The sequence below is a fragment of the Carassius gibelio genome, chromosome A5 (genome assembly GCF_023724105.1).
Source record: "Carassius gibelio isolate Cgi1373 ecotype wild population from Czech Republic chromosome A5, carGib1.2-hapl.c, whole genome shotgun sequence".
Taxonomy (NCBI): Eukaryota; Metazoa; Chordata; class Actinopteri; order Cypriniformes; family Cyprinidae; genus Carassius; species Carassius gibelio.
Genome location: NC_068375.1, coordinates 31902579 through 32017164, shown reverse-complemented (window position 1 = coordinate 32017164; position 114586 = coordinate 31902579). Strand labels below are relative to the sequence as shown.

Here is a 114586-nt window from a genome sequence, read left to right as displayed (position 1 = left end):
TTCATCCAAAAATGAAAATTTGCTAAATAATCCCCACAGGCCATCCGAGATACAGAGGAGTTAACTTTGTTTATTCATCAGAATACATTTGGAGAAATTTAACATCCGCCACTTTCTCACCAATGGATCCACCGCAGTGAATGGGTGCCATCAGAATGAGAGTCCAAACAGCTGATAAAAGCTTCACAATAATCCACACAACTCTAGTTTATTCATTAACAGCTTGTGAAGTGGAAAAGTTGTGTTTTTGTAATAAATTCATCATTGACGTTTTTTTTTTTTTTTTTTTTTTTTACTTAATTTTTCAACCTTTTTGCTTCTGGCGAAAATATGAAACCTCTTTCTACAATATCTCTTTCCCCAGTGAAAAAGTTATGTAGTCTGAATAGAGAGTGAAATATGCTTAGAACGCACTACCAGTGAGATACGCTGAGATGCTCTGCAAACCTTTCATTTCATCTTCAAAAGTGGTTTCTGTTGTGTCATGATCTAGTCATTTCCAGATTAATAAAATCAAGCCTTACCAGCTTACTTCTATCTTGCTAAATATTTAGTAAATTTACTATGAAGTGCATTGCATTACAAAAGTTTTTTTTTTTTTTCTATGTTGACATTGAGGTGGCTTCATTGGAGAGCCAGATTTTGCATTCTGTCTTTATTTGAATTCAGGATAGAAGTTTTTCTCTTTAGCCTCAGTGCTTTACTTTCCTGCTTCTTCTTCTGCACACAATCCTTGACACATCCTATGGGTAACACTTTGAATGGATTTTGTTGTCCCTTAACCACTGAAATGGTGGAGAGGGTCAGAGCATCCCATTAACAGATCCATATGTGGGCTTTCATTTAATACCCTCATTCTTGAGGGGTCTTTATTATCTCTGTGTCCTTTGTCGCACTCTCTTTCTGTCTCTCTCAACCTCTCATTGTAATTTAAATGGCTAAAGCAGCCCTCCTGTTCTTCTCTGCTGGTTCATTGCTACAGTCATTAATTAGTTCATCTTTGGTTCAGTTCAGCTGTCAGACGGAAAAGCTCTGGGTTCAGCGCTCTGGATTTACCATATGGATCTCTTCTTCTCTGCCATTATAAGCTAAACATGATTTCAGAGGACATATGGCCTGTAAATACATCCTATATATCCAATTAGTGTAGCATGGTCAACATCCGAACCCAGTATTGGCTCCACCTGGGCCATGCATCATTTTTCATATTTATGTAAACTAAATGTTAATTTCAAACTTTTTCCCTCTGATCTAATTTTTGAAGCATTTTAGTTCCATATCAGTAACTTTATTAATTATTATGTTGCCTCAAGGCTACTTTGTGCAGTTAGGGTATCAAAATGAATAGAAAAATATTATTAATTAGTGATTTTTAATAGAGTAAAGCAACTGTGCACAAATACAGTAATTAAGAAAACTTTTTTTTTCTTAACAAGACCTTCTCCTAATTCCACACTGTTCAAAAAAAGAGATTAGTAACCGCATAAACCACACAGACTCAGTGTTACACTGAGCCACAATCCTGAATCCTATTGCATGTGCAAAAATTTCCCATGCCAGCAGAACGTGGTGACTTTTATTTAGAAGATTCAGAAGATAAATATGCATGCAAAAACAAAAGCAGTATCTTATGTTCACCAAGACTGCATTTATTTAAACAAAAAATACGGTAATGTTGTGAAATATTACTGTAATTTAAAATAATTAAATAATTAAAAATAATTAAAATAATATTTATTCCTGTAAATGGTAACCCTGCATTTTTAGCAGTCTTCAGTGTCCCATGAACCTTCAGAAATCATTCAAATATGCTGATTTGCATATTTTCTATTATTATCAATGTTGAAAACAGTTGCATAACTTAATATTTGTGTGAAGCTATTTTTTTTTTTTAAATTCCTTTTTGTAAATAGAAAATTGGAAAGAACATTTATTTGAAATATAAATATTTTTTGGTACAGTATAAATGTCTTGACTGCCAATTTAATTTGATTTATTGCATGCTTGCTTAATAAATAATAATAATAACCTTTATAAAAGTAATAAATATTTTTCTGTTATTTTTCATTGTTTTTTTTTTTGTTTGTTTGTTTGTTTTTTCAGAGTATGTACTGCTCCATGCATGGATTTAATTTGTTTTAAAAAAAATCAAGTTATAACTGGTTTACATCACTTTTTAAGTATCATAACAATACTGCATATTGGCTCCTGATACAATGTAAGTTATGATTATTTGGACCTTAAATTGAATGCCTCTGCTATGTATTATCAGTATATACTCGGCTGAAATCATATGTGCACGGCAATCAACTTCACGTCCAAATAATAATTTTTCATTGAAATGAACTGAGTGGCATTTCAGCCCCGTCTGTCTATATCAGTGTTATCTAAATCTAGATTCACGACTACGTCTAGGCAACACTGGTGGCGTTGTGCACAGCAGGCCATTGTTACACAGCCAAGTATTTGAAGGGCACAGGCCCTGTGGGAGAGAGACAGGAGCCAGTAACAGGGGGAGAGATATGGCAACACAGTGAGCTTGATAGAGAGCTAAAACCCATAATCCCTCTGGTTCAAACCACAAGCGAGACTCTTTCCTCTGAGTGCTTGATGACAGAGTCTAACTCTTCGGTGTGCGTGCGCATACAAGGCCAAAAAACAAGGCGTGCTGATAAAAGCCATCCCTCTCATTTCCTCCTTATCCATGTCGCTCAGAAAACAGAAATAAAAATAAGGGCAGCTGCTCTCACCGCAGATCTCTGGCACTGCGTTTCGAGAACGGCACGCACACAAACTGTAGGTCTTGCCCCCATTGTGGTTCGGACTCAGTGAGGTGCATGTAAACCAAAACATTGCTTTTAAAAGAGCGTTGCCTCTAGTGTAGAATGTACTCTCATGGAGAGCTTCGCTTCTGGTCTGGCTGCACTCCAGCACACATACTACGCATATAAAAGAGAGATACAGGCCCAACGTTCATCCAACCGATCAATGCCAGTGGCCTCGGTGCATTCTGGGTAACTCGGTCCATCCGAACCTAATGCTCCTTTGATGATATAACATTTTGAAATGTTGTAATGTTCTGTCAGGAGTTCACTGGGCTGCATCCCAATACGCCTACTTATAGTATGCACTGGAAAGATGCACTTTATTGATGAAAGGAAAGTGTGTACTGCAAAAGAGAGTGCCAGGATTGTTTACCTACCCTCATGTTGTTCCAAACCTGTATGACTTTCTTCTGTGGGACATAAAATGAAGAGATATTTTGAAGAACAAAACAATACTGCACCACACTGAATTTCATCGTGTGGACGAAAATAAAATAAAGTAAATAAAATCACTGTGACCTTTTCAAATATGTGAGGGTCAGTAAACAATTGCTGAATTTGTATGATCATGAAAAGTTTACGAAAGTTTATGATTCTTCTAAATCTGGTTCCGAAAGATAATCTTCACAGATTAACACAACTTTAAATCATTTGAAGCCTAGATAAAATCGGCAGAAGTAAAAAGGTAAACGTAGGCTATAACTGAAATACACCATGTTCGTGCGACTTCAATTTCACCACGATTAAGCTTCTGACAGATCAGTCTTTATTCAAAAAACATTTTGAGTTAGAATAGTTTGCAAAAACATAATTATAAACTGAAATCAGACTAGTGAGGCGATGAGTTTGGCATGATGACGTTTAAAGGGATAGTTCACCCAAAAATGAAAATTCTGTCATCATTTACTCATATATTTAACTCATGTCATTCTACCTAACATTTGGTAGTTCCCATTGACTTCCATAGTATTTATTTTCCAACTATGGAAGTCAATGGGAACCACCAACTGTTCGATTACTAGCAATCTTCAAAATATCTTAATATTTATGTTCAATATAAGAAATCAACTCATAAAGGATTGGAAAGATATGAACTATCCCTTTAATGATCCTGATGAAATGTGTATTCCCATTCAGCTACTTGCTAGCAACTGCCTTTTTCAAGACAATTAAAAGCTTTAAAAACAATCTTAAGTAGTATGGATATATTTTAGGCTGTAGAATAACAACTCAGACCTTATTTCAGGCATTTAACCAAAAAAACGTTAAAACCCCCACTAAACTTCAGGTCGATGGAACCGGAAGAGCTAAAATGTTCAATTGTTTTCTGGTTTTGGTCTACAAAAATACACCATCCCTATAGAACTGTATTTAGTATGCAGTGCTTGTGTCATACACATTTTAATAAAAAACATATCTGTAGCTGTTTGTTCATTCCTCCTGTCATGACACCCATGTCATTCTGTGGATCTAGAAAGATGGTTCAATTGTAAATTTAAAAACTAAATTGTTTAACACAAGATATGTGCAGGAATGTATTTACACCTAGATGTGGTTTATGAATGGTCACAAAGGTCACTGAATTAAGTACATACTCTGAAAGTCTCTCTTTTTCCTTCTTGTGCTGATGTCTTTGACACAAGGCAACAGAAAGGCACAATCTCTTTTTAGTCAGACAGTCAGCAAAACTGAAAGGCAAAAAGAACAATCGCTTTGTTTGCTAAGTTTCAAGCCAGAAGATTTCAGCATGGACTTGACTGGCCTTTCCTCGGAGGAATTGCAGTGAAACTGAAGATAGCTCAGCCACAGATGAAAGAGACACAGAAACGAGAGCGAGAGGGAGGGTGAAAGAGCTTTGTATTTGTCACTAAATTGGATTAAAGATTTAGCTGGCATCATTTGTAGTAATGTATGCAGAGTTAAACGCTGCTCAGAAGCCTCTCTCACTCAAAGAGCTTTAATACTGAAACTGAACAAAGTGCATTCAGCTGCGCTGAACACAATCTCCACGGGATGAGCAGTTTCCTTTTAATGTTACCATAACTACACTTCACTGCACTTTTGGCAAATTTCCCACCCTTTGAAAAAATTTCTAAACGCTGCTGTTTCTCTCACTGTCTAATGTGAGGAAAAGCACTAGACAGTCTGGAGATTAGTTCAGCAGTTTTATTTCCCATTAATTGCTGTATTGTTTTGTTGGGCTCATACTGAGAATACATCTGTGATTGAGCAGAAGCAGTTCCGCAATGTTTTCAGCGCTCTTAAATGAAGAACGGGGGGATAAAAATAAGAGAGAACCAATCAAAAGCTTTAAATGATTAATCTGGAAATTCAGAGAATCGAAAGCGTCTGTGTTACAGTAAATGTCAATTTTTTTTTTACCTGATTGTTTTCATTTGACTGTCTAAGTGTTGAATTCTGTTGCTCTTATGGATGATTCTTTGTGAGCTTTTAGTTGGTTTTCTCTGTGTAATAGTCAAAGAAGAAGGGGACAGGGCTGCAAAGAAGAAAACTGCTCAGGGATTCAGCCGTCATGATCTGATTCAACATCATCTTCAGCATCATAGACTTTAAAGATGAAGAGGGTAGAAGAAAGGAATATAGATGGAGATGGTCTTTACATTTTGTACGCTTGTAAAAGGCACAATCCCATTTAAATCAGTTATGGAGTCACAGTAGCAGTAAAGATCTTTCCAAACTAGTCTGAGCCAGTTTTAGCTCTGATCAGCTGAAGGCCAACGGCTCACAGACTGCTTTTCCTTTGAAATATTTGTTAGTTAAATACTGCTGTTCATCATAGTTCTTCTTGGGTTATTGGTGGTATTCAGTGTAAATATGCTAAAATAAAAAAAAATAAATAAAAATGGATAGCAATATACTTAAAAGATACCAATAAAGCAAGCTAAAGTTTTAAAGTACCTTCCCTTGTGCCGGTGGGTGTACAAATAAATGGCTTTTATCAGTCTTGTGTGTGAAGACTATTAAAAAGGAGAGAGCAAAAAATAATTTTGGAGAATGGAGGAGGGTAGATGTGTGTGGGGCTTGGAGGGAGAAATGCAAATAACCATGAATGTGGAAAAATAACAGCGTGAAGATTCAACTGTGCAGAAATTCCTCACAAATCAAACCTCAAGCCCCACAAAATTGTGCCATCAGCACTCCACCCAAGCCGAGCAATGTCTGACTTCATTAAGGCTTGTGAGCGAAGGTGCAGCTGCACATGAGTGTGTTTGATTAACTCTGCAATGATTTCTGACTTAATCAGTCAGAACAAATTCAGTGAGCAGGAAGCCTTTTATCAGCCAGACTCACTCACCTGTACATCTGCCTTTTAGCCAGCAGCAAATTAGCAAACCGACGGCTGTCAAAAATGAATAATTGAACTACATTTACAAAGATAAAGACTGAACTGGTACACTAGATCAGTTCGTATTTGCTAGGCTTTGGCTAGAATTACTACTTGAAATAAATACTTCTTGGTCACATGTGGCGGATTAGTATATTAGCTGTTTTATAACCATCACGAGGAGTCCTGGTTTTCACAGATAATTTAAAAGCAAAACTTTTAGACTATAAAACATCCTCCTTAGTAAGAAATACACAGACTCAATTTGGAAAATAGCATACTAGCAGATTTATATTTCTGCATATAAAGACATTGCATAAATGGTTTCCAAATTCACCACTGATCTGTTCCTAAAATCACATACTGTCAGAGTACAGTATGTAATGCATTTGATGAAGAATTTACTAAACCATTAATATAGGACATTCTGTAAGCATCAGAAATGTGTAATATGAGTACAATCTGGTCATACTAATCTGCCATGTGACCTTTGGCATTCACAAATATGGTGACGCCTAATCCTGAGGTAGTAAAGTGTCCATCATATGGCAGTAGGTCATTCAGATACATTTTGCCTTGTTTTTACCACAGTTTAATATGATTGCATGGCACTCAGTTGTCATCTTGAATAGTCATTTTGAGTTTTTAATTATATGTTGTATATACGTATATATATATTTATTTATTTTTATTTATTTATATGAATTAAGTTACATTGTAGGTAGACCTCAGCTTGGAGAAAATTGATCATATTGATAATAATAATAAATATATTATAAAATAATAGCTATTGCTGTGTGAAGCTCAGTGTTGATATTGTATCAGTACCGATTTTATTTTGCAATAACAGATAAGACTTTCAAAGCTTTGGTGTTTTCAAAGTGGTGATGTAAGAATACAAAAATCTGTTTCCTGATCTCTCCTATTGCAAATCTCATTCATTCAGAAATGCCTCACGTTGGCGAGGAATCTCACCACTGGGTCTGAAAGCTATGACTTCCCCCTCCTTCAAAGCAAGTACAAATTTACTTAGGAGAAGAGGAATGTCTGAACCAGTAAAGAACAGAGAGGGGTTAAACAGTGTCATACCATAACCTCATTCATTTGCTGCCCTTAGGTCAGCAGGGCCGACTCCGGCTGATGTTGACCATTAGCCCAGCCATTTGCCCATATGTTGGAGCAAATGAGTGCTCAGATAAGTCATGGATCCGATAATACACCCATGGGCAGTTAGATTTGACTTTTAAATAGGACTGACTGATTCTGTATGGTTCATCCTGAAGGAAAAATATCCCAATGTGCAGTGTTTTATAATGCAACCCACATATTCACTTCAAAATATAATTGGAGCTATAAAACATGATCAAATGCACTGAACAGATGGGACCAGTTGCATAAACATACTCACCATGTGAAGACTATGTCTTAACAACTAGTTTGGTAACAGGTATGGTAATCATACGGTAATCAGTCTTACTTTTTGGATTAAAATTAGACCAATTTATGTTTTCATGTAACTCACTTTAAGAAGTTATGATCAAACTTGCAGAGAAAAAAAAAGTAATTAGCTTTTAAGCGCAGTCTAAGCAGTTTATGCAAACTATATATACAGTACTCTGCAAAATGATGCTATTGGTATGTTTGAAATCTTTTATTGTACTGTTCTGCATTTATTTTATTTATGTATTTTATATTTTCCGGAATGGATACTGAATTTTATTTTATTTTTTTATGGTAAAACTTTAATCTTTCCAATAATCTGTCTACCGTCAAAATAATTTTAAGCGAAAATAAGATTTTTTATTTTATTTTTTCACCTACATATGATGCTTAAAACAAGTTAATGTAAATTTACAAATATATATATATATTCCGAAATTTTCAGGGAATTTGTGTTTGAATTTAATTGTAGATTTTGCCATTTTTTCACTTAAAATGGTATTAGCATAAACCTTAATAAAAAATGGTATCAGCATAAACCATAAATGTATTTATGTTTATGTATTTTTACTGGAAACCAAGACAAAAAAAAACAAACAAAAAAAGACTGGTTAAGAAGATTTTTTTTTTTGCGGTGTTCAAAAAGGACAATTTTCTTTGGCTTCTGAGCACAAACTCACAGTCTCACACTCATATTCACATTATCAGTTCACTGGCAAATAAGCCATCTGCTCGGGCCTGGACGGCAGAGTTAAATCAACAGTACTCCAGCGCTGACAAACATCATTCTGAGGCCAAACATTCATCTTTCTTCTTTGTATCATCCATCACTTTCTTATTAATTTCCTTCCTGCATCTTTCTATCACATTCTCTTCTTCCTGCAGCTCTCACCTGTGGTTTGTCGTTCTCGTTGTCTCACAGAGGAGTGTGCTGGGTGCTGAGCCGCTTAGGTTCTGCTGTGGTTACAGAGGTGCTGACGGTGACACTTGCTGGCCCAGACCGTGCCCTAGTTACAGAGAGTGAGTGAAAGAGAGAGAGAAGGGAAAGAAGGAGGATGGGTAGGCTAAAGTGTCAGCAGTGCGAGGTGCTCAGTGCTTAGATAAACTCCTGTGGGATTAATGGCCTAGTTAAAGTTGGAGCTAAAGAGGATTAGCCTCCTCAGAGAGGTGGCAATAGATCCAGCATGTCCTTCAGCGTCGGAGGCAAAGGAGGAGGAGGAGAAGGATGAAGGGGGAGAGAAAGGGAGGGTATAGGTTGCTACTGAGCATGCAAAAAACAATCACATCTTGCAGATTGACACAAGGTCAAAATGTCGCCAAAGTGGTGGAAAATTACGGCAAAGACGCGGACGGCGCAGTGGAAGTTTTTCAGTTATTTTCAGAATATTTGTGCATAGTGGTTGTATGTTCTGTGTTATTTGTATTGTGACTTTGCTGGACTGATCTGAAGGTGTGTCATATTCATTCCAACAACAATGCAAAAAAGTACTATGATACTTCCATTTTTTGACAGCATGATAGCATAATAGTTGCTACTTCGGGGTAACATGTGAATATATATTTACAAACTGTTCTTAATTCAATTATTATCAATTAATAGTCATAACAGAAATAAAAATAAAATATGAAACTACAGCACTGATTGAAGTGCAATTAAGTTTCAGTTGATGTGTTAGAACAGCTGTAAACATATGGAACTCTAGGGCCATCTAGTGGTCAAGAGAAAAACAGACTAGAACCCGCCATCTAGAGGCATTTTTTTTTTACACTTTTGAAGACTTTCACCAAAGAACGAAACATTGTTTTAATACAACAGTTTTCATTTAAATTATATTATTCCATATTAATGGTCTAATTCTTCAGAAGGATATCTCAGTAGTGACGTTAAGTAGCTAATGATAATATAAAAAAAATGAATTCATGATCTAATGTTCAGAAATTGATGTCATTCTTGTGAAAGCATGAATTTTAGTTCTGTAAATGCAGATTATATTTAGTGCGAGATTTTGAATTATATATATATATATATATATATATATATATATATATATATATATATATATATATATATATATATATATATATATATTGGCTTAAATGAGCTACATGAAATAACATTCTTTTCTTTTTTTTTTGTCAGAGTTTTATTGAAATGTTTTAGAAGTATTTCGCCATGATGTAAAAGATCTGCTGGCAAGTTAATTAGGACTGCTGAATATTTCTTAGTCGAGTAATGTATTTCAATTCATTCAAGGCAAGCAGATTAGTGATTAAGAAGCAATGAGATGAGTTAAAACACTACAAATAAGACAAAGCTGCTCTTTCAGATACTTAAGAGTCTGCAATTCAAAATCTTTTTATTGTTGATGAAAGAAATCTCTCTGATTGTTGGAATAGGCATCCAATCCAGCACATAAATATATTGTTTATCAAAAGCAGCATCAATCATCTAACAAGCGGGCAGGATAATATTTGCAACCAAGAATATTTTACCATCTATTTATGTACATTCTTCTGATTCCTAAACAATAGTGTTTAATACAATACATAAAGGATATTTTACCAAAGTGGTCAAATGACCAAAGTGTGGAAATCAGGCTTGAGATCAGCCCTGTTCCAGCCCTCTATAAATCACACTTGATGGACTTCAAAAATAATAAAAAAAATACCTAAATTGAAACAGTCATTAAAAATAATAATAATAATTTTATCAATCATGTACTACAGCATTTGGACAATGCATTTTGTACTCTGTAAAATATATATATTAAAAATACATAAAATAGTTTCCCTAAATATGTCTTTTGGCATTGGTTTATCAGTGAAAAAAGAAACCTCTCATCTGAACCGGTTGCTTTAAATCATTACCACTATCACACCAATTAAGTTCAGTGTCACACTATTGCTATCATACTGAGGTGAAAATAGCAAACTGCTGCTGTCTGGCATTGTACACACTCCTGTTGTGGGTGCCACATCTGTTTTCTACATGACCTTTATTACAAAACAAAGCCAAAGGCCAAATCAGAGCAGCATTCTTTGTCCTTCCGTTATGGGTTTGCAATATAACAAAAGAATAACAATACAGTTTTTCAATAAAAAAGGGGGCTGCACTTTATCACAAGGCACATGTAACACTGAGGTAATCTGACATGATTATTGATTAAAATGTAACCTTTTCCACATAATCCATAACAAATGTCAGCAGGAATCAAAGCAGACAGACGCTGATATTGCAAGACATTGTTTTTTGATCAAAATAATAATAATAATAATAAAAATCTATTTAAAATCTATTGCACACTACGAAAAACACTACAACATCACACATTAAATATGTTCCTGAGTGTCTCATGGGTCCAAATACACATGTAAAACACAATCAACATCATAAAAAAATCAGGATACTTTTAAAAGTCATAATATATAAAGAGCTGTTCTCCCAATAGTAATTAAAAAAACTGTAGTTTCAAGGGCTTTACCCTCTTTTACAATAAGTCTTTAGTGTTCAGCTTTAGCTTTCAGACTTATGTCTGTGTCTGCCTGTGAGAGGCTCCATCTCTAGGATATGGTCTCTGGAGCCCCTGTTCAGTTCAACCACTCTTGGGACGACCGTTGACCAGCGATCTGTTGAATAGAGGAGAGAAATTACAGCTGTGGGCTTATTTTTTAAACATACATTTTTGTGTATTACTGTGTATTTTCTGTACTGAAAAAAAGACGATTTTTCGAAGTTATAAATAAAACCAAAATTATTGGAGTATGTTTTACAAGAAAATACAATTGCAGTCTTTATACCTCCAAGTTTCACGTTTTATCTAATGTATTACTTGGCATTTCTATGAAATTAAAGCTGAAGTAGGTAACTTTTGTAAAAAAAATTTATTAAACCTGTCATTATGTCCTGACAGTAGAATATGAGATTGAAAATCTGTGAAAAAAATCAAGCTCCTCTGGCTCATCCCAGTGGTCCTATTGCCATTGCAGAAATACATCGCTCCCGGTAAAAAAATAACCAATCAGAGCTGCGGTCCGTAACTTTTTTTTGTGTTCAAGATTTACAAAATGTATATAATAAGCGAGTACACCATGAATCCATTTTCCAAACCGTGTTTTTAGCTTGTCCTGAATCACTAGGGTGCACCTATAATAAGTGTTTATATTCTTACTATTTTAGATTGCTTCGGGGGTACCGCGGCGGAGTAACTCAGTACCTTTGTGATTCTTCATAAACATAAACAGAGAGAAGTAGTTCCGGCTACAATGTTCTTCCGCAAGACGCAAGCAGTTCTGTTTATTAACTGCTAGAGCGTCAAAAGTTACCAACTGCAGCTTTAATTGTGAACTTTACCAATTTCTGAGTGAAAACTGGGCAAAATCTGTGACCAGAAGTCTTGAAATCTATTTGTTTAGGGGTTTATATATGCAGCATAGTGGCTGTGAAAAATGATGTCTGCTTGTTTACCAACCTCTTCGAAGGCCCCGTCCACCCTGTGTTTGTTCGTAATGGTCTTTCTGCCCTGGATCCTCATTTATGATCCCCAGATTTTGATTCCAGTGGGACCACTTCACCTCGTCCACCCTGTCGCATGAAGAATGAAGGTGCAGATCTCCTGTAAATTACTTGTAGGCTTATGCTGTAATTTAATAAATGAGTGGTAGATATCTAGTAGAGCTGTACCTGAAGCACCAGCGTTTGTCTGGCGTTCCATCCAAGCCTTTACCCACAGTAACCATCTCTCCAACACGGAAAGACTTCCGCAGACACACAGGGAAGGACCGCTCAATGTCCAGGATAGTTGTTGCCCACTGATGCAAACAAAAGGAAAATGACATGTTGGAGATGAAAGGCATTTATATCCACCGAATACGGAGGTGAAAGCCTCAGACAGAAGTTAACAAAAAAATAGATTTGACTTTCTGTCAGATGGGCACCAAAATAAACCACTGAAACAAAAACTTAAAGGAATAGTTAGCCCAAAAACAGCCATCATTCAGTTTCTCTCTTTCATGTCATTCCAACCCAGTATTTTCTTTTCTTTCAAGAAAACACAAAAGGAGATTTGCATGGAGCTTTTATGATACTTCAGGAAAATAAAAACTTAGATATCCTACATTACATCTCTTGACGCATTAAAATATATGGGGCTGAAATGACATCAAGTAGAGTAAATGGTGAGAAAAATATAAATTTTTGGTCAAATGACCTCAGGTTTATTTCTATCTATACAACCACATTTGACCTGTTGTGTACACCTCACCTGCAGTTTCCAGATCTGCTTGCTCTCTTTGGACACCTGTCCCACCGTCTCTCCCATCAAAGCGATCAACATGTTGAGTAACAGGACGAAGGTGAGAATAATGTAGGTGACCAGGAGAATGAGGAAGACGACGGGATACTGTGCGCCTTTTAGCATGTCGTCCAGCTCTCCAATGCCTATGGTCAGCTTAAACAGGTCCAAGAGAAATTCGCTGAAGGTGTTTGTATCTCGGCATTCTGGGTATTTGGGGCAGCTATCTTTACATGTCTTCTGATCAGGGCAGATGGTCAGCAGTGACACTAATGCTAGTGCAGAAGAAAAAAAACAAAGTTTTTTAATTATGACAAATGTTTCCACAAAACACCAATAAATGAACTAATATTACTAGAATACCTGATGCATAGCCGATCATGAAGAGCACATAAACCAGCAGGAACCGGAACAAATCTTTGATTAGAATCTGAACAAAATACCCAAATTGAAGACACAATGGGTAAATGTAATGCTCTCTTAATTACACTGATAATGTGAGGATAATAAGAAGGATGATAGTTATTATAAGGGTTTTATGTAGTTTCTAGCAACAGTGCACACTATTAGGATGCAGCCATTACTAGAAAATAATAGGGGATAATATGACATTAACTATATACATATGTTTCATCATTTTATAATACCATCTCTACCTTTCACTATACTTTTTCCGAAAAAGAAAACCACACATGGTCCCATTGGACCTTATTAAACATTAAAATGCATTTATATATAAATATACACACATTATATGCAGTATATACAGTATGTATATATATATATATATATATATATATATATATATATATACACACACACACACACACACACACACACACACACACACTGTATATATTTATATATATATATATATATATATATATATACACACTGTATATATTTATATATATTTATATATATATATATATATATATATATATATATATATATATATATATATATATATATATATATATATATATATATATCTGTATTGAACTTTCTTTTAATTTAAAAAAATCCTGAAAATAAAACGTACAAGTGTTTTCTTTAAGCAGAACAACTGTTTTCAGTGTTGATAATAAAAAGAAACTGAGCACCTAATCAACATATTATAATTATTTCTGAAGGTTTATGTCACATTGAAGATTGGAGTAATGATTCTGAAAATTCAGCTGTGTCATAACAGGAATACATTTTAAAACATATTAAAATAGAAAAAAAAATTGTAATAATAAATAATATTAATACAATTTTACAGGTAATTCTGATTAAACACATGCAGCCTTGGTGAGAATAATAGACTTCTTTCAAAAATCGTAATGTTTTTAATGAGAAGAAATAGTGAAGAAAACAAATATCAATATCAAAGTGATTTCATCCTTTATGAATCGTTAAATTAAATTTACTGTACATGTTCCTTAACCCGCATTTTTCATACCTTCTGAATCATGATGCTGTAAGTTCCAGTGAGTTTAAGGCCTCTGGTAAAATAGAGGGTGTTCATCCAACCTAGTGCTAGAGCAAACACCATCACAGACACATAGGCCTCAATCCCTGACAGATAAAGCGCTGCACTCACCAGCACCAACACAGAGTAGATGAAGCTAGGGAAACACAAGGGATTGGTCAACAGGGAATGTACTCATCATCAACATACTTCAACTATTAAGGTTATCATTCCAGTTTACTGGTGTCTTATCATCAGCTCAAAATTGATAACTAAACATACTGTGGCCTCTGGCTATTTCATGTCATAAAGGTTAAAACATCTTTCAGTTTCTATCTGACTCTGTTGCTGAGTTTCAATATGTAAGATTTGCTTTTCAGATGCAAAATGCCTCACTGGTTTACCAATGCCATATATTAATTATAATTAACATAAACATATCAGGGAACTGCAGTCATCTTTGCTTAGATCACACTGTTTTTATGCAAGGAGATTAACTATTAAAACATGCCAAGAAAGGATTCTGGAAATTAATTAGACAGCTCAATTAAAAAGAGGGAGAAAATCGCCTCAGGGAAAGACATTTGAGAGTAAAGGAAGCCACAAAGAATGGGACCGAGTGTCTTACTAGAGGAATTGAAAGGATCCATCAATAAATAAAGAATTCACCCCCGGGCACTTCTTCAGGAAAAGGTCCTTAATCTAAATCAGGAGAGAAAACCAAGAAATGCTGCTCAAGGTTTTTAGTGATAGCTAAGGGGGAAAGATAGGGAAGAAAAGAGTGATTTTGCTTACTAAAACACAAACCACTGTTGCTTTTAGCAAGCTGAGATGGAAATGTGATTTTACAAATAAATAAAAAAGGACTGAAAATGATTGAACAAAAGCTTACATTTGTTACAAAGAAAAAGACTCCAGAAGCCACGGTTATGATCTCCCCTGCCAAACGCACCTTGGCTTCTGTGGTGCTGTAGTCGTAAGGGGGCTGTGGAGATATAAGGTTTAGGAATCAACTACAGACCTGTTCATTCCCAGAAAGCATCTGTACCACATCTATCACACAGGAGGACCCATCTGGCAAAGGAAGTATTACTCTGTATTTTTATATACAACCACGAACACCCACATGTACACTTCATTCAAAAGTTTAGGGTCAGTAAGACTTTTTAAAGTTTTTGAAAGAAGTCTCTTATTTTCACCAAGGTTGAATTTATTTGATACAAAATATACTGTAATAAAACAGTAATATTGTGGAATATTCTTACAATTTAAATAATGTTTCCATTTTAATAATGCAATTTATTGGCAAAACTGATTTTTCAGCAGCCATTACTCCAGTCTTCATTTAGTTCATATTAAGAAATCATATTAATTTGCTGATTTGCTGCTCAAGAAACATAGATAATAATAGGAAATGTTAAAAACTATTTTACTGCTTGTTCAAAAGGACATCACTTTTGCCAAATAGAAATCTTGACATTTTAAATGTCTTTACTGTTACTTTTGATTGATTTAATGCATCCTTGCTAAAGAAAAAAACATACATACATATACATATACATATATATATATATATATATATATATATATATATATATATACATATAATTTAAATACAATTATTTAAAAAATATTTATTATTAAATAAAAATAAACTTTTATTTACCCCAAACTTTTGAAAGGTAGTGTAGAATATAGCTTACTCATAGAAAAATTAATATGAGAAAGCTGAATATACCTGCTACAAATTATATAGTGTGCTTTATTTAGCCTGACTTGAGCTGAAAGCTGAATTTAATTATAATAATATTGATTTCGTCATGAATTGTTATGTTACCAAAATGTAATCTCGACTAACAATTTTGGAGATTAGATTTTCTGCAGATGAAAGATTAATCTTGTTTAAATCTAGTTTAAATAAACTAGATTTAAACAAAACTAAATAAAACTAAATAAAAAAAATCTCTATTAAAATCCTGTCAAATGTGCACAAACTACTAGCTACTACTAAATATTGTAGAAACATAATTTTCTGTAAAGTTGCTTTGTAACGATTTGTTTTGTAAAAAGCGCTATACAAATAAACTTGAATTGAATTGAATTGAATTAATCTGACGGGAAACTGACTGCAGACTGTACTCACTGTACCCACTGATGGACGATAATAGGCCACAAGAGTGAAGATGATCATGGTGACAAGGTAGGAAAACACACTGATGTAGAAGGTCACAGCGGCAAACTTCTGCCACTTGGCCCTCAGCAGCTCGTTTATGGGTTCCACCGCTAACATCTCATGGCGATTCTGAAGGCACAACGGATAAAACATGTTATGAGGCTGATCACTGAAACAGCCATTAACTTAATGAAAAAAGATTCTTGGTGATTATTATTTGGGTGTATTTTTATATCATTTACATAAATGCAGAAGTTAGACACATCATTCATCTCCTGCTGTTTATGTACTCTGTAAGGCCTCTAATCTCACGTGATAACATGACAAAATATTGAGCGCCATACAACACACAGATTATCTTTCTCACTTTCTTTTGTCTATCCAGATGTTCACCTCAATCTTGCTGTTGTAGACGAGTATCTCCAGAACAGAGACTTCCTCTCCGCAGGTATCCAGTGAAGACAGATCATACAGGTTGGAGTAGACGGGTCCATAAGCCCAGTCTCTAAACTTCCGGGAAAGATGTCGAGCCTCCTCATCTTTTATCTCTCTCCGGATAATGTGCTGGAACACCTGTGGAGAAAAAAACATTTTAGCTTGCTTTGCCATTTCCTACCACACTTTTCCAATGCATGTTCCTTAAGCTGCATTGCCAATATAAGGCGATCTCCTACCCCAATTTTGCCCAGCTTGGCAGCCATCATGAGAGGGGACATGCCATCATTGTTGAGTATATTCTCAAAGTTGCAGTCTGGGTAGAGTTTGGCACATTTGATGAGCAGCAAGTCGTACATCTTAGTGACAAAACGTGTGTTGTCCCGAGTGTTGTCAGCGATATGGACCAGGGCGTGCAGGACTGTGTTTCCCCTCGAGTCCTGCCTCCGCAGATCTGCCATCTTGTGGCTATTCTCGGTCAGGTAATGCACCATGTCTGGTTGGTTGGTACAAGCTGCGAGTGACAGAGGCAGCTCACCTGTACAGTCAGAAAGAGACAGCATAATGAAGAGTTCAAGCTGTCAATTTGTCTAAATCGTAATGCTAAACAAAGTCATTATAACAACTATAACAACTTTACATACACTACCATTAAAAAAAAAAAAAGATAAATTCTTTTTTTTCAGCAATGATGCAATAAATTGGTCAAAAGTAACATTATATAGACATTTATAAATCTACAAGAGATTGTATTTCACATAAATGCTGTTGTTTTGAACAAATAATCCTGAAAAAAATGTATAATCTTTCCACAAAAAAATTATGCATCAGAAAATGATAAAAATGTATCATTTTAAATATATAAAGAAAGAAAACAGTTATTAATCAATTGTAATAACATTTCAAAATATTACAGTTTTTACTGTATTTAAAAAAGAAAAATGCAGCTTCGGTGAACATTCTTCTTTTAAAACCATTTTCAAAATCTTACCAATCCCTCAACTTTTGAAGTGTTTATAGCAGACACTTTTATTCAGTGCATCATTAAGTGTTTTTCACCGTTCAACAGAAAAGACCAGTTTAAACCAGCATTATGGTTATATGAGCTGGTTCTGCTGTTGATTTACCATCATAGTCTGATAAATCTGGTTGCAAAAGGTAGTCTTGATGGTTGAGCTAGTAAAAAAAGCCTAATGAGGACCGGCATCCAAAACAATTTGATCTATCATTTTCCTTTACTAAACACCACGATGAAGAAATACAATTAGCCACTAAAAGTCAATCAGTCCACATGACAAATGTGCTTTGATCTAAATGTCACTATTTGTATCCAGTGCTCAATTAGCGCTCGTCTCATGAGTACCATCTCAAACAGGAAAAGCAAACAGAGACTCGAGAGTGAGCTGTTGCCAGGGGTGACAGATTATTTTCGTGTCACTTCTTATAGAACCGCTTCCCTCTCATTGATTTGCACGCGCTCAGAGAGCAGTTAGCGTGACTGCTAAATCACATTAGCTCTCAGTGCTCACAGGTTCACGCTCACGTCAACGGGAAGCTCCGCGGCGAATGACTCTCTTCGTGCAGATCAGGAGGGATTAAACACTGACAGCCGTGTCTAATACAAATGAAAATTATTTACAGGTGAAAAAAAGAGAGATGGAGACTCCTGGCAGGGCACCAGAAAACGATAATCCTATTCTGTCATCCTTGGATTATTTTAAAATAGTTTTGCATCTTTCAATCGGTTCCAAAGCAGACGTCTTGTTTTGGGGTTTAGAATTTGTGAGATGTAAATGAGGTTCATGAATAGGGAATTCAAATTCTCAGCTTGATTTTTAAATCACAGCTTTGTAACACTAACGACCTGAGAGGATAAACTAATTAGAATATTTTACATGACAAAAGAAATGTAGGGGCAGGACTTAAACCAATTATCATAAGATGTCACTTCAGAAAGTTAAGCTTACATTTTGATGAAATATTACAAAAACAAACTTTTCTTTTCTCTGGAATTACATTCACTAACGAATCATGCACAATAGCATGTAGAAGCATGCATAAAAAGGGATAGTGCACCCAAATATTAAAAGCGTGTCATTATTTACTCCCCATCATGTTGTTCCAAACCTGTGCATTGCGATCAAACACTTTCGACTCCCATTGACTTCCATTGTCATTTTTTTTTTTCATACAGTACTAGAATCCAAAAGTATTTAGTTACCAACATTCTTCAGAATATATATTAACAAAAATCGTAGTATGGGAAGAAGGAGGCGGGAACCAGCGAACATTTAAATAAAACTTTAATAATAAAGTTTTATTATTTGTCCTCGTGGACAACTGTCATGCACAAACAGAACCAAAACACAAAATAAAATCCAGGCCTGGTCCGCTCTCATCTTGCACTGCCGTCACTCCTCCTTTTATCCTTTTGGAGCTCCTCCATGGGACTCGAGACCGGTGAGTGGCGCTGGTGTTTTAGCCCTGCCCCACTCATCACAATATATTTTTATGTGTGTGTGTGTGTTCCACAGAAGAAAGAAATGTATACAGGTATGGAACAACATGAGGGTAATTTTTGGGTGGACTATCCCTTTAAGAAAATCAATTTCCACACAGTTGTAGTTACACACTCTGATCAACAGGGGGTAGAATGTGTTCAGACAAATGAAGAGGAAACTTTTCTTGTGTACTTCAGACCATCATCAGGTCACTGAATACAAGACCCTTTTATTGTATTTTCCATTTCTAAAACAGAAGCTCCATTCACTCTCTTACATCCTTAGTACATCCAACACTTGTTTTATTTGTGACATAATGTCTTGTTGGTTTTCCTCTAAGCTCCAGAAACCTTTTTATTCATAGCTAATGAATGTAAACTGTGTAATGCTCCTTACATTTGCCAACTATAGGGAGGGTTTTAGGAAAAAGGCACAAAAAAATCACCTGATGTTAACATGGGAACCGTTGGGCCAAATGTATTGTATAATGTATTGTGTATACATTGGCAAAGTTTTAAAGACTGAGCTGCTGCTGCTCACTCTCTCAAACAGAAGAAATATATACCAAGACCTCCAGGAAATCACTTTCAAGATTTCACCATAGTTTTTTTTTTTTTTTTTTTTTTGGGCTGGGGGGTCTATTGTGCTCAACAAGGCTACATTTGATCAAAAACAATAAACAGCAATATTGTGGAATATTATTATAATTTAAAATAAGGTTTCCATTTCAGTATATGTTCAAATGTAATTTAGTCCTGTGATGGCAAAGCTGAATTTTCTGAAATTTTCCATACCATCAGTGTCACATGATCCTTCAGAAATCATTCTAATATGCTGATTTGGTGCTCAAGAAACATTTCTTCTTATTTTTATTTTTAAATAGATTCTTTTACAATTAAACGTCTTTAAATTTGTCACCTTTGATCAATTTAATTCTTGCTAAATGAATTACTAATTTATATATTAATTTATGTAAAAAAAAATCTTACTGACCCCTAAGTGACTAATAAAACAGGAAATGGAGCTTCCCACACATAACTCTGGGAGTTAAAGGCTCCAGCATGTTGTAATGAGGTTAGCACTGCATCATTGGGCCAGATGTTTCACAACAGAACATTAAAGCATTCAATATATGAATGAAGAATAATTACTGCAACTGAAGCAGCTCCATAACCTACACAATACACTGAAAATACACTCATATTCCCAATACATTAAACAAATAACTGGCTGGACTTTGAATTATATTCCTTATCACTCGCAACACAAGCTGTTTAAACCTTTAGATCAAAACTAGCATCAACAAACCCACCGAAGTAGAAGTATCCCCCCTCCTCTCTGGGCTGGAAGAATCGGCCCCTGGCCTGGGCATGAACATCAGCCCCCTTCTCCACCAGAAGCTCCACATATTGTTTGCATTGTCGTTCTATGGCGATATGCAGTGCCGTCTGACCTACGGGTACAACACATTTTTATTATAAATGCAGATGCCAGTGAAGAATCAGTTAGAAGCAGGTCATCACATGATAATGAATTGAGCACAACATCCAAACCAAAGCACTCTGTTACAGAACGTTACAGAAAAACTGATATCTATGACACATCTTATCAGAGAGCGCAGCGGGAACCAGCATGATATTATTAGATACTATCAACTTATCTTACACATGAGGAAGTTTAGCAATATGAAAATAAGGCAAAATTGCTATGTTCTGCCTAGAGCTTGTAGTTTTATATTGAGGATTTGTGTGACAGCTATTAAAATTTAAATTAAATTAAATGTATGCATTAAGCAGACTCTTTTATCCAAAGCGACTTATAGTGAATCCAGGCTATCAATTTTTACCTGTCATGTGTTCCTGGGGAATCGAACCCCCAACGCTTGATAAGCACTGCTCTACCCCTTGAGCTACAGGAACAATTAACATTTATGTTTTGTAGTGACCCATGTGTCATCAGTTTGAACAGACTTCCATTCTATGTCCATATTTACAAAATAATTACGTTTAGCATCTTAATGTGTGTATGAAGTATGGACACCGAATGTGTCACCGGTGCTTGGTAGTAACATTTGTCATAGTGACTGTGACTAGAGACTACATTTAACTTTATTTCTTTCTATTGTCCTCAGATTTAATACACTAATACAGGATGCCTAAACTTAAAGTCTAAGTTTAAGGAAGCATTTTATCATATACTTGGTTGAACTGAGAAGAAATGAATCATCTTAAATGACTTGATTTTGGTAGTTCAGTGCATTTGTATGCGTTTGACGCAAGGAAATCTGCTTCCCGACAGAATTAGCCTATCTGACATATACACTTTACTGTCTAGAAGACTGGAACCAACACAAGTAAACAAACTGAACCAATGTGTGAGTGATTGTTTCCTGAGGAAATGAGAGGCAGACTACACAACGTCTGCTGCAAGTACATTATTATGTATTTTAAGAGCTCTTAACTTCCCTTTGTTAATAATGCTGGGATTACAAACCTGAAATGTACTACATGTCAAAGATTACATTGGAATTATATATATATATATATATATTATCTACTGCCATAACATATAAATAAAACTACTCAGGTCTTCAGTATAAAATTATCCTTTAGAAACTGGTGGTCAAGAAACATTTATTAAAATTAAGCAACTGCTTTCAACATTAATAGTAATAAGCAAAACTTTTAGGAAGTTCAAAAAAGCATTCATTTGAAATATAAATCTTTTGTACCAATGTAAAAGTCTTTCATGTCACTTTTAATCAATTTCATGTGTACTTACTGAATAAAAGTATTACTTTCTTTAAAAAAAAAGTTCTTACTGACCACAAACTTTTGAATGGCAGTGTATATAAATATTTTAATATATACTATGCCACTTTAACTGAAATAGAAGAGAAGAAAAAAGGAAGAGACATAACATGAGCTGTGGCACCAGTGTGTCTTAGCTGCTAGGCCTCAGCGCTGAAAACTGTAATGTAAAACATTCATCTTTTTTTCTCTTTTTTTCTTCTTTTTTTCGGGTGTGGCACTGGCAAATTCAAATACTCTAAACAGCTTCAAACTCCTCAGTAGAACTTGTGAGGACTCTTTGTACTAAACAGGGTGGAGATTGCAGGAAACCCAACGCTAACTCTGGGGCAACTTCTCCAACATTGAGCTCAGTCAGAAGCAGACATGAAACTCCACCTTCCTATTCATATTTCATTAACCTGTTCAGGGCGTCACTTGAAGCTGCTCAGAGTAAATGTTAGCTCAAGCCACATCTGGGAAACTTTTAAGACAAATGATGCTTGAAAATTGGTTCTAACAGCTGACTTTTTGGGGGTTGAATCAGGTCAGTCTTTAGTGGTTGGAGGACTCACCCCTATAATACACATCTCTGAAGGGCGTATTGATGAACTCTCTGAGGTTTCCTGTCTTTTCGGCAATGTCCACTAACACAGGGATGGTATCGTTGTGACCATTGTGCAGGTTCAGAAGTGCTTTTGGGAGGCACGTCTTCCCTGTAGAAGGTTCTAGAGAAAGTAGAGGAAAGAACATCTGTTATCAACTAGTTTTACATTATATTTTATAAAATTTGAGTCTGTTCCATGTCTGTATGATATTCTGGCTCTTAGATATTGATCTATGTCCCTTCTTCAGTCTACTTCTATGGAATTTAGTTTGGCCTTTTTATCATCCAGCAAGTGCAAATTCTGGGTCTGATCATTTTGAAAATCAATAGAGAGAAAATGTATATGTCAAAGTTTAATAATTAATGTTAGGGATTTGTTCATATCTCTAATCTGAAGTACGAAAGTATGAGCAATGTTTGCTGCCTTTTCTTTCATAAAGGTATCACAATTTCTCTTGTTTTCTAATTCCTGATCTGCTTCACTCATAGATCAAGTGAGGTTTTTCCAGCATTTGTATTTAGTCAGTTTATGTTTGATCCCCTCAAACAGAATCCTTCCTTCCAATTGTGACAGTTTGCTGTGATTTCTTACTACTCTCTGTTAAAAGCTTGCTTGGCCCTTGAGGCAGGAAGTAAAAATACGACATAGAAGTCACATCAGCTAATAATAGAAAATAGAATTTCCTTTGCTAAACCAAAAAAAAAACACAACAACAAAAGCCTAACAAATGGACCATGAAGAAAAAAGGGTTGCGATAACAGGATATTTAGGGACAGGACCCTGTTGATTTCTCATGTGTAATACAGGAGGGCTTTGTCTTTTTAATAAAAAAGTGTCATTATTAAGGGAAGTCAAATTTCCTATTTACAGTTTCTTACCCACATAAAACTATTAAGGCATTATTGTTCAGTCATTTTTTATTCTGAATTCTGGACAGCAAACCTAAACATACAATTACTGCCCTTTGCTTTTAGACTAAACCATTCCCAGAATGCACCTTTGAACTCTTCATCTATCAGCCTCTTTTCATGTGACTGAAGATACTGCAGGAGACCATCCAGAGCTCTTCGATCTGCTCGAGATACGGCTTCAAACAACAGCCAACGGTTGAAGACTTTAAGAACAGGGGGCTCTGGGGATCCCTCGTCACATGACATCTCAATCTCGGCCTTCCTGTAGGGAGAAACAAATGATTTTAAAGGAGCTTTAAAGAAGATTATGACTCCAGTTAAAAGTGCACCAAGTACAATTATGTTTCACTGTCTCTTTTTTGTGGCCTACACCACAAAATTAACAGATTAAATGGCACGACATGGCTGGTCATGATGTAACAGCTTCCTTAATGTATTTACAGTATGAGTCCAAATGGACTATTAAAAAATAACTTTCATTATTTGCCACTTTTTTTTTGGCAGTGGCAGTCCTGACTCACTTGCTGTCCTAGGTAATGAAACACATGTCCAGATTATATATCATATCATATCATATCATATATTACTGAGAAAAAAATGATTGATTCCGACATTTTCCTCATCTCATTTCCTCCTTTCATAATTTCCTGTACTCTTTCTGCTACTATATCAACAAAAGTGGCAAAAAATCCCAAATATAAACCAAAAACACATAGAAGCTATTCCTCTCACCCTCGTGGAAGCTTCTTCCTGCGTTTCTTGTGGTTGTTGAGCTCCCTACATGTGCCATAGTCGAACAGGGAGTCCATAGGTGCTTTCTTAGGCCCAGGTGCCACTGGATACTCAGACATGGTGGACTCAAGAAGGTCCATGGGGTTAGGAACTCCCTTTTTAAAGGCTCCTGGGAACCTTATTCGTGAGTTCTGCTTGTTATCATTCTGTAGTCCAGGCCGAGCTGAATCCTGGGGCGGCTGTGATCCATCATCATTGTCCAGAAGTTCCGCCAGTGAAGACATGGGGAAGTTGGGATCCCCGTCTGCTGTAAGGTCCTTACCATCTGACAGGTCCTCAGCAGCAGCACCGGATGGTGAAGAGATTGAGTTTGACTCAGTCATGGCCAGATAATAGCGCTTTAATAGAGTGGAAGCAGAGAAACCCTGCTGGAAAGTCAAAAATGGATTGAGTGAACTTTAAACGCAAAATAAAACAATTATTCTGGAATATGCTCGACATCAGTTCAGAACCTCTAAAAGTTGATCATTTAAATGGAAAGTAATTAAAACTGCAGCTAGGCAACTATCTCTACTAATATGACAGATTAAGATGCATGCTTAATGGAACTTGTCCAGGGGTTTGAAAACAATCTAAAATATGCAGTTACTTAAAGTGGTCAAAGTTGATTTCCCCAACCATAGGCTAATAGCTTGAACCTTGATAATTTGTTGTCATTTGAACTGAATTAATTGAACTGAATTAATGGCACTATTATCTGCTGTTAAGCTGCTTTACAGTTTCATGCAACATCAACACTGGTATTTAACTGAATTGAATCAACACTGATCTGACTTGAAACTGGATAAAGACATTGCTGCCTTTTGTAGAACTGCTTAAAGCTAAACTGAACTCATAAAAGAGCTGCTTTACAGCGGAACCGGACTTATCTCCATAGTTGTTTCCATTAGTGATTCTGCTATTTTTCCTGTTTATCTCTGTAAAGCTGCTTTGACACGATCTGTATTGTATAAAGCACTATAGAAATCTTGAGAATCCACTTCAGCATGAATTGAACTAAACTTTGAGAACTCTGCAGGAGAGATGCATTCCAGAAAGAAAGAAAAAAACATTTCTGGAATCAATCTGCACAATTTATTCCTGAATGCACAAGAAAAATGAAGATACAAAGCAGAAATAAAGCTCCAGGAATGCTGGTACCCCTAGACAACCTTCTGACCCTGTCCTTCCTCTCTCTCTCTTTCTCTTAATAGTGATTCATTAGTTTAATTGGTTCTCTTTTGTTTGTGACAGGGATCTTTTGCTATTTGCAGTGTCCTGACTTTCATTAGCAGTTCTATATTACTTGGTTGCTTTTGCTAGTAAAACACTACATGTTTTCTCGGTAGCTTAATGGTGTCGTTTTAATAAAATGTTCTATTATTTATTCATACATGTTGTGTAAGACCTCCTTGAAAGTGCAGTCAAGAACGAGCTGAAAGTAACAGCAAAATACAGACATTGTCATGACACTGACTGCAATCAGAAAAATTGCTTTTTCTTCTTTCTTGCGCTGTATGTACATAAGGGTTGTCATCGCCAACATCTGCTGTAACTTTTGGCAGTTAATCAAAACCATTTCTGACCTTCTGAAAGCCTTAAACAATTTTGCAAGACACTTTTGCACTGCAATGAGGGCTTGAGGAAAGTTTGAAGTCACGCTCGGACATAATTAAATGGAAATACATAGGCTACTTACTTCAGTCATTTCTTTGTATGCTATGTGCACTTCTCCAATCTCAAACTACTCCTCCAGGGAGCTGGAAAGTGTCAGGAGAATTGCAGGGTCACAAACAGAGCTGGAGGGGGAAAAAACAATACAGAAACAATACAGAAAACACCAGTCAAACTAAAACTCAACAAGAAATATGCTGTAAGATCCATGATGCTGACCCATCTTAAGTTCCTCCAATATCCCAAAGGCTTTTGAAACCATAAAGTAATTTATACCTGGTTCATATTTCCTATTTATGTATAAAATACCCAGCACATTGTGAAATCTTGTCAGCCCACATGCAGCTCTGAGAGTTGATTGGCATACTGCTGTGGGCTTGTCTATATCCTAGTTCATTTCTTCCTCAACCGCTTGTAGTCTTGGATTTCTTTTTTCATTTATTACACCAGGTCTGAACTGTCTTTGGGATTTTGACAGTCTGGTACTGTTGTTGTGAAACTGCATTGTACCTTGGATCGGGTTTGTTTTTAATTATGTATTTGAATATCAATCCTACTCCAGAATCTGTATCAAAACACATAATGTCATTCGTCACCATATGATAAAACCACTACTGAACTGGCCAGACAGGTGAACTAATTATAAAAGAAAGAAATTAAGACTTAGGCACAGACAACATATATTTTGGCGCCCATGCATGTAATGTTTTTAACCAAGGGACTTCATCACAGCTTAAAAAACAAAAAACACCCCTCTATTCATCCCATATATCCCCTCCACACCCACCTACACACATCCCACTCCAGTCCCTTTGTCTACATGTCACAATCCATTGTGGGATTCATCTCAGTCCTAAACTGATTCTCTCCTTTCCCAGAAGAGGCATGACTCACACTCCCTCTGTCCTATTCTCTTCCCAGTTCAAGGGGAAATTCCTCCATTGCACCCAAGTTCAGTATGTCTGAACTCCCGAGACAATGAATGATGATCACATCAAAGAACTACTATTGCTGATGTTGCATTTAATTCCAATGCTGCTAAAAACACTTAATCCAAAAGTGAAAACTCTCTGTTTCTTGCTTTTGTGAAGTATAAAATAAGAAATTTTACAGAACGTTTACACTGCTCTTTCCCATGAAACCAAAGTAGACCGTGAAAAAGAGTGGACAAGCACTCAATGACAAAAAAGCACCAGGGACAATCCACTTCAAGAAATCAAATGGAGGTTGCTTGAACTTTTTTTTTTTGAACGAAGTGTTTAAAGGTATTTTTGCTATACTAATACAGAAAGATAGTAACTCCAAAAAGTGGAAAATTTGAAATCAACCAAATGTAGCATATTTATTGGTATGGACTAACTTTTTGATACTTTTTATGGTTCTTTTTGAGTTAAAGCAAACTCCCTGGATAATATATATACTGTTGTATGAAAACAGCAGCATGAACATTATGAAAAACATCTACTTTTGTTCTACATAAGATAAAAAAATAATTATATGGTTTGAAATGACATGAGGTTCAGGGTTAGCCAATGAATAAAATTAACTCATAATTCAGCAGTCTGGAACAGTGTCATCATCCAGGTTTCTGTTTTTTTTTTTTTTGGATTCTCCATGAGCTCATTGCCACAATAAGAATCACTGGTCCTGTTTCAGGCATGTCTGAGATGTTCCACAACTCCTCTGGGAGAAAGTTTAAGCGTAATCTCCAACAAATGTTTACTTATTTTAGAATTAATGCTATTCATTAGATTTTTGTCCAGATTTTGGCATTGATTTACAGTCGGATGTGTTGACGTCAGTTGTCACAAGTGAGATCCAGTCTGTGGATTTTGAGCAGATGGAGTTGGCCGATTTCAAAGAAAAGTGTAATGGGGACTGACTCAGATTTTTTTTTTTTTTACATCAGATTATGATTGCATTCAGTTGGAAGATATATTTGATATTTTAAGCCACTTTAAGAACACATATCATTTTCTTTTGTCATGCATCTTCTAGCAAGACGCATGCTTCTCTGTGAGTTGGTGTTCAGACTTCAGAAACAACCAACTTTATAATTTTTGGACCACTTGAGATGGACTGACCCACCTTGGAGCTTATTTAGATGTATGGAACATCTTTGTCTTCAGACTAAAGACTGGATGATCCTCAGTTACAATATTTAGTGTAGTGTAATTAGAGTTTTTTCTGTAAATAGGCAGTATATGATGCCTATATTGTTTTAAAACTGGCATTTCAAAAGTCATGTATTGAATTCTAGCCTTAAGACTACACCATTGATACTGAAGAAAGGTCACTCTTTCTCCAAGAGGTCCAGTATGAAAGTTTTCATCTGGTCCTTATGTTTTCTTAAGCAGAAGGTGGAAAATCAAACACAAGCCCCCACAGTCAATGCCCCTGGCCTGGCAAGCCCTATCCAAATACTACAGCAGTACCTCTGACCTGACTCCAATACAGTCCATATCACCACAATGTGTGAAAGCAGAACAGTGAAAGGTTTAATAAACAGTGATGACACAAAGTGTGATGGCCTAAATCATTTTACTGTGTTTTGAGAATAGGAGGGTGCGATTGGGGTGCATCAGACCACGTAACAGGAAGACCTAGTGAGAAATTTAACGGATGGAAAAAAGGCCTGTCTACATAGAATAGAATAGCATTAGATAACAACTGGAAATGACAGTCAATCTCCATGGTCCCAGAGGAAGATCTACACTTCTTTTTCCATGTCACAAGGTCTGCAAAGAGTCAAACAGCTGTGATTTAACTAAAGATGACGTTGTGGGAAAAATGAACGTAATTCAAAGAGCATTCAGTGCTGGTTCTGCTGACAGTTCAACCACAATTCTGAGCTCATGAAATGACTGTAAACCTTTGAGAAGCAAATAAGAATGAGTGTAATCAACAGATCTATGCATTTCAAACATGTTCTATGCAGATACAGACAACACTGGCTTAGAGATAATCAGGAATGGTGGCAAAAAGTTGTTATGGACTGTTACTTTTTCTATTCTAAATGGTTCTTAACTCCTTTAAATTGTTCCTTTAAATTGTTCTAAACGGTTTCAAACGTTTTGAATGAATTCCAATCTCTCAACATTCCCACAACAACAATTAAAGCTCGAAAACTGAATCAAAAGTCATGGATAGGAAAAGTTGCTCACCCGTAAAGACAAATGTACTGCTAGACGTTTCTTCTTAGACGTAGAATCAGTAGTTATTCTGTTTATGAGGTCAGATTCGTCCAGTTATTCTTCAGGTGGGATCCGTTTAGCTCTTTATGTAAACTTTAGAAGCGGCTTCACCTTTCCACCTGGGTGTTACAAACTGATAATGGGACAGAGCGACTGCAGAAGAGCAGTTTTGATTCCCCCACCGCCCACTGAATGGAGCCCTGTAGAAATGAGCGTGGACACGTAAACGAACGACACTGGGATCATTTTTAGGTCTGAAGCGTCACCAAACAAAATATTCACAGTCTAACTTATGAACTTGAGCCATTTTTACTTAGAATGCCTTGTAGGCAAACTATTCAGCGTCAAACTTCTACAAGATACTTCACAAACTATTCACATTTTAACTCTATTATTAACAGAAAGTAATAATTTTTCACCCTTTTTAATTGTATTGCCTTGAGAATATAGTTACAACATACCAAACTGGTATATGGTATATTATACATATTATACTGTAGTCTATACACTGTTTAATCTGTTTGTTTGTTTGTGTGTGCGTGGTTGAAAAGTTTCTGAAAACATATAATGAAAATGTAATGCTGTCATACAGTGAAATCAAAATTAAATTGTTTTCAATATAATTATACAAAACGCTACAACAAATACTGTAGAGAATATGGTCTTCGCCTCAACAGATTTCCCCGGCTAATGTACATTGCTAAACTTTCCATGCAAACTGTTGGGAACGGCGCCCTCTGGTGTTTTCCTGAAGGAGCAGCTTTAGAGACACGATTATCAAAATTTACAGTGGAAAAGCAAAACAGCACCAGAAGGCATTAATTACACGGTCATCTCGATGCACTGCTTCAGTTTTGTCAGTCTTCTACGCCAGTGAGATATTCACTAAGAAATTAGCATTTATTGATGTCAACTCAGGTGACAACATGAACAGGCAAAGTCCACTATAGTTAAAATAACATCTTCAGAATGCAATGCATGTTGTACTGTGAAATGCATTAGTGTTGTTGCAGAACTGATTTTTTTATTTTTTTATTTTTTTTATTTTTTTTGGTGTTTTCCTACTGACTAAGCAAAAGCAAAGTGAAATATGTCTGTAATGTCATAAAATGAAGCGTAAGGCAGCTGGAATAAAGAACAAATCACTGAAGTAAAATAACATTTATTTCTAAAAAGCAGTGAATTAATTTAACATTTGATAATTTTGGAATGACAAATTAAAATGTAAAAACCAAGAGTACTTTTCCATTATATTACATAAACAGACCAATTACATCAATGAAGATTCACAGTCATCCATATAACAAGAGTCATAAAATGTCGTGTAGAAGTAAATTAAGAAAATATTATAGAAATTTACTGAAAATGTTTCGCAACACAATAGTGTCTTCATTGTCACTTCAAAGGAAGTGTTTTCTTTATATTTAATGTCATATTCAAGTTTTTTTTTTCTCATAAAATAGAATCCAAAGTAAAAACAAACAGCAGTACAGTCAGTGTCAGATATTTGGTTAGAGAGTCTGCAGACTTTTGTTTTTGGTATAATTTATATAAGTACAATTATATTTGCAGTATATTGTTAAAGGAACACATACAGAATCACTCACAAACTGTCTTTTTAAGAATACTACTCTTCTAAAGAAAAGCCAAGGCATTCAAACCATTAACACAAACAGAACAAACCATAACAGACATCCTCCCTCAGAGACTTCAGCAGCTTGGACCATAATTGTCCCCCTAGAGAAAACACAACAGTATACTGCTGGAGATGCAGGATCCAGTAGGACAGAAGAACAGTCCTGTGAGGAGACTAAGGAGGTGTCTAACGGGAGGCGACAGTGATCCAGTGGGAGGGCAGAAGATGAGGTCTGAAGTTTGCTTGTTTTGTGAATGTGAAATCACACAGTGTAGTCCAGCTCTGCATTCATTTTGGTGTACATTTCATAGATGGCGTCAATAGTAGCTCTGAAGTTTACTAGGAACTGCCGCACTTTGTCCAAGCATTCTTCCTCTTTTACCTCTCGCCCTCTAGAAAGAGCTTTGAGAAAATCTGATCTGTATGGTGCGGCATATAGTGCTGCCTAAAAAACAGAGGGGCAACATCAATAGGTTTTTCCAAGCATTTACAGTCATCACAACAGAACTGTCTAAATTTCACTCATTTCACTTTTACATGATGAAAAACTACCTTTAACTTGTATAAAAACAACTGTTGAAGACATATATAAAAATTTTTTTTTAAGAAACTTACTTGAAAGAGCTTCTGGACAAACCAGCCATGATACTTCTTCAGTGCAATCTCATAAGCTTTGGTGATGTTGACTCTGATGAGGTTAGGGTTGTTTTCATCTTTATCCCCATCCACTAGACTCTGGAGAAGAGCCTGGATAAAGCGTAGCCCCCTAACAGAAAAAAACACAAGGTTTTATTTAAAGGCTTAGTCAATGTAAAAATAAAAATTCACATTCAAGTAGTTTCACAGAATGTTCTTTGTGCTCGTTTTCACAGAATGAAACTGAATGGGCACAGACGTTGTCAAGCTCCAAAAATGTCATAAATCATCAGTAAATGATGACTGAATTTACTATTTCTTTAAAGGAATAGTTCACTAAAAAATGAACATTTGCTGAAAATGTATTCACCCCCAAGTTATCCAAGATGTAGATATGTTTTCGTCATCAGAACAGATTTGGAGATATTGAGCACTACATGACTTGCTCACCGATGGATCCTCTGCAGTGAATGGGTGCCGTCAGAATGAGAGTCTAAAAAAACTGATAAAATCATCACAATAATCCACAAGTATCCAAATCCAAACGACTCCAGTCAATTAACGTCTTGCGAAGTGAAGCGCGTGTTTGTAAGAAAAAATCCATCATTGAGCAAATAGATGCTTCTGGCCAAAATAGTAGCTTATTGGAGTCCATAATCCATAATAACACTTCTTCCAGTGAAAAAGTCCCCTGTTAAGTCTCAAAATCCACCAACATATCTGTTTCGGATTGCTTTGATGACTTTTGAAGTTGACGGTTTGAAGTCTTAAATATGGATTTGTTTATTAGTAACAAATTAGCTTTTTATTATTTATTGTCTATTAGCTTTTCACTTAACAATACATTAATTGATGGACTAAAGTCTTGTGGGTAATTTGTAGATTATTGTGATGTTTTGACCAGTCATTTTGACGGTACTAATTCTTTGCAGAGGATCCTTTGTTGAGCAAGTGATGTGATGCTACATTTCTCCAAATCTGTTCAATAATGATGGCCTGAGGGTAAGTACACTTTTTAGCAATTATTCATTTTTACTTGAACCATTTCTTTAATACAGACAGAAACAGGATGTCTCAAAGTCCATGTTTTTGCTATGCAATTTTTTAATTTAAGTTTTTCACTTTCACTTCTAAAAAAATAACAAATAAAAGAGGTCATATGACTTTGCTAAAAAGAACATTATTTATTATGCATTTGGTGTAATGGAATGTGTTTATGCGGTTTAAGGATAAAAAAAACATTATTTTCCACACAATGTACATTATTGTTGCTCCTCTATGGCCCGCATTTCTGAAGCATGTCGATTTTTACAAGGCACATTGGTCTGAAAAGTGAGGTGTACGCTGATTGGCCAGCTATCCAGTGCATTGTCATTGGCCAAATACCTCAAGCGTGTGCCGGAAATATTACACCCCTTAATATACTGTAATGCTGTGTGAGGCAAAATGAGGCATTTGCTGCATCCAGTGGGAACATAATTACTGAATATAATGACTTATACTGTCTTTTTTACACGTTGCATTGGGTATCATGCTGCATAAATATTAAACCATGTCTGGAATTGTGATTGTAAATACAACTTAACCACTGATTTCTAGTTGTGTCCTCTTTTGGAAGGCCAAACAAAGTAGTTTCGCTTTCACAACAAAACACACAGTATCTCAACGACATGGCAGAGGCAGCAACAATACTACAGCGAGAATAAAAGTTATGCCTTCTTTCTTTGCGTGAACATTTGGGCAGTGTTATGCAAATCTTCCCACACAGTGAAGAAGACATGTGGAGGCATTTTAGGAGAGTGTGGATGAGTCTTAATTTCTATAAAGAATATCTTTTTGGGCTTGAGACTTTAGTCTTTGCAACTTTAGGGACCTTATCTATTGCCAAACAGCTTTTAACACTCCAAAAAGAAAGGAAAACTTGAAATTGCATCATATGACCCCTTTAAAAAACTGTTTTTCAGGCCCAGCCTTGCCTTTTCAGCCACATTAGGGCAAGTGTTGCTCCTACTTTTGGCCACTCGTTTCCATGCATCTCCTTCTCTGCTTCCAAAATGTTCTGCAGGGTTTTAAACCTGGTAGGGTTGCTGTCATACACAGCCTTGATTTTCTTGAGAAAAAGCAGAGAGATTGGTGGAGTTATGATTGTAAAAGTGATATTGTTCAATGCTTATCAACCGTGCATATCACGTGGTGAACTTACAGTGATGTTACCCGTAATATCAGCTTTGATGGGGGAAAAAACAGCAGAGCCAAGGCAATCTAAGAGGAGATAAAGAGAACAGATTAGTAATATTTAAGTACATGCAAATATTTTAATAACACTTACACAATTTGCATGTATTTGAAATGTTGCCTGGCAACCTACTAAACACATTAAAAGTAGATTGTTATGCACATGTGAGAATGCAACATTCTTTCACAGAGTTGTGAGGTAATCCTCTTTTTACATGCTAGGATTTTTACAGGAATGTAGCAGATACACTGAAAAAGTATTGCCACCTCTTATCCGTTAGAACTTAAAGTGAACTCTGACATTACCGCCTTCAAAAAAAGAGGTCTGAATAATTAACTGTGCTTGGAGAGCATGACAGATTTCTGAAAGCACCCATGTGGTTCATTAAAGTTTCAGCACCACCCATTATCACGCTGAGACCAAATGTATTGCGAGTCTGATAATGAAACAAACACCTGTGGAAATGGAAACGCACCAAATCACTTCTGTTTCCATTCCTGAAACCTATAAATACTGTATATGCCTTTTCATTTATATTATGCCTAAATGCCTTTTCATTTTATATTTGTATTACACTTCTTCATTAAAAAAGTGGTTTGATTATGATTTAATATGGGTTGTTTGCATGCCTAAACATAAATTAGATTTTAAATGTTACTTTTAAAGACTGTATCTTTAATAATTAGGTTAGTTTAGTTAGGTATAACTGGATTAAAAACCTTATTAATACTTGTTTAAAACTATCAACACATCAATATAATAAATAAATTCTGGCCGATACCGGATAACCTAATAATGAATTATTATCATGTTATGACCATTAATAAATGGACAATATTAAAGTTCTTTACTATTTTGCCTAAGCAAATTAAATTTAAAACATTAGCAACAAAAAACTATTGTTTAAAATGGCTAAAGTGAATTAAGGCATTTTGAGAAATGCTAAAATTAAATTTACAGTGTTATTATATTATCATTCTTAAAGATTAGCCTTTAGTGAGTGTTAAAATGATGGCAAAGCTCATTTAAATGTAAAAATAGAGGAAATGAACATGCACAATTAAATATGTAATATTGTTCAATATATATCAAAATAGTGATCAATATTAATAAATTAAAGGTGAGTTTACATTTGCAGTTTGCTTCTTTTGGTTTTATTGGTCAGGATCAAAAAAAAGTAAATTATACATTTATTTCTGGTCCGCTTACTGTTCACATTGTAATTTTTAATATATAAAAAAAAACTTAACAATATATAAAACAAAAAAAAATCACATCCTGATTGAACGCAGGGCTAAATGCATTTCTTGTTTGTGATTATATATGTTGCCATTTTTACCAGCTGATAATTCACAAAGAGCTTATAAAATGTATGAAGGAGTCAAAACAGCAAACAGAGACTGAGGTTCTGGACACCTGTACAGAACTGTAATCAAAGTTGTTACTAGTGAAAAGAAAGGTGGTGACAATTTTAGCCCACTAAATCCAGAAGTCATGCAATATATTCACTTACTCTTATATTAATCATTTTAGTATATATAGTACAAAGTCAGCTTGTATGCCTGAGAATTTAATGAAAAGCTCAAAAACATCCAATTTAGTCAAAAATGCTTTCGAAATATCTCCTCTGTCTCCTCCATAAAAATGGTTTAGTCTGATGGTTATACATCATTTCAGTTTAGTCAGCTACAAAAAGGAGATACAATTTCAATAATTATAAAAAACAAAAAAAAACAATCAGAGTTGAGACTGCTCCGAGAAGTAAGAAGTAAAGTTACAGTGGAAGTGAAAATGGGCAATTTGATGGGTTCATATTGCTATTCATGGCTCAAGTGACGAAAAGAGAATGCTTTTTGGTTCAAGTCAAAATCTGAAGAAATGTTGGGTCTCGGCCCATTTGTTTGGTTATTCAGATGAATTATACTAAAACAGCAAGTGTAACAGAGTTTGTTTTAATCAAATCAAACCTGCCAAGAAACAGCACCAAAAAAAAAAAAACAGGACACTGGTGCCCCTCACAAAAATAGATGCATGACGTCCTGTACCAATATTTTATGCAGGCCGAGGATCTAAGCCCCATACAATCAAACTGCCTGAAAGAACATTTTTGATACTTAGAAAGTGATATACAGTATGTGTTCTTCAAGTGAGAGACGAACCCAAGTAGAATCTCCAGACAGAAGTGATATGTTCAGCAGTGTAGGGCTTAAACCAGCAGAGCCCATAGGAAAGATCTAGTCATCGGTATTTTGTACTGTTAGCAAAAGGAGCATCTCTGGTTACAGAAGACTCAAAAGCCTGAATGAATGCCTTACAATTACAGAAAACACACACATTCACTCAAATCATGTCTAACAATGCAGGCCCTCAGGGCTTTTTGTGTTAAAGTGTGAATACTTAACAAGAGCTGGAAAACTTAATTTCTGCTTCTGTGGGATTTAGCGACATCCACAACAACCATTGTCCCCAATCACCTTATGACATCACATAATAATAAATAACTCTCTTCATCATATCCAGTTCTTTTTACAACTACAGCAAGAAAATTCGCGCTTTAGTGACAGATGAAAAAAATTACAAGAACAAGAGCTAATGTGAACACCTCAGTCTTGACAATTCAAGTGGCAAATTAATTTCATATGCATTTTTATACATCAATACCAAATAAGGCTTTGAACAAAGATGCTCTGATGTTCCGTTCCACCAATGAATAGAGCAGGGCAACTCAACACCATGCTAATCAATTTTCTCAACTTCCAAAATCGAGGCAGCTAATTAAATTATGCATGCAATAGGTTTGTGACTTTCTTTGTGAAAAGAAATTTGAGCCAAAAAAAAAAAGCTTAGTCCTCAACAGCAAACAATGGCTTCTGCTTGACAGCTAGGCTTTGTCAGACAGTAAATTACTAACAACTTCTGCAGATCACTGAAGATCTTGATCAGGAGTGGAAAATCTCACCCCTGATCAAGGAGCAGGAATATCTTAGATAATCAGCTGACATCACACTTCAGGTTTCTGTAACAACATGTGTATAATTATGTAATTGGATCAGAACTCTTATTCTATAAACATGCATGCGTTTCGCTGCTACTTTGTTTCAATTTATTTACGATTTATTTTGAAAATCACTTTTTGAAGTGATCAACGAGGGAGGGCATTAAACCAAACGCCAGCTATTTTATCATTTGCATATTGAAACAAGTTAACAAGTTACAGTGAACGCTTTAAAACCATCAAACTATTGCCCTACAGATCATTTAAAAGCCCAGCCCAACTAGCCGTTTCATGACAGCACACAGTTTATGCTCAGATCTGAGCTCAAACTATGAGAGATGACGGAAGAACCTACCGAAGAAAGGAGGAAGGTGAGACACCGCCTCGAGAAACGGCCGGGTCTCCACTTGTTTGTCGGCTGGAAGTTGCCGGAACTGGTGCTCCATTAGAAGAGCCATGATTGCCTAAAATGGGCCAAAGTGACTTTTACCTACAACATAAGACGAGGACAACACAGCAGAAATTAAGACAGACCCCGGAACTACCGCCGGACAGAAAGCCAGTGTTTACTTTTCCACTTTTACTAGCGCTGCTGTGCACAGCTGGACAACCCCTACACCACGTCACCGCCCCTCTATGCAACGCACAGCGGAAACGTTTGGTAGGGAGGAGTCAATGCCATCAGAGGGGGCTATATTTTTTTCAATACCCACACTTTACAATGTACAGTTATGAAAATGTTACTGCACAGTAAATAGCCAAATTAAGAAAAAAGATCTGTTACAGAACCTAAATGAACTTAAATCTGCTATTTTCTTTAACTGATATTATGCTGATTTTTTTCACCCATTACAAATTTTAATACAAGTACCACCATTAAAACAGATTTATCAGTTAAAATATAAGTTAAAAAAATATTAAGAGAATCTAAAACTAGTTTGACCAATGCATCAGTCATTTAAGGAGGTTACAGGCATCTGCTCATGACTCTGTTATCATGAAACATCCACTAAGTTTGATTTTTCCAGACCTTTGGACCTTTTTCATATTTCCGGGTTTCTCAGAAGCAGAAGTCGTCATAGCTGGGTAGTCTTCTATAGTGGTGAATGGGAGACTACATCAAATATATATGCAATGTATTCCCATTTTCTTAAACAGCAAAAGAAAAACTATTTTCACAATTTTCAAAAAGAGGGAAAAATAGTGAGACATTGATAATGGCTGTCAGAAGAGAGAACAAGGTCAAATTTACCATTAATCCCACAGCTGCTGTAATTTCACAGCAGCATTAACTGTTTTGTAATCAGCAAAGGTTTAATAATGCAATGTATGGTGTTATAAACATATCCGTTAAAAAAAAATGCAAAATGCTGATAATGAGTGAAGTAAAATATTGAACAGCCAGTTCTCTGTATGTTACTTCTGTTATTGTGGTTTAGCTTTTGGCCTATTAAAAGTTTTCGTTTGGCTGTGTATTTAATACAAGACTGATCCATAATGAAATCATCTCAAAGTGTTTTTCCCTTTTTTTTTCATTTCTAAAAGTGTTTTTTTTTTCTTTGTGGATTATTTAAATTGATTAAATGAATCAAACCACAGCTCTTTGCTGAATCTTTGCTGAAAGTTCAGGGGCCTCATTTAGTTAATAATTAAGATGTCCTTTACCCTGTTACTGATATCAGAGAGTCTTTCTGATGACGATTAGACACGATTATCTGGTCACCATTAAACATTCACATGCAATGTTTAATTCATCCATCAGTACCAACATGACCCAGAAAGTCTTGTCATTCTCTCTTTATTATTACTGGCATCAGATTTAACTCACACCTCAGCAGACTGCACATTTATAATCAATATTTAATCTTCCAGAGCAGTGTTAGTCACCTTCACTGCAGATCTTGATCATTTTAGGAATACCCCTGAAAATCCTTCTGAATATTAGGCTACTGCAGGACCAGCATGTCTGAATTACAAATATTTTAAAAACTTTTGATACTTTTGAAATTTAAACATTTAAAAATGTCCAACTGTGTTATAAATGATATGGATATCAGATTAAATCAGCTAACATAGTAAAAAAAAAAAAAGTATAAAATTGTAGGTGCCTTTAACCTATTTGAACTGCAATGCTGATTTTGGTGTTTTAACAGCTATTTATGCACTAAAAGGAATCACTCTGATGTTATTCTGTGGAGACAATGCACAAGAGGGAACATGCCTGCATTTCCTTTTTATATTTCTGACATATATTCTGACTCATCAAGAAGACTTTTTATAGGCCTACTCTCGTTTCAAGATTATAGAAATACTTTGATTTACCACATTTTTCTTAAACATCTGCTACTGAAAGCGTTGGTGTCATATTTCTATTTGTCGGCTACAAATCAGTGTAGAAATCCGCAGCTTTATCCCCTTTAAAAAAATCGCTTGGCTTTGTCACCTGTTTGTACCTCACTACTCACCGTAGGTAACCAGGAAGTAGCGCCGTAACCAAGTGGATCGCTTCTCTTTTGCTGTTTTGTTTAAGCGTCGTTACCTGCTTTCCTCTTAACTACAGTTTTGTTTTCATATTAATCTTTTGAATCAGAACAGCAGCAGAAGTTCAACGCGTCATTGCGGTAAATTAAAGTCTTTCAGCGTAAATGTTCAAACGGAGTTAGTAAACGGAGTCTATTTTACGTCTTTTGCAGTGCCAGCGATTAACGGTAGTGTAAGCTTTAAATCATGCATCATTAGAGCATGTCAATCATATTTTATAATCACAGCATTTTGTGGATTAAAACCGACTGCTTCAGTGATTGCAGGTCAAGGTCTTTCATAAGGGTCCGGTTAGAAACAGAGCTTCAGAACTAAACTCCTCGACTGCTCCTCCATGGCTTTACCGACGCTTTCCGCGCATTGGCCGGGTCGTGTGCGGGCTCTGGAGAGGCAGCTGGTGCGGCAGCGGGAGCAGGAGGCTCGCTGGAGGCAGCAGTGGGAGCTGCACTCGCAGTACTTCAGAGAGCAGGAGGTCCGTAGCAGCAAACAGGCGCAATGGAGCTCACGGCAGTCCTTCCAGCGCAGGTACAGTATTGATGGTCAATCTGTCTGGATCCGCTGATGGATTAGTTTCATTATTCACTGAGTTTATTTGAGCCTACGCACAAAGTCTGAGAACACTTCAGCATACATAATAGCCTGTTCTGGGATCAGTCTATGTGACAATTTTTTCCCGCCAAGTTTTCAAATCATCAACATTTCAGTCAGCTGAACAGCATAATACACTTTTAAACACACTATTAAAGTCATTCATAAAGTTAATAAATGTGACATGTTGTTGGAATGTAAATTATTTGGTACTTTTCATTCTATTAAGCCTCTTTCTGAGAAGTAAAAACTTTTGGAACACTTGATACAGTGAGCTATTAATTTAAACATATGGATCAATCAGAAGACAATGTGATTTAATGGACTTAATGCATTTTGAAATCAATTTGTTTATGATGATTTTATTATTACTTTAAATGTATTACTTTATTATGAATATTGCTATGATTGGCTGATTTCACTAATACATTGGATGATAAAACTATCTCATGAAAAATAAAAAATCCCATTTATATGAACTGGCTTTTGCATGCAATGATGAAGACAATGTATTTATAACAACTTGTTTTCTTGGCGTTTTAGTATGTCAGCATTTCAGCGGGAGCGAATGGAGGAGGAGAAGCGGCAGAAACTGAAGGAGCGCCGGGAGCGTCTGAGGTTGATGCTTCAGGCAGAGAGAGACCTGCTGGAGGCCGAGCTCAGAAATGTTCGTCCAGACAGAGCCACACTGACCAGACAGCTAGAGGGGAAAACAGATGCCCTCCGGTCTGCCAGAGAAGAGAGGAGGAAAAATGTACAGTTTGCACTCTCGTCTTAAAATTATGTTCTGTTATACAGGTTAAAGTGTCTGATTTATTTTTTTTATAATTTTTTTAGCTTGCACAGGAGCTGCTGAGGGAACACTGGAAGCAGAACAACCCAGGACTGCGGAAGGTCAGTGATATATCAGTAAAAGAATGTGTAAGTAAACACATTTTTTATAATGAATGTATTTACAGAACTGTAAGTGTGGGGTCAGCAAGATTTCTTCTAAAGATTTACCTCTAATAAAATTGCCTTACTAAAAAAAAAGCAGTGAGGTGAGTCAGAATTTTTGTGTTAATCGACAGAATTCCTGCAACGAAATAAACCTTATTTTATCAAGAACCAGACAGGACTGTAATTTAATAGGGCAAGTGATGTGTTTCTTCCATGACTGATCTGTAACTGTGAGCTCAGGATTTGGTTCCGAACCCACGCAACCGCTTCTGGAGCATTGTTTAATCAGACATCTCAGTGTCTCAAATGTTTGTGCGTACAGGTGGAGTCAGAGTTGCACAAAGATCACATTGTGAGCCAGTGGCAGGTTCAACAGGAGGAGAGAAAACAGGTGAGACGTTCACAGGAGATGTTACATGACAGTACTGGAATGTTGGCTCATGCATACCAGTTGAGCATCATGTAACATCAACATTATTTAGAATTTTGTGTACAAATAATAGTAGTCGAGTCCTTGGAGAGGAAGGACATTTCATGTGTTTTAAAGAAATTAATGTTTTGTTTGTTTGTTTAACATGGCCAGTGTTCTTTAATGTTATAGCATTGAAATATAACTCTGTTCTGTAACATTCAGGCTGATGAGAGAACTCAGGAGGAGAAACAGCGTTTTGAGAATGAGTATGAAAGGACAAGACGTGAGGCTCTGGAAAGAATGAAAGAAGAAGAGGAGAAAAGAAGACAAGAGGAAAAGAAGCGAGCTGAAGATCTCCGCAAACAGATGGAGGAGCTCAAACTACGGGAACAGGAAGTATGAAATTACTGTAAAATAGATTATACTTGTAATGCATTGCTGCACCAACACCCATGAGACAAATAACAAACACCATAAAGATCAAGTCAACTCAACCTTGTGTGTTTATTAATGTGTGTGTATGCATATATAATTTTATTTTATTTTATTTTTTTCCAAGGCCTATAAATTGCACAAATGTAAGCCTTTCATTCCATTTCGTTCTTGTTCCAGGCTGAGCGTCTTAAGCAGGAGCAGGAGGCTCTAATGTCTCAACGCTGGGAGCTCGAGAAGCTCGAGGATGAGAGGAAGAGGATGGAGGAAAGCAGGAGGAAAACTGAATTTGGGTAAAATATTTAGACAAATTAAGGGATTTATTTTGTCTGCAAAATAACTAATAATAATTGTTTAAAATGTATGTTAAATTAAATAAATCTATAATACAGTAGAAATATTAGCTTAAAAACAACAAGATGAAAATTAGATGTTGCTTTGGCACCTTGCTGAAATAAAAAGTGTATTACAAAGATTTAACTGAAATTTCAAAATTAACAAAAAAAGACAAACTCACGTAACAAAATTACAAAAAATGGAACTAAAATTACAATGAAAACTAAAAATATAAAAGTAAAATTGAAATGTTAATACAAATAGAATAGTATACAGTATAAAGAATGCTAAATTGGCCTAAAGCCACTGTTCTCTGCCTCCACAGGCATTTCCTGACTCGTCAGTACCGTGCTCAGCTGAAAAGGAGAGCACAGCAGGTGCAGGAAGAACTGGTAGGTTACCTCAAAAACATAAGTTTTACACCAAAGCTGAATATAATTTGACCTGACTGCATGTCTGCAATACCTTTCCTGTTCACCAGGAGGCAGACCGCAAGATCCTGGCAGCGCTGCTGGAGGGAGAAGTGGAGGAGCAGAGAGTGGAGAAAGCCAGGAGAGAGAGAGCTGTCGCTGATGCCGCCTGGATGAAGAGAGTCATAGAGGAGCAGCTCCAGCTGGAGAGGGAGAGGGAGGCAGAGTTTGATATTTTATATCGGTGAGTGAGTATGGTCAGAATGTTTGTTAAGAACTTAAAATGTTTGTAGATGGAAGTCATTTTCATACTCTGATTTTGTTTGCCGCCCGCAGGGAGGAAGCTCAGCGTGTTTGGGAGAAGAGAGAGGCAGAGTGGGAGAAAGAGAGGAGAGCCAGACAGAGACTCATGCAGGAGGTGAGACCGTGCACAGCTTGCCTGAGGCTGACGGCCAGCAGATCACTGGTCAAATGCTCGAATATTGCTTTTCTTAAAACCCCTTCAACAGTGCTCTTTACTTACATGCTTCATGTGAATAATTTGATAAAGTTTTGAATTTTAAAAAGGGGTCAAATAATGAGAAATTTTCCTTAATCTTTTGAGAAATAAGTATTATAGATATTTGTCCCAAGACTGATTCTGAACTTGCTGATGTCAGACAGATTAATATATTAGTATATGACTTTCAAACCCTCAGCTAGTAAGTAAGTGCTAAATATCATTTCATCTGCATGCCATCAAGGTCTTAACAGCAAAAAATATAAGTTGGAAGTCAGAGAGAGGGTGGAAAATAGTCATGGAAAATCAAAAACTTTATTATTATATATACATTATCGTTCAAAACATACAGACGTCTCCTATGTTTATTATGGCTGCATTTATTTGATCAGAAATATTGTGTGTATATATATATATATATATATATATATACACAGTGGGGATCGAAAGTTTGGGCATCCCTTGCAGAATCTGTGAAAATATGAGTTATTTTCAAAAAATAAGAGAGCTCATACTAAATGCATGTTATATTTTATTTAGTACTGTCCTGAGTAAGATATTGTACATAAAAGATATTAACATTTAGTCCACAAGACAAAAAAATTGCTGAAATTATTAAAATAACCCCACTCAAAAGTTTGGGAACCCTTGGTTCTTAATACTGTTTGCTGTTACCTGATGATCCTCGACTGTCTTTCTGTTTTGTTAGGGTTTTGCATGAGTCCCTTGTTTGTTCTTAACAGTTAAACTGAGCAGCGTTCTTCAGAAAAATCTTTAAGGTCCTGCAGATTCTTCAGTTTTCCAGCATCTTTGCATATTTGAACCCTTTCCAGCAGTGACTGTATGATTTTGAGATGCATCTTTTCAGACTGAGGACATTTGAGGGACTCAAACACAACTATTTAAAAAGATTCAAACATTCACTGATGCTCCAGAAGGAAACAAGATGCATTAAGAGCTGGGGGGTGAAAACTTTTGGAATTTGAAGATCAAGGTAAATTGTACTTAATTTGTGTACCAGGAAACATACAAGTATCTTCTGTTGCTTATGAAGGGCAGAACTAAATGGAAAAAAATTATATTTCAACAAAATAAGACAAATTTGGCCATCTTCATCGTGTTCAAAAGTTTTCACCCCCCAGCTCTTAATGCATCTTGTTTCCTTCTGGAGCATCAGTGAATGTTTGAATCTTTTTAAATAGTTGTGTTTGAGTCCCTCAAATGTCCTCAGTGTGATAAGATGGATCTCAGAATCATAAAGTCACTGCTGGAAAGGGTTCAAATATGCAAAGATGCTGGAAAACTGAAGAATCTGCAGGACCTTAAAGATTTTTCTGAAGAACGCTGCTCAGTTTAACTGTTCAGAACAAACAAGGGACTCATGCACAACCATCACAAAACAGAAAGACAGTCGAGGATCATCAGGTAACAGAACACAGTATTAAGAACCAAGGGTTCCCAAACTTTTGAGTGGGGTTATTTTAATAATTGTTTTTTTTTCTGTATATTTTAAAACATAATTTATTCATATGATTGCAAAGCTGAACTGCTCAACTTATGATAAAGAAACATTTCTTATTATTATCAATGTTTTAATGATGATCAGAATGATTTTGATAAATATAACATTCAAAAGAACAGCGCTTATTTGACCATTACATAATAAATGTCCTCACTGTCATTTTTGAACAATTTAATGAATAATTTATAAAAAAAATTGTACTGACCATAAACCTTTGATAGTGTTTGTTAGTGTGTACAAAATAAGGTAAAAAAAATTAATACCCCTTTAAAGATTAATGGTTTATTTACTTATTTTATTTCATTGAAATCATGACCTATTTTATAGCCTCTGTGGACCTCTGTGTTTGAAAACCGTTATTATTTTTGCAGTGGCAGATAAAGGACTTGCCAATCTTTAAATTATACAGTTATGTAATTATAATATCATTCATACTATGTACATTTTTAAGAAATTTAGTTAAATAGCTGAAAGTTAGAGTGCGTTTAGATGCTATGATATATTTTTAATCAATATTTGGTAGGTCTTGACAGGACGTCAACAGCAGTTGGAGGAACGAATGAAGGAGAACAGGCTGGCAAGGGAGGAGTCTCTGCAGAGAAGAGAAGAGCTCATTCAGCAGCTGGAACAAGAGAGACTCACCCTACGCCAGGAGAGGGAGCAGCAGGAGGGAGCCCGCACAGCTCGCATGCAGGAGATCAATGCACAGGTCTGTATAGAGTTAACACTGCGTTCTAGATTTACTTGGGTTATATAGATGTCTTCAATTGATGTATTTGTCCAACAGGTGGAGCACAGACGCAAGGAACAGTGGGAGGAGCAGCGAAGACAAGAGCAAGAAGAACTACAAGAGAGGGAGGAGCTTAGACAGCAGGAGGAGGAGCTTCGTACTGAGACAGAGAGAATGATTCGACAGGGCTACAAGGAGAGAGTGAGTGAAGATTCAAGTGTAAATGCAATTATATGAAATTAAATTTGAAGTGCAGTGTAATATAATAACTGATCTATTTTTCAATATGGCAGATACACAGCAGACCCCGGTCAGCATGGACATGAGAGCACTTCACAGGAAGAGTCTTTGTGCCACATCCCCTTTCAGATGCATTGTTTTTCGTTAAGACTTGGGGATATCCATGTCCATGTTGATCTCGGCCACTTTGTGGTTAAATGACAACCAGGTTCCCCCTGCTTTTAATATATGTTAATGATTTTCATTATGGTTTCCTTAAATGATTGCATTGGTACGTTTTAAACCTCAAATTTCCATTGCACTAGTGCTGAGGTTTGCATGTAGGTCTGTTTTTACATATAGATTGTTTTGTATAGATTTCAATGCTGACAAGGGTTTTAATAAAGAAAGCGTTATACATTGTCTCCTGTATTCATATATGAGGAAGGATTTTAACTGGACACCAATGTGTGCAAAAAGTAATGTTATAGACGTTAAAAAAATCTAATTAATTTAAAGGGGGGGTGAAATGCTCGTTTTCACTCAATATCCTGTTAATCTTGAGTACCTATAGAGTAGTACTGCATCCTTCATAACTCCAAAAAGTCTTTAGTTTTATTATATTCATAAGAGAAAGATATTCTGTACCGATCTTTTCCGGAAAAAACACGAGTGGCTGGAGGCGTGACGTGTGGGCGAGCTAAAGAATCACGAGCGCATGTAGGCTTTTGCGTTGAGCGCGTCTGGAAGCTGTGACACCGTGAGGACAAAACCAACCAAAACAAACCATGGCTAACAGTCAGATTCAGCGTATATTTATGATCCAGAATCAGATCCAGAGGCTGAAATTGAACAAGAGCAGCATCAGCAATCAGTCTCTATGTGGTATGTAACGTACTGAAACTGTATATATTTGCTTAGCGGTTTTGGAAAATGACTAAGTTCCACTTTGTCGTCTTTTTTTTTTTTTTTTTTTTAAGCTGTACATGTGGAAAGTGCAGTTTGATGACAACATCGCATGTTGTTTACTTGATGTGCTTACAAGCCGATAGCTAAGTTAACAACACAGAGATATTTGAAGCAGTTTTACTCACCGCATGCGGTTCCAACACACGATCGTGACCCTTTTTCGTTGGGACTGCATTATCCTTAAGAAATAAACGATGTGCAAATCCGGCGTCAAACTGGGCCTTGTTTGTAAAACAAGCATCTTCGAAATGCAGGGAACAAACACAAACACTTGCACAACTCCGTTGATGCTCTGTAAAAATAAACTCCATCCACTGGTCCCTTAATGCTGTTTCTCTTTTGGTAATCTGTGCAGGGTTGTCTTGACCTGGCAACCAAAAACACACTCCTTTTGTGACATTTCACGACGCTCTCGCTCTGATCAGTGAAGTCTGTTGTGCTCTCAGTGCTGTGCTATACGGGAGCGCGCGCTCTTTCAGCAGACGTGCGCTTAGGACCCATATAAGGAAATTCCGCTCCATCTAACTTCACACAGAGCCATACTCGAAAAAAACTTTCCGAAACTTGTGACAAACCGGAAGGAGTATTTTTGGAACAGAAATACTCCTTCAAACGTACAACTTAATTTTTGAAACTTTGTCCATGTTTAGCATGGGAATCCAACTCTTTAACAGTGTAAAAAACTCAGTATGCATTAAATAGCATTTCACCCCCCCTTTAATACCTGGTCAAAACGGCAAAAAATTGGTTTGGTGAGTAGATTGCTTATATTTGAAACTTACTGTAATAAGTTTTTAAAATTTAATTATTACATTTGTGTTTTTGACTGACACTTTGTTCTGGAGTTTAAAAACAGTGCATATCTGTTTTAAAATGTAAAATGTCAGAAAGACTGCTAATTAAATCATGGAATATGAATGAAAAATGAAAATTAGCTGAAAATGCACTCACCCACAGGCCATCTATGATTTAGGGAAGTCTGTTTCTTCATTGGAACATTTGGAAATTTAGCATTACATCACTTGCTCACCAGTGGATGCTCTGCAGTGAATAGGTGCCATCAGAATAAGAGTCCAAACAGCTGATAAAAACAATACAACAACCCTCATGAAATTTTGACTTGCACTTCTGTAACCAAATCTGAATTAATTTCCTCAAGTAGGGTGTTAGCCATATTCCCATACCAGCTAAACACCCTTTGGCTGAGGGGTTGAGCGGGAAAGAGATCTTAGCAGACCTGCTCTAATGTTTTGATTGTTTACACTTTGGGGTGAGATAAACACATGCATGGCATATTTATAATAGTCAGTGAACAATAAACTGCGTTAAGAGAATGTATTTTTTGACATAATAAAAAAAAAGAAAAGAACAAGCAGAACAGTAGAGCTTTTGATAGTAGAAATAATTTTGGATGAAGATTTTTCACTTTATTCATATGACTGACTCCGATATTAACAAAACCCCTGGAGCATCAATTGAAGCTCAAAATTATAAATTTTGTTTATTTAGAAAATAAAGGACACATTTTTTTCCTTAACAGGCATAGCAATAACATTAATGAGTGGAAGACCAATTCATCTGAACAACTACAAACACTCAAAGAGAATTTTAACACTGAGCTGTAAGTCACTGACTCCGAGCTCTAATAATACTGCGATCAGGTTAGAACATAATACTTAAGAGAGGAAATAAAAAGATCTGAAAAGTAAAGAGCTGCCCAAACACTGAACTGAACGTACGATAAGATGACCTTAAAACACACACATACACTTCTAAACCATCACAAACAGTATTCGCTGGTGGAGGTTGTTTCATTTGCAGTGTATTGAAAAAAAAAAGATTTCATTAAATACTGTACTGTGACCTCCAAATAAATGATGAAATATAATTAAACTAAGGTTAATTAACATTTCCTCAATTTATTATACATATATATTTCTTTAATACAGACTGTAAATCTGAATTACAGCCACATGGTTTATCCAACTGAGAAAAAGCAATTTAACCTTTTTAAAGTTATATTCAATTTGACTTTCTCTTTATAATCACAAGTTTACTGTACCTGCATTTAAAATTGGCTTACCTGGCCACAATAACTGAATGTTTTGTACAACAGATAATTTTATTATACATTATAGATTTAACTAAGATTACTGAAAAATAGGCTTGATTTAACTATTTAAAAACAACACAGACAACCTGAAATACTGAACTAAATGTTTTCAGAATAGTGCAAAGAGTCAGGCAATTACTGAATATTAAGTATGTGATTTGCTGCTCCATTGCGGATTCATTTCTACTCATTCTTATCGCTCTCTCAGTCCACAACAACTCAACTGCCACTTTCACAGGTCAAGACATATACACAACCCTTGAGAGCATTTCAGGCTGAATCTTATGGCTTTAAGCCAAACAACACTGATAACAGACACCTTAAATTAAAAATAAAAACATGCAAATACACCTTAGATTTAAAAAAAAAAAAAACTTGTGACATGGTTTGGTTGCATGTCAGGTGGAAATGGGTGGAAGCAGGATCAGTTGTTGTTCTCTTTGGTGGTTATGGTAACAAGTTGCTTAGCAGCCTTGGCGATGTCATAAGCACACTGGATGACCTGCTGGGTGACGAACTGCATGTCGGCCACGGAGCTGCTCTCCAGGGGAGATGCTTTCTTGCACTCACTCTGCAGCCGGTTTGCACTGGACGTTAATAATCGCAAAGAGGTCTTCACCGTCTCAGAGCGTGGTCTCTGTTGACAAAGGTGAAAATACAGAAATAAATATACATCAAATATTTTAAGAAGACTATTTTAAAGTACTTCAAATATTACACAAGAAAGTATTTGGACACTCAAGTCATACTTAAATGTTTAGAAATATCTTAGTGAATACTACTACTACCACTAATACTACTAATAATGTATAATATAAATAATATTTGATCAAAGGTGTGATTTTTGTAATGGTTCTATAAACTAGTAAATATATGTTCATAAGGCCCCATGAAAAGTATTAAGATACTTGTATTTTAGTGAATAAAAATTGAAATAAACTTTATTTAAATACATTTTGTTACTACTACTAATATAAGTAATTTATAAGTAATATTTTATCAAAAGTGTGACCAAAGTGTCCAAATACTTTTTGTGGACAATACACATCAATATAAAAACCTAAAAAACCCTTACAGATATTTTTTAAGTTAAGTTTATGAAGTGTGGAGAGACAGTGCTCACCTTGGGGAACAGGGCAGCCATTTCACTCACAGCCACATATATTCTTTCTGCGCAGGGTATAAAGCTATTGGAGAAGAAAATGATAGATACTGTGTTAAAATCTCAAAATAAAAACCATTAGAGTCTGAAGAGTGAAACGTCAAGCTAACCGCAGAGCAATCAGAGAGTAACGCTTTAAAGGCCCGTACACACTAAGGATGATAACTGTAGCAATAAAGGTATAGTTTAAACATTTCAAATAATCCCCCTTCTTTTTGAGGAATGGCAGAACCATCGACAGCCAATCAGAATGCATCCTGCTTTAAAGAAGTTGAGCATTTAAAGCAGCAGATGACAAAACTGCAGTGCAGAGTTATAATAAACAGAACATGATCGCGAGTTGGTGTGGACGCTAATATAGTTAGCGTTAAAGTTTTTGTTCTTGGTGTGAACGGCCTTTACAGCTGGACTATCAAAGAAAATACAGTTTGTCCATAATATTGCACTGTAGTGTATACAGATATTTTCTGTCTTTTGAAAAATACCCTTCGTTGAATAGTAGTGATTTTTATTCCACTCACATTACAGTTCACAGGAAAGTTAAAGATAGAAAATATATGGAATACATTTGGACTTAATTTATTTGTTTTGCAGTAAATGCTACAAGTGTTACAATTTCTATGCAACAATCCACCCAAAAACTAAAAAAAAAACATGCAGATTTGTTTGAAATGTTAGTTGTGCAGCAGACATGATGCATCCCCAGTGCTAATACACTTTTAAGAGGGTAAAACTTGTTTTAAATAACTGGGCTTGACGTTCACTAAACCGCAAAATATCTTGAAAAATCAAACACAGCAGTGCAAAACAGAAAGGTCAAAAGTTAGATGGATGTCAGTACAAAGCCTTTTCCTAAAAGAGAAACCAAGTGCATAAACCTGAGTTCCTGCAAATAGAAGTTTAGGAGACAATGAAAACTGACACAAGGCTCCGGCATTAGACATACTAGTAATCATGCATGTTCCATTCATGTTCAGATAAGTGAGTTATGAAGTTATGAAGAGAGAGGTAGAGGTAGACACTGTGCCTGTGAGGCAGGGACAGAGGCCAGAGTACCAGGAGGCAGGGTTGTTGGGGTTGGCTGGGTGGGGAGCTCTTAGGCCGAGGGACTGCATGGGAGACGGGGGCTTGTCTGCCCAAGGCACCAGAGTGCTGAAACAACCCAGACTGTGTCTAAGTCTGCGGACACTCTCCCTCTGCTCACATGGTGCACTGGTGGGGAAAGAGACAGATCGGGACCCAAACAGAGCATGGCCCCCGAAAGCGCAGACCCCAAATGATGAACACAGACAATTGAGAACAGACAGAAAAAAGGTGTGAATCGAGTAATTCAATGTATGGGAAAGAAGTGATTTTCATAAACAGGCACTTTCCATGGATAGGGTTAAAAAAAAAAGCCTAAATTGTGATTTTTTTTAAACATTTTTCAGAAAAATATATTTAATATATAAATATATACATATACCATTCAAAGGTTTGGGGTCAGTAAGAAAAAAAAAACAATTATTGCTTTTATTCCGCAATGACAGTAAATTGACAGCGAAGACATAATTTTACAAAATATTTTTTTTTAAATAAATTGTTATTTTTCAGTTTCGAAGACTGATCATAAGACTTTTTTTTTTTTTTTTTACCATATTAGAATGATTACTGAAGGACCACGTGACAATGAAGACTCAAATATTTTGCTATGTCATCACAAGAATGAATTACATTTAAAACAAATGAACTATATTGTACTAATATTTCATATACATATACATCTATCTATCTATCTATCTATAAATTCAATATTATAAATCTTTACTGTATATATCTAAAGATGACAAATATATTCTAAACTACTGAACTATCACTCAGTCGATACTAGCCAGAATGAGACTAAATCGTGCATGTATTGACTTATGTTAAATTTTTTGTTTATTTGTCATGCATTTATCCACCCCTCCATGCTGCAAAAATAATCTAATCATTTATATAAAATATATATATATACATACAGTATATATATAATTCAACACATTTTTTAAATGATGTCACTGTGCTATGATGCCAATTATTGGTAACAGTTGGTTGGAATGTAAAGGTTGGAAAGGCCAAAAAAAAACAAAAAACAAAGCTACAAAGTGCTACCTTTTCATGCTTTGGTATTATTTTAGATTTCATTTGAAATATCTAAAAGTTCTCACAGCTAAAAACATGGATTTGAGTCTCTGATGCTTTAATGGGATAGTCCACCGAATTTTTTTAGTCACCCTCATGTCACTCAAAACCTGTATGACTTTCTTTCTTCTGTGGAACACAGTTGATACTGTACGTTAAAGAATTAACAACCAAACCAAACAGTTTCAGTTCCCATTGACTTACACTGTCATTTCTGTCCATACGATAAAAGTCAATGGGAACAAAAACTGTTTGGTCACCAACAATCTTCTAAATATCTTCTACAGTATGTTCCGTTGAAGAAAGAAAGTCATACAGGTTTGGAATGACATGAGGGTGAATACAGAATGATACGGATTTTAGATTTATTTATTATTTATTTTTGGTCCACTATCCCTTTAAATTAAGTAATGCGAAAACAATTTGTATCCTACTCATGGAATGCGCCAACGATTTACATGTGAAATTGTTAAATATGTGGCAGAAGTTAACAAAAGGAAAAAGGGAATTGAATGACCTCAGATTTATTGCTGCCAAGTATGATGAAAGAAACAGGAGATGGGAGATGTTGACATTGGACATCCTCTCACCTCTCATGCTTGTTCTCCTGCGCAGCCCTAAGCAGTTCCTGGATGTTCTTGGTGATCTGCTCAGTTTTACGGATGACGTCTTCAGTGCTGGGCAGACTGGGGTCAGGCTCGCATTCATGATCATCCAGCTCCGGTATAGAAACGCTGTCTCCCATCCAGCCACTGCTGCGCAAACGACATCTTCGGCCAAAGCTGCAGGGAGGGAGGACATTATATAAATGGAACCAAGGCGTCAGGGATGAGTAATGCTTGATGCACAGCTACTTGATGCCTTTAGAGCATCATTACTGTGTTTCCTCACTTTACTTGGCCAAAAGTGGAGGACAGGCAGTTCTTATTTTCAGAGGGGAAAAAAGTCTGGTTTTGTTTGCAAGCAGTATTTATGCAGGAGTTATTTCAGGTCATAAAAAGGAAAATGGACATATACCCGGAGTCGTTCAGATCAGATTCGTTGACAGTGTTATCATAGTCACCATCAGACACACTGCTCTGCTTGTCAAATTTGGAGGCCTAAAGAGACAAGAGAGGATACAGTAAAAGAACACAAAACACACAATAAAATTGCGGTGATGGCATTGTAAATATCAAGATGTCTGGTGGTTCATATGAAACTAAACTGAACAATCTGCATTAACTGAGTGGTCAGTAGAGTGTAAGCAAGCTTTTAGCATTTAGATACATTAAAAATAGATATTTCAAGCACTAATCTTTGAAATGCATCACAAGCAAAAGTTGGCAACAACAACTTGAACATTATTTACAATAACTGTATTACTTTCTCCATATGTTTCGGATTAAAAGAGCAATATGGCTGGCACTGTTAAACAGGCTAACAATGACAAGGTTATGGTTTCCACTACCAGTGAATGCAGACAATTATATAATAATAATACAAATAAAAAATATGTACTATTGCATTACTTTTTAAGAGATAAGGTTTATTAATTATTTTTAAAGAAATTAATACTGCAAGGATATATTGAATTGATCAAAAGTGACAGCATGTGTATGAAATTTGAACTTTCTATTCATCATAAAATTAGTTTCCATAAAAATTATTAAGCAGCATAACTATCTTCAACATTGATAACGCGAAAGGTTTCCTCTGCACCATATCGGCATATTTGAATGATTTCTGAAGAATCATGTGACAGTGGAGTAATGGCAACTAAAATTAAGTTTTGCCGTCACTGGAATAAACATTTTAAAAATATATTTTAACAGACATCATTGTAGTAGTTTTACAACTGTACCTTGAATGCACTTTTAAATCCAGGGTTAGGTCATCTGTTTTGAAGAAATGACCAGCATATGCAAAAATGTAAGTAAACTAGCTATTAAACCACTTGTGAGTCCTTAGGGGTTAAAACTCAGGGTTACAACTGAATCTAGGTCATGGCCCTGATCAGTGTATTCCTTCATAGTGTAGTAAAGCAGTTACAGTAAAGATATTTGACAGCTTCACTGGAGCATGATTCGCTGTGCCAAAGCATAATGAGGTAATGGGGTCAGATGCCAGCATCACTCTGACATGGGACATTACTAAATTCGTGTAACCGAGTACTCTCTCAGTTTCTTGTCAGGCAGCACCAGTCATGAATCATGATGCTTGGAGAACTGCCACATCATGTCAGAATAATCAAATGAATGCTCTACAGTCACTTATTTATGCTTCTGCTCTCCACACATTTCTTTGCACACAAGTATGAAAAATGCATCATTGATTTGTGATGTACTGATCTAACAATAAAAAAAAGTTCAATACAAATATAATTGTTAAAAGCTGTAAAAATTTCAGATCCTCAGCTGACTTCAAGTGAGGACATAATCTACCATTAATTTTTTTTTCTAAAAAAAAATTTATTAAAAAAATTGTTTTAGCAAGAATGCAATTACATTTTTTTATTTTATTATTAAACTTTTGAATGGTAGTGTATTTAACTGTGTTTGGGTAAATTGATAAATTGAACTTAAAGGGGGGGTGAAATGCCATTTCATGCATACGGAGTTCTAAACATGGACAAAGTTTCAAAAATTAAGTTGTACGTTTGAAGGAGTATTTCTGTTCCAAAAATACTCCTTCCGGTTTGTCACAAGTTTCGGAAAGTTTTTTTTCGAGTATGGCTCTGTGTGATGGAGCGGAATTTCCTTATATGGGTCCTAAGGGCACGTCTGCCGGAAGAGCGCACGCTCCTGTAGAGCAGAGCACAGCAGACACATTCACTGATCAGAGCGAGAGCGTCGCGAAAAGTCACAAAAGAAGTGTGTTTTTGGTTGCCAGGGCAAGACAACCCTGCACAGATTACCAAAGAAAAAAACAGCATTAAGGGACCAGTGGATGGAGTTTATTTTTACAGAGCATCAACGGAGTTGTGCAAGTGTTTGTTCCCCTGCATTTCGAAGATGCTTGTTTTACAAACAAAGCCCAGTTTGACGCCGGATTTGCACATCGTTTATTTCTTAAGGATAATGCAGTCCCAACGAAAAAGGGGCACGATCGTTCGTTGGAACCGCAGGCGGTGAGTAAAACTGCTTCAAATATCTTTGTGTTGTTAACTTAGCTATCGGCGCGTAAGCACATCAAGTAAACAACATGCGATGTTGTCATCAAACTGCACTTTCCACATGTACAGCTTAAAAAAAAAAAAAAAAAAAAAAAAAAAAAGACGACAAAGTAGAACTTAGTCATTTTCCAAAACTGCTAAGCAAATATATACAGTTTCAGTACATACCACATAGAGACGTCATTGCTGATGCTGCTCTTGTTAAATTTCAGCCTCTGGATCTGATTCTGGATCATAAATATACGCTGAATCTGACTCGTGTTTTTCCGGGAAAAATCGGTACAGACTATCTTTCTCTTGTGAATATAATAAAACTAAAGACTTTTTGGAGTTATGAAGGATGCAGTACTACTCAATAGGTACTCAAGATTAACAGGATATTGAGTGAAAACGAGCATCCCCCCCCCCCCCCTTTAACTGTCAGATCAATGCATAAAAAAAAAAATCACCATAAACAAGGCCCAAAATGCATGCACACTCAGTGACAACAGAAACATGAATCTAAATATGGTAGCAATCTGCATGCACAAAGTGACCGAGCTAATCCAAACTATTTACATATCAGGGTTTCATGATTGTGTATTACTCTCAGCCCAGAGCACGTAGCATTGCAAGACATCCTGGAGAGATGAGTGAGCAGCAGCAGCAGCAGCAGTGGACAAGCCCTGAGCAGTGCATCCTGGGAGTGAAGACACGAGCCATGAAATGTATGTGCTATCTATTAGGATGATGGTGATGAAAGCAGAAATACGTATCAGTTGAAAACAACAGCCCCTGGAGGGTTGGTGCAGGGACTGTTCATGCATGGTGATGCGTGGAGCACAACAGGTGTAAGAGGAAAAGGGATGGATGAGAGTCGAGGAGACAGTGGACGAGTTCGTGAAGGAGAGGGGTGAGGAGGCTAAGGGTTCCTGGTGCTTCTGTCCACTCCCACGATGAACGGAGCATGTGAGGATGTACTTAACCCTTTGCAAACTCTCATCCCGCAAACAGGACGGGGAGGATGAGGAGGAGGAGGGGAGGAAGGGGAGGGAAGAGGAGGTGGCCACACACACACCCTTTTCGATCTAAAATGGGTGCAAATTAGACTTAAGACAGAGAATGAAAGATAACTGACCAAAAAAAACAAAAAAAACATTCAGAATTCTTAAAATACTCGGCCATGATAGACAGCCTGGACTAGAGAACAAGGTGACAGCATGTCACCAACGGTAACAATCTAATAAAATACTAGTCTGTCAATAGTAATAATTTGGTAACATACACAATAAGGTTTGATTCTTTACCATTAATGTAAAAGCTATAATGAAATTACAATAATTAAATTTAATATTACTGTATACACACTACCATTTAAAAGTTTGTGGTTGGTAAGATATTTAAATGTTTTTGAAAGAGGTGTCTTATGTAAAAAATGCAAAAAAAAATACAGTTAAAGTTAGTAATATTATAAAATATTGTAACATTTTGAAATAAGTTTTCTACTAGTATACAGTTTTATAATGGGTTTTATTTCTGTGATGGCAAAGCTTAATTTTCAGCAGCCACATGATCCTTCAGAAATTATTCTTATGTCTAAACCACAGTTAATATTTGATGATGAACAAAGTTCAAAAGAACAGAAATGATTAGAAATATAAATATTTTTTTACATTAAATTTGTTGTCCAATTTGATCAATTTAATGCACTTTCTAAAAGTATACATTTTATTATAAATTAATAATTATTACAATTAATAATCAGAATATTACTGACACTAAACTTTTGACTGGTAGTGTATACTAATACATTATTAACATTATATATTAATATTAGTCATGTATTATGAAAAATCGTGAAGAAACATTTTTATAAAACCCACACAAACCCAGTGTTGAATAATAATGGACTGATGAATTCATTATTTAACAGCTGCAGCATTGACATGCATTGGAAAATAATCAATTTCATTAATATGCAGTAAAAGCGATGAAAAGAAATAGGGTTAAACATTTTTTTTAATATCAACACTCAAAAGGTCAATGAAAAAATTAAAAAGGAAATGAATATAGGAACTTACAAAGATGATTTTTGTGAGCTTGAATAACTGTGACATGTACAACAGATATTTTTATGGTTTAAAACATGCATTTAATTAAAAATCACTTTATCCCAGTAAATCCCAATTATTGAACACAGGTACAAATTCATCAGTCAGCAAAACACACACACAAAAAGCTAAGTGCACCTTTACCTTCAAGCTTGAAATAAAAATGATATGTACAAACTAAGTTACATAAAGCAATGAGAATGAGACTGTGTGACTTATGCATTGAGTTGGCCATAAAGACATGTCTTGTATCTCCCAACTGACACATGAAATTAAAAAAAGGGAAACAGAAAATATGGTGAAATAGCTGCTATATCAGCCAACAGGATGCAAAGTGAAGTAATACGCTGAGTAGTCTATAACATAACGTCTATTTTGGAATCGCTTATAAAGCACTGAAAATGGTAAATGTACCATCAGCATGCTGCAACATTTGGAAAGGAAGGTTGAAGAAGAAAAAGGAGAGAAGGTGAAAGGCAGGTTTTTACTTACATAGGTTGGGAAGGGTTGGAGGGTGGGGAAGGTCTCCTCAGGGTAAGGGGTCTCTCCCTTGGGGAGAAAGGGCTTCAGACCAGAGCCGGTTTCATACATAGACATTGGGCGGCTCGCCCGTGCAGACAGTTGGCGTTTCAGGGCAGAGGAGGAGGAAGAGGAGGAAGAGGAGGAGGGACTGGAGGGATTGGGGTGGTCAGGGCCGCCGGGGGCCTGATAGGATTGTTGAGCGGAGACCTGCCGCCTGAGAGAACTGTTCTCGCTTTGCAGAGACTGCAGCTGAAGAGAAACACGAGTAAGCCAGAGAAATGCAGAGAAAAGAAGAAACTGTAGCAAAGCTGAGCTTACCAGAAGAACTCTTAATCACACACACACACACACACAAAAAAGATTAAACCATTGTTTGCCTTTTCCATTTAAAAAATAAAATTTGTATCAAAAGAAAACAAGGGAACTGATTCAGAGAAATGTTTTCTCCTAACTGATATCAAGTGTTATTCAGAAAAACAGCTTAAGCTACAATGCAGTTTGTTCTACTCTTTCAGTTTATATGAAACATATTTAATTTATATTTATATATTTAATTTATATAGTGGTCGACCGATGTTTTTTTGGCAGTCGATGCCGATATCTTGGAAAGATATTTTTTTAAATATTTAAGAAATTTGAAATCATTTGACAATGGATTAAAAAAATAAATGTGTGAAATAAACATACTTTAGATGACAAACTATTTTTCACAAATACATAAATATTTAATTTATATTAAAATATTTACACTGTGTGCTCAGGCGCTTAGAGCATCAAAATAAAGGTCCCGCCTCAAACACCGACGTAAAATGCTAAATATGTGCAAAATGCCAAATATCGGCCGATATATCGGTCGGCAACCAATTTTATATATAGTCATTTTCATCTGAACACAAATGTATGGCCTCCCAGAGTATGTGCTTTTTATGTGTGTGTAGTTTCAGTTGATTATGGTAAATTTTGAGTACGCCTTAGTTTAACTTTTTTGTGAATTTGTTCATGAAAATGTTCATACACAGATTTTATTCACAAAGGTGTGTGTGTAAACATTATAAGTGAATTACTAAATTATAGTGGAAAATTATCAAAATGAACATCATTTTTTCTACTATTTAGTTTGATAAACTAGCTTTGAAATCTGGCAAATGAGAAATTAATATTATTAATACTAATTGGCATAATATCTATCTTTTTTTTTTTTTTTGATTTCTGATCTAATAAACTGCAGGGGGATTGTGATATTGTAATAAAAAAGCAAATTACATATTAAAATGTCAAATTTGAACAACAAAATAACTTTTACATGTTATTTTAAAACCAATTTAAAATGTTCTATAAAATAAGACATTTACTTAGAACTTATTCAAATAATTAACTCTTGTACTTAAAAATTATGATGAAAAAATAATTACAATCAAGTTAAAATGTCAAGGAAACCATTATAAGGAGTTGCTCAATAAATCCAAACTTCTTAACAGCAAATTCCAGTTCAGCATGCAGGCACTGGCAGATGCAATGTCTAGACATGCTCAAAGAACAAGCGCATGTTAGACATGCTTAAGAATCTACAGAGACAGAGATTCACTCTGCAGCTCAGAGATATCAAGAAGAGCTTGAGTCAGATACATTGGCTAGGATCAGAAAGGAAATGCGCAGAGTAACAAAAAGCCTAAAGACTTCACTCACAATAAAATTATTTTGCCCATTTCTATTTTTACCCAGGCAGATGCTCATCCAATGCAAAGCCACACAGTTTTTTTCATTCAAATGTCACAATGGCCTAATTTTCCTAATCACAAACATTTATAATAGCATTTATAAAAGTATCCAAGAAACGTCATAATAGATATAGATATAATCCAAAACCACTTTCAAAATCATCATACATTTTCAGCAAGTTGTCAAATCTTTAACAATTAAACTAGCTACATGTTCATTTATGAGAGGACTGAAAGTGGTTAACAGTCAAAACCATCCATAAAACAAATCTTTAATATACATCAATCAACATTTCCAGCTATAATTCAATCAGAAATGTCACAGGAAAGCTGGAACTGTAATTTCTTTAAATGCTCATTTTGGGACTGACCTTATTTTATATTTAAGAAAACTTACTAAACAATTATAGCTTGATTTATGGATGACTATATTAGACACTTCAGTGAGTGTGAGCAAATTCTGTCCAACTAAATTACAATAGATCATTTTACAGAATAATACTTAAATGGGTTTTAAATTCAATGTAAGAGAGAAATAAATAACATTTTAAACTATTTTCACACTGAAATGACAACAAAGGCCTAAAAGTCTCCAAATTCAATTCATAATCATTGTTTTGTAGTCAATAAATTTTAGCTCCGATTTGTATTCTGGAAACCCTTGTATGATATAAATACATATAGAACACAGCCAATTAAAATAAGTCATGCTGATGCAAGAGCCAACTTCATAAATCCAGTTTGTGGTTAGGGAGGTTAGCATGCCAACTAATCATCAGCAGTCAGTATGTTTTGGTTTCATGTCTCTAATACTGTATGTCTTTTCCAGTGGTTTAGAGGTCAACGTCATGCTGGTTATTTGAACACTACAGCAGGTATTACAGTATTATTTTGACATCAGCATTCCAGGGGATTTTAAGAATCTTAATCTTTCAGTCAAATCTGCCCCCTCACGTGCAAGAAGAGGTGCAGGTGTAGGGGTTAGACAGTCTTGCTTTGTTTAGCTGCTCTGACCAGGCCATTCAGCGCTCACTGCTGAATCTCTGGTACCTTTTTCTGCATCAATCTCAGCTCCTCACTCAGATTACTGTTGGCCTTCATCAGTGACTGAATTTTGGCCTCCGAGGCTGAAAGTGCATTTTTCACCTCCAGAAACTCCTGCACGGAAATCGGTCCATCAGACAGATCAGAGTCCAAACTCTGAGGAAAAAAGAAGTAGCTGGATAAGAGCTGACATGTGCACATATATACTGCAATGGCAAGAATGGCACAAGACAAAGTATCTAACTCTTTACAAGTCTACCTTAGTTCTGTCTGTTTTGCCCACTCGTAAATCAGTTTCCGTGTCCTCATCGGATGCCACACTGTCATAGTCTGGCTGGTCAATTTCTTGGCTTTCACTTCCATGACGACTGCCCATATTTTTGAAGAATACATCAACATTATCTATGAAGAAGTAGACACAACAATCATGAAACATCGATAAGAACTTTAAAAGAAATCAAAGCGTAAGGCTGGCGTGTCTGTGTGCAGGCTGTACCTTTAGGACTTGAGACTGAATTCCCCTGCTGGCGTCGCTTTGCATCACTCAGAATATCAATCACAAGTGTGGCAAATTCATGAGCATTAAACCTTGCCAGTTTTTGTCTTCCCTGTCAAAGAAATTAAGTGATGATTTCATTGCCTGAACAACTAGTTAGTGTTTACATTAATAATTTTACATTTTTGGATGGACTATTGCTTTAACTTGATATTCCTTAAAAAGCAATGGACAAAGACGCACTCTGAATGTGCACATTGATCAAAAACTACTATAGTAATACGGAAGGTAATTATAATTTATTGGAGCTTTATTGTGTAAAGTGGAGGTTTGTTACAAAAATAAAACTTTCTTGATAAGTGGCAGTGCCTCAAAAGACACAACTTCTCTATAATCTATAATATGCAAAAACTATCATTTGTGGTTCGGTTCTAACCTTCAGTGCATAGTGTTTTTTATGTCATTTCCTTTTTTAATAATTTTGTGAAATCTGTTTCCATGTTCCTCTGGCACATTTTTGCATGTTGCACTCACAGCTGCAAGGACTCCATAAATGGTGTCATAAAATGTCACATGTGAAAGTGCAATCTCTTTATTTCCTGTTAGAGACTTAAAGCGTGACAACTATCTGTTCAGAACTTGCCTGGTTTCGTGTTGATGAGTACTCTGGGTTTACAGGAAGGAAAGGCACAACTGTTGTCTCCAAGTTGCTGTGGTTCTGTGTAGCTAGCCAAACTGTACCAGATACAAAGAAAGTGCTCATCAGTGCGTCACGATTTGCACTCGTATAATGTACGTTCCATGAGTCACTTCTTTCCATTGTTTATTAAATGCAGATCATCTCACCTGCATCAGTCTCTCTTCGATCAACTTCATCATACACATCCATTGCCAATTCCTCAAACAAATGATCGCTGAGCTGCAATGATATTAGCAGAGTTGCATCAGTCATCTCTGCTCTCAATGGTTTGGTTTGGAGACAGGTCAGTTTGTATAAATGCTGTCTTTTATATTAATGATTGGCAGATAACGGTTTTGGGGGAGTTGCTACACTTAAAATGACATCTACCTCAGAGAAGCCCAACAGATTCCTCTGCTTAGCAGTGTTGGCTTTTCAAATAACAAGCTACAGTTTTTAAACTATAGTTAAGATAAGCTTTCTTTAAAGTATACCTACACCACAATCTACGAGCAAAATGTAGCTATTTAAAGGGGCAATCATTAGATTCATCTATCACAGTGTGGATTCTAAAATGTGGTCAAAAACATTATGTAATTCAATATTCTGCTTATTATATCAACTTATCATGATCAGGCACAAGTTAGTTTATTATTTTGCTATGCAAAAAAAAAAAACATGCAAAAACAAAAATTGGAGGGACTTCTGATTATAGTCAGTAGTGTTGGGCAATATAGTCATTTTTCAAATCGTCATATTATCAGCCCGTGAGATAGACGATACACAATATTATCGTGCATGGGTGGAGCAAGAGAGAGACTCTTTGTTCTCGTCATAGCATAACTATTTACGGTTTTAAACCGCACAGGTGCATGAGAGAGAGCCTATGGAATCACCGATAATCAAAAAAAATATACTTTCAAACATACTGATAAACTAATGTTGAATATAAAAATACTGTATTTAAAACAGTTAGTTCATAAATAGATGCAACTGTCATATCACGCGTCCTGTGACAAATCTGTCGCATCTGTCATTTAAAGTCCAATAGTTCAACAGTAATATTGGACATAAACGAACACGGTAAATATAAAGCATTCAAAACAGGTACCATATTTTTCGGACTATAAGTCGCACCTAAGTATAAGTCACATCAGTCCAAAAATACGTCATGACGAGGAAAAAAAAAACATATATAAGTCGCACTGGACTATAAGTCACATTTATTTAGAACCAAGAGAATACATTACCGTTTACAGCCGCGAGAGGGTGCTCTATGTTTACTAGGGGTAGACTACAGGAGCACTGAGCAGCTTAGAGCGCCCTCTCGCGGCTGTAGACGTTAATGTTTTCTCTTGGTTCATGTCGAATTAATTTTGATAAATAATTTGAACCTGACTATAAGTCGCAGGACCAGCCAAACTATATAAAAAAAGTGTGACTTATAGTCCAGAAAATACGGTAAGATCATATATTTGGAGTAAAGTATTCAAAACCGGGAAGTTCATATATTTGGAGTAAAGTTGAATTGAACTGATCCATCAGTCATACAGCGTCGATATATCGTTGATACATGATACTATCGTCTATCTGCACAACCCTAATAGTTAGATTAAATAAATCATAAATCATGTTTTTATTGTTTTACATTAACATGCTGATTCACTAAAAAGAATCAGACTCCCAAAGCAACTGCATTGAAATAAGTATTATTGTATTATTGCATTGCATTGCTTTGCATTGTATTGCATAAAATAAAGAGGACTTACAGACTGCAGTTTTCTTTTAGCAGCTTTTGCGAACTCTGATAACTCCAGACTGCTATAAAAGGGAATAAAATGGTAAATAATATTAGTTATAGATTTATTATAAAAACTGTAACGGTGAAGGATAAAAGGTTAAATAAAATTTTCAACTGCCATTCTCCATTTCAAATACTTACACATTTCTTTTCCATCAAAGACAGCAAAAAAGGAAATGGCAATATATTAAGTTTAAATTATGTTCATCTTAAAAACCTGTTTGAATTGCTGTCATAGCCATGCAGGGAATTATTCTGGGATGCCACCAGTTTTATCCAGTGACCAAAACATGACTAAGCAAATCCCAATATATTCCTCTAGAAGAAACTACTGTAAAAAAGGCATCAGTTCACTCAGGAAAACATTAGAATGCATTAGATTATTACTACCTGTCCGCCATCTGTGGTATAATGAAATGCTGTCCATTCTTGTGATCTAAAACACAGAACATATTGACATTTTCAACTGACAATCCATACTAAAGCAATAAAACGCATTAAGCTGACTCTGACATCACGGTGATATTTTATTGAGCCATCTGGCACTCTGAAGATCATAACCCACTAAAGAAAAAGTGTGCAATAAACTGGCTTCATCAGCATCTGCAGCCTCACAGCTGGATATCAAAACATCATGATAGCACACCATCGCTCTGACTCACCAGGCTTCCGCCCACAGAGATAGAAGGCCAGCCTATCTGTGAGCTCATACTGTATTTCCACCAGTCTGTCTGCCAGGTCTTGATGGCCAGCTTCCCTGATTACAAACAACACAATGACGTTATGACACATGGGTTTTTATTTTTTACTTCGAGGTCCTGTGCCAAATGCTGCCCTCAGCCCTTGTGATCCCTCTCAGAGTCCTCCGTGGAATTGCACACCAATAACAAGGCGCACAGCAGGCCTTCTGAGTCATAAAATGACAAATGGGACACCATTACAGATCAGTGGTGTTATTGTTAACTATGATTAAATGATTAAAACTGTTTTTGGTAAAACAGTTTTGGCAAGTTTCAGTTGAAGTAGTAAAAGTCAAAAGCAAATAACAGAATTAAACTTTATCTCTTTAATTAAACCTGAAAAAAAAGTTAATTTAAATGTTGATTACAAAACCGTTTTGGTTCGCAAAGTTTGTTTGTTTTGCTTTTTGTCCATACAATGGAAGTCAATGGGTACCATAACTGTTTGGTTACCAACAATCTTCAGAATATTTTCTTTTGCGTTTCACAGAAGGAAGAAAGCCATACAGGTTAGGAACAACATGAGGGTGAGTAAATAATGACCAAATTTTCATTTCTGTCTGGACTATCCCTTTAATCTGGATATTTGTCAGCGAAGGCCACATGACAAATCCATGACAAGTATTCTTTTTAATCATTGCATTGACAAAAAAAATTGGAAGTAATCAATAAACGCAGTTTTCAGTGCGAGGCAGCTTTGGACCATCAATGGATTAGCTATTGATTACCTTGCATAGTGGATGGGCGTTTTGCCGTTGGAGTCTGGAGCACCAGGGTCTGCCCCATAAACACAGAGAAGCTCAACCTGGCACACTTGCCCTGCTTTAGCTGCTATGTGCAGTGGAGTGTTTCCTTTCTCCTGTTTAAACCAGTGCATAACCGTAAAAGAATAGCAGTAAGTTTGCAAAGCATTTTTTATGTAACTGAACATGGTCAAATTAAGATCAGAGCTTTTTACCGGGTGGAAGTAGTTGGGTTGAGCCCCGAGCGATAGTAACCGCAAACAAGTCTCAAGATTGCCGGTTCTAACGCTGGAGTGAAGTTGCTAAAGGATCAAAGACAACGTATGTCAATAGAAACTTTTTTCAACAAGTAGGACAGAAGACCACCACATCAGATGAGTATTAGATGTACTAGAGGAGCAATAATGCATGTAAAGTCTGAAGAAAAAATGCACCATAATGAATGCACCAAATATTTGAAATAACTGAACAACTTAAAGGAATAGTTCACCCAAAAATGAAAATTCTGTCATCATTTACTCACCCTCATGTCTTTCCAAACCTGTATGAGTTGCTTTCTTATGTTGAACATAAAAAAAGATATTTGGAGATTGCTGTTCATCAAACAGTTGGTGGTTCCCATTGACTTCCATAGTAGGAAAAAAGAATACTAAAGAAGTCAGTGGCAACCATCAACTGTTTGATTGACCAGCAATCTTCAAAATATCTTATATGTTCAACATAAGAAAGCAACTCATACAGGTCTGGAAAGACATGAGGGTGAGTAAATGATAACAATTTTCATTTTTGGGTGAACTATCCCTTTAAATAGAGAAGAACGTCAACCATAAAACTGTTAAATCTTTCCTTACCTTGCTTAGATCAGTGGCTGCTGTACTGTCATCATCTCGACAGGGTAAACGATGGACGAAAGCCAGCATTTGATACTTTGATTTTATGAACTCTGTTTTGTTAGGGCTTTTTGAGTGAGAGAAACAATGCAGCTATTAGAGGTAATTAACATTGGGGGCAGTTGATGCATTTCAGCCACTATCTTTTTGTATACACTATTGCTCAAAACTTTGGGGTCAGCAAGATTTGTTTTTTACTTTTATCTTATGCTCACCTAGGCTATATTTAACTAAAAATACAGCAAAAACAGTAATATTTTGGAAAATTCTAACTTAAAGGGTTCATGTGTTGCGATCTGTAAAGTTGCAAAGACTAAAGTCTCAAATCTAAAGAGACATTCTCTATCAAAGTTAATACTCGTCCATGCTCTCCTATAACGGCTCATTCAAACACGCCCCCACATGTCTACGTTACTATGTGGGAAGATTTGCATAACACCGCCCAAATGTTTATCATTTGTAGCATTATAAATGTCTTTACGATCACTTTTGATCAATTTAATAATTTCTGAATAAATATTTATTTTACTGACCCAAAGTTTTGAATGAAAATGTATACCAAACATACATTTTTCTATAATAATTACAAAAAAAAAAAATTCTCCACTTTCAAAAATATTCAAAGAAAAACAAAAATACTCACTGGGCTTTATCCTGTGGATTGGGTTTGCGTTTCCCGCTGGTGATGGATGACAGGTCCAGCAGAGTGTGCTCCCATATTGCATTAGCACCATTGTTGTATAATGTTTGAACCATCTGTGAATGAGAAAAAAACTGATTTCATCCATTAAAAAAAAATAATAATTATGAGAACATTCTCCTTTAAATATGCTTTGTGAGTCACACTCTCTGTTGGATGGCCCTCCAGTGAGGTCGCACACCAATAAACCATTTTCTTATAACCATTCAAAAAACTCCAAACACACTTCTATACATACAAATGTGGAAAATTTTACTAGAAAAAGGACACATTAAATTAAAAGAAACATTATTGGATTAAAGCTACGAGTCATTTAAATAAAAAGAACAGGAACTTGAGAGAGAGAATGCTGCAGGCTGTATAAGTACACAATGCTCTGACTGTTTTTCATGTTCTCATTAAAATAAGAGGCAGACAAAACATGGCTATTAGATCTCTTTCTATGAATGTTTTTTTTTTTTGCTCATTTTAAAATTAGTCAAGTGAATTTGCATACATATTGACTTAAAGAAAAAAAATTGTAAATTACAAAGTTCCAAGACGGCAGAAAGCACATTATGTTTGCTTAAATTATTTTACAAAATGTGATGCATGTAGCCTAGGCTACTGCTGTGAATACAAATAAACAAAAACAGACTAGACTAAATTAGCAGGCTATGTTCATAACACTTTATTATTTCTGTGACTAAATTTCAATCCTGATAAATACATGAATTATGATGCATCACCTTATTATAGTAAAACATTGATGCTTTTGGATTTAAATATTTAACAAAGCATGCAAATGCTTTTATCATATTTGTTTTGTGATCGCACTAGTTCCAGTAACTTATTTCTTAAGTTTTCTGATAACTTCTCTTTGTTGATGAAATGATGGGGTTGCATGACTTTGTTCCTGAGAGGCGTGTAAAGAGCGGGTTTTAGTGAAGTGCAGCAGAGCTTCTGGCTATTTAGCTATTTAGTATTTCTGTGAGAAGAGAAAAAAAAAAAGAATTATTATAATAAATTTAGAAAAAATGACCATTAATACTGATAAGATGATAATAATAATAATCTGAATCCTACTAATAAGAACAGTAAAAAATGCACTAAGGATGAACGAGCTGCAGGATTCATGAATATTAATCAGGTTGTATCCGTTTGCGGGAACTGATTGGCTGAAATCAAAACAGGGACGATAATAAGTGAGCACCAGGCAATGAGAATGCCGTTTGCGCATTACTTCTGCCCACTTCGCACATGTGAGAGAAAGCGACGCAAGTATTGCGCCTTCACACTTGAGTTTAAGGTACACAAAAAAAATAAACACAGGTGCGCTACACGTCCATTGAGGTGAACTGAAAAATATCACAGATCGCTTGACAGAGAGTGAAACTGAACCGCTCAGTCAGAAAGTGTTCAGTGAGTGAAAATATATCTGTGCTAAACTTATACTTAGCCTCCAACTCAAACAAAGAATTTGTTAGCCACTGGCTAATATTACACATCATTTAGTCGCCAGAGTGAAGATTTAGTCACATATGCAAGTGATTTACTTGCAGTGTAGAGGGTTGGAAAGACATGCAAACAAAAAAAGAAAACCAAACTGGATACGAGAACAGCTATATATTAAGGATATAAACAAACATTTGGAGTTTGGATAACCTCCAAACCAAACCAACTAGAAAGAAAATTCTACAATGTTTATATTCTGAGGTAGATTGCTGGCAACTAGGGCTGTGCGGTTAAACGAAATCGCGATTTGAGTCGTTGCGATTTGCTAAAATCACAAAAGCCTGCGATGTGGATGCGATATTACTTCTGCTCCAGAGCATATGCATGACTGCAGCCTTGAGTGGCAGTCTTACTAACCAACAGAGTGAGCGCACCTCCGTTCTCCTCAATCAGCACTGCTCTAGCCAACTGTGTTAACGCCCACCATTAAAAAAAACCATAATAAAAATTTATTTTTTGCAATTAGATATCTTCACCATATCGCACAACCCTACTGGGAACCGCCATTTTAGGATATTTCTGATTTGGTCTTAGTGATTTAGGAGTCCTCTTCACTACTCCTAACGTAATTTTAACACTGAAATGGTTTGTGTAATACTCTTAAAGCAAAAATTTATGAGTCATAAATTTAGGACTTACACACTCACTATTTTTAAGATTTTCTTCTAAATCAGCAAGTTAGGAGCTACTTTTAGATGTGATCTAAAGATGTGAATGTTTTAAGATTTAAGATGTTTTGTGAATACAGGCCCAGATATAATTGTTTATATATTTTTTTAACTAGTTGGTGCAGGAAACTATAGTTTATTTATGTAAGTGAGTATAGCAGAATAAAGTAAAATGACAAATTATATCCAAAAATTCTTCATACAGTAGACTACCAGTAAAACTTATTGGGACCAAATATTATTCAGACCAAGTCTGTGAAAATAAATTAAGTTGACAGCATGCCCAGGAGACTACGAGCAGTCATTAAGGCTAAGGGCTGCCTGAACGTATTGATAGTTGTGTAAATACTAACAGCTATCTGAATAATTTTTGGTCGATTGAAATCTATTACATACCTTGCTATTAAAGTTATCTAACATTGTCAAGCTGAATTTGTTGACAGTTTAACTAAGTTATTGTCTAGTTAAATTAAAATCCTCTAAACTATAGAGAATAATCTGTGATAATGTGAGAAAGGTTGAAGGTGTCTGAATAAATTTTGGTTTGACTATCTATTTAATAAATTAAGTTAACCAGCTAACATTATACATACTCTTTTGGTTTCTGTATCCAATATTTAAAAATTTTACAAATGCAATACAAATATCGGTACTCTGTATCGGCAAAAAAAAAAAAAAAAAGTGTTCCTATGGCTCAGTGGTAGAGTATTGTGTTTGCAATTTTTTACACATACTGGTAAAAAATGTATAGCCTGAATTCACTGTAAGTCACTTTGGATAAAATCTTATGCTAAATACATAAATGTAAATGTATAAAAGTATCAGTCAGGCAAAAGTTGAAAAAGTGGTATCAGGGCATCCCTAATATATATACATGTATTGGACAAGTTAGTTAATATACAGTATATAAATTTGGACCAAAGTTAGAGTTTGAGTAAGGTTCAGAATCTATCAATAACACTGTAGATATTAACATCAGACATAAAAACCAATATGAATCGACCACTACTTTATAATGTGCTTAAGACTAAAGAATCATACTACAAAGCCAAAAAGTCTCAGATGAAGCAGGGTGGCCAGTTAAAGGCATAATAAAAGGGTCCCATGGTGTCTGCTTGTCTGAGAGTTTAGCTCACCTGTAGCTGGGTGGGCGGCCAGGATGTGTTTGACAAATGCCGCACTTGTGAGTTGTGGCGACCTAGACTGCGGTGAACACCGCAGCACACATCACATATCAAAACTCCTCTGTTCACAGATGCCCAGCGAGGATCTAAGGCATCCCAAGAGAATCAACAGATTAACAGGAAGAAAACAACAGCTTGTCTCAGCAGGGTGTTTATCAGTGATCGATACACAATAACATTAATGGAGCTTTTTGGCTGGTGCATGAGAGTGAAAACAGAAACACAATACTTTTAAAAAGCTGATGCAAGGAAGATGCTTTTTACAAGAATGCACTGAAGAAAATTAACAAATGTGCTTGTGTATTACAAACATTTATTCAAGCAGTGCACAAAGTCTTCATGAAATGGGAGCCACATTTTCACACATTATAACTCTAACTGTACTTCTGTAATTGACTATATTTTGAACTTTTGAATAAACTTAACATGCACAAATGAATTAACTTCGCAAATGCGCACTAAGCAAGCATGTTTTGATCAGAGTTATTATAGTTAATTAAAACCATAAAAACATTATCACTGAAATAATACAAATGTAAAAAACTTAAAATATTAAAAAACATATTTCACTTCAGCTAGTTCCATTTATGCAGTTTTAAATAATGTATTTATGATCCACAATAATAGTCTGATAAACCATAACTAGTAGCAGAGATATAAAAAAATATGTTAATATAAGCATTTGATATTTTTTAATTAAAAATATATGTAGCAGATGATGACAACAAAATGCGATGTGGAGTTCTTCCTTATAAGGCCACAGTAGCAAGGGTTTAATGTCATCCTTTCATGGTCGGCTGTACACGCGCTAACTTCCTCTTACATACACATGCCTCAAACCACAACAAATGCTAAGAAGCTGAGCTTTACTTCCAGGGTACGAGCAGGTGACTGGGAAACACTGCACGGCTTTACTTTCACTACCTTACAGATTATTCAAGAGGGTCATCTACTGCAGTGTAATTCTAAACTAGTTTAACTGCAGAATTTAAGTCAAGAATCAAGTGGCAACCTAAAACAGTAAAACAAAAATAATAATCTGATCAGTATTGAAAAATCTATGAAAATACCATGGACTGCATATCTACAACAAATTTAGCATCAAATAAAATAGACTAAAAGGGATTTTTATAGCATTTGTAAATGGATAAACAGCAGCAGCAAATGAGTGATTTACCAGCATAACAAATGCAACTAACACACGGCTATATATTGCAGCGGTATTATCATCTAAATTGTTTCACCACTTTACTATACTAAGCACATGATATGGTTAGCTGCAGCCTGCAACCCATTTTTAAGTCACAACCCATCAGCTTAGACCTGCCTCAAACACTTGATCACTCAAAGATCCCCCACTACTACACTTGACAAACTCAACGACCCAGAGACAGAATGACTGCTCATATATGAACACTTGTCACTGGCAATCGTCATTCATGGGCGTCCAATATCAAGCCAGTTTTTAATAGAATTCTCACTCCTTCACTGAGTCATTATACCAGATCAGTGAAAGTGGGGCCAACCGCATTGGCCCTATGACTAAAGTGTCTGAGCAGCCAACGACGTGTTCATATTTTCAGCTTCGTTCCCCATTCCCCCCACCCCCAACTTTTCCCAAGGGCAGATTCCAACTTGTGATTTCCATTCCTTCAGAAACAACGATGTGAGTCAGCACTTGAGAGTGTCAGAATTCCCCAAGAACAGTTTTGAGGATTTTACTGTCACACTGATTACAGGCAAATGTTTTTTTCTAATTAAATATTAATTAAATGCATTTTTTTTACATTGTTATACAGATGATTAAAATTTGAACCAAAAACCTCTTAACCCTGTGGTGGTTTTGGGCCATACAAATTTTTTTTTTTACTACATCAGAATGGTACAAAATCTGGAAATATTATAGAAAAGACTAATGGCATTAAAATAGACACTTGTTATCTTTGCAATTCAAAATTACTGGCATAGGAAATTAATAGGACATAAAAAAAGAAGATTTTTCAGGGGGTACAATCTACAAATGAGCCATAATGAAGCAGTTATTAATAGCATCTAAAAGTATATATCAAAATGCAAAACCTAATAAAAGTTAGTAATTATGTCTGAAAATACTCTTATGAGCAACTATGGAATACACAGCAAAAGGTAAATATAAAAATATGCCTTCCATGCATTAGACTTTAAATCTAATGCTTTATTGCTCTCTTTTTAACTTAATGTATTATTAGAAAAATAATTTGTAATTATTTGTATTATTTTAGATAGAAATAAATGGTGAATAACTGAGAGGTGATTATTATTTAGTAACTTTAAATCCTCTCAAAATACCAAATACTAAAGAACAAATACTACTGAAACAAAATCTATTTATTTGCTTAAGTAAAAATATATAAGTGTATTACAATGTTACATTTATTTTCTTCAGTCTATTTTGGCCTCAGAGGATTACAAATATGATCCCTATTCCATAACTTAAGTGAGGAGAGCAAGAGAGATAAATCTAGACTAAATCTGTGCCAGGTGGCCAGGCTATTAAAGATACCCACACTTAAGAAGTTAACAACCAATTTGGGTTTCAAAACCTGTGTGAGAGATATAGGATACCACAGTTGCACCAGTCAGACAGAAACATGAGCCATCTCAATTAAAAACTGATCCACTGATAAGCAGAGAGCAGCTCAGAAGCAAAAGTCACTTCCCTTCAAGCACAGGAAGTATCAAACAACAGCTGCAAAGAGGCCAAGGGCCAGAATCAAGCACCTGGCACAAGCATCATTCCCCCTCACCCTTGGTCTCCCTTCCTCTTCTTTTCTTTCTCTTTGACCCAAGTGCTTCAGCAGCTAAAATAAACCCCAGTGCTGAATGACTAAAAATATTCACCCTAACAACAACTGCCCAATAATACTGACATGCTGGGGCAGCCCAGGCCAGCTGGTGACTGAGGCGTAACTAATCAAGGGGAATCATTAAGGGGAACGAGGAGAAAACTGAACAACAGAACATAAACAAATCACAAGAAAAAAGTTAACAGTGTTTCATAGTTTAAGCCTCAAAACGGGTGCCATGTCATAAGTCATAATCTGATCAAATATAGGATTTATGAAATTGCTCTCTACAAATTTCTGCAATTTAATAAATGTGTTTTCTTTTTCCTGTCTCGTTTATAGTCTTTGGAAGTCAAAACTCTGATATAGCCATTTATCGTGTAATGAGGACAACAATGTTATATAATGTTTCATTCTTCAGTTTCTCAGAGCTCAGGGCACTGCATGCCTTGGTTAGGGTCACTTGTTAGTAATAACCAGATTTTTTTATTACTAACATGTGCTGGTTAGGATCACTGGTTAGATATAAATATTTATTACGATTAAGTGACCCTAACCAATACATGCAGTGCCCTGACCTCTCAAAGATTGAAACAAAAATAAGAACAAAGTGTCTCCATTCAGTAACCTTACACTATCAATATATCATATATGTCTTCACTAGGAATACTACTTGAGGATCAATAAGTACACTTACCTATTTCTCCAGAGAAAGTAAGATAATGTAAAATATAGTGTGATTGGTCATAGATCCTCACAACCATCATTTAAAGCTGAAAACACCCGTAGAGTTGAGTCAAAGCTGTATGCAGTGGCTCTGTCTCAAAACGTTCTGATCCGCCATCGTTCAGCAGTTTGGACGCGCTTACGATGCCTAAAATGCTGTCTAACTAGACAGCGCTTTATGTTTTGAGACGTAGCCAGTGGCAATACATCACTACACTCTAAAATACATTTATTTATTATCCATTTATATATCCAAAACACAAATAATGTTTGCTTAAAAATCTGAATCGTACATGTGTATAGTTAAATGTCATCTTTCGGTCTCTTAATTCAGTAACATCACCTGGTTATACAGTTACACGAATATACTCACCCGAACTGCTGCAGTCCGCGCAAACTTCGCTATTTCGCAGCCGTTTCGACATCCTTGTCTCCGGGAGCGTTGGTATTACCATGAATTATCGACCAACAATCGTCCACGGGTAAATTTAAAGCATGCACCGCTTTGACATGATGATCGGATCTGTTTAAAAGCGTTTTATCACTGAAAGATGATCTCATGCCAGAAGAGAGGACGCGCATACGGAGGAGTTAATGGTGTGCACGCATCTGCATTACCGTTAGCTGCTGTATGTGAAATAATGTATGTCGGGCTAGCTAGTCTAGCGTTAGCTTGAAATTAGGACAGGCGCGTCAGGCAGTGGAGCCTCTGTCATGATGCGTTAAACACTACACTACGGAAATGCTTGCCAGCAACACATTAGATCGCAGAAGAGTGCCATCTGCCCTCCCAGACCACACATTTGAGTTTACAGTGACGAAAAATGAGCTTTCTAGCACTGCCTGACACACAGTGGACAGACGCGTCACTGCAACGCGTGAGATATTTTATAAATTTTTTCATCTATTCGCGACTATATTAAAATACATTATATTAAATATGTAATTCTGAAAAAAATATCATGTTTATAGTTGGAATACAATTATAAACTCAGAATTAACCAGACATTGTCCGAAATTAGAGTCAAGCCATGTAGGACGCTATGGTAGGATGCGATCTGCACATGCGCAGAGGTGATTCACCGGCCCGCGAGCCGCTCCTGATGAGCTGAAGATCATTTAAAACAACGAGGCGTCGCGCCTACCCACAGGCGAGCGAATTGTTTATTACGATTATTTACTGATGTTTCATTTGAGAGCATTTTCGTTATTGGATAATGGTCAAAAATAGCTTCTATTTACGAATGCGCAAAATTCACTATTGACTTAACATAGCCTTATTTTATGGCACGACCTCCCCTCCTTCATATGAAATGGTTTAGTCTGGAGTTGGGCTTTTCCATTTAAAAATAAATAAATATTTTTTTTCCCCTTTTCTATTTTTCTTGATAGGTCATATATAGATAATTAGTCTCTTATCTAATATTTTATATCGAGGATATTATTTATAAATACAATCAAATGAAAAAGGATTTGGAGGAAAGATTTGTCAAATGACTGGATACACCCCCGCCCAAATAGTCTCAACCTGCCACTTCCTTGTTTTTCAAAAGTTTATTTTGAAAAAAGTTGGTTGCGTTTTCGGCGTCTTCTTTACTATAATCCACCTGTTTAATAGTCAGAGTCATTGCATAATTATCAACAGTTAATTAAACGCATGAAGAGATTTGATGGTTCATGACAGTAGCTAGCTCGCTGGCTGGCTATTGATTTCGGAGGGGAGACACGGAGAGTTTGATCGAGCCAGAATGTTATCCGCCACCGCTGCCAGCGTCGAGGATTTCAGCCTTAGGTTTCCACTGCATACCCTGGTCTGGGAGAATGATTACAGGAAGCTGGAAAAAGAGATACAGACGGTATGTGTGGGATGTCCGTAAATGCTGATGTATGTAGACTGCTGATGGTATAATCTGTTAACTGTTGTGGGATTTCTGCCTCCATTGGATTTCATGGCATGCTTATCATGTATTTAATAATTTAATGAAATTGGAATTGGTACATTATTGGATATTACTACAAATGCTCCACTTATTAACGATGTCATTGCATTGGAGAGCTAGCGAGCTCATCTTAACATAAGTAAAGCTTCATTTTGCTGTGGTTCGTGGAAAAACCTGGAGTAAAAATAAATAAATAGCAAGATTATACTAATAGTAAGACATTTTAAGAATAAACAAAATAAATACATTTGTATTCAAATGCATAAATTATACATCTAGCCGTGCAGAACTGTGGTAAGTATAGATTTTTTTTTTTAACTGTGTAGCATGTAAGAAACTATAATTTTCCAAATAATATTTTACAGATTTATTTGACAATTACATAATTTATTGATGTAAAGATATAGCTGCCTTTTAAGTTTTAGGATGGGGTCTCTCATCTTTGAATGTCCATGGCATCTTAAAAAGATTGAATATTTCTACTATATACAGTATATATGACAGACATCATGACCATTTTTGTTATTGACAGTTGCATTCCACATTTCCATTTTCATTTTCAACAGCAATGCTCATGATTTTCGGCCCTTCTCGGTTTCCTCACTAAGATTTGACTCATTTCAGAGTAACATTGAAGAGGTGGATCCCAGGGGCCGGACCCCTCTGCACCTGGCCGTCTCACTAGGACACTTGGAGTCGGTGAGAGTGCTGCTCAGACATGGTGCAGATGTTTCCAAAGAGAATGGCAAAAATTGGACAGGTGAGAATAGAGACCATGAATTGCACATTAGTCTTCTAGGTCTTTTACAGTGATGAGACATCAGATAGTTTCGCAGTAAAGCCACAGCAGTCTTTGGAGTAATTTGCATTGGCCCCAAATACCACTGCAACTACTATGACCATTTGCACATCAGTAGATTTCCCATCCAGTGAAAGCCTCTGGCCCTGCTTTCTCAGGATGCACTGTTATGTTTTAATGATCACCTCCTTGAAGACTCTTACTGGCCATTTAGCAGATGTCTTTTTTGTCCTATGTGATTTATAGTGCACTATATAATATAAGCTAGTATGTTTGCATTTTCATTACAAGCCTATAGATAAAGATAAATAAGAGTCCAGTTAAAGCAGGTGTATGGCTGTGGTTGTCTGTACAGTGCTGCAGGAAGCAGTCAGCACAGGAGATCCAGAGATGGTGCTGCTGGTTCTTCAGCGACGGGATTATCTGAAAGCCTCCACTGCGCTGGGTGGTGTTCCAGAGTTACTGTGCAAGATCCGAGAGGTGCGTCTACCAATTGATTTTGTTTATTACTTTGGTGAATTTTGAGCTGATGTATAATATACATGATCTTTTAAAAGTTTGAGGATGGTAAGATTTGGTAATATTTTTTAAAAGTCGTCATTTAAGTTCACCAAGGCTGCATTTATTTGATCAAAAATAAAGACAGTAGTCTTGTAAAATATCATCACAGTTTAAAATGGCTGTTTTCTGTATATTTTAAAATATAAATTTTGTCTGTGATTTTTCAGCAGTCATTTTTCCTCCGGTCTTCAGTGTCCTTCAAAAATCATTCTAAAATGTTGATTTGGTGTTTAAGAAACATTTCGTATGATCAGTCTTGGATACAGCTGTGCGGCTTAATATTTTGGTGAAAACTGTGATACATTCTTTGAACAATAAAAAGTTTAAAAGAACAGCATTTATGTGAAATAGAAGTCTTTTGTAACATTATAAATGTCTTTACCGACACACTTGATCAATTTAATGTATCCTTGCTGAATGAAAGTATTCATTTTTTTCAATAAAAATAAAATACAAATCTTACTGACACCAACCAGCTTTTGAATGATAGTTGAAGTGTTCAGATATTCATGTCTTATTACTAAAGCAATCAGGTTGACTTTTTTCATTTGTCACGTGCATTTTCTGTTCTAAGCTCAAATATGTTACCTTTTTGTTTTACTTTCACTATGCACTGTGTACAGCATTTGCTTTCTTACTGCCTAGAAACCTCATAAAATTGCCTTTCTTTATGCTATTTGCAACACTTTTTATATGGAGGTCAAAGTGGTGCATGATGCTTGAGTTGAGAGGTGCATTGAAGCCCAGATGTGAGTCATGTGAAAGGGCCTGAAGTGTAATGAACCTCTTTTTGTCCTAGTCTCCAGACTTCTACATGGAGATGAAGTGGGAGTTTACTAGCTGGAGTAAGTGCTCCTTTTCCTTCACCTTTTCTGTACATAAATCCTTATGGCTTCAGTAGGCTGTAGAATGATCCTCATCTGCTGCTTCTGCTCTGGCTCCAGTTCCTCTCGTATCACGTGTGTGTCCCAGCGACGTGTGCAGAATCTGGAAGAGTGGGGCCTGTCTGAGAGTGGACACCACCTTGCTGGGCTTTGAAAACATGACATGGATCAGAGGAAGAAGAAGCTATATCTTTAGAGGAGAAGGTTATTTTCTCTGCCTGTTTGCATGTGTTTATAATTGCATTATTTTTTAAAGAGGTCTAATCGTTCGTTCTGACCGTCTGTGGTTTACACATTAATTTGGTTTGGGGTTCTAGCAAACATGCTTTGAATTCTTATTTCACCTTTGTATGTTTACGAATGCACTTCATTTGAGGATGAGTGAAATGCCTGATGTTTATTTGTAGTTGATCAGTATCATGTGGACTTTGCATGTGCATACTCACAGACAACTGCACCGAACTGATGGAAGTTAACCACGAGGACGAAGTGGTGGACACTGAGCGCTTTGATCTCTCCCGTGAGATTGAGGACGTCACACTAGACTCCATGCAGCCTGCCCAGCAGGAAGTAGCCAAGAGGCTGACAACACCCATTGTCAACACATATCTGGACACAAAGGACATCGCGTTTGAGAGGTATGGCCCTAGATATAAGAATTAAGATTTCCATCTAATAAATGCACTACCATTTAAAAGTTTGGGGTCAAGGAGACATTAATGGTTTTAAAAAAAGCCTCTTATTGTGTGTTATTAATGAAAAACACAGTAGAAATAATAATATTGTGAAATATTACTACATTTCAAAATAACCATTTTCTATTGTAATATATTTTCAAATGTAATATAACCTGATTTTTCACATTTCATTGTTCCGTCTTAAGGTTTAATGTAAAAAATGTTCAATGATAAAAAAAAAATATATATATGAAAAGTGTCACACATGGATTTCCTTGTACATTGTTGCACTGTGACTAATTGTTTGATACACAGAACTAAACATACATAAAACACATTTTTGCTGCTGAAGAATAAAATTGAATATGCTATTAAAAACGTATTCTGTGCTCAGGTCTAAATCCGGTATCTGGGGTTGGAGGTCAGACAGAACAGAAGTAGTAAATGGATTTGAAGCCCAGGTAAGCAAGTGACCAGCTGTTTATGAACTACAGTACCATTAAGAATCACTGGAAAGAAAAACAAATGTGTCTTTTTCCTGTGGGTGATGCTGCTGCTTTTGACAGGTTTTTTCAGTGAACAATGTGAACGTTGTGATTCGCACCAGGACGGAGCACCTCACAGATGAGGAGAAGACCAGGATAAAAAGTAATTAACCCACTTTAAGATTTACACTATAAATATCATTCCCCTTTTCTACCAAAATGGTGCTGGTGCTCGACCGGGAACTGCAAATCTCCCTGTGTTTCCACTTGACCGAACTGTGATATAATTAACATTATTACAGTTCATAACTAGTATATTACTAACTCTGGTATCGTTTAACACTACAGTATAGTTTGGGATAATATAGTAGTATAGTTTTTTTTTGCATGAGCATTGTCAGCCTTGTTGAAAACTTTATTTAGTGCTGACATTCTGTTGTCCCCTGTCCTCTGACATAATCGGTTTTAGGATGTAGGGGTCAATTTGAAGCCAGTTTTTCTAGCCAGTATTTTTTCTGGCGGAGAAAATACATGAAATGGTTCTAGATCGGGCTCCAGCACCCTGACAGTGGTAAAGGGTCAGTAGTTCCCTGTTATGTTAACCGGTTAATATCAAGTACTGATGCTTTTGATCTCAACAGGTGAAAGGAACGTTCTGGAGTCTTTACTCGGCACTGTAGAACAACAGATCGGTGCTCAAGGGGTAAGATGAGCAAACCAGACACAGTCAATTTGTTTTCTTCTGAAGTATTTGGGCACTTTAGCCACTCTTACACATTTTTGAATGTCAATGAATTTGATATAAAAAGTGACATCTCTAAACCAATGTATGAACTTTTTTCACAAATAAATGAGCCATATTAGACAGTTTTATTTCCTTTTTTAAAACATATTAGAAATTACTTTTAACAAATAAGTGTCAAGGTGTTTTTAATTGAATGAATCAAGTCAGTTCTCCTCAGGTGTCATAATTCATCACATTGACGATGATCATCATGTTCCACTTACGTAGTGTAAAAATACTTTATTCATTTTTGAACAGGATTGATTTAAAATTTGTACCTAACAAATCTGCTTTTGTGGAACATTTAGCATGAAAATAAATATTGTTCTTTTGAATTTTAATTCAGTGAATTCATACATTTTTAAGTGTACAGTTTTAAAAAAATAGCATTGAGATACTTGTGTTTTTCAAAGTTGGAAGGATTCTGTATTGATTGTTTCCATGTATGATTACAGGACATGACTATGGAGTTTGCCACTGCCACAAACCCCACAGCTATTACTCCAGAGGAGTACTTTAACCCCAACTTTGACCTGCAGGGCAGAGACATCGGTCGACCCATTGAGCTCACCATCAGAACACAGAAGTAAGGCTCACTAAAAAAAAAAAAAATTTTTTTATACATAATTAAATGTAAATAAGTAATTTATTACACAGAATTATAATTGAAGAAATGCTTGAGTTTTGGTGCTTCGACCCCCTCTCAGGTTTAAAGGCACCCTGTGGATGAGCGAGGAGCATCCTCTGTCTCTGGTGGAGCAGGTCACTCCCATCATTGACCTGATGGCTCGCACCAGCACTCACTTCGCCCGACTCAGGGACTTCATCAACCTCAGGTTTCCCCCTGGCTTCCCTGTGAAAATCGGTGAGTGAGAGAATGAAAAAAGAGGAACAAACATCCCTGCTGCTCAGTTCTGAAATTAAACCCTGTCCAGCGTAAAATTAGCGTTTTTACTAAACTAAACATGCTGCTGACTAGATCACGGGATTAATTCTGTTTCTGTTTTCTTCAGAAATCCCTCTGTACCATGTGTTGAATGCCCGCATCACGTTCGGAAACCTCAACAAATGCAGTACAAATGAGCCTCTGGACTCCAACCAGTCCGCTTCTACACCCACACCTACAGAAGAGAACTGTGGAGACGAGGCTTCAGGTTTGGAAACATATTGATTCCTCATCCATTCCAAAATAAAAACGCAGACATTTTGAAGCACCTCACCTCATAGTAGGAATGAGTTTTTTGGTTGGTTGAGCAGGGAAATGTTCTAACATAACATGAATATTGTAAAACCTAATGTGTTTAATGTTTACTTGCTCGTTCAGGACATGCTCCATTCAAGGTGTGTCCATCTGTGTTCATGGCACCTGCGCAGTATCACCACCGAGGGGGCTACCGCCACCCCAACACACGCAATTACAACCCAGTCAGTCATGATGAAGAGCTGCTCCAGTATGCCATTCAGCAGAGCCTGCTTGAGTCCAGTGCACTGAATTCACAGGTCCGAGAGCTTCCTCTTAGTGTGTTCTGTGCGTTTCTTGATCATGTGGGTCTCAAAAACTGGCTGGCTGTTTTGTTTTAGGACACTTGGAGTGATTCCGATGGACAGACAACACAATCCATGACGAACCGGTTGAGTGATGGGTAATTTTTATGTTTTCAAAATTATTTTTCCAGGAGGAAATAGTGTTGCACACACTGTTCAAGTGGTTGAGGTCTGTAAGATTTATGATGAATACTCTTAAAAAGATTGCATTATATTGTACATAAAATCAAGACATTTATAATGTTAGAAAACATTTATATAGAAAGAAAAATATATAGATAGTTTAATCGTTCTATTCATCAAAAATACTAAAGACAAATTTATAATGGTTTCCACAACAGTTTTCATTAAGTAATGTTTATTGAGCACCGAATCAGAATATTAGAATGATTTTGAAAGATCGTGTGTCACTGAAGACTGGAGTAATGGCGGCTGGAAACCCAGCTTTGCCATCACAGCATATATTAAGACTTCTTTCAAAAACGTCTTTAAAAAATCTCGCTGACCATAAACTTTTGAGCAGAATAAAAGTATGGGAAGTGTGATCTCGCAATCTGTTCTTGTGTGCATTTTCTTAATTCGTCTCATTCTGTCACATTACCACAGATCTGGGTCTGAAGGAGTTTTGGTAGACCTTAGTGACACCACACCCTCAAGCTCTGGCTCCACCTCCAGCCCCGACACTGATCTGCGATTGGCTATGGAGCTCTCGGCCCGGGCACAGGAGGAGGAGGAAAGGAAAAAGAAGGAGGAAGAAGAGGAATTACAGAGGATTTTACAACTCTCCTTAACAGAAAAGTGACAGAGTAAGATGAGGGAAGGATAGACAAAGGGAGTTCCTGCTATTGCCATTACCATTAAACATTTTTATTTCTACCCTTCTTCAGATTCGTGCAGTACACATATTTACATATTCATTTTGGAGTCAACATCCGTAAGGTTCTGCTTCCTTATCCTTAAAAAAAAAAATTAAGAAAACATTTATTTCATGCTCACTCATAGATTTTACTGCATTTTTCCATGTACTTTTCCTCCTTCAAAGAGATGATCATGCATGTATTTGACAAGAAATCCAGTGCTGCTTTTTTAAGATTGTGTGATAGAAAGGTTGTGATGTCTTTGACAGTCCAAACATGGACCTGTGAGTTTGTACGTCTTGACAGTAATGCCTAGATAACGTTTTATTGTTTTTTTCTTGACAGAAAAGGTTGTTTTGCATTAACATTAGCTTTAGGTTTATATTAATACTTTACTCAGGGGTCAACTGATATTCACCAGTTGTTGGTTCCTTAAAAACCATTATAGACACAGCAAAGAAAAGTGAAAGAAATGAATGTTTTACACACAGCAGTAGGACGGTACCATTCTCAGCCTGTGAGCTTTTGTCATTGGACAATTTCTGACTGAAGCATCTCTACTGTAAAGGCAATAAATCACACCGCCGTGCCTCACCAGAGTAAGAGGCACTCACACAGACCGGAATATTTCTGAAAGGGGATGTCCAGTGTAAGCCAGTACACCTCAGGCTTTTAGTCTGCCTAATTTGTAAAGTGATACAATAATTTAGGTTGTAATGCAAAGCATGTATGTGGCAGTACTGGGTCACTTTTCTGGCTCCAACCAAACCTCATGCTACACTAAAGGACTAATGTGTGACAAGAAAACCAGCCTTTTTTTTTTTTTTTTTCTGTTTCAGATGATGGTTGTCTGTGGGAATGTGTGTGGTTGGACAGCATTGTTTGCTGACTGAGGTTCTGATGTGGTAAATGTGGATGAACCTGCCCTGCTCTTTTTGGGAATCTCTCGCTGTTCATTCCTGTTGTAGCTATTTATTTTGACACTTTTTTTTCTTGATGGCTTGAATGTTCTTTTGTTGATTTCTTTCTGTAAAGCCTTGTTAGGTTCAAAAGACATCTGAGTATTGACTTAAAGCTTGCAGTATCTCTCACTACTTTTTGTATGAAGCGGCGTGTGCTTGAACCGATTTTAACCATACCTTCTGTCACCTTAAATAGACATTTATATTGCTTTACTCTTCCTGTAGTGAACCAGGTTCTGAGGATAGTGACAGCCACAATTTTGCATTTATAATAGAGATGTTTTATTAACAGGACATTGATTTTAGTTTCCTGTATTTGTTCTTATGCTGCATTTAAATAACAATGTAGAGTAAATCAAATGTTCTGGCTACGATTATCCACATATCATTATTCCTGTACACAGAATTCAGTTTCTTTCTTCCTTTCTTTCTTTAAAACCTAATTTAACTTTTGGTATCTTGGTATAAGTCTTAACTCAAACTAATTGCCAAAATGTTTAATGGTCTTTACCGGATCAGGTTTAGTGTTGGTTTGAATCTTGGTTAATTGTCATGCTGCAAAAAGCAAGCGAAAGTATCCTGTTTGAGCATGTTGATGAAGTTCTGAAGGCATTTGTAAACTGTGATGTATATCTGACACACACACACACACACACACCAAAAAAAAAAAAAGTTTGTACTTTAATAAAAGCACTTTACTGACTTTTTGGCGCTTCATTAACTATGTGACCGTTGCATAGCAATGGCAAATCAAATAAAGGCATTAAAGCAATCAGTGATTGGATCAATTTCATCATAAAATCATAAAAAAGTTATAAACGTTTATTTTTACTTTAAATTTTAAAAGTGGTTATTAGTGGCACAATATCTGAAACTTCAAAATTATGAAATATCTTAATATAAGTACATTGAAATTGCCCCTTTTTATACTTTTTTAATCTTAAATAAAAACATTTCAATTAAATTTTATTTGTATATAGCTTTTTACGATACAAATCATTGCCAAGCAACTTTACAGAAAATTAATGTTTCTATAATATTTAATAGTAGCTTATCAGTGGTGACGAAGTTTATGTACATATGGCAGAAATGTATGGAAAAATCCAATTAAGACGTAATCAAACAGACGAGGAACACTATTAACAGCAATTATAATAATGTAATCAGACTTGTAAAGGTAGTTTTCCTGCAGTGGTTCGGGCTGTATCGATTGCCGAATGAGACTAAAGAAACGTCAGCACGATGGCATAAAACTGTACATTTCTAGTCTGTTACCACCCACTGCCACATAGGCCTATACCAACAACGGAAATAAGCGCAGCTACAATAGCTAAATATGTGGGAAAGCATTGCTGTTAAGTGACTATATTGTATTGCAGTAAGTAGCATTTGAAAGTTAATATTCAATCAGTACTAGTTAGCACACAATTAATAATTGAAATGGTTTAATAACAATATTTTGTTATGGTTACACTAGAATTGGTTACAAAATAGATGAAGGGTGGTAAAACATATAGCTAATTGTACCCAACATGTAAAATATTACCTAAGAGAGGGGAGATGGAGAGCGAGCAGAGCCCCGAGAAGAGAGCTCCAGCAAAGGAGAGAGCCAGGGCAACAGTTACAGTCTTCTTTCATCCCTTCCTTGACCATGTGACTAAAAAACTAATTTAATTCAGCAGATTACAGCTTAACCCACTGTGCAAAAGGTGTGAAAATTAGAAGACCCCCAGTGTATACACATGTTGCCCTACAGGCCTCGATATCAGCACTTTCTGTGCCTTCAGGAATGCCAAATGGCTCTTTTGGTACTCAAGATTTAGTTCAAGATTTGGTACTCAAGGTTTGGGACAGGAAAACCGAAGCCTTTGATCATTTTGTCCCTGCAGACTTAAAGCTAAATTTCAACGTTTAGTTTGTTGTTTCAGGGTTGGCATCATGTGAGGTCCTCTGAGGGTCGCCGTGATTTTGCCTAGTAAGACCTGTTCCTGAATCAAAATTATTATCAAAAAATATAGATTTAACCCAGTCCCTACCCATAATTTATTCCTAAAATCAAATGATAGCTGATTAACAAGGGTGTAGATGCTCCTAACCTTGTAAGCCTAAAAAAAACCAGACACTGTATTTCCTGAAAAGTTATATCTCAATTCTGATTGGCTGATTGGAATGTTGTTCCAGGATAAACAAGGATGTTGATCCAGGAACATGTTGAAATTACTCTCACCGTCCTCTGAGGGGTTGGCATCATCTCTTCTCAGGTGTTCTGGATCCAGATTGAAGCTTGTTTAGAGACATAATAAGCGTAGCTGCTGCTCCATCTTAAGATTCATGCAGTTTGCATTTAATTTTATTAAATATCAATTTAATTGTATTAGTTTATTTAACTTTTATTTGAGATTTCCTTAAGGTTACCGGGTTAATCGGGTCTGGTAATATATATAATCTGTCCTGTGCCTCATGAATTTATTTAACAAACCAACAGATGGCACTGTTCTAATGCGTACCTATCTTTGGCTTTCTTCTTTTTTATTATTACTGTCTTAAATGTTTTTTGTGATATCTCTTTTTCAAAAACTTTATCCTTTGGAAGTATTTTCTGGATTCAAAATGAATTGCATTTGCAAGTTAACTGTGGGAAGGAAAAGAGAAAGACCATTAACCCATTTTCCTTGAAGATATATACGGAAGTATTTTCTGGATTATATTCAAAAGGAATTGAAAATTTTAATTGCAAGTGTGTTTTCAATTTGTGGATGCAAAATTTATGACGTAATCCAATGCCCAATCCAGCCAAAATTACACCAACTATAGTAATATTATTGTAAAAAGAGAGCATTAGAGAATGTGGCACAATGGTGTCTGATAGTTTATTAGCTTCATGCATGTGCATAAAGAAGATTGTTTATTCATCCAAAGATACACTTTCCCATTGAGAAATCTTGTGTAAAGTGACATTTAATAGGTCCCTAGATGTGAACGGTTGTCTTGGCACCTCATCTGCACTCCCATCTCAGCAGGCCTTCGAGTGCCATGTGTTGGCAGAGGAAAGCTGTATGTCAGCAGTGCTTTGAGGCAGTGTGCAGTCAGTCTCAGTCGTCTGTGGGAATGAAGTCATGATTTCAGTGAGATCACGGGGAAGTGAAAGAAATGACAGTTTTGAAGAAGCTGACTTGGATTTTATTGCATGTCAAATGCATCAAAATTTACATTAAAGCTAATTACTGAAATATAATAGGGTTTTACGGTAACATTTTAGGTCCCAATAGTTAATGCATTAACAATGCAAATACATCTATTACCATACTTTGTTTGACTTTGTAGAAGACCATATATAATGCAATATTAATTGTCTTCTAGTGTAGGTGCTTAGTTGATCAACAAATTCAGTCTCACAAGTCTTTTTTTTTTTTTTTTTTTTTTTAATGTAGCGAGTGAGAAATCATATCAGTCATGTTTACATACATGGGTTTTTGCAACATAATTTTTTGTGTATGAGCAAGTCTTCTGATTCATTAGCCACAGTAGGATAGAAGAATAACAAAGTGCAATGAACAGTAAAACTTATGTTACCCCGAAGCAAGATACAGAAGGATCCTAAATACTACAACTTGTTCATTTTTGGCTTTAAAAGCCTTTAATTACTTTTCCAGGAAATTGTTTCTTTCCCTCATTTGGGTTGCCTGACTTAATTAGCTCAAGTGTCTTGTGGGAAATTACTTAAAGCAACTTTCTGTTAACTATTTCCGTGCCTTTAGCTCAGCAGGTGTTTGACTTATGGGCCAAAAATGCTACAAATGTTATGGAAAATCATTATGCAAATATATATAAAAGTATCTGTCCTCTATTTAACCTGTCTGAAGTAGAGATAACCTGCTCAGCAGATGCTGATCTTATTACATGCGAGTGACTGGATTAGAAGGATGAGTTGTCTTTCTCCTTTAATGAGAAAAAGAAATTCACAGATGAGATTGAGGGAAAGGACACTTAAGCAGACCAGATAGAGAGAGAGAGAGAGGGAGGGAGAGAGAGAGAGAGAGAGAGAGAGAGATACTGATATTTAGAGCAAATGTGATGCAAGTGTAAATATGCTAATTATTCAGTACCATGATATATAGTACCACTGTAGTATTACAATCCCATACAGCTACAAGCAAATATTACGTTTAATGGTACACTAATGGTTTTGTAAGGATACTGTCACACTATAGTTTTGTACCTTTTTCAGAGATTGTAATTAACTTTACAGACACATAGCATAACGTTACAAAAATGGAAACTAAGTGTATAATGTGTTATTTTGGCATTACTGCATTCAGTCATTCATTTTGAACACAAGCACATTCATACAGATTCAGGGTTTGAGTTTATTCGGTATCCCTATTCAAGATGTATGAAATTTCGAAACGGTCAAATAAACATCTTACAATAAATACATGAAAATAAAAATGTAATAAAAATAAATGAATAAATATGTATAAATTCAGACTGTGAACATTTTAGCAGCTTAGAAACTGCACATTTAAGGAAAACATCCTTATGTAGTAGGCTAAATGTGTTTGAAATAGTGTTCGGTTTTATAAATTAAATTATAAAATAGGATTGGGAAGATTTGGATTGATTACATTGATGTTTAATCGAAGATTGTGACTCGATTAAATTAATGTGTTGCAGGGAAAGGCGCAAGTAAGAAGGGTTTCATCAATATTAATCAGGTCATGCTGACGTTGATCCGTGACCTTCCAATAGCAAAGTGCTGGATCCCGACTATTAAATAGTTTGTGCTGACGTTGATTTGTTCTCGTTCAATGGCTTGGTTTGTCTCATTAATATTCTTTTACTGTCTATGCAACCAAGCCTTCGCCGTATAGTGGTGTTCAGTTTCCGTCTGTCACCTGCGTCGAAGAGGTTTGTAGACTCAAACTGCCATCCCAATCATGACCACCAGCAGTGTGGACAGAACACTTATTAGAAGAACTGCAGAAGGAGATAAAATGAACAAACAATTCAAATAAATCCACTGAACCCAATTTTAGCGAAGACACATCTAAAACGGAATCTATGACAAACTGTGCTTACACAGGTTAGTGACACAACTGCAGGTTCACCTGGATGTATTAGGCCTCACAGGGTCATTCGCGTGCGTAAATTAAAGTCTTACCCAGATTTTGCCTCAGCAGGACTTCATAAGGTCTATCAGATAATTTAGACTCTCCCAGTTGAGCATTTCCAGATTGGAAAAAGGTTATGTAGCAAGCGATGAGAGCAGGGGCGTCGCTAGGCCCTTTTTAGGGGGGCTTCAGCCCCCCTAAACTTATGCCCAGCCCCCCTAAAAAAATATTTGATTAATTAATTAGTGATCGCTTCAGTCCCCTTTAAAAACTCATTTGAGACGGTGGCAAGCTGCATCAAGTTCCGGCTCCTCCCCTTATCTGAGTCTGCATGGATTCAGCGCGTTATTCAATCCACAGGGGCGCCGAGCAGAGCGAACATCAGAGAGTACAAGGTGTGTGTGTGTGTGTGCGTGTGCGTGTGCGTGTGGTGTGTGTGTTCTCGCATCCAATACCAGTACGTCTTCGCTGCTTTCACTTTCAGCCTTTATCACAGTGTGACAGATGTTTTTTCTTCCAACAAAAATGAAGCGATTAACACCCATGAAAACATACTTTAGAAAACGATCATGATTTATTTTAATTTACTTTTTGAAATTGAAAACATATTATTGTGTATTTCGGCATTACATTATGCAGCCATGCAAAATAAATTATTAACGACACACATCATTGTCTGAAAGTACTAAATGGCACAGAGAGAGAAACATCATGTGGAGTTATTTTGTTTTCTATTATTAAACATAATTTTATATTAAGTAATAATTAATCATTAGTGTATCATGATACATTCATTAGAGTAAGAGTAAAGGGATCTGTGATTTTTTTTTTTTTTAAGTAATTGATTTATAGAAGTGGCAAATTGATAATGATGTTATTTTTAATAAATATAAATAAATATAGAACAGATTAAACATATTGCCAATAGACAATTACATTAATACATGTTTTGTCTATATTCTTAATGAATATTAGCTGGTTAGTTAAATGATTTGAAATGAAATAAATGTTCAGGGGCTGACTTGATGTATAACCAACCGTATTGTTAAAAATTAATAATAATAATAATAATAATAATAATAAAATATAATAATTCATATTTCATTGTAGATGGATATACAACATTTTTGTTGTTGTGCGGGAGTAGGTCTGCAAATGAGCAACAGTCAGGTGAGAATAGAACAGACAGCCTCTCACACACACACACAATACCACTGTGTTCCCAAGATTCATTGCAGTCATTGAACCCTTATGTTGTTTTAATTTTCTGCCAATTTCCACGTACATTTCATAAGAAAAAGCAGTGGTATCATCAAAGGATAAACATGAATGTCCTAATACTGAATCAGGAAGTCTTTATTGTAAAAAAGATTAAAATAAAATAAAAAATCTACATTCCCAATTCAAAATTTTCCAGTGACTGGTCACATCTAAAAAACTGTATTAGTTTTTTTTACAGTGTTATATATGGCTCAGTCAGTACTCCTACTCCCATATATGAAATACGGGGAATACAATGGAATAGTGCAGTGGTTTTCAACCTGTGGTCCGCGGCCCCCCAGTGGGCCGCGGTGGTATTGCAGGTGGGCCGCCAATTATTTTCTGTTCATTTCCAGTCCATTCTAGGGCTGTGCGATTAAAAGAAAACGTCCTAAAATCACGATTTGAGCGTGCGCGATTTCTAAATCGCTTTATACCACAATTTTCCGCGGCCCTGACCTCCCGTATCCGATCCCATCAGAATGCATTGCGCCTAGCGCGAGAACAGAGACTGCGCATATGCCTAACTCCAGGTTCACACACTGTCTGTGATGCGCCTTTTTTCTGAGCAAATGTTGACGGATCAGAGCGTTCTCACTGCGGTAAAAGGCTAGAAATAAAAAAGTGTGAAAATAATTCATGTCTAACACATGAGCATAGAGTGAATTTGTTAGTGAACAGGATGCAGTTTAAGTGAGAGGAGACACGTTTTAAGTGTGCACACTCTCTCCTCGCAAAGCAGCGTGTATCTGAGCAAGCACGACAGGTTTTGTGACAGAGCAAAGGAAATCTGCTGCGAACAGAGAGATTCGCACTCGTGCATTATTTTAATGTGCTTTCGCGTTATATTTATGCGCTCTCACTGCTGACCGCATACACATACTGTATACACACTGCAAACACCTGAGGCACCGCTACAATTAATGAGCTCTATGAACAATGCATGGCAAAAAAGAAAAAAAAGTCCCTGTATACAGGATTTTTTTTTTTTTTTTTTTGCCACAAGTCTATACATTTTTTTACATCTTCACTATAGTGATAATTTTGACTTATGTCTGTTCTAGACATGACTTTTTGATAAAGCTCTGATTGGTTTTCTTTTGGAAATATGTTTCAAATTAATCCTGAATGCATTTATGACTGTAAAAGCATATCGATGTGTGTCACAATTGCAAAATTGATAAAAAAAATCGCGATAGTTTTTTTTTTTTTTTTTTTTTTTTTCATATCGCACAGCCCTAGTTTATTCAATAAATACAGTTTAAAATCTAGCTTCGGAGTACTAAGTTATTAACCCAACAATAGCGGGGTCAGTTAATTTTTTTGAAGTGGGCCGCGCAAACATATGTGTTTGGTTGTGTGGGCCGCGAGTTGAAAAAGGTTGGGAACCACTGGAATAGTGGATTGCAATAAGGTTAGTAGTATACAACCCTACCCTAATAGTAAAATAATATTTTTTAATCATACCCTTATTGGGGGCTGAGCCCCCCTAAAATCAAAATCTTAGAATCGCCCCTGGATGAGAGAGACCAGGCGTGACATTGTAGCGAAACAGCGAGCAGGATGCGATGCAACCCAAGCCGCAGGAAGGTCCTAAAGCCGTCGGGTTAAACCAACAGTTCACAGCTTCCAATGCGACTATACAACATGTGCATAACTGATTTTATTGTGAAATGCTTTTTACATGTTTACCAATAAATTAAATGATGATGCTCTGGAGTATCTTTTATTTTTATTTTTTTAGATGTGGTCTTTGGGATAGTTTGTTTTCTTGTTGTTATTGAGTATTTATGTATCTGTAAGTTTTAAAATAATCTACAAATTATATCATTTAAGCTGAAAATATATGTGTGTGTCTCAGGCATTATCACAAGAATTAATATCCTATAACCAAGTGTGCAAATATAACTAACATACATAAATGGTCATTTTTGACCATAATACCTTGGATATAGAATTGCGTTAATGTTTGTTAAATTATAACAAATTCTGAATGATAGACCTATAATTAAATGCTCCATGCTTTAGATTAAGAATTCCCAGACTTTGACATTAACTTAAGGTACCCTCTTATAAATTTAATAAATTTAATATTTCAGTAATTTAATAACATACTTGCATGTTCACGGTTCTCTGATGTTGATAAATGATCACATTAGTACATTGAAGTAAACAAATATTTTTGTATCTTTTTATATATATATAATTTTTTTTTTTTTTTTTTACTTTTTTTTTTACAATGATTTATTATAAACTATTCATCAAATGTGTTTGTGGACCTAGTTTGTTAAATCCTGCTTTAGATTCTTCTATGGCCTCAACTTCACCTCATGAAACACTGTTATTGCAGGTCAAATACAGTTTGTCACTTTTCTGTGAAACTCTTGGTCTTTCATTTTGGTAATTAACAGAGGAGCACAGAGCCTGCAGCCCTTTTGTTAGGCTCCTCTGTAGTTGAATCTGAGGTCCACCTCTACTCCAGTCGCCTGTACTGAAGCCTTTGATCCATTCTGTGGCCTCTGCTAGAAGTGGCTGAATGTGGAATAGCATTATCTTTGCTCTATTCTCTCACCCCATCCCTGAAACTGGCAGAACTGAGCCGCGTTTCCCAGACCAGCCATTGGTGGCAATTGAAGATCTACTCTTTAATAAAACATCTCATTTAAATACCTGACACAATGCAGTTCTCTTACCCCTTGTGTGTTTTACAGATGCTGGATACTGCAGCTCAATGCAAATCAACATGTTAATTAAGGTGCAAGGCTGTTCACACTAAGAGAACGAAAGTGGGAATCACACATAGTATTGTAAATCTGAATAGATAGATGGTTACAACACTAGTTCACAGAATGATAGATAGATAGACAGATAGATATAGATAGGAATGTTCAGTACAGCTTTATTAATTTTCCAGACATACACACAAGCAAAACTCTCTGCCACAACCTACAGTGCAGACATAGTATATGAACCACATTTTGAACTATTCATAATAAGACATTCATAGCAATTTAATATTTGGTCACATCAAGAGTTCAGTAACATCCTCAGTTCTTTATATGGAAAAAAAATGTAGGAAGAAAATGAACACATTACACATAGCTAGGATTTGGGCTCAAGTTTTCTTAGAGAAAGAACATTTCAAACAGTCATGTAAAGTTAGTTCAGAATAAACCCTTATTTTTCTCTTTTTGTCCTTTTCTTGGTGAGGCACAATATCAGTACAAATTTTACAAAGTTTTGACAAAGCTACAATATCTAGACAGAGTTAAGGCAGAAAAACACCATAATGATTCCATCTTGACAACAGTTATTTCTGAAAAAAAAAAGTTCTCTTTTTCTAATTGGCTGGATTATTCACAATGAGGTAATCTCATTTTGCATGTATCTCAAAAAACGTTCTGCGACTCAGAAGGTACATCTGACTGACAATGTAAAAAATACCACTGAACTCTTTATATTATACGTAGATCTTAAATTAAAATAGAACATCAACTATTTGTAAAGATTTGCACAGATTGTTAAATTAACTATTATAATTTACATTGAATGTCAGTTTTCATTTTACAGATAAAATCTAATTGCAAATCACTTTCAAATTTGATAATTTTATGTATTCTTTATATTTAATTCTTTATTTATTTCATTTATATTATTCCTTAAATTTTGATCGGAAAAATCCCTAAAACTATGCAAAAGTTGTAACTCATGTAACCCAGTATATGTGGCTTTTGTATGTGAGTTGTGTTTAGTTGTTTTTCTCTCTGGGGTCTATGGTACAGGGCTTAGCCCCATACTGTCTGTGTGAATGTCTGGCAGTGTTCTCTCTGGTCGCAGACATACAGCAAGACGCTGAAATTAGATCGAAAACATCATGTGAGCAGCTTTACCAATTTTATAACTTGCAGGAATAGTTCACCCAAAAATGATCCACTGACAGATTTGTTTAGAACTGTTGTTTAGACTGTTTTCACTAAGTGGTGCTTTATCTGTGAATATTTCTCTCCTAATCCAGACGAGATGACTTTTCACTGTTGCAATTAATATTATGGAAAGAGGACTCATATTTTAGCCAGAGGCAATGGTTTGAAGGTAAAATCATCTTGATGGATTTGTTAATTACAAACATCCAGCTTTTCAAGTCACAAGACATTAACTGATTGATTGGAGTTATGTGGATTGTTTGTGAATCATTGTGTTTTTATCAGCTGTTTGGACTCTCATTCTGACGGCACCCATTCACTGCAGAGTATCCATTTGGTGCAAGTGACGTAAAGCAAAATTTTTCCAAATCTGTTTGGATGAAGAAAAAAACTAATCTACATCTTGGGTGGCCTGAGGGCGAGTAAATCATTTAGCAAATTTTCATTTTTTGGGTGAAATATTCTTGCAGTAGACTTCTACAAGAATGCTTTTCAAGTGGGAGTAGTTGTTCATTTATTCAGCTAATGAGTCACATGCATGTCTCACCTGTTTAAGAGAGCCTGGCGTCCACACAAGCTTGTACACCATGTAGATGGGGATCCACATGAAAGAGGAAGCTCCGATGATGTAGCCGACCGTGATGCTCCAGTCGGGGAACTCGTAGTCAAATAGTGTGAGGGGCTGAGGGTTCAACAGTGAGCTGATAATAATGTACTAAAGAAATGAACAGGAAAAATAGTTAGTGAGTTAAATTAGCATTTTGGGCGTATTAAAATTAATAAAATTGTTATTTGTTGTCAAAAAAAAGCAGGTGCTTTTAAAAGTTACATTTATCAAACACGAAACAAATTTGTTGAAATGTCATATATAATTTTTAAAGTGTTTAACAATTCATTCAGATTAGTATATAGGTCACTACAGACTCGGTGTGAGTTCAGTTCGATTGATGAGTTGGAAAACATCTTTAGAGTGAGACTCTGATCAGATTATTTTATATTCAAAAGGTCCACATTATCCTGTAGACCTTACACATCCTTATGTGGTCTATGGAGACCGGAAAATTGTAGAGCGGTGGCCTTTGTGTCTTGAAGGAACAGTGACTAATGTCTTCTCTCCAGCATTTCAAATAATGTCTCAAACACTGTCTCAGGAGATGAGACTGGCAGCCGTTTATCATGTCTTTTTTTCTTTTTGTTTTTTTGTATGTTTTTTTTATGAAAAAAGAATAACAGGAACAGTATGAAAAAATGATTGTGTTGAGGTTAGCTGTGATGCATGGAGATGTATCTGAGGAATATCAGGCTGTGCATGCCGTTTGACATTTGCAGACTGGGAATTGTGACTGTGTGGACAGGTAAGGGAATGAGATTATAAAGGTAATAAGGGTGGAAATGAGGTTGTGGGTGCTTAAATCATTTTGAGAGCATGAAAGATGACTTTAACATTTCACAAACTTTGCACATACTGTCAACACATCTTTGTTAAAACTTACAGCAAGAAAAGCTGGGCTGATAGCAACCCAACACACTTTCCAGAAGAGTCCTGGAGTGTAGCCCAACATTGATTTGATATCATTGCTGAATCTGTTAATACCTGGAGAAAATGAAATAAATTAGTTTATTTTATATACTGAAATCATATATATATATATATATATATATATATATATATATATATGTGTGTGTGTGTGTGTGTGTGTGTGTGTGTGTGTGTGTGTGTGTGTGTGTGTGTGTGTGTGTGTGTGTGTGTGCGTGTGTGTTTAATTTATAGTAAATAATCTTACCATAAAACCAGGATACTGCTGTGGCCTCCAGAAAGACTATAGCTATAATTGGAGAACCAACTCCAAATTCTTCTAGTAATTTTACCACATATGCACCACCCTTGCAAAAAAAAAAAAAAAATGTTGTATTTAATAAAGTGCCCAAATCTGTCTGTCAGCGATTTTCAGTTACATTATTTGATAAAACATTTTTTTTTTTTTTATCTTTAATGATCTTTATCAATTGTCCTGCCAGATAGACAAATTCTAGATTCGGTATGTCTTTAGTCTCTGGGGTATATTTTTAGCAATAGTCAAAAAACACTGTATCACTGTATGGGTCAAAGTTATCAATTTTTCTTTTATGCCAAAAATCATTAGGATATTAAGTAAAGATCATGTTCCATGAAGATATTTTGTAAATTTCCTACTGTAAATATATCGAAAGTTAATTTTTGATTAGTAATATGCGTTGCTAAGAATTCATTTTGACAATTCAAAGGCAATTATCTCAATTTTGACTTTTTGGCACCCTCAGATTCCAGATTTTCAAATACTTGTCAATATTGTCCTACCCTAACAAACCATACAGTACATTAATGGAAAGCTTATTTATTCAGATTTCATATGATGTATAAATCTCAATTTTGAAAAAATAGACACTTAACACTTTGTTTTTTGTTGTCCAGGGTCACATATTATATCCTCTGTTATTATAATTTTGTGTTGCACTGCTGAAATATTCTTATTACATTGGTAAACTTCAACAAACTGAGATCCAGAAGTTGACTGAAACTCACATTAGTAAGGGTGCTGAGAGAGCCCAGAAAGCAAACAACCACCAGTCCAAGAACAAACAGCTCTCTCCTATGGGACAGGGTATCTGGGTACTCATCCATTACAGCTGTGATGATGGCCTCTAGCCCACCGAACTGAGGCAAGAAAGCACACAAAAAAACCCTATGAACACGCAATTATATATTTTGCAAAACAGAACTGTAATGAAATATCCCTTTCTTTTTGTTCTACTTTGTTCATAATTTTCTTTAACATACAAACTACATTCAGACTTCTTTATAGATAATTTCAGAATTGGACATACTATTGGTTTTTGAAAACTTCAAAAGGTAAAAGTCTCACATTAATTAATATCACTCAGTAGTGATATCATTGTGGTAAATTTCATATTGAATTGGTGTTCTTTCTTGCACATATTTGCATACTGAATATATGCATACTTAAATATCAATTCTCATGCACAGCCAAAAGAAAAGAAGATGTGTGCTGATTGCCATGATGATAACAAAGTTTAAGACTGCTCTGATGACATGTAACTTGAATCAGAGCCAAACTTAAAATCAAATGTTTCACTGTAGCAATATTTTGTTGCTTTCTTGCAAACACTGGTATTTCAATCTGGATATACAAATCTAGTTCTCTCTGTCATTCATTTTTCATATCTATATTTATATAAATCATATACTTTTGCTGACTTCACATGCATATTTAGAAATATTTGTTGTTTCTGTATATTTACAGGTACAAGTGTTTACGTACAGTGCTGTCCAGTCCAAGAGTAATCATCATCACAAAGAAGATAATGGCAAAGAAAGTCGACCCAACCATGTTTGCTATGGCTTCTGGATATGTGATGAAGAGCAGACTGGGTCCTAAAGATGAAATGCTTTATTTATAGGACTGAAAGTCTTATATGTTATTTTGGGTTTGATGCAGCACACTTACAGTAAAACTCAAAATAATTTTACTATTGAAAAGCAAAAAGGAAAGCTCACCTTTGTCCCTGGCTACATCTTCAACGTTTACATTTCTCTGTTCAGCCATATATCCCAGGACGGTGAAAATAACAAATCCTGACACAAAACTTGTCAGGCAGTTCACCAGACTGGTTACAATAGCATCTCTGTACAAATCACAAACAAAACAAAAAATATTTACAAACTAAATTTGAAAATAAAAAGAAAGAAAGTTGATCCCATGTACAAGTCTATGTGATATTCTCATCCTTAGATAGGACTTGATCCCTTTAGATTGCCCATGTGGCTCCTCACAGTCTTATAGTACTACACAATTCAATTTCCCCTCACTCAACTATGCTGCCCATTCATCGCTTTAAACTGGACATAATTTGCGGTTCTAATCTTGTTTTTACATCATTTACTCATGGGGAAGAGCATTTGTTTTGGTTCATCATATGATTCATCAGAGTCTAGTTCAGTTTGAGGGCATTTCTCCTCAGTTAGTGGACACAGAGCCAAATTTAAATAAATGGCTAAGCTATAGATAGAATCAGAATTAAGAGTGAGTGGAAATCACTTAAGCCCCAATTGGCAGGTCTGTTTTGTTGTTCTGTTCATAAACTACCATTCAAAGCTTTGGGGTGAGTAAGAATTTTTAAAAAGGAGTAATAATAAATAATAAACGTTTCCTTGCATAATAATTAAACAATGTTTATTATAAGAATAAATTACATTGTAAAATATATTCCAATAGAAAACCTTTTAAATTGTCCTAGTTTTTCACAATATCACTGGTTGTACTGCATTTTTTTTATTAAATAAATTCAAATAAATTCAAGCATAAGTGACTTCTTTCTAAAACATACCAACCCCAAAATTTCGAACAGAAGTATATTTACAAAGAATTAATTTAAACTCAAACTAAATATTATTTTAATATCCTTTATATTAAACAACCATGAAGAACTCAGTGCAAATGCTGATAAATAGAAACTCCAGTTGATCGATGTGATGAAAATGAAGGTTTTGACTGCACCTGTAGCAGTTATTGTTGAAGGGATTGTAGCTGGACAGGGCAAGCAGGACACCAAAACCAGGACCAAGAGAGAAGAAGATCTGCGCAGCTGCATCTACCCATACCTACAAAATATTAGATACTATAAAGAAAAGTGTGGCTAGATACAAAAACATGAAAATGTGGTTCGAATCATAATAATAATCTTTCAAATTTACTTTATTTCAGTTCCAATTTAGGAACTGAAATGGTTAGGAAATGCTAAAGACAATGACATCACAGAATGGTGCTTGATCACATCTGAAGATTTGTATGAAGAGAAACGTGTGTGTGCGCGCGTGTGCATGAACGTGTGTGTCAATGAGTATGAGGGCCTTTCATGATGGAAAAAAAATCTGAACCAATTACGCATCTCATTAGCCCCTAGTGCTTTATTTTTGCTTCTCATCACGGTTCTCTGCAGTGCTGCCTCACCTAGCAAACCGTACTGGGCTTATATAGTCACACACACACACAAAAAGAAGATGCCGTTTACATATTGCTTTCATTGAGCATTTAAATACCTATGACAATATTCCTTTATTTATCTTTTTTTATTATTATCATTGACTTATCTCAACATTTATGAAGAAATATGCCCTTTATAGGGGTCCATATTTTTTCCCAAGTCAGTTCAGCTATTAATGATTCACGAGTTTCCTGCCCAAATGCCTCAGGTCCTTTTTATTACTGCATGAAATATAAACACTTTCCCAAATACATGCATTTTGCCATCAAATCAGCACATGAATACATTTAAAGACGTCACAAAATAAGTAAATAATGTCAAGAAACAACCCAAACTAATTTAACAATAAATCAATGCTAGACACAAAGAGAAAATACTGAGAGCCCGTAAGAGAAAAGCACTCACACTGGTCTCCTTCAGTTTCTCCCATTTGGGATTGAGGTAGAACACCACTCCTTTCCACGCTCCTGGCAAAGTTGCACCACGGATCATAAGAATCAACAGCACCACGTACGGCAGGGTGGCAGTCACCCATACTACCTGAGAGAGACATGTGAGGATGAAAGGATGTGAAATAGTTTTTCCTCAAACAATAAAACATGTTTCATTTAATATTTTAGGACTCAGTAACCTTTCCTGAAGTCTTGACTCCTTTCCACAGGCTGAAGTAGACGATGGTGAAGATGAGGAAGAGGCAAAGCATGAGCTGCCAGCGAATGTATCCCACATGCCCAAGCCCAGATGATTCATGGACTGCCAGGACATTCCTCCTGTTTTAAGATGGATTTACAAATGTGCAGTCTGAAACTGACCTGAACCACAAAGCATATGCATATAATGCTTCAATGTACGCAAGTTTTCTAGACAAATAGGTTCTGAAGTATAAGAAAGGAATGTTGGCACAATACAAAATATAAACACAATTCTCCACAAACTGAAAAGTTTTATCAGTCATTTTGCAGTTCTTTTGGCACTTAACTGAATGATTAAATGTTCTTCAAGACTAAATTATTTTCCTGTAGCTTAAGTTCCTTGAAAGTAAATTGCTTTGCATATTATGTATGTATGTGTATAAATATATAGTCAAACCAAAAATTATTCAGACACCAGATATAATTTATTTTAATTTGATTTAGTTTGTTTTTTTACTGGTGGGTGCAGTTCATTTCTAGTGTTCATTTATAAATGTTATGATAGCAAAGAGATAATAAATAGATTATAGTAAACTGTGACATATTATACCCCAAAATTCTTCAGACAGTGGGCTACCAGAAAAACTGATAAAAATTTTAGACCTCAACTTATTCAGACATTTTGACCTGACATTTTGTTATTATGAAGTGTTTTCCAAAATTATCAAAATGTTATAAACACAGTTTAAATTTAAGTTCTTGTCATATTTTATTACCATTTTCTTATCTATAGAGAATCGACTTTGATAAAGCATGGAATGTTGAAGGTGTCTCAATAAATTTTGGGTTGATTTTTCTACTGAGACTTGTAGTAGTCCTTATTTGTGACATATTTGTCTACAATGCTTTTTTCCCCATTGTTATTTATTTTTGCTACATTTTTACTTTTCCCTTTCCAGCTACCTTCTCTCTTTCTCTGCCATATTTGCCCCCTTTCAGTGCAGCCACTTACATGCACTTACGTGTAAAACTCCTCGGCAGGTGAGCGTGAGTAGTTAGTCCAGGTCACGTTGTCTTTTCCAAAGTAGTTGGTGCAGTTTTCGGTGTTCCAGGCATTATCACAGCTGGTCCAGGGCAGAGTGCTGCTGAAGGAGGAGTAGAAGTAGAACAGAGCCCAGGCGATGATGGTGTTATAGTAGAAGGACACATACAGTGCAATGATGCAGATGGCGAAACCAATACCTGACAGGAAAGGGGAAATTATGTCAGTGTTTTGTTAATGAAATCTCTCAGTCTGAGTGTCATTTTTCTATTTACATTTATCTCTGTGACTGTGTATTAGTCTCTTATTCTTTAATTTTTATATGCATTTAGACTTTAATATCCACTTAGGACTTTAGAAACATAAACATTTATAGATCTTTAAAGCTAAAACATTACAATATTGTATACGAGACAGATTTAGATTACATGTTTGTTTCTTACCTTTGAAAATAGGGCAAATATGTTTCCATATGGATATGGCACCTGTTCTGTGGAACTGTCCCAGAGCTAACTCCATATAGAAAAGTGGCACCCCACCAAATACAGCCATTAGGACATATGGAATAAGAAATGCACCTGAAGAACAAAATTACAACAGATTAAAGCGCCTTTTCACTATTAAAAAAGACGGTGGTTGAATAGAGATCCCCCCACATGATTGTACATTGCTTTGAGTGTACAGCAATATACAATAAAGTGCTATATAAATGCATCATTCATTGATTAACTATTCACTATTATCTAGTTACTTATTAGCATGCATATTGCAAGGATAATTAGTTTTTTTATTAGTACTTATTAGTACTTAGAACTTTATTCGTCTTATTCTGCATGACCATATTTTAGATCCCTTAACTTAGCCTTAACTAATACAAAAACTACCTTTCTTGTCAATAAACCACAGATTAGGAGTTTATTGAGGGAAAACTCTTAGTTAATAGTGAATGTGTTACCTTATCTAAATAGATACCAAATCTTCCATTAACTAAATATTTATGTATTTCTGTATGTTAATAAAGCCTTTTCATAAACCAGCACGCTACTTAAAATAAAAAAAATAAAAATAAAAGGTTAGAAATGAGATTTGCAGTCTGACACTTGTTGATCTCAGTATCTGGCCAGTTTAAATCATGAATAGCCTTTACATGATTGATGAATGCAGCTGGCCATGTATGCTTCACAGGTGCACTGGTGCATAAGTTTAAATAAACATAATAATAAAAATAAGTATTATTCCATATATTGACAATACAAACCAAAATATAATATGTAAAAAATAATATAACAAACAATGTAATATGAAAGGTAAATAATCCTATGGCAGAAACAAGGAAAATCTTTGTTTCCATTCATTTCAATTTTCACAAAAATTATGTTATTTCTATTGGATGTTAATGCTTTATTACTCGATTAAACATTTTCATTCTTTCTTACTTTTTTATTAAAAGTGGACTAAGCGGTTAAATTGGTTGTGATGTTGGCAACACTTTAATTTTGCTTAAAAATGTAAGCCACCAATTAAACCTACATTTTACATTTTATTGAGCTAAAAGATATAGTGTAAGATGTTATCAGGAAAAAAGTTTATTTAAGCTTATTATGTAGTTAATACACAAAAAAAATAATTTCAGCACCTTGGACAGCTCATCCGCCCAACGACACAAGCTTTTAAATGTAATCTCTCACTTGTCAAGGTAAAACAGACACACACAAAAAACTAAATACAAACTGAGTTAAAAACTCTTACCGCCGCCGTTCTGATAACAGATATAAGGAAATCTCCAAACATTTCCGAGGTCTACAGCAAACCCAATGACTGATAAAAGAAAATCCATTTTTTTGCTCCATTTATCGCGTGATTCTGTCTGAATGATGACGGGCACCGGGTTGTTGTTGTACCCGGCGTTGTTTGGAGGACCAGGGGCGCAGAGGTTCCCGTGAACCATCACTTGCTCTTGGTGGGGCATCTTCGCTGGTCCAGGTGACTTAGCAAACTGCAGAAGTACTTATAAACTGCGTAAGAAGTGCCTTTTGTGAGTTCTTTTTTTTTTTTCAAGAGTAAAAAGTACTATATATTTTTTTCAAGAATATATTTTTGGATTATACTCGATGTGCGGTCAAAAGAGCCTGCGCGGGGGACTGCAGCATGCTGCTGTGGTTGATTTCCCTACTGGTGGGAGTAAGAGCTTGAGGATTAACCAAGAGTCCACCACCTGAGCGCGAGAGCTTTGAACGAATGAGATTACACGCGAGAGATGCGCGCGACACCATCACTCACCCCTGACATCCCGCGAGCCCACCGCTATCATTCAAATGGACTTCTCCAAGAGCGCGCTTGAGTCCTCAAGAAATATTGCTCTATTTGTCAACGTAATAATCAACGACAATGTTTTTTGAAGACGAGGCAAGAGAAGCATAGTCAGTGCTTGAGTATTAAAATTAGAATTACCATTTAGTTTATAAAATGTAATTCAATAAATTTAATCTAATTTCCACGCTTGAATTTATTGTTATTTATTTATTTTTTTAATAAACATGGCTGGTTCAGTCTGGTTACTGACTTGTCTAAACTGGCTATTATCTGGTCTTAAACTGGTTCAAGCTGATAAAACATGCGGGACCAGCAAATCAGCTAGAAACCATTATCATGCACTGTGACTATATACAAATATCAACCCACTAAAACAATTTTTGACTTAAACATTCAGGCAAACTCATGGTAGATGTTAAAGTTATAAACTGCAGTGATGAGTTTACTGTGTGTTTTTTCTATCACTTTGAATTTAATTGATGTTGAAAAACAAAGCGTGAAAACTCAAGTAGAACTGAATGAAATTGTGACAAGTTAAACAAAGATGGAAAGTTTATTGGTTTTTATTGAATCTGTCATCATTTGCTTACAAAATCAAACTGTCTCAAAATAAAACCTCATGTGGCATATGACAAAAAAATTGAAAAACAGAGCTAGATAAAAATAAAAAAAAACACTGATTCACCCAAAGTATGATTTAGAAATTAATATTTCCGATATAAGTCATCTTAATCTAGCAGGAAATATACAGAATTTGTCTGGGGGGAAATTTATTTTATATATATATATATATATATATATATATATAAATATATATATATATATATATATAAATATATATATATGTATATATATATATATATATATATATATATATATATATATATATATATATATATATATATATTATTGTTGAAACCAGGTTGGCAATATGTTTTTGTTTTTACTCAAGTTGTTTATTGTCTTGACCTGTATCCTACACCTTGCATTAGACCATTATATTGGATGAAGAATGGATTGTGAGGTTTCAGGCCCATGTTATTTTGACAACAGAGAAGTGTGAATAACATTTTAAGTTTCCCTGGCTTCCTGAGCAGGAAGATGTAATAGTATTTACTGGAGATCCATAAGAGTGTATCTGCTCTGTGGTCTAACTGTCCTCATTAGGTAAACCTAATAAAAAGAGTTTGAAATCAAATCCACCGCTTTTAGCTCTGGCTAATCGAAAAAGTCCTAACTAGATATAGAGACTGCACTAATCGTGTAGGTCACTGGCTAGAGAGTGCAGCAAATAACATTAGACTCGTAAAATGGAAGCCCTTCATGAGGTCTGGATCATACTCCCAAGTGAAAGAGAAGATCATTTACATTTACATTTACATATAGCCATTTAACAGAAACTTTTATCTAAAGCGACTTACTAATGAGGACAATAGAAGCAATCAAAACTAAAAAAAGAGCCACAATATGTAAGTGCAAATGACAAATCTCGGTTACACACACACACACAAAGAAAAACAAGTATAAAGAACAGAAAACATAGGAAGCTAGTGTTTTTTTTAAATAAAAAATCTTCCTAATGTGTATCAGCACATTTGCAGGACTGGGCAGTTTTAGCAATGTGGTCTGAGAGATTCAGCTTATCATCAATCACAACTATCAGTTTTCTAGCTGTTTTTGAAGGAGTTATGGTTGATGTGCCTAACTAGATGGTGAAATTTTGATAAAGTGATGGGTTTGTCGAAACCAAAAGCAGTTCTGTCTTAGCCAGGTTGAGTTGAAGGTGATGGTCCATCATCCAACAATAAATGTCTGTTAGACATGCTGAGATGTGAGCAGCTATCATTGGATCATCAGGATGGGATGAGAGGTAGAGTTGAGTGTCATCAGCATAGCAGTGATATGAAAAGCCATGTTTCTGAATGACAGAACCTAGTGATGCCATGTAGACAGAGAAAAGAAGTGGTCCAAGAACTGAGCCCAGAGGCACCCCATTGGCTAGCTAGATGTTGCGTCTTGGACAACTCATTTCTCCAAGATACTTTGAAGGACCTATCTGAGAGGTAAGACTCAAACCACTGGCTTGCGGTTCCTGAGATGCCATTTTACAATATAGATATAGAGGACTTGGAAGCCGCTCTTGCCAATCTTAGGGCTTGAACCAGTGAGGGCAAGGCAGTTTCTGTCGAACGTCAACTTCTGAAGCCAGATTGGTTGCTGTCCAGGAGGTTGTTCTGTGTGAGAAGCTATTTCCTTTAAGTGTGTGAGACATAGAAAAGGATCACATGTTGTACAACACAGCTGGCTTCAGGAGTATTAACTATCTACAGTCACACATTAATATATTTATGTTTATATAATTTTAATTTACTTTAAAACAGCATTACCACCAAATTAGTTCCCAGCTTAGTTCTAGAGTAATCCTTACAGTAACTAGTTTTAAAGCATTTCCTGTGATCTTTGACAATTAAATATCTTCTGCATGAGAAGTTATTTAACTGTAACTTGAACTTGTCCTAGGAAAAAGGACCCTATTTTTCTGCAGTCCTGAAACTAAATCTATCAATGACTTTATTTTCAGCCTAGCTCTGCTGCTATAGGATTATCTGCCACTGCCCAGATCTCACTGCACGCCTTGCAAGATTTTTCAGCCAAAGTCTTTATGCATTGGCCAAGTAGGTCTTAGCTTAGTGGGTCTTACTTTCTTTGCTTACTTTTTGGGTCATGTTCAAAATTTAACAATACCTGAAAGCTGCATTCTACACGAGTAATGCATTACATGATTGAAGCTGCTTTGGATAAAAAGTATCTTCTAAAAGGCAACTAACTGCATTAGAGCGGAGTAACAAGAAGAAGTAATTTTGGTACTGTGCATGAGCGTCTACAGTACAAACTACATCGCTGATAGCTAAAATAAACCAGAACCTTTAGGCTGGCTTGCCAATTTGCTCAGATTTATTCATAGTCAATATACCAGCACTTACTCCAGAGTCATTCATAAAATGAAGTCATGTTTTATGTATGAATTTATCTCCTTCCGTTATATTAGTGCTACATTAAAGCAGTGATTTAAAGCATTAAGTGTCATTAGAACCTGAGCTGAACCTAATCCAGAGTTCTTACATCAAGCTTGATTCCTCCCAGTATAAGTTGACATATATTAACACATGCTTTGATGTTGAACGTGACTTAACCTTCAATCTTTTGTAGGTTCCAGGGAGCTGATGTGAAAACAGTTTATACTTTCTCCTGTGATAACTGGGGGTAAAGTGTAAGAACAGGGAACTGGCATTAGATTAGGTTAAAAGGGCAGCTGAGTCCCGAAGCGCAATAGACCCCCTATGTTGAAGCCTAGGCAAGTTGCTGGGTGCTGCTGTCAGGGGGAGTTTATGTGTGCGGTTAAAAGAACATCAGGCCGACAGGGACTCCCCCAACATACCTTGCTGCCCATCAATGAATGTCTACTCGGATCACACAGAGCTGTAAGCAGAGCGCTGCTGAACGGCAGACTGACAGCTGCGTTATCATGTGAATAAGTCCAGAACCAGCTGTTGCTTGTTGCAGCATGTTATGTATTAGATCATGTCTTTTGCCCTAAAATCTTTTCCGCATGACAAACATCATCACAGATTTAACTTTTTGATGTGAATAGAATGCATTGGCCTTGTATTCATGATCATCGACCTTTCCATCATCATCATATCATACATTTTTGCTGAATTTTTTTTTCTGACTTCCCCCTAACTTTTAAATGATAGTCTGTCACATTTTATCACAAAAATACTGTATGAAGCATAATATAAAAAACAATAATTCATGATTCGGCGTTGTCTTTAATAAATTACAATTTAAATTGATGTTTTGGGCATTCAGGATCACCCTCAATTGGATAAACATAAAAAAACAAATTATATTAAAAGTTTTCTTTTAAGGGCTGAATTAGGATTTACATTTGCATTTTATATTAATTTAATTAATGTAATTGTAATTACATTTTCTAATTTATTAATTTAATAGTCTGTGTTAATTTAAATAATTAGGTAAATGTGTGTGTGTTTCATTTCATTCGTATTCTTCACCTACATACCTCTGTATACTATGTATTGTGTTGTGTATTGAGTATTGTATATTGTGTTGTATAGTATTTATTTGAATACCATATGTATATACTGTACATTGTATTTAATGTTGTAGCATAACTAATTCCTTAAAGCTAACTTGAGTAAAGCTCAGTTTAGATTTTGTTCTAAAAAATTCTGCTATGATAATTATAAACATGCTAATGCACTGCCTTTCTTGGCTTTTGTGCACTATACATTTATAACTCATAATGTACATAAAACAATCTATTTCTTTGATTACTTTAAAGAGAATGATTACTGATAATTGTCACAATAAACAAATAAACTTTGATAGCATTATTTTGATGATAATCTTTGCTCAGCAAATGATGATTCACCAGATGAGGTAACAAGACTCTCTCAGTGATTAACTGAGCAAGCGATTGTGAGATGCAAAGGCATGCCGAATACTTGTCAAGTTATTTAGCCAGGTTAAAAAAAACAAAACACTTATCATCTAAAGTACTATCCTTCCACTGCTTTAAGCCCTCTGTGAGAGAGTAATCCATTTTTAGCACACTTACTGTACACACACAGATGCTGCTGATAACTATTATATTCAGAAGAGCACAACATCTGTATTTTGTGCGTCAGCCTATGGGGGATTATTCACAATCACCTCTGACATAATGTGACTCAGTATTTTCAGAAAATAAGGCTGACTCAATAATGTGTCATAACAGCATATACCTCAAAGTGAATGTATTAGAACTGTCAATTATTTTATTCTGCATTTATTTGTGCTGTTTGGATAAAGTACCATATAATCTTAAAGAATTTAAGGTGAAATGGTTCTTTTTGTTAAAATTTAGAGTTCTTTATTCCACCATTTTCTTTTACAAATCTGTAAATGTCAAATCGTTCATTCAAAGCTATTATTTATTTTCAGGAGCTCCACCATCCAAATTCCTCTGAACAGGTTCTTGCTATCCTTCTTTTCTTAACTTCTATTTTTAACTTTCAAATAACTGGTTTCCTACCTATCATACTGTTCTTTCTTTCTTTCTTTCTTTCTTTAAGTAAGTAAGTAAGTAAGTAAGTAAGTAAGTAAGTAAGTGTGATCAGCTCTGTTCTGTTGAGGATACTTCTATCCTCATCTACACATGTAACTGACAGATACATGTATTTTATTATATATATTGTCAGGTCTTTCAATTATTACTTGGGTTTATGCATAAACATGCCCAACCACAAAATCATTTCACTTTTTCCTTGTAATATTAGGAAGGGCTCACATACTGTGATTTTTCATTCACAATGGTTATTTTTGACTTTCATAGACATATTTGCTTTTACTTAAACAAGTGGAAGAGACACACTGTTACTCTAAGCTCAATAGTGTCTACCCAGACAGATGATGTCACACATTACAACCTCATCATCTGCAGAGAGAAACTGACACTCAATTACACCAAAACACACTGGACTTAGAGACATTTCACTGGAACTTGGCCTTGAAATAATGTAAAATTATTGTCAGACTCATCTGTTAATACTCTTGGCATCTGGAGTAGGATAGCATGATAGATCTTCATCACCAACAGCCTAATTGGAAAAAGCCATTTTCGATAAACTATATTTTGTTTTGGAAAGGTGAATGTTTACTGTGCAGTGTAGTAGACGTAACTATGGTTTATTATTATGTATTTCAGAATTGTTGGCGTAAGTGATGTGCCATTTCTCTTTTACAGCTTCAGGTTGCCAGCTGTCAGTTTCTGTGATATCTGGTTAGTTCACTCACTTGGAATATACATGTGTTGTCTATACACAAAGCAAAATAATTATAGCACTGTCATTTAGAATTCTACACCATGCTGATGTAATTGATTGCCATCTTTCCAAAGAAATCAGTAAAGATGGAATACTGTAAAAAGCTATTTAAACCTCCAAAGTATTGACCTTGTTGAAACATTGTCCATGTAAGAGCTTTGGTGCAGTGCACATGACCAGAAAAAAAAAAATTGGGACCCAGAATCAAATCTGACCTGGGTTGCATCCTGATGAATCCCTTGCCTCCTTTCTCATAAACTAAAGGCACTAAATAACTAAATAAATAATGAAGTCCATTTTGCCTATATAACATCATGGTGTGTCCTTTTTATCAGAAGGGTTTTATTATAAGAGTTGTATGTAAGAGATATGTGTTATGATATGTATGATAGCTCTTCTCTGCCAATTGCATTTGCCAATGCAGTCAATTCAATAAAGTTTTCAATCAGAGACTATGTAGGCCCCTGGAGAAGGACATACACACTATTGGAAAAAAATGTAGCCTGTGCGAATCATGCGATCTGTTGGCTGTCAAGTGAGGTGTGGCGTCTTCCAGAGCCATTTCAACTGAATGGTGTCTCCATTCAGCCTTCAGTGTTAAAGGGGCTCCTATAATGAAGCTTCACTTAACAAACCTGAAATAATTGTAATGATACCGCATCAAAGCATCTATGTGATAAAATGCTATTACTAAAAAATCTTTTGCAATTCTGGAAACTTAAAGGAATATTTCACTCAAATGGTTAAAATACAAGTCCTTTATTCATAATATTGCTTTTTCCAGGGAGAAAGTTGTTTTGTCTGAATCAGGAGCGAAATATGTGCAGATCAAGCACTGTTTACAAGCAAAACCAGTTCAAAACAGGTCTGAACAAATGTGTCGGTGGATTTTGATGTGAGAGGAGGACAGGAGACAGACTTTTTTTTTTACTGGAGGAAGTGTTGTTATGGATTATAGATATTATGGAGGATGGATATTTTGACAAGAAGCGTTGGATTCAAGTTAAAAAGCTTTAATTATTTATTGGTTTATAACATAAACGCAGCTTTTAACTTCACAAGACCATAATGGACTGGGGATTATTGTGATGCTTTTATCAGCTGTTTGGACTCTCATTCTGATGGCACCCATTCAATGCACAAGATCTAATGGTTAGGAAGTGATTTAATCCTAAATTTCACCAAATCACATCCTAAGAAGAAACAAACCCATCTACATCTTAGATGGCCTAAGGGTGTCAGCAAATTCACATTTTTATATGGATGGCTACTTGATGGAGCTCTGAGCATCACAATCTGTTATGTAGAGATGTTAATTTAATAATGATAGGCTATGTTCATTTTTCATGGATTAAAACTTTTTTGCCTGTCAATTTTGCTCTTCCAGTTCAAGTCATAAGCCCTGGGCTGAACACTAGATTTGCATGGTGGTGGATTTGTCTGGCCTCCTGTCCACCTAAATCGCCCGTATCTCCCCTCGCCAGCTCAATCTACATGACAGCTTTCCCCTTTAGGTCGGCCCTCACCTGCCCGATCGTCATCACGGAGTCATCCAATCTTTTTGATATACTATAGTATATCAGCCTGTGGGAACGCTGCAGCATGATATTCCTCCTTGCTTTTTTCTGGAATCTTTCCATGTTTTGTCATGGGAAATAAGCTCTGTTTTATATTTTATTTTATATCTTCCTACATAGTATGGTACTAAATATTTGTATCACTGATTTTACATCTAGATTTTGTGATTACTGATCCTTTTATTTTTCAGCAGTTTGTACTATTTTGAGGCAGACTGAGACATACTGTGTTACATCTGCTCTCCTATTGGTGTTTTAAAGTCACCACCTAGTGGACATTGTCATGTATTGCAATTTTTTTAAACTTCACTTAAAATTCTTCTAAAATACATCAAGGATGTGTTGTACTGCATGAGATACCTCTTTCACAAAATACAATAATGCCATTTGTGCCATTTATCCAAGTAAAGTCTAAAAGTGCGTCCCAAATCGCGTACTTATGCACTATTCTATGATGTTTTTCTAGTATAAATAGTGCGAGTGCATTCACACTGAAAATTCCAAGAAGGGAAAGTGCACTGTCTTTAAATACCCGAAAGATGCATTTAAATAACCGGGAAAAACACAGTGTGGAATGTTGGACACTTCCAGCTTCATGCACTCAAATGTTGCAGCATCATTTAAGTATCGAAGAGGAAGGGGCTATCAGACTATGATTATGCTATTAATGAGAAAATAACCTTATACAATTCATACACTATACATGGTTAAGTACATAGTGTAGTGCATGTATTGCGCGTCTTTTGAGTCGCAGAATAAGTTTGCTAAATTCAAAATCATACTATTGCAAAGAATATAATTTTTGTAACATGTAAACTGTGATTTTTATTTTAACAACAACAATAAAACACCAGTAAAATGCTATGTTATTCATTTGAGACTAAAATGCATGGTCTACATCAGACAAAATGTTGCCCTAATCAAAATTAGCTACTAGCTAATATATTTAGATAATACTACAATATGTGGCAGTAATGATTTGCAGTTTTGAGCTCTTATTGTGAACAGCTGTTCACATTAATTGATATGCTTTTCTCTTCTCATTACAAGATTTTCAAAGTGTTAATTAGAATATCGACTCTGTATGTTCATCCCTACGGGGAAGATACCATCTGGTTGGTAAAGTATGTCTTTTTAAGCATGTGTGCAGTCTCATATTGCTTTATTTACCAGATAATTCAACAAATCCCTAGTAATCATTTCAACTTCTCTCTCTGCTGTCAAAATCTATTCGGTAACACTTTACTCCAAGGTTTCATTATTTAACATGAATTTCACCACCTGCTAAGAGTAAATGTAGATTCACTCACCACTTAACTGACATATCAATTTATACAGAATTCATATCTTGTTAGCCTATACATCTTATAGAAGCTGGGGGAAAGGTATCTGTTTACTGCTGTTAAAATGGTTTCCATCTCAGACAATGTTATGCAATGGCGCAAAGTTGAAAAAAAAAAAAGCGGGGGTTCCCTCAAAAAGCCCACACAATCAGCATAAGTGCTGTCATGCACAAGAGCCTTGAATTAATTAATTACAGATTTAATGACTCATGTGTTTGAATGATGACCAATAGCAGGCCTGCTGGTATGGAGTGGCTGTTTTTTTTCTCTTAACTGCAGGCAAGGCTGTAATCAAGGCAAGGCCCAGAATATACATAATCAGATACTGTTTGCTCATTTCTGATTCAGTTTCTCCTATTAAATAGCCCTTTGCACCATGGAGAGGCATTCAGCATGACCTTTTCTACCATAACTCAAGCATGACTGGGACTCACTTACCTTGAACACTCGACTACAATATAAAATATTCTATATGCTATATGCTGTTAAATGTGGTTAAAATTTGTAAATGTTTTTCAATTCATGACTGCATTCTTTCTGAATTGTTTCTTTAAAGAAACAACCCACTAGCTGCATCTTTCGTTGAGTCAGATGTTTCTGAAGACCTTGTAACCATAATTTAAAGGAACTGTATGTATGGGTCACCTTGAAATGTCCCTTTCAAAATCATTCAGATGTTACACTGACTTACGGCAAATGGTTTCTTTCTGCTTATTTCCCTCACTCCCCTTCAAATGTCTGAGGGACTGAGGGGGCTTGCCAAATTCCGCAAAAAGGTTGGATTTTATTCACTTAACTGTAGGAGGCTCCAAAGTCAAAGAACTACAATCGGTTGTACGTGAATCATCTGTCTTTTAGAGAATATAGGGCAATGATTTAATGCAAGCACATTTGGTGTCACTTTCCTCCTCATTATCCATTGTTTTATATTACAGTCTCTATACATTTCAAAAGTCTAGAGCTCTCAAATAAACACCAAAGTTTGCATGAAGCCCTTTTGAATTAAGTTCGCATAAAAAGTAAGGTTTGTACACTATCATCTCTATTTATTATTTATTTTCATTTTTTTACTCTGCACCATATATTGGTTGTCTTGATAAAACGTAATTATATGAAAGTCTTACTTCAGCAATGAGGTGGCATTTCCCCCAGAGATGATGAAAAGATCACAGTTTTCTCAGACTTTACTCAGTTAGCCCTGTAAATGGGGCCCTACACTGTTGCTTAGCAACACGTGTAGATGCTGAAGGTTTGGATCCCTAAACTCAAGTTCAAATTTTTTTTCTCTGACCCGTTTATGAATTACATTTAATTCAGAAGTGGGAACAAAGTGTCTTTATCCACAAAAGAGAAAAAGAAAAAAATCAGACTTTTCTTTCAGGAACACTATGGGAGCAGGATGCACTTTCAATGTAGATTTAAATTGCAAACTCTCCTTTTATTTTTTCCAGCTGTATCTTCTGTGTAGCAGAGAGCAAATGTCAATAGCACGCTGCTCTTGCCAATAATGTCACAAGCATGTCAACAGGATTTTGCATCCTATCAATCCTTTTTTCGAACTGAGGCAGCACTAGACAATGTTTGGATGTACAGTACAATTCAGCATTTAATCTTTTGACATTTTACATTTAATAAACTATAGGCTAATTGGGTTTAAATGTGATAACGTTGTGATAACGTCTGTCACTTTCCAAATTTCTCCCTCCCGTATACCTTCTCCAAAATAGCGTTCTATTCAAAAATGTCCTGAAATCTTAAGTCTCTGATGTGGTAAAAATGTGTGGGCTCAGCAGGTGAAGATGTGACTGGTTAGAGAAATTCTGGATTTCTGAAGAAACATATTTCAGTGATTTTTGTCAATTATTAAGGACATTTTTTTGTGTGTGTGTTGTTAAAGGTGACATCATGAAAAGCTGATTTTTCCAGGTTTTACATGCTATAATCAAGTCCCTGGTGCATCTACCAACCAATGAAACGTGAAAAAGATTAACCCCTTTACTTTGTTTTGGTTAGCCTTTTTCTGCAAACGTCTGAGAAAACGAACACATTTGATTTCGCTCTCTTGGTGATGTGGCAAAGGGATCTTATTATAATATCAATGCCCCATCTGTAAGTTATACCCACAGCACCATCATTTTGATATTGAAAGCGACAACAGTGTACCAGCTCTGATGTCGTGGTGAAAGTTTGAGCAAAACATGCTAACTGTTCTGTCTTTGGCTGCACAGACGAGCACAGAACACTATTTAGAGTCCCAGCCTCAGTGGAGACAAGAGAGCAGTGGATTTATTGATTTATTTACTGTAAAATGTTATACCTTCAAATACATAACCCACAGTTTTTTGTAGCTGTGCTATAAAGTAGTAGGCGATTTCACTTTTTTAACATTAGTGTGTAATGTTGCTGTTTGAGCATAAACAATATCTGCAAAGTTGAAGAGCTGAAAGTTCAATGCAAACGGATATGTAGTCTTTTAAAATTCTGGCAGTTTAATGCCTACAAAAAATGCTGGTAGGGACTACAAAGTGCTTCTTCCCAGGTCCGTTACGTCATGAAACCAGATACCCGGGAACACACAACAAAGGGGCGAGGCCATGTTGTGCTGCTTTAGAGAAGAGGAAGAGAAAACCAGGAGTGCAAGTCAAAATCTGTTTATATATAAATCGGGATTCTGTCTTCTCAGGATTCAAATGGATTCACAAGTTTTAGAACCAATGATCTAAGTCAGTGGTTCTCAATCCTGTTCATCGTGTAGCCCTGCTCTGCATCTCTCTCTCTCTCTCTCTCTCTCTCTCTCTCTCTCTCTCTCTATCTCTCTCATTCAGGTCGTCAGATCAGCTCCAACAAACTGAGAAGCATTATACCCTTACAAAAAAGTAGTATACTTCAAGTTTACTTTACTAAGCATACTTAAGTAAAGTTCAAGTATATTTTTAAATATAATGATAATATAATTATAATCAAAACGCAGATGAAATCGATCAACACCCCATAGATTGACTGTAATTATTACCTCTTCATCAGTCAACATTTTATTCCATAAGGTTACAGTTTTGATGCTGTTTCATGTCAGATGATCATGTTACATGTGCTAGTATCTGGTGTTTCTTTTTTCTTCTTCACTTTTTTGGGGGTGTGGGGGGGGGTTCTGTACAGAAGATGTGTACTAGCGCCCTCTACTGTATAATAATAAAAACACAGATTCCAGGAGCACAAAGTATAGCTCAAATATATTTAGATTTTTTTTTGTAAGTATAAGTCAAGTATACTTAAATGTCATTTTAAGTATATTTCTGAGAAGTACATGAAGCCCATTTCTGAGAAATACATAAAAAGTAAACTAAAAGAATACTTTCCTATTTTTTAGTTTAAAAGAAGGATACTAATAGCACAGTTGAATAAACATCTTTTAGTAAGGGTAGCTAGCCTACATGGACGCGCGTATGGTTGCTGTGCTGTATTAAAGCTTTAATCAGAATAAAACAGTATATTAAAAATCTAACAGAAGCAGTAGCATTTATAAATGACAGCGCA

General features: G+C 35.8%; 6 protein-coding genes across 10 annotated transcripts; 2 read left to right on the top strand and 4 right to left on the bottom strand.

The window, feature by feature from the left end:
• Positions 1–9766: 9766 nt before the first annotated feature.
• On the bottom strand, positions 9767–29618 carry trpv4 (transient receptor potential cation channel, subfamily V, member 4). Of its 2 annotated transcripts, none has more exons than XM_052595786.1 (17): positions 29382–29618; positions 26243–26342; positions 24505–24932; positions 23859–24034; positions 22829–22981; positions 20777–20917; positions 17203–17501; positions 16922–17101; positions 16499–16657; positions 15248–15340; positions 14984–15057; positions 14347–14512; positions 13266–13332; positions 12873–13177; positions 12293–12420; positions 12081–12193; positions 9767–11238 (listed from the first exon to the last, which is right to left on the bottom strand). In XM_052595786.1, exons 2-17 carry the CDS (start codon positions 26249–26251, stop codon positions 11126–11128), a joined length of 2604 nt encoding a protein of 867 aa, XP_052451746.1. In that variant the 5' UTR covers positions 26252–26342; positions 29382–29618; the 3' UTR covers positions 9767–11125. The 2 variants fall into 2 exon arrangements, with proteins under 2 accessions (XP_052451746.1, XP_052451752.1); XM_052595792.1 differs by having other exon boundaries at positions 24505–24929.
• Positions 29619–30557: 939 nt separating this feature from the next.
• Positions 30558–37557, bottom strand: LOC128013052 (glycolipid transfer protein-like). Its single transcript, XM_052595775.1, has 5 exons — positions 37270–37557; positions 33887–33945; positions 33660–33793; positions 31663–31813; positions 30558–31492 (listed from the first exon to the last, which is right to left on the bottom strand). The coding sequence occupies exons 1-5, from the start codon at positions 37370–37372 to the stop codon at positions 31310–31312; spliced, it is 630 nt and encodes a 209-aa protein (XP_052451735.1). The 5' UTR covers positions 37373–37557; the 3' UTR covers positions 30558–31309.
• Positions 37558–39350: 1793 nt separating this feature from the next.
• On the top strand, positions 39351–45960 carry tchp (trichoplein, keratin filament binding). 2 transcript variants are annotated; one of them, XM_052595751.1, is made up of 13 exons: positions 39352–39622; positions 39713–39980; positions 40587–40797; positions 40881–40937; positions 41305–41373; positions 41617–41790; positions 42007–42119; positions 42488–42554; positions 42644–42816; positions 42909–42990; positions 45117–45302; positions 45381–45524; positions 45617–45960. In XM_052595751.1, exons 2-13 carry the CDS (start codon positions 39790–39792, stop codon positions 45647–45649), a joined length of 1500 nt encoding a protein of 499 aa, XP_052451711.1. In that variant the 5' UTR covers positions 39352–39622; positions 39713–39789; the 3' UTR covers positions 45650–45960. The 2 variants fall into 2 exon arrangements, with proteins under 2 accessions (XP_052451721.1, XP_052451711.1); XM_052595761.1 differs by having other exon boundaries at positions 39351–39980.
• Positions 45961–47898: 1938 nt separating this feature from the next.
• git2a (G protein-coupled receptor kinase interacting ArfGAP 2a) lies at positions 47899–73944 on the bottom strand. 3 transcript variants are annotated; one of them, XM_052595730.1, is made up of 20 exons: positions 73797–73944; positions 69825–69958; positions 66470–66582; positions 65788–65893; positions 65152–65238; positions 64922–65052; positions 64116–64210; positions 63844–63889; positions 63422–63473; positions 61820–61892; positions 61617–61708; positions 60974–61085; positions 60737–60879; positions 60484–60633; positions 57686–57964; positions 56069–56170; positions 52967–53049; positions 52540–52731; positions 49748–49811; positions 47899–49261 (listed from the first exon to the last, which is right to left on the bottom strand). In XM_052595730.1, the coding sequence occupies exons 1-20, from the start codon at positions 73876–73878 to the stop codon at positions 49049–49051; spliced, it is 2349 nt and encodes a 782-aa protein (XP_052451690.1). In that variant the 5' UTR covers positions 73879–73944; the 3' UTR covers positions 47899–49048. The 3 variants fall into 3 exon arrangements, with proteins under 3 accessions (XP_052451690.1, XP_052451681.1, XP_052451699.1); XM_052595721.1 differs by lacking the exon at positions 56069–56170 and adding an exon at positions 50843–50998; XM_052595739.1 differs by lacking the exon at positions 56069–56170.
• A 644-nt stretch (positions 73945–74588) lies between these two features.
• ankrd13a (ankyrin repeat domain 13A) lies at positions 74589–83689 on the top strand. Its single transcript, XM_052595710.1, has 15 exons — positions 74589–75279; positions 75988–76123; positions 76518–76642; positions 77523–77568; positions 77668–77811; positions 78056–78245; positions 78679–78745; positions 78851–78932; positions 79411–79472; positions 80009–80139; positions 80261–80418; positions 80567–80707; positions 80878–81053; positions 81135–81196; positions 81705–83689. Exons 1-15 carry the CDS (start codon positions 75172–75174, stop codon positions 81898–81900), a joined length of 1824 nt encoding a protein of 607 aa, XP_052451670.1. The 5' UTR covers positions 74589–75171; the 3' UTR covers positions 81901–83689.
• An 8480-nt stretch (positions 83690–92169) lies between these two features.
• On the bottom strand, positions 92170–102190 carry slc6a4b (solute carrier family 6 member 4b). The gene is made up of 13 exons (XM_052595695.1): positions 101678–102190; positions 100372–100506; positions 99909–100128; positions 98886–99024; positions 98660–98794; positions 97768–97871; positions 96768–96895; positions 96532–96644; positions 95775–95906; positions 94996–95095; positions 94705–94805; positions 93759–93926; positions 92170–93140 (listed from the first exon to the last, which is right to left on the bottom strand). The coding sequence occupies exons 1-13, from the start codon at positions 101895–101897 to the stop codon at positions 93060–93062; spliced, it is 1776 nt and encodes a 591-aa protein (XP_052451655.1). The 5' UTR covers positions 101898–102190; the 3' UTR covers positions 92170–93059.
• Between the last annotated feature and the right edge of the window lie 12396 nt (positions 102191–114586).

Bases quoted from the DNA above. Each gene is read 5' to 3' on its own strand.
- trpv4 (XM_052595786.1), bottom strand. The intron at 13,178-13,265 runs GTATTCTAGTAA...CTTCTGCACTAG, and splicing joins CATGATCGGCTATGCATCAG to CATTAGTGTCACTGCTGACC. The intron at 12,421-12,872 runs GTGAGGTGTACA...TGTTTGCATCAG, and splicing joins AGCAGATCTGGAAACTGCAG to TGGGCAACAACTATCCTGGA.
- LOC128013052 (XM_052595775.1), bottom strand. From the start codon at position 37,372: ATGGCTCTTCTAATGGAGCACCAGTTCCGGCAACTTCCAGCCGACAAA. The intron at 33,946-37,269 runs GTAGGTTCTTCC...ATCTCCTCTTAG, and splicing joins TCACCTTCCTCCTTTCTTCG to ATTGCCTTGGCTCTGCTGTT. The intron at 31,493-31,662 runs GTAAGTTTCTTA...TCTGTTTTTTAG, and splicing joins TTGTCCAGAAGCTCTTTCAA to GCAGCACTATATGCCGCACC.
- tchp (XM_052595761.1), top strand. From the start codon at position 39,790: ATGGCTTTACCGACGCTTTCCGCGCATTGGCCGGGTCGTGTGCGGGCT. The intron at 42,555-42,643 runs GTAGGTTACCTC...CCTGTTCACCAG, and splicing joins AGCAGGTGCAGGAAGAACTG to GAGGCAGACCGCAAGATCCT. The intron at 42,991-45,116 runs GTGAGACCGTGC...AATATTTGGTAG, and splicing joins GACAGAGACTCATGCAGGAG to GTCTTGACAGGACGTCAACA.
- git2a (XM_052595721.1), bottom strand. From the start codon at position 73,878: ATGGTAATACCAACGCTCCCGGAGACAAGGATGTCGAAACGGCTGCGA. The intron at 65,894-66,469 runs GTGAGTATTTTT...TCACTCAAAAAG, and splicing joins AATCCACAGGATAAAGCCCA to CCCTAACAAAACAGAGTTCA. The intron at 61,086-61,616 runs GCAAGTTCTGAA...TTTCTTTGACAG, and splicing joins ACTCATCAACACGAAACCAG to GGAAGACAAAAACTGGCAAG.
- ankrd13a (XM_052595710.1), top strand. From the start codon at position 75,172: ATGTTATCCGCCACCGCTGCCAGCGTCGAGGATTTCAGCCTTAGGTTT. The intron at 78,933-79,410 runs GTAATTAACCCA...TGATCTCAACAG, and splicing joins GGAGAAGACCAGGATAAAAA to GTGAAAGGAACGTTCTGGAG. The intron at 81,197-81,704 runs GTAATTTTTATG...ACATTACCACAG, and splicing joins ACGAACCGGTTGAGTGATGG to ATCTGGGTCTGAAGGAGTTT.
- slc6a4b (XM_052595695.1), bottom strand. From the start codon at position 101,897: ATGCCCCACCAAGAGCAAGTGATGGTTCACGGGAACCTCTGCGCCCCT. The intron at 100,129-100,371 runs GTAAGAAACAAA...CTTTCCTGTCAG, and splicing joins TATTTGCCCTATTTTCAAAG to GTATTGGTTTCGCCATCTGC. The intron at 96,645-96,767 runs GTGAGCTTTCCT...TTTCATCTTTAG, and splicing joins AGATGTAGCCAGGGACAAAG to GACCCAGTCTGCTCTTCATC.